This window comes from Zootoca vivipara, chromosome 9 (genome assembly GCF_963506605.1).
Source record: "Zootoca vivipara chromosome 9, rZooViv1.1, whole genome shotgun sequence".
In the NCBI taxonomy this organism is placed as follows: Eukaryota; Metazoa; Chordata; class Lepidosauria; order Squamata; family Lacertidae; genus Zootoca; species Zootoca vivipara.
The window spans coordinates 22,373,608-22,517,786 of NC_083284.1; the positions used below are offsets into that span (position 1 = coordinate 22,373,608).

General features: G+C 43.9%; 1 protein-coding gene, 1 long non-coding RNA gene and 1 other non-coding gene across 3 annotated transcripts; 1 reads left to right on the top strand and 2 right to left on the bottom strand.

The window, feature by feature from the left end:
- Positions 1 to 28,062: 28,062 nt before the first annotated feature.
- Positions 28,063 to 84,618, bottom strand: CXXC4 (CXXC finger protein 4). The gene is made up of 2 exons (XM_060278484.1): positions 83,456 to 84,618; positions 28,063 to 34,999 (listed from the first exon to the last, which is right to left on the bottom strand). The coding sequence occupies exons 1-2, from the start codon at positions 84,611 to 84,613 to the stop codon at positions 34,955 to 34,957; spliced, it is 1,203 nt and encodes a 400-aa protein (XP_060134467.1). The 5' UTR covers positions 84,614 to 84,618; the 3' UTR covers positions 28,063 to 34,954.
- A 51-nt stretch (positions 84,619 to 84,669) lies between these two features.
- Positions 84,670 to 88,106, bottom strand: LOC132592624 (uncharacterized). The gene is made up of 3 exons (XR_009558118.1): positions 87,883 to 88,106; positions 87,610 to 87,694; positions 84,670 to 84,974 (listed from the first exon to the last, which is right to left on the bottom strand). It is a non-coding gene; the product is annotated as an uncharacterized LOC132592624 (long non-coding RNA).
- A 35,285-nt stretch (positions 88,107 to 123,391) lies between these two features.
- On the top strand, positions 123,392 to 123,466 carry TRNAA-UGC (transfer RNA alanine (anticodon UGC)). The gene has a single exon. It is a non-coding gene; the product is annotated as a tRNA-Ala (tRNA).
- The last annotated feature ends 20,713 nt before the right edge of the window (positions 123,467 to 144,179 follow it).

Consider the following 144,179-nt stretch of genomic DNA (forward strand, 5'->3'; position numbering starts at 1 on the left):
GAATGAATGCCGAGCCTTGTACAGGAGACACCAAGAGGGAAAAGGAAGGGAATTCTCCAAAAAGCCCGAGCAAACAAACAGTTAGCACTGTAAGCGGCTCTGTGCTCGGGCTGCTCTCTTTACATGAGACTTGGGAGGAATTTTGCCAAGCTGCCTGCAAAAAGAGCCATGTAAAGCCAAGGGGTTGAGGGAGCTACGCTGAAGGAAGGCACAAAACTGTTAGGTTTCCCAGAAAGGTTGAACGCTGCTCCCCCCGCCATCCCTCCCTCCCTCCCTCCCTCCCCCTCCTCCTCCTCCTCCACATGCACACACACCCTTAATGAGGCCTTTTCTCAACAGCCTTGGTGCTCCTTTACCCTGCAAAAGCCACAGCGTTGCAACGCACAATGGTAGCAGAGAGCAGTGATTTCGAGTGATATATTTTTATGGCTAATAGGAGGGGGAGATGCCTTTTGAGGCAGCTCAGCCAGGCCTTCCCTCCAACTCAGCAGGGATTTCAACATGTCAACTTCCATGGAAAGTCAATGCATGGGTGTTGGTTGCTAGGTCGGAGTTTCATTTTGTCCTCAACTTTAAAAAGGGAAAAAAGAAAACTCCCCACCTTCAGCTCAATCTCCCCTTCCTGGCTCTCCCGCCACCCACCGCCACAGCCCCTTTACAAAAGGTATCTCTATATTCTCTGGTCGCTTTTTACAACATGGGTACTCTCACAATCTGGAACTGCAGACCACACACACACACACACACACACACACACACACACAGTTGTTTATGGATTTGCATTTGATTCCCACACATAATGTACCCATTGTTCTTTCAAGCTTCTCATGAAGATAAAATACATTTACGATCAAGGAAGGAATGTTGTCAGCCCAATATTACCATAACAATAATGGTCATAAAAACAATATTTTTAAATAATAATCATAATTATATCCCATGGAAATTAACTACTTATTTACCTACACAGCTATCTAGCAGGCAGGGTATTAAATTGGCCTAATGGCTCATCATCTCCCTCCATGATGCAGCTTTAAGGTAACTCATCATGAAGCAGAAAAGGACCATTTCTTCATGGACAGCTACCTTATACCGAGTCTGAACACTGGTCCATTTAGTTCAGTATTGTCTACACTGATTGTCAGCAGCTCTCCAGAGTTCTAGGCAGGGGACCTCCCAGCCTTCCTTGGATATGTCAGGGATTAAACATGGAACCTTCTGCATCCACAGCAAATGTTCTCCCACCAAGCTACAGCCCTTCCCCAGACACTGTTCTGTCACCAGTGTTGAAATTAGCTCCAGCAGTCGGCCCAATAAGCTTCTGTATGTGGAATGGGATATGTGTGGATTCTCACCCTCTGCCTCAGACAGCAGAATGTCTTGGGTCAGCCCTGGATGCAGTGGGAGAGTGCAAAGGGTTAAGCATTTGCCAAGGATTTGAGTGGATTTGGGGGGGGTCTGTGACTGCCCAGATGTTGTTGGACTCCATCTCCCATCAGCCCCAGCCAGCATGGCCAATGATCAAGGATGTTGGGACTTGTAGTTCAACAAATCTTGAGGGCCATAGGTTATCTGCTGTAGATGAAGTGATGGCTTGTACTTTGACTTTCTTTTGCTCTTTTAACACTCCAGTGGAGTGTTAAATATTGGCACTCCAGTGGAGAAGGGATTGCCCTTTAAAGATCAAGCGCCTGACAAACACATTTTGAAACATGTGCCACAGTGATGATGGGGAGGAGCCTTCTCCAGCAGGTGCCTCTAATAGTTAACTAGCCACATTACACAGCACTAGCTGAGGGAAGAACTGCCTTTTCCCAGCAACAATTATGTGCAACTAGAGAACTGAGGGAAAAGGATGGAGCTTCAATGGAAGTGGCCCAAAAATCAAAGGATACAATGGGCACAGTTCTCTCCCCGCCCCCATAGCTGTCTGCAGGGGTGCCAACTTGAATAAAATATTGGGGGAGCCCAGGTAAGCCCTCACCTGCATAATCAATCACATGACATGGTGTACACACACCATTTGATTGGCAATGTTCATCAACATTGGGGCCTCCTGGCCCCCTCATATATCCTATGGCTGCCTGTATTTTTCTCATGAAGCAGGATGGGTTGAATGTAGGGAGCTGCCTAACAGTAGAAAGAGACAAGGCAAACAAAGGAGTAGCGGGAGACAAGCTGGGATATATATATATATAGTCTGGGATGGAGAGGCAAAGTACTTCAAAAGTACTGTCAGGGATCAATATGCCCAGGGATATTGCCCAGGGATCTCCTACTTCAGATTCCTTCTGGTGGATCCTTAACTCTTCAGACAGTGAAATACCATTCTCATCACAGCATCCTCTTCTCGGATGCTGCACCTGTTGGCCCTCTTTTCGTGGTTCCCCCAGCTCGGTACAGAGGTTGGAGCCACAGTCTTTCCTCCCTACCTATCTCATTTTCTCTCCCAGCTGTTTCTCTCTTTCCTCTGCTTCAGCAGCTTCTCCAGCAGCTGAGGTTTTCCCTCTGTGGAATCCACTTATCTCCTTTCCCCCACTTTTTTTCCTTTCTTTTTTTGCGGTCAGCACAATCTCTTCCTTCCTTCTGTTTCCTTGCCCACTTGTGCTGCTGCTGCACTCTCCTGTCCCCAAGGGCCACCATTTATGGAAGCAATGGGGTACCCCCCCCCCCATTGCAGCAATGCATATCTACTTGAGCCATGTCTACATCTGGCTGAACTAAAAGCAAGATGCCACAAATTCTGATAAGAAGTGCACGACTGTTATATGGTGCCCAATTAGGCCCCTTTGCCAACTGCGCTCCATTAGAATTGGTGCAATCCAGATTCTTAAGATCTGCTTTACAAGTACAAATATGTCTCTTAATGCCACCATATGCTTCGAAACTGGAAACTGGAGACTTACACTGCAATACAGTGGTACCTTGGTACTTGAACGGCTTGGCTCCCGAACAAATCAGCTCTCAAATGCCACAAACCCAGAAGTAAGGGTTCCGGTTTGTGAACGTTTTTCAGAAGCTGAATGTCCGACACAGCTTCCACTTGAGTGCAGGAAGCTCCTGCAGCCAATCGGAGGCTGCACCTTGGTTTTCGAATGGTTTCAGGAGTCAAACAAACTCCCAGAATGGATAAAATTCAAGAACCAAGGTACCACTGTCGTGTATCCATTGGGAATGAATACAGTGGGGCTAACATCTGAGTAAGCTGACATAGTATTGCCCTGTTAAAGATGCGGTTGACATAATCATAGTGATGAGAGATGGAATTAAGTTTAGGGGGGCAGGAACTAAACCGACTGGAAACAGGTGAGATTCTAGCAGGAGGCACTAGCAGGGTACAGTGGCCTGGATGATGTACAGACAAAGTTTTGGCAGTAGTTATCAAAAGCAAATAAGAGATCTTGGAGATGCAAAAAAAAAATTGACTAGGGCCTGAAGGAAAAAGGTAAATAAAATGCAAGAATCAAAGGGGGTCAATCACTAGAGCCAGTATGGTGTAGTGGTTAAGAGTGGTAGACTTGTAATCTGGGGAACCAGGTTTGTGTCTCCACTCCTCCACATGCAGCTGCTGGGTGACCTTGGGCTAGTCATCCTTCTTTGAAGTCTCTCAGCCCCACTCAGCTCACAGAGTGTTTGTTGTGGGGGAGGAAGGGAAAGGAGAATGTTAGCCGCTTTGAGACTCCTTAGGGTAGTGATAAAGTGGGATATCAAATCCAAACTACTCTTCTTCTTCTTCTTCTTCTTCTTCTTCTTCTTCTTCTTCTTCTTCTTCTTCTTCTTCTTCTTCTTCTTCTTCTTCTCCTCCTCCTCCTCCTCCTCCTCCTCCTCCTCCTCCTCCTCCTCCTCCTCCGGTACAGACCCTTTTCAGAATATGAATGTTAGCATGTAATTGTCCTGAGTTTTCATTTGAAATCTGGGAGGAAAGAGGAGGGCAGAGGAACCATTAAGGAAAAATAAGATAGCAGTTATATGAAGATGTTCATTGAGATCAGACTAACGGGGTCTTATTTTCCCTCCCCACTTAAGGCCTCACCTCTAAGCAATATCTCACTTGCATCAATTTTCTAAAATAGTAGTTTTGCAGCACCATAATCTAGCATGGACGTCTTCAAATTCTCCATGAAATGATATAGCAAATCAGGTGCGGCTTTAAAGGCACTATGCAGATTGATATCGCTATGGAGAAATAATATTTCCCCCCAAGAATTTAATGTGTTTTTTTAATTAAAACAACAACAACAACAACAACAACAACAACAACTTAACAGCAGCTTTTCTTGTCTACAAATTTTGCACATGCTAAATAACTCCTCCTGTTGGCCAGAGCAGATAATTCCTCCCTGATAATATTCTGTTCTTTCTCAGCGTGAATGTCAATGCAGTTTGTGGGTGGGGCCAGGGCAGTCTGGAGCAGGTCATGCGCCCTGGCGCGGAGATCGCTCCGGCGCCCCCGCCCTCACAGCATACTGCCTGGCTTCCACGCGGCTTTGCCACACAGCGTCCCGCCTCCCAGCCCGGCGCCCTGGCGCACCACGCCACCAGGACCTTACCTAGAGCCGGCCCTGGGTAGGGCATTAGCTTGCAGCCTCCCTCGCTGATCTGTTGTGGTTTTGGTGGGGTTTAAACAATCACCTGTACAGTGATAGAAAGGCATGTGCATTTTCTGCATTCTGGATTGCTGCCATGTGGCTACCAGTCACTCACTACAAAGTAATGATCTCATCAGCTATTCCATCATTTAGGACACTTTGTCAAATCTTTTTCTCAGGGAAGCCAACAATCGGAAATAAAAATCAGTGTGTCGGGACCCATATCTGTCTGCTCCTTGTCTCAGTATAGCTTGTTGCTTTCATGTCACAAATGTTAGATGGTTTCGCTGAAAGTCCTCCTACTCCCCCACCCTCCGAAATTTCAAAGTATCGGCATTGAAGATCCACCAGAAAGAAACTGTTTTCTTACCCTTTGTCCTTTGTTGACCTTACAGGTGTCAGCAAAATTGGAACTATTGACAGGATGAGATTCAAATGGGTCTAAAAGGAAAGGGACCTTTGAAAATAAGCTGAACAACCCTGAGTAAAATGAAAGGATAAGGAAATGTTTCCAGATTCATACGGAACATTTCCATCATTCTGGACACAATTGTTGGGTTCCTGGTGTATCTCCTTAAAAGAATCCTCTGCTAGAGGTTAACCTCCAGGAGAGTTTTCCTGGAACTTGCATGATCATTATGCTGTTTTGATTAATTGCGTGATTTGTCAAAATTTGTCCCGCACAGGAACAAGGCCGTCAACAAGTACCTTTCTGGGTGGCATAGCTTGTATATTTATTTGCTCCTAAGACTATGCATCTGTTGCTTTAACGTCCTTTGTTGTCTGAATATATTTCACTCTTCTGTCACAGCGTGTCAACTCTAACCTTTCCTTTTGCTCTCGCGGCATCACCCCACTCTTTTTTAAAAGAAAAAAGTGCCTATTTGACACTTTCGTCTGAAACAGCGGCAACAACTCTTGGCATAATAAACTGGCTTTGGGGGAAAAAATAAAAATTAATAAATCCATTACCCAGAAAGGGAATTTCAAACTTCTCATTTGGGGGTTCTGTTGTCATTCTCTCAACTCAACATTTTCCAGTACAACTTCTGCTAAATTAACACGAACATTAACATTCAGACACCAGTTTGGAGGAGGAAGGAGGTAAACGAGGTTTTTATTTCTGAGCAAGAAAACCTTAGATTTGAGCCCATTTCCTCCACCCCCTCCTCTGCCACCTTAATCTCCACAATGCCAGGAAATCTTTACTTACAGATATCTCCCTTTCAGTTTGACTATTCCCCTCCTTTGAAGAGGGTGGGTGGAATTAGAGAAGAGAAAATTGGTTTGCCACTTTTTTTGTCACGCTACTGGGTGACAATGTGGCTGGCCTAATAAAGGCATTGCCCTAATATGGATTTTGGAATTGCAGCTTTATGTTAAAGATACATTCTTCTTCCCTATTATAACAGCATTTCCACAATCTCCTATGTGGGATAAAAGCGGGGTGTGTGGGGAGAGAGAGAGAGAGAGAGAAGGCATGATTCGTGTGGAGAGGAGCACTGCCTTCGCCACCCAGAGAAAGAAGAGCTAAAAGGATTATAAAAGTTTAGATTAAAATGATATAAAATCTAGCATTTGGCTCCAACACTAGTGCCTTGGTCCTCTGTAGCTAATCTGTATGCACCCTGTGACCTCCTCGCAGCGAACCCTGCTAAATATATTATTCCCACGGGGGCTTTCACTGCTGCTTGGTGTCAGAAATCAATATGTATGAGGCGCGTGGATGGGAATTTCTAATAGATCTTGCCTGGCCCTGTGCTGCTTTTCAATATCTGCCTTGGACTATTAGTGCCGGCTCGGTGCCTGTGAAATAACCGAGATAATCTTTTAAGGTGCGCTGTTAAGGTGGAACCTAAATGTTGCTGTTTCAATTATCCCTCCACACACACACACACACACACACACACACACACACACACACACACACACACGCAGAGCAATTATATAAATCAGCTAACGTTGGACGTGTGTGTGTAGCCCCTGATTATAAAAACAACAGCGCTGGGGATTAGCGTTTTAAAGGCAGCATTGTCTGCTTCGGTTTCCTGGGAAGGGGTGCGAGTGCTGGGGGATGGAGATGTCTTTTAGGTTTTTTTTTGTTAATTCTTAAAGTTGGGGGAAGGGGAGAAACCAGCACCTTAATGAAGGTGTAACTGTAATGAAGGGAAATACCTTCCTCTGGAATCATAAAGGAAGCTGGGTGGGGGAGGGGGAAGAAATCTCTGTCCCAAATCCTGTATGTCGGGGGGGGGGGGGCGGCGGCGTGTATAACCGTGGAGAGGGACAGCAAGATTGCCTTAATGCCCTGGATAATTCATCCATTTTACCTGGGAGCTGTGATTTTGCAGGGCTGTCCTTAAAAAAAAAAAGTTGACGTTAATTTATGCACACTAAAATGATTGTGTGTGTATGTGTGTGTGCGCGCGCGCCCCCCACCCCACTCTCTCTCTCTCTCTGGAAGGTGGCGATGGAGGAGGGATTGATAACCACCTAAATTAATTTTTTATCATCATTATACCATTATGTCATGTCATCATTTATATCCTCCTATCTGCCTGCCTTCCCTGAGTGGGCAGGAGAGAGACAGAGAGAAACAGGGTCATTAACGCGCCGACCCCCCCCCCTGCCCTGCCCCCAGTAGACGGGCGCGCGCGCGCACGCACACACAGGCGAATCTGCTTCTTTTTTTCTTCTCCTTTTCCTTCTAAAAAAAACCACCACCATTCAACCCATAGCGCCGCGACGCTCAGGTCTGAAAGCCCTGTGTACACAGAGAGCGGTGCTTCGTGCTCTTTCATCCCCCCTCCTTCCTCCCTCTCGCTCCTTCTCCTCACTCTTTGTTTTCAGTTCAATGCGCAGAGGAAGCTGTTTCAGTTCAATGCACAGAGGTGCGGCATATAAAAGCAATAACTTGCAAAGAGAGTCTCTCTCTCTCTCTCTCCCCCTCCCTCTTTCTCTCCCACCACCTTTATTGGGAGGAAAGGAGGGAGGTAATCACTAATCCGTGCATACTTTTATCTGAATGTGTGTGTGTGTGTGTGTGTGTGTGTGTGTGTGTGTGTGTGTGTGTGTGTATATATATATATATATATATATATATATATATATATATATATATATATATGCACGCATGTAGCAAAGCTGAGTTGAAATCCCTGCTAGATGCTAGAGATGACATGGAGAGAGCAGTCAGTCTCCCTCCCGCCTCCCCCAGGATGGGTTTTCAGCTACATTTGGCTCCCATGCCCTTCTGAGGTTGTCACCCGACCAAAGGTTGATTTGGCACACACAGCCTTATGGATTCCTTCCCTTCCGCCCCCTGCCCCCGCCCCACATCTCTTCTTTCTGCACACTTCACTTAGCACATCACTGTCCACCTGACAACTCTGCAAAATCCCCTTGACTGCTTGTCTAGCCTTATCTGGTGTGTGTGTGTGTGTGTGTGCGTGTGAAGGCCATTATCAAGGATGTGGCAAGTTAAGGACATCAGGGCTTGAAGGGAGGGGGTAGCTCAAGACGCATGGAAATAAACCCTCAAAAGTTTTAGAAGTGGGATGCTGCCCCTTTGTAATTTCAGTTCGAACTGCAAGTCAAGCAAGGCTCTGGTGGTTTCTCAAATTTAGCCCTTCAGTAATCCTGATGCCCCTTTGCAGAGCAATCCTGCTCAGAAGCAAGTGTACTGAGTTCCTTGGAAGTGCACCAGAATACTTTGTTTTGATGGAGCTCAGTCCATACAAGTGAATAAGTGTGCTTAGTCTCCCCTGTTGACTCTTCTCTTGTTTCCACTGTTCTGTTGAGCTGGGTGTGGCCTTTTCAGCTAGAAATAAGTAAGATATCAGTTGGGGAAAGGACTGTGAAGGCAAAGCTCTCCTTCTGATCTTCTTCCAATATGCCTAATGACCTCCAGAATTCAAGTACATAGCATACTTTGACTTTCAACAAGCTTTTGGTAAAGTATCTCATGAAAGACTCCTAAGTTTTGCAGTCCTGAAATTAGAGATGAGGTTTTCTTGTGGATCGTGAATTGGCTAAGTTTCAGGAAGCAGAAATAAATTGACAGCTTTCCAAATGGAGGGATCTAGAAAGTGGGATCCCTCAAGGATCAGTATTGGGACCTCTGTTTCTTAACTTGTTCATAAATGATCTACTGTTTGGAACTCGTTCCTACAAGATGGTTACCAACTAGGATGGCTCTAAAGAGGATTGAAGGATGAGGTGATCAATGACTACTAGCCACGAAGCCTATACTGTGCTTCCATAATTGGAGGCAGAAATGTTTCTGTATACAAGTTACTGGAAGCCTCTGGAGAGGACAGTGCTGCTGAACTCAGGTCCTGTTTGTGGGCAGTGGCGGAGGAAAGGGGCGGCGGGGGCGGTCTGCCCTGGGTGTCATCCCTGAGGGGGGTGACATCGCCGTGCCCTCCTGATGCTCACCACAGGTGGCACACCCCCATGATGGTCGCCATGGGTGATGCACTCCCCAGATGATCACCGCGGGCAGCGCAAATACCCCAGACAATCTTCGTGGGCAGCACCCTCCCGATGATCGCTGCAGGCGGTATACCCCCCCCCCAATTGCCGTGGCCAGCGCCCACCCCCGTGTGTAGCTATCCCCATGCTAAGAGGGGAGAAACTTGCTAAGAGGAAGGCACGCTTGGCAAATCCACACCATGATCAACTCCCGCCTGGAAACCAATGTCCCCACTGTGGAAGAACGTGTGGATCCAGAATTGGCCTCCACAGTCACTTACAGACCCATTGTTAAAACCGTGTTTATGGAAGACAATCTTACTCGGCTACGAGTGATCGCCAAAGAAGAAGATACTTTGTCTTGGCTGCAGAAGTAAATCCATCTTCAGAACTGAAGCAGCATTGCTGGTTGAGAGGGGAGGAGAAATAGGCTTTGCTGCAATGGATCCCAGCACCACTTGGCTCCAGCCAGCACCTCATCCCTTGCAGCAGTGCCTTCCAGCTTGCTTATGTTCCAGTGCTGGCTGGAGCCTCAGTGCACCTGTGCTAGCCCAACTCATATCCTTATAACCCACCGTGGCGCAGGCATCCTGAAGCTGGTGATGCGGCACAGCTGGTGCCCCTGTGCATGTCAAGAGAGCTGCAGAGGGTGTGAAATATCTGGATTCCAAGGAGTATGCCATAGCTGCCAGGCAATGCTTGGAGGCTGGATCTGCCATCCACCTGAAGCAATCACGTCACATTGTCTCATGGTTGGGCCGGCCCTGGATGTAAGTGCAGTTCGGACATCACAGATCTTGGGCTGTGAATGTACTAATTAGCTATATGTGGGAAAGGACATAGGCATCGTAAGGGAGCATTTCCATCTTTGCAATTACAATGACAGATTTTACTAGGCCAATAAAAAGCCCTAAACCCTGAAGGTAACAGATGTCTAAGGAAAATGGAGTCTACACAGAGAGAGGCCTGCATAGGGTCTGTGTTAGGAAGGCCATCCTTGATTTGCCGTATTTCAATGCTGTCACTGTTCTTAGGTTTAGGTTTTAAAATACCACATATTTTGAAGTTCTATCAAGGTCACTGAGTAACGATGGAGGAGAAATTGAACTTGGTTTACCTTTCAATTTGCATTTCCTGAAATAATATGGAATCTGAAAACACAGCTATCTTTCAAAATTCACAGTTCTCCAAATTTTGCAGCACCTTTCTCCAACCCCCAAAATGTGTATATCAGGAGAAAGCATGAAGCAAAATGCATATATTGGTGAAAACAGCATACAGTACAAACATGCAGTATGCTCAATTAACTTTTAAATGCAGAAATTTATATACTGAGCTAAACTGCATTCACAAATTTGTATATTAGGAGTGATGGGAACTAAAATGCTGGTGAATTTTCATGAGACTTTTCTTTTTTTGAAGGGGAAGCAGATGGATACAGAAATGTAGTAAACTGAACAGAAAACTGAGAAAATGAGGAACTGAGAGAAACTGAAATTGACAAATTTGTACATGTATACGTTCCAGGTAAATGTGCTTAGGATCCATGTATGTATAATCACAGCCAGCATGAGGGTCAAATCAAAAGTCTAATATCTTTGCAAGAGCCAAGATTGAACTCATAATCATTTGAAGTTGGTCTGTGCTAAATTTCAGGTGTTCAGTGTGTACTAATATACGCCCTCCCATCTTATAGAAAAATGTAGATGTTTACAAAAGGCTCTACTGCTTATCACAAACGGAGCAAGGCAGCTTGCCAGTTAGTTCAATAGCTTTTTGAGCCCCCAGCAGTATCCATAGCACAAACAATTTTAATCAAATGCCTGTAATTCTCAGCTGCATACCTGGTCTTAAAGTTCCTTTCTGCTTTCTCTTTCCTTAACCTATGCCTTCTAAAATCCCATCTTTTAAAATCTAAGACGGGACAGTGATTTACAATTGTGTAATTTTATGTGCATCTTAAACACTTGGTTTTATTATTATTAATTTGCTTCCAGTTTCCCTCAATTTTTCCCCTTTAAAGATGATGATTAAAGTTATGCCTAGGGGATTCAGTGACTCTTGTTCAGCCTTCACAAACCTCCACCACTTTCATTTGACACGCTTGATGTCATCTAGGAGGGGAAGGAAACTTAGAAAGCTTATCTTAAGTATGTGCAAATCTCTCACTGGTTTCACACGCTCCTGTTTATGTTTCCAGAAATTTCAGCCTACCTGGGATTAATGAAAGATGGGGACTGAACATCCAAAATTAGGTGCTGGCATAAATCCTGGTCGGTTTGTACATGGGAGAAGTATGTCGATGAAGGTACAGCAGCCATCCATTTATAACATCTCAGTGATGGCATAATATATAGTTGTGCAATCATTGAGATCAACACAGGAAACTATTGACCATACTGCAACCTGCAGATTGCCCTTCTCCAGGGTAGCACCAGTTCTCTGGAGCACTTTCCTCGCCACTATCTAGGAAACTCCAAATGTGTTTCTGAAGCTTCTTGAAAATATAATGTCGGGGCTGGAGTTAAGCATAGGTCAGCAATTAAAAACACTGTGCCCATCAAGTTGACTCTTTATTCACAGAAGCTAAAACAGCACACGCCTAGGGATCCCAGCAATTCTTCCTAGTAGGTCTTGCCCCAATGAGATGGTTGTGTGGATTGAAGGTCCCCACCTTCTCCACCACTCAAGGCTCCTCCTTTCCAGGGTCTTCCCCAAGCAGCTGCAAACTGCATCTGCACACAACCAATCTCTGCTCTGCTCTTTTCATTTTTCTTTGTGCTAGGAGACATGGGGGGGAGGGGAGCTGGTCGCAACAGGAGAGTGATTCCCTGGATTCTTCAGCAGCCTGCCTCATCTCTGTCTCCTCTCTCTACTCCTCTCCTGCCTCTGAGTCTGGACTGCCGTCTGCCACAGCCTCTCCTTGCTCACTAAACCCTGTTGCCTCTTCAGCTTCTCACACCTCCTCTTCCCAGCCTGCTCCTTCTCCCTCTGACCACTCATTGTCGTCCCACCACCAATCCCCTGGCTCTGAGCCTTCTTCCCTTGGGCATTCCCCAGCTGCTTCCTCCCACCTCTCCCCTGCATCGAGCCAGTCCATTGACAGCTGGATCATAGTTTGAGTTAATTTGATGATTTTGTAGTGCTTGGTTTATTTATTTGTTGCTGGTTATTTATATTATCTGTATTGTGGTGTTGTGTATTTTGGAGTCCTTGGATATTTGGTGCTTTAGAGTTCTTGACAGTGTTGAGGTATTATATACACCATATAGTAAGCCCTCTATAAGTTAAATAATTAAGTACACCCATTTCCCCAAATACCTACCTAAAAAAGATAATAGCAAATTACCATGTTCTTAAATTAGATTTTAAGGCTGCCACATGCCCAGCTGGTTATAAGTTTAATGTCACAAATTATTACCCGCTTACTCTTGTATGAATGCATGGTAGATACGCAAACCCGAGCATCTAAATTAAAGCTCATGTATCAATATATAAGCGCTTAAAGAAAAATGGCCTGATTCACAAAGGTGCTTGGTGCCTTTATCTTCAAATAAATGTTGGAAATTGGCTATAAAATGTCAGGCAGCGGTTGTAAACAGCTGCACCAGCAACAAAGCAAGCACCTTCTTTTGGATAAATAATGGTGATCAAGATGGGTGGGTTGGGGGGAAATACACATGGCTTGGTTCCTATGAGCTGTAAGGTATGTGCTGTCTCATGAAACCCAACTGGGAAAGGCAAGACAGAACTTATAGGAAAGAGTTTATAGGAACCAGGAACCTTTCTCTGATGTAGAAACCTTTGTTGCAAGTAATTGTTCATTGGATCTTTTCCCAGCGTTTGTGTTCTCTTGAACTGTGGTCCTGAGCTCTAAAACCAAGTGTGTTCTTACCATTGCCAAGTAGCAGGACAGTGCTCTTTCCCAGGTGTTGGCAATGAAGTGTGGCAGTCTTAATGCACGGTCCATTCATGCATCATGACAAACTTTTGTCTCCGTTGCATTCAGAATACGGTGCATACAGAATCAGGATACGGTGATTTTTATGGAAACATCAAGAAATGGGTATTCTTAAACCAGAAAGACAGCTCTGGAAATAAACATCCTGAACCTTAAGACATGTAAGTGTGACGATGCACTAATCTAGAGCGGCATCTTTCTTGAGGTGGGAGAGATGGAGGCCGGGTGTGCTCTGCTGGGCACCAACTATAACATTTTAAATAAGGAGTCTTTTAAAATCAGGCACATGTGGCTCATTTGGTAATGGAGGCAGGCAGTTACCACACATCCACGTCCTGTCTAAAACTATAGGTGCTATCTGTACACAATGACTTCTTTTGGCCATTTGGATAGCTTAGCAAAGTCTTTTATCATTCCAGTGGTGATAAATGTACGCACTGGGCATTGTGTGGACCTTGATTTCCTGGGATTTGAAAGCAAATAGTTGCTTGTTTGTTTGGGTATTTTTTCCACACCTTCCCTTCCAATGGAGGCTGGTCCATTGGGGCAGGTGGGAAGCTGCGCCATCATCCACAGTTGACCCCCACCTACCTGACTTCCTACATCCAGTCCAGGGAGGGGTGCTTCCTTCTCTTTAGCCTCAGGGTTGCCTTTGTAGAACTCAGCATGGGAAAAAGGATGGGACACAAAACTGAAATTAGCTGCCTCTGCCCATCATAGGCTCCACCTCTGCCTATGATTGGATCTGAGTCCACCTATCCTGAGGCTCCCTACCAGTCCCAATGGGAACCAGCCAGCATTGCCACCTTTGCACTTAAAAAAAAGAAAACAACCCTTCATGCTCCACCACCGGGGGCAGAGAGCAGGCGCGCTGCCCCCAGTGACGTGGCACGCATTCTAGGGGCGGGGCGGGCAGCGGCGATGGCGCCCCTGGGATCGCATCACTCGGGGCGCACTGCCCCGACCGCCCCTATCTTCCTACACCCCTGCTTCAAGGCAGCTTACAAAGAAGAAAATCACATAAAATAGAGTTTGTATAAAAATAACAGGGATATTTTTAGCGAGGGTGGGGCCTTAACTCCAGGATTTTTGTGTTCGGCCCCAGATCTCCTGCCGCCTTCTTCTTCTTCTTCTTCTTCTTCTTCTTCTTCTTCTTCTTCTTCTTCTTCTTCTTCTTCTTCTTCTTCTTCTTAATGTTTTATTTCATTTTTACTTTGCATGAAGAGTTTCTACTATGCAGCAAGTGGGACTCCAGCCAGCCACCATCTTAATTTGCTCAGAAGTCTAAATTTGTATCTATACATACAAATGAGTATGTATATGCAAATGGGCCTGTGCCATGAATCCCATCAACTACCTAGCAACTTACCTTCCAAGTCCCGGACTGCAGAATCCGGGACCGGCAGCCGTGTGACACCGGAAGTTGCGTCGACGTAACTTCCGGTGTCGTTTTGCCCTTCTATGGGCACCAAAAATGGCTACCACCGGCTTTGAAAGTCGCTTCTACGCATGTCAGGAAGTGCGTTGATGCAACTTCCGGTGTCACTCTGCCCATCTATGGGCACCAAAAATGGCCGCCGCCGACACCGGAAGAAAAAAAATGCCCGCCGGCAGGAGAAAATAACGGAGAAAAACGGGAGACGAAGTGATACGGGGGACCACCGGGAAAGGGTAAGTAAAAACGGGGGTTTCCCGGGAAAAACAGGGTACTTGGCAGCTATGCCTAGCAATGCCTACTGAATGCCTTCAAGCAGAAGGAGGGAAGGCGGACAGGACTGGCCCTACCTTTAGGCAGATTGATGAGGTTGCCTGTGTCTGATACCGAGGAACAGAAAGAGGCATGTGTGTCATGTGACTTGCTCTGTCCTCAGTTACATTAAAGGATGCCATGCTCTCACCGATGTGGAAGTAAGATGCAGTTGCTGGCCAGTCCAGTCAGTTTTTGTACCTGCAACGAGAGTAAGGTACCATCCTGAACCTCCCTCTTGCACCTGGAGGTGTGGGAGCCAATTGGCAGTTGTTCCTAGGCATCTGAAGAAACCCCACACTCCACCCCGGTGGAGCCTGAAGGAATGGATACAGATGGACACTGTTCTTTGAGGGGAGGAGCTAACTGGCATCTGGTTCCAACAGATGCTTTAGTAATATGGCAGCAGAAGCAAGGACAAAATTTGATGCTCTCCCTAAATCCCCTCCTAAATGGCAGCCCAATCGCCCATCTGACTGGGGCCTAACTTTAAGGAGGTAAACATATGAATAGATTTGTTGTTGCTGTTGCTGTTGCTGTTGCTGTTGCTGTTGCTGTTGCTGTTGCTGTTGCTGTTGCTGTTGCTGTTGCTGTTGCTGTTGCTGTTGCTGTTGCTGTTGCTGTTGCTGTTGTTATGCACCCTCTCAGCTCAGTGCCCTGTGTGAGGAAACCAGCCACATTGCCCTGAATCCAGAGCTGGTTTCAAATATTTTATTGATCAAGACCCAAGATCCTGTCCCAAATTGACCTGGCATAAAGCTCCAGTTTGAGCGCACTGCACCAAAAGTAAAGTCTCCATTGACTTCAGCCTAGAGGCAACGCATAGAAGTTGTCCACTGATTTCTTCATAAAAAGGTGGGTCATTTTGTATGCATGGCCTGTATTCTACTCGATCATAAACAGGCATTTTGTAATCTGGCTCTGCCAGGTGAGGAAAAAGATATTGTAGTAAGTGCTGCACTAGATTTATCCAATCTTGGAGTCACTCCTGCTATATTGCCAGGCACCAAAAATAATATTCTCTCTCTCTCTCTCTCTCTCTCTCTCTCTCTCTCTCTCTCTCTCTCTCTCTGTGTGTGTGTGTGTGTGTGTGTGTGTGTGTAATCTCCTTGCTCCTCCTAAAATTCTCCTTGCTCCTCCAAAAAATTCACAAAGGTTCAAAATCTCTCTCCTCCCTCCCTCCTTGGACCAAATGTGAAGTGAATTTTAAAATCAGGGTTCTATCAGCAGGCATTTGAGTTTACTACCAGAAGCAGCTGTAGGCACAATTACAAATATCTGGTCCGATCCAGTCAATGCTGGCTTCAGATTTATGTGCCTTATGCTTGTTTGTGCTCTTTTAGCTGCAGAAGGAAAGTGCTAGTTCTTTGCTTTTAATCCCGATCTAACCCATGTTTATTAACCTGTAAACCTCTGCATCTGCAAACTAATCACACTGCCATCTGTCATGGATGCTTTAGTTGAGATTCCTGCATTGCAGGGGGTTGGACTAGATGAACTTTGGGGACCCTTCCAACTTTATAATTCTTTGATTCTATAATTCTATATGTGAATAATGCCTATGGGACATGGCCTCTCCCAAAGCATGCATTAAGTTAGCAGGAGGCTGGAGTTTGATGGCTCATAAGAAAGGAAGAAAGCAGTCATTGGTCCAAAGGGCAAATCAGAGGAAAAGAAGAAGAAGAAGAAGAAGAAGAAGAAGAAGAAGAAGAAGAAGAAGAAGAAGAAGAGGAGGAGGAGGAGGAGGAGGAGGAGGAGGAGGAGGAAGAAGAAGAAGAAGAAGAAGAAGAAGAAGAAGAAGAAGAAGAAGAAGAAGAAGAAGAAGAAGAAGAAGAAGAAGAAGAAGAAGAAGAAGAAGAAGGAGAAGGAGAAGGAGAAGGAGAAGGAGACAGCCAGACAGTTTTATCAAAAGGGCCAGGAGACGACTGGCTGAGTGTATGAAGGGAGAGGCCAATGCCTCTTTACAAAAGGAGGTAGGGTTCCAGTGTGTCTAAAGGAGGCAGTTCTAAGACCTTAATTGAAAAAGCCCTCCCTGAATCCCATCGTATTGGATAATTACCAGCCAGTCTCCAATATCCCATTTGAGCAAGGTACCAGAGGATGTGGTAGCATCTCAGCTTCAGGGGTTTCTGGAGCAGAGTGATTATCTAAATTATCTAGATTTCAATCTGGTTTCAGGTCTGGTTTTGGGACAGAGATGTTTTTGGTCACATTGATGGATGACGTATGCCAGGAACTGGACAGGGTGTGTGTGTCCCTGTTGGTTCTGCTGGACCTCTTGGTGGCTTTTGATATCATCAACATGGCATTCTTATGGACCACCTTGCTGGGATGGAACTTGGAGGCACTGTTTTATACCATAGTTGCTCTGTCCCTTCTTAGAGGGGCAAACCCATTGGCCTGAGGGGTCCTCTGGGGTTCGGTTCTGTCCCCCATGCTATTTAACATTTACATGAAATCACTAATAGAGGTTGTCCAGAGTTTCATGCTGATGACACCTAGCTCTAATTCTCCTTTCCACCTAGATCTAAGGAAGCTGTCACAGTAATGAATTGGATGAGGGTGAACAAACTGCAACTAGATCCAGACAAGACAGAGGTGCTCTTGGTTAGTCAGAAGGCAGGACAGGGAATAGGGATTCAGCCTGTGCTGGATGGGGTAAGACTCCTGAAGATAACGGGTTCACAATTTGGGCATACTCCTGGATTCAGCCCTGAGCCTGGATGCCCAGGTCTCTGCGGTGGCCAGGAGCACATTTGCACTGTTAAAGCTAGTGTGCCAGCTGCACTCGTTCACTGAGATGTCTGATTTAGCCACAGCGACATATGCCTTAGTTACATCCCATTTGGATTACTGCAATGCACTTTTTGTGGGACTGCCTTTGAAAAGTGCTCAGAAACTTCGACTGGCTCAAAGAGCCACAGCCAGATTGCTGACTGGGGCTGTTTATAGGGAGAATACAGCTCCCTTGCTAGAACCGCTCCAATGAGGACTGGTCTGCTTCTGGACAGAATTCAAAGTGTTATCTGGAAGACCACATTCCCTCATATGAACTTGCTCAGGTTTTAAGATCTTCAGAGGAGATCCCACCACCCTCACAGGCATGCCGGGTGGGGATGTGGGAAAAGGCCTTCTCAGTGGCTGCTCCTAGACTCTGGAACTCCTTGGAGAAGCTAGACTGGCTTCTTCTTTGTTGTCCTGGACTCCTGGTGAAAACCTTCTTGTTCCAACAGGCTTTGGGGAACTGGCTACTTTTAATGAACGGACAGGTGCTGTGCTGTTTTTATTGTAATTATTGGTAAGTTTTAAACAGCTTTTATTCTATATGTATATAGTTTTAATTCTATCAATGTTTAATTGTTTTTTCAATGATTATTTTTTTAAAATTTTTTTAGCTATTCTTGTTTTTATCTGTAAGCTAACTTGAATCCCTTCCAGGGTGGGTGGGGGAGACGGAATGTAAAAATATATATAACAACAACTATCAACATGTTACCATTTCTTTTGCTGATATTCTAGGTGAATGTGAAGATTCGAAAATTTGCTCTTCCACTTGCCTAGGCATAGTAGTTCCAGTATCACAAGTCTGTTATAAAATAAATATGCAGACATTCCAGAGCAAGGAGTTCAAGGACTTCAGTATTTATATGTGGCGGAAATCAGGTACTTGAGTTTCTTTCTAAAGGTATCTCTTGGTTACAGATGTTGAAGAGGTTGTTTTCGTTTGGCATGTCAAATGCCAGCCATAGTTTACAGGCATACAAGTAAAACTTGCAAATGAGCTGCATCTTGCTGGCCTGTGGTAGTTTTCTCATGTGCCCCCCCCATTGTCAAGTTGCTGCCCCATTGCTTAATTAATGATACCCAAAGAAATTCAGAAATAGGGCTGGCCTGACCATCTTTTCAGTTTAAAAATGCCATTCCTCGATCTCTGTTCTGCTCTCTGTGTGTGTGCCACACAGAGTCCCCGGGTGTGCCTTCGGTCTTATGGATATTGTTGGCACATTTGCTTCATTAAAAGAGGAAATAAATCAACACCAAAAAATGGGACAAAGGACGGTGCAAATTTGCAGCTACCTTGTATAAACCGCAAATCATGAAAATACCTGGCCGTTAGCCTTCCTGTTTACCTCCTCCAAGCATGGGCTAGGAGAGCAGTCGAAGTTGCAAGCCAAGTATATCCAGGAAAGCAGGTGTGTAGCAGGGCATCTGTGTCCCTCTCTCCCATCAGTGATGATTGCTATGCCTAACCTAAAGGTTCATAGCCCTTCATACTGTGCTGTCATCACCACCCCTCCATGCAGAAGTGAAATAATGGCAAGCTTTTTTAACATTTAGAAAGAAAGAAAAAATGAGAGAAATTCCAAGGGAAGGTGATAAGGGAAGTTAGAACGTTGTAGAAGAAATTGGTCCAGGGCATTATGCATATAGGAGCGGCTCACGTGGTGGGGCAGAACCTCAGCAACAACCTCCTGTGGTGATGTCAGTGGGAGGGAGGGAGTAGCAAGATCAGGACTGCATGGGCACACCAGTGGAGCCAATCCAGTACCGTCACTGGTGCACCTGCATAGCTCCTACCTTAACCCTCCCCTGCCCCATAAGTAACAGGGATTGCCCAGCTGGGAAGCTATTGCTGCAACTCCACCCCACCAGGCAATGCTACTGGCTGAAGGGTCTGCTGATGAAACAGCACCCAGCAGGGTTGACCCTCCTGATCTTTGCAGTGAGGAAGGGGAGCAAGGTGGGCGAAAGATGCCACTCCCCCTGGGCCTACTTAAACATTACTCCTGTCTTGAAATAGATTTGGAGCTGGATCCAGGTTGGGTGTTTCCTGAGTTGGCCCGGGTTGGGTCTGGGGGCCTGTGCACAGCCCTAGAATGCAGAATGCCTTGTGCGTGCAGAAAGACCTCTCAAAAATGCTGGCATCTCTGAAGAAAGGGCCATGTTGCGAATGATAGGAAAGTCTCCTGCCTGAGATTCTGGAGAGCTGCTCCCAGTCAGAGTAAGTAATAGATAGATTGGTGGTCTGATTAATACGCTCATAATCAGAGATTCCAGTTGTACATATATGTGGAGAAAGAGGCCCATGTGCCATCGTCACACATGTATCATTGCACATATATAAACCGATGGGTCGTGAGGGTTTTTGTGCTTTTCCCAACATGGAAATGTCCTCTATACAGAAATTTCTGGCCTAGTTTCTGGACTTCCTGTATCCCTTTTACACTCTTGCGTGGGACATCTGGTGGTGGAAAATAATGGAACTGGAGCATTAATAAGGATTACTGTCAGGTGGTTTGGATAAAGAACAGAGCCTTCTGACTTGAAATATTTCAGCCTTCGTTTGGAGAAACATCTCTCGAGCTAGCAGTTTGGTGTCTGAGTTTTCTTTCCTTCTTCCCCTTGTTCTCTCTTGGAGAGGAGCCGTTTACGATGAAGACCCAAAATTGACGTTAGTGGGGACAGGGAGGCAAAGAATAAAGAGGTCAAAACTCTGCTCTCCTTTGGAATGTTTATACTTCGCAACTTAAGCCAGGCAGGCCCATACCAAATAATTAATTGTGGCTTTGTTTAACCTCACAACATCTGCACAATTTTACTGGGAAATTGTTTGGAATTCTGTTTGAGCTGAGATCCTTGACGTTAAGTGAGACCCAGCAGGTCTGTATAGTCCAGCTGTTATATTTCTGTCGCCCCCGACAGGAAAATAAAATAAAACAAAACTTTGGACTGGCTGCCGAGGAAGTGAATTGCCAGCATTTTGAGGAGGGGAGGGGAAGGTAGCTCCTAACCCAGCGGTTCTTTGGAACAAAAATAGCAAGCAAAAAAGAAGCCTTTGGTTTTGCCTTAATTGTTGCTTGAAATGCTGGGAAGACTGATAGCAATGTTTCATTCTGAAACAATAAGGCTATTTTAGGAATGTTCACAAAGTCCTGGAGGAATTCCATGCTTGTGGCAGGTTTCATCATGCCTCCAGGGCTGCGCACTGAGAATAGTACTTTTTAGACATACAGTGGTACCTCAGGTTAAGAACTTAATAAATGATAATGATAATAATAATAATAATGATATTTTTAAAATTGTATTTATATCCCGCCCTCCCCAGCCAAGGCCGGGCTCAGGGCGGCTAACACTAGATATAAAACAACTGATTAAAATACAACTTAAGATTGTATTTTTAAATACTTTAAAATTAAAATTAATTATTTCCAGAGGTCCGTTGTTAACCTGAAACTGTTCTTAACCTGAGGTACCACTTTAGCTAATGGGGCCTCCTGCTGCCGCTGCGCGATTTCTGTTCTTATCCTGAAGCAAAGTTCTTAACCCAAGGTACAATTTCTGGGTTAGCGGAGTGTGTAACCTGAAGCGTCTGTAACCCGAGGTACCACTGTCCTAGCTGGGAGCCTATTAAACACACTATGGCTACACATTTAAAGCACCATGATACCATGTCATAGCTTCTCTCAAAGAAACCTGGATGTTGTAGTTTGTTAAGGGTGCTGAGAGTCATTAGGACAGGCATCCCCAAACTGCGGCCCTCCAGATGTTTTGGCCTACAACTCCCATGATCCCTAGCTAACAGGACCAGTGGTCGGGGAAGATGGGAATTGTAGTCCAAAACATCTGGAGGGCCGAAGTTTGGGGGTGCCTGCATTAGGAGATTCCCCTATTCCCCTCAAAGTCCTACAATCCCTAGAGTAGATCAACAGTTACGGTAATCCTTCTTCCTTGGGAACCCTGGGAACTGTAGCTCTGTGAAAGGAAAAAGGGGGTCTCTTAACAACTCTCAGCACTAACTACAGCTCCCAAAATTCTCTGGGGGAAATTGTGACTTTTTAAAGTGGTATTGCAGTGTTTTAAATGTACGGTGTCGATGTGGCCTATTTGGCAGTTCATTCCCAAGTGGACCATTTGTATAACAGAACAGAGTCATTGTAATAGAATGACAAATGTGTCCAACTTGGCTGGGTAAGCCTAAAGTGGGGTGGATAACTTTTTCTGTTTTTTTTCCAACCGAAGGGCTGCATTCCCTTTCAGGCAACCTTCTGGGAGCCACATGCAGTGGTGGATGGGACTGGAGGCAAAAACAGGTTAAGCAATGAAAAATGAATTTCTGCACATGCACTCTGTCCATCATCCAGGCAAGCAAGATGTCGCACTTTGCAGACAGGGAAAATCACTTACAGGGCTTTAGAGCAGGGTCATGGAGGTATGTGAAAGGGAAAGTACCAAAGGCCAGAGAAAGGTGTTTGGGGGGCCATAATTGGCTCTTTGGACCTGAGGCTCCCCATCCCTGGTCTAAAGACTCAGTTATCATCCCACTGAGTTGAGAAATGTCATAGGCAAGTCATTCTCTCTCCGTCTAATGCACCTTGCAGTGTTACTGAGTGCGTCGTATTTTAGTTCTTTGTTTCCACCGTTTCTCAATGGAACTCAAGGCGGCACCCACTTTTCTCCCTGTCTCTGTACAACAACCCTGTGAGGTATAGGGTTTCCAGACTCAATAGAGGACAGGACTTCTGTGCCTTTAATTGCCCTGCTCTCTTTTGTGTCTGGAAACCTTAAAGAGAAACCAGCAGACCCTTTGTTTAATTTCCAAGCAAAGGGTCTGCTGGTTTCTCTTTAAGGTTTCCAGACTCAAAAGAGAGCAAGGCAATTAAAGGCACAGAAGTCCTGTCCTCTATTGAGTTTGGCAACCCTAGTGAGGTATGTTAGGCTGAGAGACAGTGACTGGCCCAAGGTCTCCCAGTGGGCTTCATGGCTGTTTGGGGATTCAAACCCTTGTCTCTCAGGTCCTAGTCCAAAACTCTAACCACTACACCAGACTGACACTCTATGATATTTTGTAGATAGTGTGATGCCCTGGAAGAAGAATGGGCTACATATATAGCACCTAGAAGGTCTATGAGAAATGCAATAATGAAGAGGAGACAGGTGCACATCATCAGGGCTGATGCAGACATAACATTGGATCAAAACAGCTAGTGCAGGATCAGGGCTACTGGCTATACCCATTAGGCACTGAGCACAGTCAGCCTGACTTCCAATTAAGCATGTGCATAGAATTACATAGTAAAATTGAGAACTACAAAATCCTTTTTTCCCTTTCAAATTGCACCTCCTCCACTACTGGGGAAGCTTCTGTTTTCTCAGCCTCAATCCTCCATCTGCAACGTGGCTTATTTTACAGAGTTGCAGGGATTAGTGGGATGATGTATGGGAGGCCCTTTGAACAGCAGAAATGTGCTACATAAATGCCAAGCATTATAACACAGATGGACACGTAGGGTGAGGAAGATGATGGGGCTCCTGCACCTTGAGTAGCTGTGCAGAAGAGGGGATTTCAGTGGCTGTCACTTCTACAAATGACACCTGCTGAAATTCTCTCTCGTATACAATTATTAAAGGTGCAAGAGCCCTGTTGCCTTTTCCACTGGGCCACTGAACACAACAACTGGGGGGGAAGAAGCACATGGGCCTACATATTGACTGGTTTGAAAAAATGTGTAGGCCACTCTTTCTCCAAGGCACTCTGGTTAGCTTGCCTGATTTTATCCCCACAGGTAAGTTAAGGAGAGAGGAAGAGGGAGAGAGGGAGAGGGAGGGAGAGAGAAAGAGAGAGAAAGAGAGAGGGGGGAGGGGGAGAGGGAGAGGGAGAGGTATTATTATAAGAGATGGGATTCAACTAATGAGCCCCATCAGTGGAAGCTTGAGCAAGAGTTTCTGCTAGTCGCAACAGGGCTTCCCCCAACTCTTTCTCCCAACCTGTTCATCCCCAAATTGACTCCAGAGTGGTCAGGAGAACTTCCAGAATGGCACCGCCGGAGTAGAGGGCTGATTGTTGCATCAGGGAAGTAGAAATGGACTTTATAGGGTCCACCATCCTCCTGTGGTTTGGGGCTTATCTGCACATCTAAACTGCAAGCGAAAATCCTTTAAACACATGCTCTTCAAAAAATGAGCCCCAAACTTGCCTTGTTGTTCATTCAGCAATTGATGGAGTGGTGTAGTTTAGAATGGTTCCACCAGCAGCTTGACTTCACCCCCTCCATTGTCTCCTGAGACAGACAGATGCCAACAGCAACAACTCTAGAAGATATCATCAAAAGACTCAGAAGATCCGTATTCCATGTCTTATATTGCATGCTGGCAAATCACTTCATCACTGTTTTCCCCTCCCAAACATTCCTTATCCTGTCTCTTTAGATGACAAAGTTTTTAGACCATGGATGACCTCCATGGGGCCAGATCTTAGTTGGGTTCATTTTGGTACTTCCTTCTTCCTTATCCAAATAATTATACTAATAATTGTCTTTTAAGGAAGAGTTATGCATATAATTAGAACCTGATTAGTTTGCAAGTGAGAATTTAATGATGATCACTATCTCTGGGCAAGCATGTGGAACCTTGCAGGATCGTGACATTAATAATTGCCAAGCAGTTCCTTGGAGAAATACTTCAGAAGAGGAAGTGGCTAGTGGTTAAAACAACATTGCAGCTCAGTTCTTATAATAAGGCTATCTGTGCAGCCATGCTGAGTCTGTGAATCCATTGAGTTTTTCCTTATGTGAGACTCTGAAGAATAATATTTTCTTTGTGAGAAAAAAAAGAGAGATTAAACTGAGAGCCCAGTATGATTCGATGAATAGCATGTTGGACTCAGGAAGCATTAGTTCAAATTGCAGCAGAGTCAACAAACTGGGTGGCCTTGGGAAATTCATTGGATGACAGTTCCATTTCCCATTCTGTCAACTGGGAGTAATGGGAACCTGCCTCACAATTATGGAGACAGCATAACATAAAGCTTGCTGAGGACTCGCTGCAGATTGGAGCTGAAAACACATTAAATCTGGAACAGGGAGCATGTGGTTCTCAGAGTGTGGTTGGACCTCAGTTTCCATCAACCCCAGTTAACATGGTCAACTGTCAGGCAAGACAACATCTGGAGAACCAGAGTTTCCCCAGCTGTTCTCTAAAACATGGATGGAGACAAAGATCTGCACAACTGGTTCTGTGCACCTAAGAGGTTTTGTGGGCGTGTGGTTCTTGAACAAGAGCTTCCCATACTTTGTGATAACTTAATTTTGTAAATGAGTGTTTCATGGATGAGGAGTTGCAATGTAAAGTGGATTCCAGTATTGCTGCCCTAGTCTCTCCTCCTCCTCCTCTGACCTCTAAAAACCATTGGTATTAGCAGAGCGCTCAAGAACTAAGTTTCATCCTGTGATGGCCACTTTAACATCTCCCCATGGTAGGATTTAAAATGTTGTTCCTGATTTCAATGTTCTTGAAGCTCCTACGGTAGAGCTGGTCCCATTAACTTCCTGGTCTGGATTCTACTCATCCTGGCTCATTTGTTTCTCTTCCCCTCGCAATCCAACTGTGTCACTTGGAGTATTTGTTAGGGAACATTGCTTCTGCAGTGTGACTTGATCCCTTTTTCCTGGGGAACCCATAGGTGTTCGTTGCATGTCTCCTTCACATTGGACTACAAGGCCAACTGGCTATTGTGATTTGAAGGTCGTTACTTTGCATCGGGCTCCTGTTGGTGGATCGTGGGGTTCTATTAAAAAAAGAGAAAGCAAACAAAGTAGATCCCACCAGCCTGAAATCTGCCCATCCCTGATAGCCAAGAAGCAATTTTTAAAAGTAAACTTTGGATTTGGTGTTAGCATTACTCCACCCCACCACCAAAAATGATAAGAGGAAAACCTGAAGACTCACCTTCACTGTTTCTTAAACAGTGTTTAAGAAAACACATTTTCTTAAACTGAAACTGTCATATCAACCACAGCACAGCGCTGTAAAGACATGGATGAAAATCTGGGCCACTTTGAAAAGCCTGGCTTCAAACACCTCCTTCTTTGTTGGGCATTTGAAAGCAAAAAAGCAAAGAACAATGAACTGGATCCATCATTCCAGAGAGTGGAGCTTCACTCATCAGGACACTCTCACCAAAGGAAGTGGGGATCCCTTTTCTGACAGTTCCCTGTACTTCTTGAATATCTGCTCTGGGGCATAGCTGCCAAGCCTCCCGTATTCCCCAGGAAGCCCCCATTTTTCCAGCCGTTTCCCACTGGCAGCCCGGATTTTTTAAAAACCCATAAATCCCCCGGATTCTTACCAGCCCAGGGAGGCTCCTTCTGCGCATGTCTGGAGTCTCTGCACATGCGCAGAAGCGATTTCTGGCTCTGCGGCCATTTTGGAAATGAGCAGAGCATGCGTAGAGGCAACTTCCGGTGCTGCTCTGCCCAGTTCCAAAATGGCCACAGCGCGACTTCCGGCACTGTGGCCATTTTGGAAATGGGCAGGGCATGCGTAGAAGCAACTTCCGGTGTCACTCTGCCCAGTTCCAAAATGGCCGCAGCGCGACTTCAGGTTCTGTGCAGCTGCCGATCCCGGATTTTTCAATCTGGAAGTTGGCACCTATGCTCTGGGGATATAATGTGGGTGGTGGTGCAGAAGGGAAACAGAGGTCCAATGTGGTGTAGTGGTTAGAGTCCTGGAGATCAGGATTCAAATCCCCGCTCAGCTATGAAGTTCGCTGGGTGACCTTGGGCCTGTGACTGTCTCTTAACCTGAACTACCTCACAGGGTTGTTGAGCAGATAAAATGGGGAGGAGGAGGAGAACTGTGTATGACACTTTGAGCTCTTTGGAGCAAAGATAGGATATAAATGTAATAAAACTTGCCTTGTTGCTCCGGGGCGAGCCTCTGCCAGATCTCAGTCCACTCCTTGAATGGAAGGAGTGTTTCTATTCATGGAAAGCCAACTCTGGATCCAATTTGGCATGCTCAGTTCAAAAGTTGTTGAAAACGGGGCGGGGAAGCAATCAAATTATCTTCTTCCTGAGCCAATTAGCATTTGATGCCGTAGCCTAGTTACTATGGTTTCCTCGTATTTCCGTAGAATATGATTTCAAACTTTATGTCAAAAACAATAAAAATGCAATCCGACACAAAATGAGGCATGCTCAAGATGACTGATATCATTGGGCTTAAGTGCACTTTACACAGCGTTGGATTGAACCCAAAAACTTTAAGCTGTTTGAAGTCGTTCCAGGTGTTGGTAACCACAATATGGATTTACAAGGCAAAGGGACCTCTTTTTTCTTCCTCTTGGGAGTTTACAAGGCATCTATTGAACAGGACTTTGTACTATGAAGCAGTAAAATGGGGCTCAAATGCTTCTGCTGGTATTGAAACAGCTTCACTATCCAGAAATTAAGAGATTTTAAGAGATTGACAAAATGGTGATTTCATCAGAATGACAATACAGCTTGATGTTGTAGCTCTGTGGAATTCTCCCCCTGCCCCGCCAATGTGGTTAACTCCATGAAGTCTCAGCTCTCCTTCAACCAAGAAATGTGTATTTTGGAATTAATTGTATGAAGCTCTTTATATCCCCTAGGTATATGCTTCTGGATCAGTAACCCTTTTTTAATACAAAGATTTACACCAGATCTTTATTTTTAAAAAGGTTTATTTGCAGCTGCAGCTAGTTCACCAGCTATGCCCCCTTTTGGACCGAGATGTTCATCCATGGTATTCCATGCTCTGTTGACCTCTAGATTGGGCTATTGCAATGTGCCTTTAAAGACAAATCTGAAACTTCAGTTGGTTCAAAATGCAGCTGGGGTTGCCTTTAGAACTTCTATATAATCCCTCTTCTTGAATGTCTGCTAGTTAGGTTTTGGGCCCAATTCAAGTGACTCATACTAGCATTTATAGCCCTACATGACTTAGACTGCAGATATCTGAGAGACTGCCTCCTTTCCCTACAGACCTTCTCAGGTGTTTAGATCAGCAGAGCAGGGCCATTTTGGGAGTTCTACCACCCAAAGATGTCCGGGGGTGACCTAGGAGAGCTCCTCGGTTGTGGCACAGTGTTTCATCTGGCATGTTCAATATACAACTTTCAGTGGATGCTGAAGATGCACCTCTTTACCTGGCCTTTGACACCTGAGGTGTGTATTTTCAGGCCCCACCTAATTCTTGTGACTATAATTTGTTTTAAATTATTGTAACCTGCCCTGGAGCCTCCTGGTGCAAGGTGGATAATAGTTCTATTCAGTGCTTTTTCTCATTTAAAAATGTTTAGGGGTACTCTCATTTTCCTACTCATATGGAAATACTGCCCCTCAATGAGGCCAAACTTAGATTCACAAAATGTTTAGGGATATGTGTACCCCTGCGTCCCCCCCCCCCGAAAAAAGTACTGGTTCTAATAATAATAATAATAATAATAATAATAATAATAATTAATTAATTAATAAATAAATAAATAAATGATAATGGAAGTGACGTGCGATAAGCAATTCAAGAGACTTTTGTTGAATGCTAATAAAGAAAAAAAACACTGAACATATATCGTACCAAAACCTTATTGCATTTATTGGAGTAGGTATGAATTAAGAATCTGAACCTTTTTTTGGTTATTTTTGCATGGTTGTTATCAAGGATAATCATTTTGTTATTTAAGATCCCTCAAATTTAACCTGTTCATGGAAAAAGAGAGATCTTTAGAGTACTAAATTCCTTTATTCAACAACACAGAAATATCACAAAAACAACTTTACTGGGCAGATTGAATGGGTTTATACAGTTTTGTACATGCCCCATAAGTGATTTGAAATAAATACACCATTTTCAAAAACTGCTTTTTTTCATAATTGCACAAGCATACATACACTTTACACAAAGATCTATTAGAAAATTTAATAGATAACTGCACAGTTCAGAAATAGGAGAACAGTGTGAAAGGAGGACATTTTTTGTGGTCTTTTTTCTGAGGGGGGAAAAAGTAATCCTAGCTCCCTGCAATTGTGAAAATGGAATACTTTCTCACATTTGAGCTGTCCTTTATTTGCCAGGAATCAGCAGATCTCAGTGTGAAACTGCCAAATTTAATAAAAACAAAATCTGAAACATTTAGCTGTTACATGAGAACCATCCGTTTGATATCACTATGCATCCAACGATGATCAAAGACCCACCACTGATTTTTGCTGGATGTATTCGACCCTGGATGGTATGTTCATTTAATTGCTTTCTCTCTATTTTTTCCCTTTCATTATTTGATTACAGACACAGCCCGTTTAAAGACTTCATATTCCTTAGTGTTAATTGTGTGACTTGCATACCAGGGGGTTCTGAACAAAAGGGAATATTTCCTTTCTCTTACAGAGTTGACTATTATTAAGTCCTATAACGCCTATGCATGCTTCACTTGCCACCTTACAGCTGAACAGGTTTATCTGAGGTATGGTAAAAAAAAAAAAAATACTGCATTCAGTTTGGCAGACTTAGCGCTCAGTTCTAAAAGACATCAAAGTTGCAGTCTTTTGTCCCAATCCTTCCTGTATTTTGTGAGGCACACACAGAACCCTTTGCACAGCGTGTTTTGGTTCCCCATTCACTCCAATGGAATAGGGACCTCTGCAATTGCATCCACTAGTTCACACAGAGTTGTCCGTTTCTCCAAAATAGGAGAACTTCAGCACAAAACTGCTGGACCAAATGTGTGTGTGTGTGTGTGTGTGTGTGTGTGTGTGTGTGTGTGAGCAGTATTAGAAGTCCATAAATGTTAAGGGTGCAATTGTATGATCCATTGGAGGGCATCAAAGTTGCTATAGGCTGGATTGATTCTAACCCCGTGGTGTTAGAGTGGAGCTCTGATCTTGGAAAGGAAGTTTTGGCAGAGCTCCAGTGTTGGAGAGGCAATAAGGAAAGCATTCCAGGTGGGATCTAAAGGATTCCAAGCCCTCCTGGCCCCCTGACCTGCTCACAAGTCAGGTGGGAACTCAGACATGCTTCGGAGCATGTCTAAACTCCTCCTTCCTTTCCCCCTCCCATCGGAAACAATGGAGGGGAAATGTGGGGTGTAAAAAAATTAAGATATGTATGTGTAGAGTTTTCCACTGCCTTCACTACCACCCACCAAGCCAGGAGATCCTAGCAGAATGTTGGATGAGATGGTCAAACCACCTTCGTTCTCCCCCACCCCCATCAATACACAACAGTTAGGACTGCAGCCTAAATCGTTTGAGGAGGTTTTGGGAAACACAAATGAGATTCAAACCCCTAACAGTAATCTATGTTACAAATGATAACCATATACAGGGAGAAAGAGGCTAAGAGGCCAGAAAAGAGATTTCCTTCTTCAAAACACTCGCAACTAAAATACTCTAAATATATGCACTACACATCATACAAATTGTGTGTCAATGAAACAAAGATGCTTGATGTGGCTGGTAGACATATACTAAAAGAAATTCCAATAGTAATAATAATAATTGCGGGGATCCAAGTAAATGTATCCATGTCCTTTTTAATAATTATAATTATAATTGACAGTTTTGGATTTTTTAACCATTCGAATTTGACATGTAAAAAAACATCACAATTACGATATACAAATTCATCAGTTCTTCCGAAATCAATCAAACAAAACAAAACAAAACATAAAAACCCAGAAATGAAACCACATTGACACATGCAACATCAGGGTATTAAGACAGTTAGTACATTGCTATGAATCATTGTACACCTAACGCAGCCTGAACTGAATTTTTCTGTCCCTGCTTTTAACCGCGATCACAAAAGATCTTCCAAACAAGGCAAGCTCAACAGCCAGTTGGGTCAGTAAGGCTTCAAGCATTTGCTATATTGATAATCAATTATCCGTTGTTTCTAAAGAATAATAAAAAGTTAGGGGCTTTTTTTTTGTCGGAATGAAAAAAGGCCATATGCAACTTCTTTACTCTAGAGTAAAGAATATGGGTTTCTCCTCCTCCCATGCTCCCTTCAGGGAAAGTTTCTGAGGGCTACATCCCTGCAGTAGATGGGGCCAGAGGCAAAAAGCCAACATAGCAATGAATGGAATTGTGATCTTTGTGCGATAAGCTTGTTTTTACACACCTTTGCATACCCCTCTTTATCCTCCATTCAGGAAAACAAGAGGCACCATCCGAGTTCAAGGATACACTTCAGTGAGGCAAAAACCCTCAGGGAAGATGTGAAACAGGGCTGCTGAGAGGTGTGGCGTGGGCAAGGGTCCTGGGAGGCAGGTAGATCCCCTGGACCTGAGGTTTCCCCCACTTATGTAGATTTAAAGTAGAGAAACTTTCCAGGGCTCATCCAGGACGGCACTCAACCAGAGGTGCAAGAAGTGTCTCCGGGGAAGGGCAGAGATTTTTCCAAAGGGATATCTTCAGAAGCATCTTGAAAAGCCAGCCCAAACTGGTCCTTCAACCCTGAGGTGCCTACAAGGTGCCCATGGAAAGTTACTTATAGTTCAAGGGGTGTACTTGGAGATATTGTGTGGTGCTGCAGGAGATGCTCGGGCTTACCTCTTAGGACATGTATAGTAGCAAAAACCTAGACCAGCCCTGAGAGGCATCATTGTGTGTCAAAATACCACACACTTGGGTCCAAAGTCTAGGGATTAGAAGCTTCCTGTCTCCACAGTTGAAGCTGCTTGGAAGGGCCCTTGAACACATCATTTTACAGGGGCCTGGTATAAACCTATTTATTTAATTAAAAAGTGTAGCCCAGCTGAGAGGTAGGTGTCTCCTACTAGGACATGGGAACATTCACGCAAGCACTTCTCATACATTACAACTCTTCATAGCAATATTGTATCCTTTCATTTGAGCTTTCCAGAAGCCATAGAGAAAATGCTCCAAAGGTGTATAAAGTTGAGCTGTGAAAAGAACCCGGAACTGCACACACACAGTCCTCAAAAAGCTAACCCCATGGATCTCATAGAAAACAATGTGCCTCTAGAGCTACTTTTAAACCCTTAAATTCCATTGCTTTCAATGAGACTCATTCTGGGAATAATATGTAAGTGTGTTGTCAGACATAACACTAAACCATGGTTTAACATTACCCAAGACAAGCCCAGTTCACCACGCTGTCAGAACGTGTGGTTTAGCATGCTGTGCAATAAAGATTAACAATGGTTAGTGAAAACATCCTAACTAACAATGGTTAGTGAAAACATCTTCATAAACTATGGTTTAAAGTTGGCTTGTTTCCACTAACCATGGTTAAGATTCACCTGAATTTGTCTGGATTTCAAGGATAAAGCAAGTTGTATTGTACTAAAATGCAAGTGGAAGTTTTCAAACTCCTCGTGGTTTGCACCAGAGGAAGCTCATAGTCATGGGGAGGAAGCTAGGCTTTCTGTTGTAATGCTAAGCTATGGAACAGCACTATGCCTGAGCCAGAGCTATTTCCTTGCTGTGTAGTGAGAGAGAACCAATTCACTCTTCTGGTGTTACTCCTCAAATGCTACTTTCAAGGGTTAAACAAAATTGATATGATAAAAGAGATCTTTAAAAACTCCTGGTTTTAAAGGCAGCTGAAAACAAGCTAGAGAGAGGAAATGATTCATTGTGGTGGCCTTTCTTAAATCAAAACTCTTTGATGCTGTCCAAAACATCTAATACTCTTCAAGCCTGCGAGTTTCCCCCATAATAAAAAATGAAATGAAAGAGGGGGGAACTAGATAAGGTAACAGTCCGAAATAAAATGTTTTGTGGGCAACTTGTCCTATTATTGGGCCTGTGTGTGCGTTAGGATTCTGTACCGGTAGTTAAATTTCTGCAGCAAGGCATTCCAAGATAGTACATTGTGCAAAATTGCCAGCTCTGCATATGTTTGAATCCTTTTGCTTCTGATGCAAAATGTTGTCCTTGTTTTAACTGGAAGGGGAGGAGGAGAGCAGGTAAGGAAAATGGCTTGTGAAACTCTAATGGAGGGAATACATATGTGAAATCACATGCACAAAATCACCCCCAATTGCATTACGTTAGTTGGCCAGGAATATCTGCCACGCCCTGGTTTTCTACTCAAAATGGTCAATGTGGACTGAAATCTTCACCCTGAAACCTGCACCGCAAGGGTGGGAAACCAATTATTTTGCATATGGCAGGGCAATTGTAAACTAAACAAAAGTGCACCCTTAAATCAAAAGCCTACATAGGAGTGTGAGTTTAATGATTACAACATCCCTCCCCACCACAATTACTGGAAAATGCCATACAAACAACCTCTGGTCTGCAAACTGTTGGCAAACTGTGGGCATGTTTTCAGTTTTTTCTGCAATCCAAGGGTGGGGATAAGCCTTTTATTTCTAAGAGTTGTATATATAATTAATATTGGCTGAAAATTCCAGGATTATGAGGGATTCCTCACACTCTGTGTTCAAGAAGTCTTGAGCAGAACTGAGGCTATGAACCCTCTTGAACATCTTTCCTAATAATTGGTTTCTATCCACCTGCTATTGCTCCCTGCCCCCCGCCTCCCAATTAAACAAAGCACTAATCTTAACAAGATGCCTAATGAAGTAATCTGGGGAATATTTTTTTAGAAAATCATTCTCCTACACTGGGTTTTTAAAATTCATTTCTGAGACTGCAATCCTATGCACAGTTACCTGTTCAATCTCATTGAACTTGGGGGGTGGGGGCTGGCTTACTTATGAATGGACATGTATGGGATTTTGCTATGAACGGTTTAACCAGAGCCTAATCAGCAAAGCCGATGGTTTGTCAGTACAGTTAAAATTCCATGTCGAATAATTCCACTGACTCCCAGCGGGGCCAGCGGGGCAAAATTAGGCAGGGAAAAATATAAATCACATCCCCCGCCCCCAGTTTTAATTGAATTAGAAGTGCTAATATTTGTGAACACCATAAAGATATTCGGGTTCTCATGACCTGCAGAGAAGATGTAACGCCATCTAAACTTACAAACTTCTAAGAAATAAATGTTGCACATAGGGCAAAAATACATTATAAAGGGTTTTTTTTTAAAAAAAAAAATCCTATTGAAAGGTCTATAGAACAACTTCCAGCGGGAAGGTAAATATATTGAGTGACAAATTTCCATCTGCTCCCCACCCCACCCCGAAAAAAGGTATGGTACTCTTTTCATTTTGTATCCTAAAACAACTTTGATATAACTCTCTGTTAAATCCTTTCTGGGTGTCCTCTTATGCTGTAAACTCTATTTTGAAGTGCAAAGTGGGTCTGCTAAATGTACATGCTTTGGACGGATCCTGTTCTGTAAAGCTCTTTCCGAAGCAATGCAATTAAGCATTTGCTACTCTAATATCGTGCTCACAAACAATTAACTTTTACATTTTATGTCTTTCCTTTTCATACAACAGTATGGTCCAAAAAGGTATTTGTTGGATGCATAATAATCTTTACTCTTGCACAACTTCGCATCAGGTGTAAATGGTAAAAACAGTGGTGCTACTGGACAACGGGCAGAAATAATACTTAAAAACTTGGATTTATTGCTCCGGATTTAACTTGCAGAACCACACTGTTGTGTACAAACAGTTACTCTCCATAGACGCTCAGACGTGATTGTCTCTTTGTGTCTAGACACACAAAATACAAGCTGCTATCTGTACAGTTTACAGTACTGAAACACATATATTGGAAAATGAAGTATAGATATGGTACTTTGTAAAGATACATTATTTTATAGCAGGGGTTTACCCAAACTTTTTTTTTTTACAGCCACTTTAAAAATAGACAACAACTTCACTAGTATAGCTAAATTACATCAAAGAAAGAATTGGTGTACTGAATGTGAGTCAACTGGCCAATTCCCCCAGGGTCCCAAATGTGGTGGTCTCCTGATAAGAGAGTGGCCCTCACAAGCTGGTTAGTGTCCTCTGATATGGTGTGTTCCCTTATTTGGAGGGGTCTTTGGAGAGGAAAACAAATGGCGGTAGCTAAAACTGGAACCAGTTGCTAAAAACGCAACTGGGTCATTTGGGGAAAGGTGGGCAGCAGTGGAGGGGGACGACAAGTGACCGCAAGGAGGGTTTTTCTGAACAGCATGAAAACACAAGACAGTGAACGTGAACATGATGAGTTAGGAGCTCAAACAGTACTATCTTATGTTCAGGCATTTCAGTGGGGGGAAAGTCTGCTTTATCATCAATAGGTTAATCAAAGTGGCTTTCCCATCCCCTCTTACCCGGAGACCACCTGACTTCACAATTTTGTTTTTGTTTTGTTTTTGATTTTGAGGAAACCCCTATACATAAATGAAAATAGTTATCTGAATATATTCTTCAGTGGTGGACTAAGCAGTTTCTTAAAACAAGACCATTCACTTCAGGCTGCCTTGAAAATAAGATAATAATACTACTGCTTAAAAGAACCATCGGAATGCTTCGGCGCTGGGAACTGGTGTTCTCTATGAAAAAAAAGCAAGAAAACAAGTTAAGCTTTCTTTCCATTGTGCATTGCAAGATTTGTTCTTTCTTTTCATTCACCTGCTTTTTTTTGCTCTTTCCTTGACTTGTCAATCATGCTCTCCAGTTATCTACAGTAGGTATTATACAACACCTCATGATGTTTTAATTATCCAAAGAAATACCTCAGCTTAGCAAAGGTGCCATTTTAGTAATCAGGTTTATTTATTTTAAAAAAACTCCCTTTTATTTCACAACCACTGTTGGATGAACCACTGGCAACCAAAGCAGGTTCCACCAATTGGAAACCAAACATCACCCTTCTGATGAATGTATATGTGATTGAGATGTATTCATTTGTTTAGCCATGAAGCACATATTTGGAAACAATTTTTAAAAAATGAAATAGTAATAGAGTCCCAGTATTTGGTCTAAAAGCATATGAGGTTACCACCTTGCTGAAGCCAAGCAGGGATGAGACCAACCAGTGCCTGGATGGGGGACCACCTGGGAACCACTTGGATTCCAAGGTGGAAGAAAGGTAGGATATAAATGCATTTATTGCATAGCATTTAAAAAAAAGCCAAACACATTCCACTGCACATTAAAACAAAGAAGTTCAGTGGCAGCTTAAACTCCAAGGGTTGGATCTAGACTTACAGCACCACCCTAACCATGTCTACTCAGAAGGACATCCTATTGAACTCAATAGGGCTAACTCCCAGGTAAGTAGGGCTAGGACTGCAGCCATAGCCATGCATAGAATAAGTCCTTTGAAATCCATGAGAGTTCAGTTAGTCATGATTAATTTAAGTTCTCCTGATTCCAGTGGGTCTACTCTAAGTATGATTAACTCAAGATCCATCACTGAGAAACTTATTGTAGCATGAGCTTTAGTGGACTAGAAAAGGGATGGGCAGGCTTCAAGCCTAAGGGATTTATTTTGTTACTAAAACTTCAAGGTTCACCAAATGGAGTCAGGTACAAAACTGGCTTGGAGGTAAAGGCAGGTGCAACATGCTGGCTCACCAATTACCTACTGCACCCTATGAGCTAGATACTGCAATGACCTGAACATAAATGCACAAATCTATGCTTGAGCTACCAGTGATAAAAGATTCTAATAGCCACTTGATTTACGCAAAGACATGATCAAGGGCAACCAGTTAATATTCATATTTTATAGGTAAGGAACACGGAGGCTATGACATAGGTGATTAACCAATAGATGGTCAACCTTGGCAGAATTTTTTTAAACTTGCATTTTTACTTGCTATTGTATTAGAAGTCTACTGCATATCACCTCAAGAGCTGTCATTATGTTCCAATCTTCCTTCTACCTGTACCATCCTATGTTGGATAAATGACAGCAAGCTCATCTCATGGAAAAAAGAAGTTCACCTTTGAGGTTGCTTTTGCAATTATAGTCTGCTATAGTCCAACACCTCAACTTTCCTGCAAAGTGAATTCTCTCTCTCTCTTCCTGCTTTCAGAACTTAACCCAAAACTTTTACAAAATGATGAAGGCAACAGTATTCTTGTGGTATATAGACCCATGATTGTTCCCTCTCTCAACAATACTGTCGCCTTCATCGTTTTGTAAAAGTTTTGGGTTAACTTCAGGTTTTTTTCAATGAATCCGGGTACACTTTTTGGGGGGGGGGGAAGCTGAGTAGCAACAGGGATTCTGTAGTGGGGATGGTGAGGCAAAAGACCCCGGGCCCAAGCACACATGCATATTGTATAAAGGTGCAAACCCCTTCTTTCACACCCTGTGAAACATAAATGAGCAGAGTTTTTAAAAAACTATGCAACGGCGCACCGTGCACCCGTGACTCCCGAGCCTTCCCCAATCTCCTACCCCTTCCCCCTTTGTTTTGACAGATCGGGGCAGCCTCGGGAGTCGCAGGCGAGTGGCTGCTGCCCAGGAGGGGTGCAAGGAGCGCAGTTTCTCTGCCAAGCAAGGTGCAAAGCCCTTCTTTCACACCCTGTGAAGCATAAATGCACAGAGTTTTTTGGAAAGAAACAAAAAACTGGGCAATGCCCACCCGCCTGAGACTCCCCCAATCTGTCAAAACAAAGAGAGCAAGGGGCAGGAGTTCTGTACCACCGGACGTCCCCAGTTCCCCTTTGGCAGTGGCAGTGAGCAGCGAGCAGCTTCTGAAGCCAGCCAGAGCTAACTGCGCTATCAGACTGGCTCTGGGCTGCTGAGGCTGCCTCTGCCATGTTTCCTGGGGACAGATTTGCAAATCTGGGGACATTCCGGGGGTGGAATTTGTCCGGGGACACATTTGCAAATCTGGGGGCTGTCCCCGGGACTCGGGGACATCTGGTAACCCTAATCTAAAAAAGCTAGATGCTAGAGGGAGAACAGAGTTTCTTTTAAGATTGCATTCTGACAGCGTGAAACTTCTTATGTCATTGTGCTATAGGGAAAAGTAGTATCTGAAGAAGGAAAGAAAGAAAGAAGAAAGAAAGAAAGAAAGAAAGAAAGAAAGAAAGAAAGAAAGAAAGAACCTTCTTTTGCACAACTTGATTAGCATAATAAGAAGTCCAGCAGCAGTAGCACAACAGCAACACACCATCCAAGATTACGAGATTGACTAAAAGGCTGTTGAACTCCCTCAGTCCCCAGAGCACTGGTCACCAAGTATGCTAGCAAACATTCTTTTCAGTCTCATCTGGTTTTAGCTCTGCTGGGGCTTGCCTACATCCAGTTCCCAATCACAGGGAGAGATCAAGTAAACATTAAGACTGCAGAACCTCAGTGAAATGAAAACAAACATCAGAGCTGGGTATAATTAACATATTGACATCCTTCTACTACAAATTGAAAGAGGGGGACATAGCTCAGCCGTACAGCACATGGTTTACAGAAGCTCCCAGGTGCCATCTCCGGCATCTTCAGCTAGGGCTGGGGAAGACCCTCCATGGAACCCTGGGGAACTGCTGCTAGAGTAGACCCATTGCCTTAGCTAGGTACAGCAATGGAACTGTTTCCCTATAGCATCTAGACCAGGCATCCCCAAACTTCGGCCCTCCAGATGTTTTGGACTACAATTCCCATCTTCCCCGACCACTAGTCCTGTTAGCTAGGGATCATGGGAGTTGTAGGCCAAAACATCTGGAGGGCCGCAGTTTGGGGATGCCTGATCTAGACCAATCAACCATAAGGCAGCTTCCTATGTTCCTATGGTTGAATGCAGACATACTCAGAAGGTCCTGGGTAGATGACGAATAATCACACATTACTACTCTAGATATAAGCTCTTGGCTTGGAATGCAATTCTGCTTATGGTTAGGCCACTTAAATCCCTTTGAGTTCAATGGGTTTTATGGAGCTTAATTGTGTGCAGGATTGCAGCCCAGGGGAATACTTCAAATCTTAGTGACTTATGCAGGTCAAAGAGTTGGATTTGTACGGGATGGTACATGAAGCTGGTGGGATACAGGCATGCTTGAAGCAAAGCAACTGCTCATTCAGCAAACAGCACCACCACCCCCGCAAAAAAAGAGGCTGGATGTGGGAAAGAAAATAGACAGTGAATTTGTGTCCATTTCTGTTTGTTCCTGAGCAAGATAACTTTAAAGTAGTGTGGCACCTGCTCGTCCAAAGAGTAGCACTGATAATTCCAACAAGTAACAGAGCCACAAGATAGTAAGCTTTTGCTTAGAGCAGGCATCCCCAAACTTCGGCCCTCCAGATGTTTTGGACTACAATTCCCATCTTCCCTGACCACTGGTCCTGTTAGCTAGGGATCATGGGAGTTGTAGGCCAAAACATCTGGAGGGCCGCAGTTTGGGGAGGCCTGGCTTAGAGTTCTTGTATGGATGCCTCTGCCTGCACCCCACTCTCCCTTTTCTTTTAAAACACCATACAGTTGAAATATCACTTTAAATAGTAATGGTTTCCTCCCCAAAGAATCCTGGGAACTGTACTTTATTAAGGGTGCTGAACAGTGATGGATTTACATATAAGCTAAACAAGCTATAGCTTAGGGCCGCACTCTCTTGGGAGCCTCCAAGAAAATTAAAGGAAAAAAACCCTGGATGTACGTTTCCAAAATATAAGATAAAAAACAAATAAAATAAAACCTACATACACCAACAGTGTTTTGTGTTGTGTAGGCTCTGATATGTTATGTGCAAATGGCTTCAGATACCTATTAGGTCCATAAATTACCATATAGCATATATTCAACACAAAAAAACAGTGACAATTTGTTGTTGACAAAGGACAGCAGGACATATAAAGGGTCTCATTACCTTCAGTATCTTAGGGCCTCGTCAAACCTAAATCCGGCCCTGGTGCTGAAACATACACAGTCCTACAATTCCCAAAGTGATTTAACAATCATTCCCACTTCCCAAGGCACTCTGGGAATTGTACCCCTATGAGGGGAATAGGCGATCTCCTAACAGCCTAAAACAGGCATGTCAAACCTGCGGCCCTCCAGATGTTTTGGACTACAATTCCCATCTTCCCCAACCACTGGTCCTGCTAGCTAGGGATCATGGGAGTTGTAGGCCAAAACATCTGGAGGGCCACAGGTTTGACATGCCTGGCCTAAAACTTCTCTAATGTGATCTTGTAGCTTTTGATGTGGAGCTTTAAAAAGCAGAAAGCCCCAGTAAATACTTTTCAGTGTTTCCCTGAATCAGGAAAAAATTGTGGGGTAAATGATAACTTTCCTAACTGACTTCTAATACATATTAGAAGTCAGTTAGGAAAGTTATCATTTACCCCACAAACTCTTTAATAACTGGTAGGGGGGGATCTGCCTTAAAATGAGATATCCAGCAGTTGTTCAAACATAGGGTCAAACCACAGTTTGGTGGTACATGAATAAACCTGGAGGAACCTTGTGCCTGTGTGCCCCCCCACCCCATGGGAAGCAATTCCCTGATGTTCAATCCTGGTTTCTGGCAAATCAGAGTTTGCCAATGTCTGATCAGTGAAACTAAGGTTTGCACTAAGCGACAAACTAGGATCAGGCAGCAGGAAATTATTACATGGGAGGAGACAGAAGGGGAGAAGAAGTGTGTGAGGTTAGGGCTCCTCGAGGTTCATTTGCATAGCACCAAACCATTGTTTGGCATTATGTCTGAAAGCAACCAGTAGGTTAAAAGGTACGTGGATCCTTAGTCCATTCTAAAATATATGTAGACTAATTAGGTATTTTTAATACTTTATGGATTACATAATTTACAGCCTCCCTTCTGTCTCCAAAATTAGGGCACTCAGGTTGTCATACATCATCTGTTGTCAACATAGTGCCCTCCATATGTTTTTGGTCTGCAGTTGCCATTAGCCCTGACCATCTACCGTGACCATCTACCTGGCCATGGTAAGTGAGGCTGATTAGAGTTGCAGTGCAACATCTGGAGAGCATCACAGTGGCGACATCAGGATACATAAACAGAAAATGAATTAACGATCAACAATACACCATAATTAAGTCAATAAGAAAAACAATATTTTAAAGGCAGCAGATTAAAAGCAACCCATCAATAATCAGAAAAACAGAGGCCATCAATGAAACAACAGATAAATTAAAAGCTTATTGGAAAAGCAAGGTCTTCATCCAGCAGTGGGACACTGGGAAAGAAGGAGACAAGGAAACTTCCCAGGGAGTTCCGTCATCTGGATGCCATAACAAAAAGGACCCACTGTGCATCCCAAGCATAACTCAGAGTGTAACATAATGCACAGAAGAGCTCCCTCAGATAAACAGATAAGGAGATTAACACAGGGCCCAGAAGCCCATTAGGCATCATGGTCATAAGTTATTTAGTGCTTTAAAGGTGACAGTAACCAAGACTTGGAATTGTTCACTGAAACAGACTGGTGGCCAATGGGGCTGGTAAAACAACGGAGTGGCATGCTACTACAAAAGCATGGCACCACACACAGCAGCATTTTGTACTGCTGACGTTTCCAACCTTCAAAGGCAGCCCCATGTATAACATGTTATAGTAATCCAGTCTCCACATAAACAAGCAACGACTGTGGACAGGTCCACTCTTCTCAGAAACAGGAATAGTTGCTGCACCAGTCTAAGCAGAGCAAAAGAACGTCTGGCCACAGCTGCAATGTGGGAATTAAGTGCAATGCCAGAACCAGATGCAGTTTTGTGAGCCTCCTCTTTCAAGGGGAGTGCAATCATTTCCAGAAAAAGCTAACATCTTATCGCTGGGCCAGTCACCTTCATAATCTAGAGCAGTTCTATCTTATCTGGGTGTTTGTCCACTCAGATAATGGTTTAGAAGCTGTCCCCAAACTGAGATGGAACGGAGATACAGAACTGAGGGCTAATTGCATATTGATGACAGCCAACACCAAATCTATGGCGGATCTCTCCTAAAGTTTCTGAAGGCCAAGGCATTGAACAGATATTCTTCAGCACCAGCCTTCTGAAATCTTATCCTCCAGGAAAGAATTGAGTCACTAATCCAGTATCCTCGGGCCTCATTCCAGCAAGACAAACTTGAAGGATATTGCAGTTAAGGAACAGAGAACTTGTGGCCTTCCAGATGTTGTTACATTCCAACTCCCATCAGTCCCAGCCAATGGCCAGGGATGGTGAGACTTGTAGTCCAACATCTGGAGGGCCATAGGCTCCCCATACCTTCTATTGCAGGTGGCATTAAAAGCTGCGAAGAACTCCAGCACAACCAGAAGGAATGAATTCCTTCTGTTCAATTCTTAGAGCAGATCACCCAAGAGGGCAACCAAAGGCATTTCAGTCGCCAAACTGAGATGCAATACAGTGGGTCAGTATATTCTGTCTCATCAAAGGAATCTTGGAGTTGTGCCCACTGTGATTGGCACAGTGCTGAATTGGTTCTGCCAGTGCCCTTGTACCATACTGACCTCACGACCATCTTGTCCCTCCCCATCCTGGTAAGGCAGAGTGATGTCAGTGATGGGAGGTCAGATAAGTGCTACAATCTCCTTGACAGTAGACCATCGAGCCTCTGCTTAGAAGATGCCCATGAACAGTGTCACAAGACAGTCTGTCCCATGTACTCTTGAATGCTTCTCACCATTGGGAAGTTTCTGCTAATTAGGAAATTCTGCCTCCTTGCAATTCCCATCCATTAGTTTTAGTCCTGCCCTCTGAAGCAACAGAGAACAACTCCGCTATGAATCGCATCCTGCACTGTAGGGCCTGCATTGAGTGGAGAGTTGCACTAGATGATCTCCGAAATCATTTCCAATGCTATGTATCCATGAGCAGAATGTGCTCGAGAGCCCTATCATGCTCACATGTAGCTGCCATTCATTTAGATGGCAGGAGTTTGTCCCAGTATTTTATTCTTGAGTTCTCTCTAAAACTACGTTGTTACAGTCTACTCTGTGACACTGAATTTCAGTGGTGGCTGGTAGCCACTGAAACTGGCAGGGCATCCAAGAAGGTCACTGGAGATTAGGGGTGGGCGAAATGTAGATTTTTCTCAATTTCTCAGACAGTTCTCCACTAAAATTTGCATTTCAGTGCACATTTCTCCTAATATACACTTTTTCGTATGCAATTTTATCTAATACAGTACATACATTTTTGCAAAGCACTTATGTCTAATATAATGAACTTTTGTATGCTATTTTCAGTTTTACACACACACACACACACACACACACACACACACACACAAAATGTCAATTTTGTATACATTACTTGGCCGGAAGACTACATTGCAAAATCCAGAGAAAAGTGAGTTTTGGATGTCTCAGTTTTGGTTCCCAAATTGTTTCAGAAGGTGCAGATTAGATAGGCTCACCTTTAAATGCAAAATGAATTGAAAATCTACCTCATTGCTCCCACAGGCAGGACCAAATTGTTTTGCTTTTCTCCTCATTTTCCTCCCTAACAAAGCCATTGTGAGCACTTAAGCAATGCAGTTGTAAAAACTGTCTGCTTCACCTTGCCCTCCAATGTTTCTATGTCTATATTAGTTAAATATGCGGGCAGGGAATCATATTTACTTTCTGAGGACTTGCAGATTTCTTTGTTTCAGAAAGGTATTCTGAATTTCTTGAATTTATTTGGTACTGGTGAATCCCAGGGTAGGAATTTATTTTCTCTAACTATCCCTGTTCTATACTGACACACACGGAGGTTGCAAGGTGTTGCTAGTGCTAAAAGCAAAGTAAACATGCTTTTCAAAGCTACCAAGAGCACGGCGCATATTGCTGCCAGACCTTTTCATGCAGCAGTGCGCAGGCTGTAAGATGGCTGCTGATAGTAAACAAGCACATGGATGTATAATTTATAAAGAAGTTGAGTATAAAAGGATATTGAGTTCAGAACGATGCCAAGCAACTCACATTTGCCCAAATCAAATTCAAAGGAACATAAAAGGGGGTACATGTAAATAACACCTTTGTTTGAGCAAGGTATCGAAAAGAACTAAAAGAGCCACCTTTCCCCTGAAAATGACAGGATTTGGGATGGGCTTCTTCTTCTTCTTCTTCTTCTTCTTGCTACAGCATGTTTCATCAGACATGGCATCTCAATCGAGAGCAAAAAAAGGTCAATCAGACCGTAGCTCCAAATATGCAAAATGCTATTTTGGAAGGACTAAGATTTTCTTTAATATTTCTGTTTCTATAACCCAGATGTGGGGAATATTGGTGGGAACTGGAGGGCAAAGAGCCCAGCCACCTTTCTCCATTTCTTAACCCCAGAAGCTAGAAAAGGAACGTCGGCATCCTGCCAAGTCCTTTCCATAAGCTCCCCTGCTTCCATTCTACCCCAATGAGAAAAGGCAGGATGAGTGGTGGGGATAATGATCAGAGCGCAGTGCCAATTTCCCTGGCAAGATCTTCATTCCTTGGCTCTCATTAATCTGCCCCAGGCCTGGATCATACAAAACTGGGGCTTGGAGATCACAAATGACAGCTGAAAACCTCCCATGAATGTTGTCTGTCTGAGCTCTAGGAAGAGATGGGTGAGAAATTTGTTTCAGTTCTCATTTAAAGGTGAATCTCTCTATCCTGAAGCAATAATCAACCTGAAGCACTCGCATACTTCAAAGTTTGCATTCCTCCAAATTTCGCAATGTAATGTGTACAAGTAATGTGTACAAAAATGCACGTGCTCAGTAAAGCGTGCATAAAAAGTACAGATATTAGCAAAACGTGCATGTGAAATTGCATTGTTTTAGGGATGGTTGATTGCAAAACTGTGTATATTAAGTGACATTGCATACAAAGATGTGTATACTAGGAGAAATTTTCACTAAAATGCTGATGCACAAATTTATGTTGAAATGTGGAGAACTGAACTACAAATTGGAAAATAAAAACCAAGAGAGAACCCAAAACTGACAGATTGGCCTATCCCTAGCTCTAAGGCAGAAGTGGGCATGTTCAAACTTGTCACACTGTATTTCTTTTTTCTTTTTTTACTAGCACCTCAAGATCCACTAGCTGGAACCAAGTGCATAAGACATAGAATTAAATCGCAAGATGCTTCTGAGCCCATCAGGAGCCAAGGAATCAGTTTTTGACACCATAACAGAACTGAACTCATAGTCCTGGTTAGCATTCTTAATTTAAGTAGCCTAATTTAGGTGGGGAAAGCCATTTCATTGTTGCTTTTAAACAACTGGGAGTCAGAAACCCTTGCTGATCTACTGCAGCTTGAGCTACAGTTGATCTCCTGCCATTGCCTTTCTACTTTTCCCCATTGCAACTCTGATGTAAATAAAATACTGTAAGAAATGAAAGCTAGAATGAACTGGGGAGGTGTGGGTTCAAGTCACCTCTCAGCCATGAAGTTCACCAAATGCCCTCACCAACTTTTTATATGGATAAAAGGGAGGGGGCCATGTGTGTTGCTGTCCTGATCTCCTTGGAGGATAAAAATGTAATTTATAAATAAATATATATCCAGATACACAGAAGCAACGTGCTGGCTGGGGTAGAGCCACTATGCTAGCAACGGGAGGCAGAGATACTACATTACCTCCCTGCCTGTTGGCTACCTGGGGGGGGGGGCAGCAGCGGGGAGGTCAGCATGGTGCAAATGCACTGGCAGGAGTGCCAGGTTAGTTCTGCTGCTACGTTTGCACCATGCCAACCTCCCTGCTGCCTCACCTCTCTCCCCACAAGTAAGCCAGATTGACTCACCTGCCAGGAAGCTAACATAGCAGCTCTGCCCCACCCTGCAAGCAGCTTCTGTGGTGATTCCAGAAAGATTCAGCCATTACAGTGGTACCTCAGGTTAAGAACTTAATTCGTTCTGGAGGTCTGTTCTTAACCTGAAACTGTTCTTAACCTGAGGTACCACTTTAGCTAATGGGGCCTCCCACTGCCGCCGTGCCACCGCCATGCGATTTCTGTTCTCACCCAGAAGCAAAGTTCTTAACCCGAGGTACTATTTCTGGGTTAGCAGAGTCTGTAACCTGAAGCGTCTGTAACCCGAGGTGTCCACTGTAATTCATTGCTTGGGTGTCAATAATGAAGGATGAGTACAGACACTGCAAATATTACATGGAAACTACTTTAAATTGCTCTATGGGCAGCTGAACAGTTTGCATTTTCTCCAAGACAGTCCACTTAACAACAACAACAATAACAACAACAACAACATTGACACCACTGCATAAAATCAGCTTACCACATGATAACAGCTGCCACACAGTGCAATTTAAAATAGCTTCCAAGTGGAAGCTGTAATGCGTTGACTGAATGACCTAATTCATTCTTTCTCAGCCACACTTCTCCATGGCAATCCCAGAAATCTGCCTCACAAGGCTGCTGTTGGAAGGAGCGAGTTATGGAACATAAAGGCACACACCTAGGGGCATTTCCAAGGTGGGGATAAACATCGTTGGATTACAGAGTTGGGATGCTGGAGGAATATGAGTTCTGTGAATTCCAGTGTGAACTGACAGACAAATGTATGGACCAAAATGTAATTATCCCTTGGACTACATACCACTCTGATTTTTGTGGTACCCAAAACATTTTTTAGCATATGAGTTCATTAAGAAAATATGTATTTAAATACAAATGGTTGTGCAGTGCTATTTTTTAAAACAACAACAACAACAACAACAACAACAACAACAACTTAAGAATACAGAAACATTATAATACAGACTTACGAATGAAGACGTGCAAAAGTGATATGGGATGAAAGTAGGTTGACTGGATCATGCCTAATACAGGGGACTTGCAGAATTAAATGCATATAAATCCCATTTATTTCCACGGGGCTTGCACACATGCAATTTGTAACAGACTTGCAGCATCCAAATGCTACAGAAATTATTAATCATAATGATAATCTTTGATCCAGAGATTAGGCACTGTTATATTTCCCCCCACCAAAAAATAAAAAAACACCAATCACATTTAAAAGTAAAAGCAGCAACATCAAATGCATTTAGAATTGGGGGGAAATAAACCAAGATCATTTTAAACTCAGTTTGTGGAATGAAATCCTTTGGTTTTGCCTCTCTAAACAAGCAGAGTTAAAAAGCCAGAAGGAAATCTACCCATTTTAGTGGCTGAACACACAGAGATGTGGGAAGCTAAAGTGCCCCAACCTCCTGGTTGTATAAATTCAACAGTCCCTGCTGGGGAATCAAAGTCTTGATGAGATTACAGTGAGTTTCTGGATTCTCGGCTATGCTTGCAGGGGGATCATTATCCTGAGTGACAGGAAAGACAGATTCCTCTGGAAGTTAGGGGGAGGGGAAGCCAGGAATAAAATTGGAATTGATCAGCATTGTTTAAGGCAGCCTTCACTGCTCGTGCAGGTGCAAATACTGACAAACAGCAGCCTTGTTCCCTGGAGGAAACTCAAAAATCCTGCTGTTCCAGCTTCTGCTAACAGGTAATGCTATAAAAGCACTGGCAGCCTAGAAAATTTACCAAAACATAAGCCTGATAACCTTCAAGCCTTCAATTCTTTGTTCTGTGTGTCTTTGTTGGTGAATTTTAATAGAAAAGGGCATCCCCTCCCACAAACTAAAATAAAAGAAGGAAGTCTTACATACAATTTTCTATTCTTATTACTGTGGCTGTAATAATGCTTGCTGAGTGATATGAGGCAGGCTACTTTTTCAGTCTGGACGTGGGTGGCGCTGTGGTCTAAACCACAGAGCCTAGGGCTTGCCAATCAGAAGCTTCGAATCCCCGCGACAGGGTGCGCTCCCGTTGCTCAGTCCCAGCTCCTGCCAACCTAGCAGTTCGAAAGCACGTCAAAGTGCACATAGATAAATGGGTACCGCTCCGGCGGGAAGGTAAACAGCATTTCCGCATGCTGCTCTGGTTTGCCGGAAGTGGCTTAGTCATGCTGACCACATGACCCGGAAGCTGTCTGTGGACAAACGCCGGCTCCCTCAGCCTACAGAGCGAGATGAGCGCGCAACCCCAGAGTCGTCCGTGACTGGGTACCTTTACCTTTATTTTACTCTCTCAGCCTAGCCCTGCACAGAAGAGGTGTTTGCACATTGCATCCAACAAAGTGAACAACCTGCGAACGCAATACTTGAACAAACAAGTCAAACAAGTGTACACTCTTTCACACAAACATGGGTAGGGGATCACAGTAAGTAGCGCCAAATACAGGCTATTGGTTCACAATATTTTGATAGCAATGAGAGATGAAGCTGGGCTAATGAGGATAACTCTAATTACTGAATATTATTATATAATATTGTGCAAGACTGCATTGTTGTATAATGCTCTACTATCAATCAGAGTAAATAATACCGAAACACGCTCATTGTTATCGAGGCATACATATTCTCATTTCACATTTTGTTTGGCTAAATTATGTACCAGTCATATTATGATATGCATGACACACGGTGCTTTTTTCTATTAAAAATGTTTAGGGGTACTCTCTTTTTGACTCAAGAAAACCACCATTTTATAGTTCTAATTGGGGAAAATAAATACAGTAAATGGACAAAAGTACAAAGATTCACAAAATGTTTAGGGGGTATGCGTACCCCTGCATACCCCCAGAAAAAAAGCACTGATGACATATATTATGATGATATATTAAGAAAAGGTGTGTTTTTTTAAAGTAAGTCTCTTACTTACATAGACTAATTTCAAAACAAGGATACACCTGGGTGTGCCCAGGAATAATTGAAAAGTGTCTGTTATTTGTTTCTGGAGGGTGGAGCCTTAAAACAGCACATTTCCAGGACGGATGGTGATGTGTTCAGCTCAGATACAGAACTGCCATTCTCCAAGCACACTCCCAAAGCCATTCTCTCTTCTGCGACATGTATAGTAGTGCCTAAGGCAGGCATAGGCAAACTCGGCCCTCCAGATGTTTTGGGACTAGAACTCCCATCATCCCTGACCACTGGTCCTGTTAGCTAGGGATGATGGGAGTTGTAGTCCCAAAACATCTGGAGGGCTGAGTTTGCCTATTCCTGGCCTAAGGTTTGGATGTATCCCATAACCATTGCACAATCTCCATCCTCTCCTGTCTCGTATCTCAAACAAAATGATCTGCAGCCAATGATTGCTATTCTTCTTCACAGACTCAGATTAAATAACACAGTCGCTTTGTTGCAATAATGGATATTAAAAAAAAGAAGCCACCAAAGTGTTTATTTTGTGCTGCTGAGATGGGAGCCGCTCAAAAGCAGAGTTGCTATCTAAGCCCCTGGCAACTGCTAATTGCCTTTTTAGAAATAATTAACCATGACACCAGGGTAAAAAGTTCCATATTTCAAAGAAAGTCTAATAGCTTATGGGGCCCATGCACCCAAAAGTGGGTAGGAGGGCAAACAAAGCTACATTGTTATGAGATAAAGATCATTTGCCCTTAAAACTTATACTATGTTGCACTTTGCAGATTCGTTTTTTGTTTTTTGTTTTTGCAAACTTACATGGAAAGAAAATTGAACATCATTGTTTGCTGGCTGTATTACACATACACACGGAATGTTTTCATCCAAATACTGAGATGCTTGTATACAAAATTCTTCAGAGATCACATGAGCTAAAGCTTATTTCCCTCTACTGCCCCAGTCAACATAGGAGAAGCATACAAAATGTATGCAGGTCATCACGTGTAACAATTTGTGCAGGCACACACCTATTGCACTAGATCTACATGCAGTGGAAAGACACAGATGCAGCTTCTAAGCTCTTGCTCACAGACACATGATCTATTCATGGCTCGCATGGATTTATTTTTTTCTCTCCAGTGTAGAAGTGCTGTTCTCTGCATAGGAAACTTGACACACTAGAAACTGACTCAAACAACACACACATACAGCAGTATAGTCAAACCAAGATTCCAATCCACAAACCTCTTGCTTTGAAATGTAACCACAGATGTCAGTAAACCCAAGCAGAGAAAGCTTGTGGGGTATATTTTGGACATGACTATCTGATCACTCCTGGAGTGACATAACATGCCCTAACTTACTGGCATATTGCCCAGTGCCACCCTAAGATGATGCGAAGCAATTGCTTCAGGCACCGCCACATTCCCAAGGAATGCCTTTCTCCCACATTCAGTTGTTAAATATGTGAGCAAAGCAGAACTCTTGGCAAAATCTCAAAAGTAACAGCAAAGGGCAACCACTTCACAATAATGTGTGGCAAGGGCGAGCTGCATAAAAGATCGTTGCCAGCAGATTCCTGAATCATGTTTTCCCATCGCTAGGGAGACTTGGACTGCAATGTGGTCTTTTGAGCCCAGGATAGAAGATACCCACCTTGCATTGCTTCCTGTGTGAACATTTTGGACTCTGCTTACTAACATTAGTGAGACCATGGGAATTTGGTATTGTGCCATGGAAAATACCGGGCAAAGAGATTCTAAGGGAGTACTAGCAAATCGATTTATAGCAGATTTTGTCTTTCTTGTTATAGAATGGCAAAATAATGGCTCCCCCGCCCCCGAAAAAATGTTGAACATTCTGGGGCGATAATTTAGTTATTGTGAAGAGACACACCTAATCTGATAGGGGGGATATAGATTAACAAAGGATTAGGCAACCAGAAATCTGAGCGGGGAGTGGAGTCCATTGCCCCTGCGTGTTAGGGCATCTAGAGTACATCTGATCTCCTCCCCCAACCACTGAACAGATGGTCAGGGTGCTGATCAAATGTGGTGAGGGGGGGAAGGGGGCTTGGAGATGGCAGAATGAGAAAGGGGCTCTGAAATGATCAGCTCCATCAAAGCTATGAAAGTGCTAGTAATCTGTGTGACAGTGCAAGCTTTGTGTAGACACATGATACATTCAGCCCAGTAGGGGCTGGGCTATTAGGGAGAATGGGCCACCATCTTACCAATTACCATCTGCCCATAGCCAGCCCCCACCTGCCTGCCCTCTTACTTACAACCTGCCACTGGCTCTGGTTTCCCCTACTGTTGGTCCCTCTATCTGCCACCCTACCAGCCCCAACGGCCACCATCTCCAGACTTGGATGCAGGGTATCCCACACAACCAGACATAGCAACAAGTATTGGGGGGAGACATTGCGATGCTATCAGTTAATGATGAACAGGTCAGAGGAGCTGAACAATACATAGTCTTATTGGCGAACTATGTACAACTGGTCTTCTCTCAATTTGCTGCTTCCTCCTTTTGTTCTTCTAGCTCTACCTCCTACTTGAGCCTAACCTCCTAAAACAGATATTCATTCATTCATTCATTCATTCATTTCAATTTGTTGGTTGCTTTATCTTGCCCAGGGCAACCCAAAGCAACATACAACCAACCAAGCAACAGTCAGACAAAAACCCTGCATAGATACATTAATACCAAGAGGAAAAAGAAATACATTAAAAGCATCCTGCTCACTTCTAAAATGCCATAGATAGTTAAAGACCAAAGGGCTAGTTATAGAGGAAAGTTTTTGCCTGGTGCCTAAACACATACAGTATATAATGATGGCACCAGGTGAGCCTCCCTGGGGACAGCATTCCGCACATCAAGAGCCACCACAGAAAAACCCCGTCCTCGTGTTGCCACCTTCCAGACTTCTGGTGCCTCACACATATCATTACAGATATGAGCAGAGTTGCAATGGTTTATATGGGAACAGAACAGTTAATGCATATTAAGGGAGAATTAATCTTTGATCTGCAATCCTGAGGATGCGTCCTAAGTGAATGAGTCCTTCTCTTCGCAAATGATGAACAGGCTGACCTATGCTAATAATTGTGGGCACAGAACTATGTGGAGCTATTTCTTTTCAGTTAATTAACGCACTGTGCTGTGCAATCTTCTGTATGCCTCTAAGCCATACAAAGATGCATCAAATTACTGGTCCAAAACAGCATCCTTTGAATCTTACTTTTTCTCCTTTCTTCTCATCTGTTCTTAAACTCATCACCATCTACATATTTTTGTCATTGTCCCTGACCACTGGCCATGCTGGCTGGAGCTGAAGGAAGCTGGAGTGATCCTAATAACATCTGGAGGACGACACGTTCCCCGTCCCTGACTTTCAGGGTTGCACCGACTCTTACCAAGTCCTTTGTGCTGTCTCTGTGGATGATAGCCAGGCACATGCAGGACAGATTCAAGGTTATCATGCAGACCTATCAGAACAGATGAGTGAACAGATGACTTAAATTGGCCGAGACCTGTGGCAAACATCCAACACAGCCTTCTAGAGATCAAGCAGGGTAGTACTTGCCATGCAAAATACAAATTTTCCTTCGTAGTACAAGGCACCTGCAACCTGTGCATTACAGGAGGGCATTGTGCAGTCATCTGGGTGTGATACAGCATTAGGGGACAGAAGAAAAATGTCATCCTTGAGCAAGGAGTGGATGAAAGGCAAAGGTAGCACATGCAAGTCAATAAATGGTCCCCTTAGTTGACACTCTGGGAGCTGCTGTTCTAAGATGCTCTCGGATCCTCTGGAGAATTGGGGATTAATGGAAGCAAGGGATACAGTACTTCATAAATCAAAGGCAGCCTTTGAACATTCTCTTCTCACTGAAAGCATCTAGGTTAGGAGGCAGCATAACATAATGGGGGAGGGGTGGAGCTTACTGGTAGAGCATCTGCTTTGCATACAAAAGGTCCCTGGTTTAAGCCCCAGCATCTCCAGGTAAGACTGGGAGAAACCCCTGCCTGAAGTCTTGGAGAGCCACTGCCAGTCAATGCAGACTATCCTGAGCTAGATGAACCAATGGTCTGACTCCCTCTGTTCCTATGTTAATGCATCAGAGGGTATTCTTCTCTCTCTGAAAAGAGAGCAGGAATCTGACTTTTCCCTTTATTTCTGCCCCTTGCAATGTGGCCTACATTCAGTTCACTTTGAGAGTTGAGCTTAGCTCTGTGGGGAAAGGCCATGCGAAACTCACACCTCCACCTTCTCGTCTCTCCACTTCCTCTGCTTGAGGGAAGGTGGAAAGGTTGCCAGATCAACATTTTGAAAATGAAGCTGTAATGCGCGTTCCACACAATGCTCTGCAGGGCTGTGACATTTTGAAATAGGGGGCAACCATTATGCTACACATTGTTCTCTTTGTATGAAATAAAGGGGAATTCTGTAAATCTATATATTTTAGATTTTCTTTTGGGATGCAGGATAGAATCCAGCCATTATATGAATCAACAAATATTTATCCATGCATCCATATGACACACACACACACAACATTTGCAGCTATTCAGAAACTGTGATAAATTTAAATCTCCGCATATTTTATTCTAGAAATCAGTAATAGGAGAGTACAACTAGATCTGATGAAGCAGATCAGTGTTTATGAACTCCCTTATTTTTCTTCCTTTAAATTAATAGCAGCCATGGGTGGGAGGGAATGTGTGGTCACATTTGGGTCACAACAAAGAGGAAGACAATTAAAATAGCCTCCTTGAAGTTGCTATTTGAACTGCCTAGGGAAACCTACAGGGATCCTCCTGGAAGAATCATTGCATTCCCCCTTTCTCAGTTTCATGATCCTAACTTGATTTGTGCTCTGCTGCAGCCCAACTTTAATGATGATGATGATGGCAGGAGGGCAGGAGTTCATGGTCCTCTCACGTCTACTTTCTCCTCAACTAAGCAACTTTGCAGCTGAGGAACTGCGTGTTCGGTTTGCTCCTCTAGTTTCATCACCTTCTGTTACCAAACACAAAACAACAAATAAAACTGCAAGAACTGCTCTGCCAGACACCCATTTAGTCCAACAAACCACTTTAACAGGGGTCGGTCAGCTGCCCTTGGAATCTAACAACCAGGGCACAACAGAGTTTTTTCAATCCCTTGTTACAATCTACAGTGTTCGATAATAATCAGGAATACTGCCTTTGAATATGGAGGATATCATAACCAAGGTTCCTCTACGAATTTATTTTTTTCAAAGCCATCTAGATCAGAAGTCATCACTGCATCTTTTGTCAATTAATTTATACATTGTGATGAAAGCACGCTGTAATACCCAGGGATCCCAGTCCAAACAAAGGCCATGCGTGCTTGAGACCAATGGGGCATATTGCTTGTGTGACTAACACAAATATATGGTTGGCCACTATGAGAAGAGAATGCTGGTCTAGTTGGGCTTTTGACATGATCCAGCAATGCGCTTCTGATGTCTTTATGCTAAGTAGTCAAAATAGAAGAAGAAGAGAAGAAGAAGAGTTTGGATTTGATATCCCGCTTTATCACTACCCGAAGGAGTCTCAAAGCGGCTAACAATCTCCTTTCCCTTCCTCCCCCACAACAAACACTCTGTGAGGTGAGTGGGGCTGAGAGACTTCAAAGAAGTGTGACTAGCCCAAGGTCACCCAGCAGCTGCATGTGGAGGAGCGGAGACGCGAACCCGGTTCACCAGATTACGAGTCTACCACTCTTAACCACTACACCACACTGGCTCTCCTGGAATAAAACCAGGAGAAATCATACACCAACATACACACAAATTGCAAAATTGTTTGCCTTGGCCACCAACCGGCATAAAAGGACTGTTTACAGAAACATTTCATAGTGCTTTGCTGCAGTCGCTTCCGTGGATACTTGCTGACATGCTTCTGAGTCCCAGCCAATATTCAATTTACTTTTAGTACTGGGATCCACGTGCCAGAATACTAAAAGAGCATGTGCTGCATCAGATGTGAAGTATGTACATGTGAACTGTGTGTGCACGGTTATCTCTTTAAAATGCACATGAGCAAGAGCCTAGGTTCAAAAAAGAAATGCACACATGTGTCCTGTGCAACTGATGCAGCATGTGTTTATTTTGTAATGGTCTAGGCATGTCTATGTTAATAAAGCAGGACTTTGCACTCAAGCACCGATGCCATTGTATTGGAGGGTCTGCTACCTTCTCCAACTAAGATCAGAAACGTGTAAGAAATCTCCACTACGACCTGCAGAACAACTCACTAGGGCTAGAATGGGAAGTGTGTGCCTCTGCCTTCACAAAAGGTTCCTGGACTCCAGGCCCCTTCATCCCTGTCTTTTGGCCATGTTGGCTGCAGGTGCTGAGACTTGGGGTCCAACAACATGAGGGCCACAGGCTCCCTATATATGTGCTGGAGGAAGCTGAAGGTTCTTGGGAACCTCTGCATTTTTCTGACAGGTTGCAGATAAGACCTTCAGATGCTTCTTACAAGTAGAGAAATGTGAAAATACTTTCCTAGAGAGCTGGCTAGCTTCCCACATTCTTTGAGAAAAGGGGGTCTTAACAGGACCAGACCCTACTGCTTTCTCGCCATCTTATTTGAGATTTACCTTTTTTATTTTAAAAAAGTGAATTTTGTTTGCATCGCAAGGACATGAATCCACTCTTTGGCAGCTATTTTTCCTCTTCTGTTACATATCTCCTACATTTCATTTGACAGAAACCAGAAGCTCATTTGAATCTTACGCACAGAGAATAAGTAATAACATTTAATTCTGCATAAAAATAGCAATGGATTTTGCTTTCAGGGTTTTGGCCTGAATGGCATTTTGCCCATACAGTAGTCCCAGGGATTGCAGTGCAAAAACCTGAAAATAAGGTATGGTCCTCCACTGTGGTCCATACACTTTCTTCCAAAAAAAATGTGCTTAGAGTTCAGGGTGGGATGAAAAGGAGTAGGAGGGTTGGAGGAGCTTTGTGAATAAATGCTGTCCTTAATTGGTGATATATTTCAAGATGGAATGCTTTAGTTATTTGGGAATCATTGCTCTCCCTCTGAATACTTTGGTTTGCTCTCATTGATGTCAGCACTAACCAAAACCAATTGTCTGTGTAACATCGCGATGTCATCCCATTCATTAGCCAATCCTTAATTAGCCAGGGTCTAATGTGAATAATCCAGGAAGCATTGCTCAATGTGTGAATGTGCATCTATTTTCCTCGGTAACATTATGACAGCCGAATCTGACTGACTGCTTCGTATCACAATGCTATCACCTTTTCTATGTGATCTCTGACTCGGTACAATTACCGGTAATCTAGGAAGGAGAAAGAAGCCCTAAGCTTTAGGCTGAAAGGGCATCAGCACAGAAGCTGATAAGAGAAGCAAAAAAGCAGAATTGAAGGAAAAAAGATACTAAGGGTTTGGAGGGGATTTTTAAACCCCACAATCAAAACAGGAGAACGCTGGGTACAACTCTTCTTAAGATTACCTGGGTGCGGGACGCGATCTGAATCTGATCTCATGTAATCAGATCACTACAAAATATTAAGAATTATTATGTCAAAATCCAGTGCTGCTCCTCATGTAGGAGAAAACGAACCTTTTATTCTATGTTCACAATGCAAACTGCATAATCCTACACCTTCATTTTCTCCCCCTCTCTCACAAACAAATGACTTTAAACATATAGAATCCAAACTTTTATGCAAAATAATTTTGAAGCAGGTCAAGAGATGTTGCTATAACTATGGCCACTTCTGGGGTCCTGATCAGATGGTAGTAATCTTCCAGGAATGTGACCTTTAGCTCCGCCCCCAACACATATGCTTTAAGGATACACTGAGATACCGATATACACAGGTGCCCTGTGCATTTGTGGTTACACCGCCATACAGTGGTACCTCGGGTTAAGAACTTAATTCGTTCTGGAGGTCCGTTCTTAACCTGAAACTGTTCTTAACCTGAAGCACCACTTTAGCTAATGGGGGCTCCTGCTGCCGCCGTGCTGCCAAAGCACGATTTCCGTTCTCACCCTGAAGCAAAGTTCTTAACCCGAGGTACTATTTCTGGGTTAGCGGAGTCTGTAACATGAAGCGTCTGTAACCCGAGGTACCACTGTATTTTGTTCTTAGGTAACGACTAGCCTTGTGAGATGTGTGTTTGTTTTTTAAGGAACCCATATTCATCCAGAAGTGCTACTTAGCTACTTAGTTAAATCAGAGCAAACATATAAACTAGCATGTTGAGATGATCTCAACCATACAGCCTCCCCAAATGATGAGCCTTATGTGTAGCCAGGGGAACAGAGAAGAAAATTTCCGCCAGTTTCTCAAGGGGAAAGAGAAATTTGCCAACAGTTTCTCAGAGCTGAGGCTCACTGTTGGCAGCAACAGCTGCACAACTTCTTTCTTTTTTCCAAAGGGTTTTGTGGAGGGAGTTACGATGCTCCCTTTGCAAAAAAAAAGTAAAAAAGTAGCAAGGGTAGTATTGGAGGCCTGTCACCATTTTGCATCTTTCACAATGCTCCCAACCCAGCGTCATTCCTTGCCTCTCCCTCTCCCTCTCCCTCTCCCTCTCTCTGTGTTTGTGTGTGTGTGTGTGTGTGTGTGCGTGTGTTGCAGCTATCTGCAAAAACTAATGGGGGGGGAATCACAGCATATTCTGTAAAGTGCCCTCGGTTTTCTAGTGGGTTGGGGAAAAGACAAGTATCCGACATTTTTGCAGGAGAAAAAAAAGAACCATTTTCCAAGAATTTTCAGCTCAGCTCTTCTTTATTTTGTGCTGCAGTAACAATGTATAATCTCTGTGACTTTATGTGGTACTGAATGAGTGGTGACAATTCAGGAGAAAGGCTCCTTGTTTTCTCTGCGGCAGTTTCCTATTCCTTGCCCTTGAAAGGAACACTGTACTTATTACTGAAGATCCGGCCACTTCTTTTACATCTGCTGCTTTTGAGCACACTTCCTCTTTCAAGTACGCCTTCAAAATGATTTTTCATTCTCAGATTCCCTTCTTCCAGCATTACTCACGGATATGCCCTCTTCTTCATCTGAGTGAAATGAGGCCTTCTTCAAGTTGGGATATCCAAAATCAGAAAGACGGCTTTGTTTGTTGCCTTCACTTAGGGTAGCCTTTACCATCCTGCTGCTTTGCAGATGTTTTGGACTACAGCTCCCATCAGTCCCTGCTAGTGCAGTGTACTGGCTGAGGCAGTTGGGAGCTGTAGTCTGAAACACCCAGAGGGTGCCAGGTTTGGGTTGGCTGTGTTAAGAAATTGCATCTTTGAACGTTACAATCTTCCAGCAGGCTTCTGGAAAAATCAGCTTCCAGGAGCCCAAGGAGATACAAAAGAGGAAGAAGTAGCAGAAGAAAGCATGCTATCTCATAGACCGACCTTTCCCCAACCTTGTGCCCTCCAGAAGTTTTGAACCACAATTGCCATCATCTCTGATTGGTTCAGGATGAAGGAAGTTGAAGTCCTGAAGGGGCTCAAGATGGAAATGCTGATCTACTGCTTTTGCAGTGCTAGCTGGATGCACTAATTCACCAATGCTTGGGTCCTGCTTCCCATAGGCATCTGGTTAAGAACAGGAGGCTGGCCTGAATAGCTCAGGTCTCAGCTATACAGCTGCAAATAAAATGTCTTGAGTGTGTTTTAAGTGCAATATACAATGAGACACTTAGATGGCGATGGTGAGCCCTATGGAAAATTCTTTGTATTTTTAAAAACACTTTTTTTAAAGGATTTTCAGAACATTTTTTATATGTGTGTAGATTCCACGTCAGTTGCTTAAAGCATGGTACTGACATGCCAAGGTGGCAGGTTCAATCCCCGTAAGGAGCAGCTGCATATTCCTGCATTGCTAGGGGTTGGACTTGATGATGCTCAGAGTCTCTTCCAACTCTATGATTCTATTCTATTCTATTCTATTCTATTCTATTCTATTCTATTCTATTCTATTCTATTCTATTCTATTCTATTCTATTCTATTCTAGAGACTAGATGGGCATTAGTCTGATTCAAAAGGCTCCTCTTATGCTCTTATTGTAACACAATTTGCTCAAGTTTCACCATCGGAGGTGCAGAGAACAAATATCCCTGCCCAAGGAATTGTTAGGACCATGCATACCTCCCCTCTCTTTGTCCTAAACAAAGAGTGATTTCCTAACTTTTAAAGGTCTGTCCTAGGCCCAATACATTAACTTATTCCATGGGTAGGCAAACTAAGGTCCAGGGGCTGGATCCAGCCCAATCGCCTTCTAAATCTGGCCTGCGGACGGTCCGGTAATCAGTGTGTTTTTACATGTGTAGAATGTGCCCTTTTATTTAAAATGCACCTCTGGGTTATTTGTGGGGCATGGAAATTTGTTCATTTCCCCTAAAAAAATATAGTCTGGCTCCCCACAAGCTCTGGGGGACAGTGGACTGGCCCCCTGCTGAAAAAGTTTGCTGACCCCTGACTTATTCTATCTGTTTTTTTTTAAAATCTTCTGGATTGTTGTTGTTGTGTTGTTGTTTTTTTTTAAAAAAATAGCAGATAGCAGTTAACAGTTAATAACATACTGCCTGGTCTCTAAGCAGATTATCTTTCTCCTCTGGCTTGTTCTCAGTACCTCTCTTGGTGTCACCAATTACTCACCTTTTCCCAAGGCCAAAGGCATTGCCCTGGCTCAACATGGTCCTTCTGTGGCCTGTTTCTTCCCCCACCCCACTGTGTTGTTGGGCTGCTCCTATTCCCAGTGTCTCTCATGCTGGCCTCACAACTGCAGCTCTTGGCAAACACCATCCTGTCCTACTCCAGAAAGCTATCTATGGCAGAAGTCTATTTCCTGGATAAATCCCACAGGCTCATGTTTCTGATTCCACAGTTATCCTCAGCAGCTCAAGCCTCAATTTTGTTCCAAAGATCAAAGTCTTTGGCAATAAAAGTTGTGCTCCGAGCATTTCCACCACCCACCCCCCCAGATTTCGATTATCTCTCAGTTTTCCAATGCGCGAGCTCCAAAATTCTTGGAGCAGCAGCTTCTGCTGAAAACTTTAACGACACTATCACCGGGGTTCCCGTTCCCAATTCATACCTTTTATTATTTGCTTATTAATTTATTTTAGACATTTCCACCCTGTGTTCCTAACCACCATGACCATCACAATATTATACTTCCAAAATAAACCCACAAAAGCACAGTGAAACCCTAATAGAAACCATTAAAAAGAGGACACAAAACTGCAATATAAAGAACGACATGCAACGTAGAAATAGGAGGCCACCTCTAAAAACCAATTATCAGCTCTCAACAGCCTACACTTAAAGGCCCAGCAGAGGAGAGTTATCTTCAAAGCACTTCTAAAGGCACCAATTGAGATTATCAGGTGAATTGTCCCTTGGGAAGTAATTCCATCCACCCCCATTTTTAGTACAGGCCAGTTTGCCTCTGATTGTGGTAGCAGCACCATCCATTATCCTTTTATTATGTGAATCCCAGCAGTTAATTGAATGGCCATCAACATTTATAGGGGGGAATTAGAGGAACATGTGCCTTGCATGAAAGGCTCAGGGTCAATCCATGGCATCTCTAGCTAGGCCTGGGAAATACACCACCACCCCACATATGAAGCCCTGGAGAGCAGCTCCTGGCTAGTGTAGACCAGAGATTAGAAATTTGTGGCTTTCTAGATTTTGCTGGACTTCATCTCTCATCAACCCTAGCCAGCAAGACCAATCGGGATGACAGCAGTTGTAGTCAAACATCTGGAAAACTATAGATTCCCATCTCTGCTCTACACTGACTCGTAGTAGCTCTTTAGGGTTTCGTACAAGTGTGGAATATTGAGGAAGATGCACTCAACAGCCTTGGTCCAGTATACCTGAAGGAGCATTTCTACCCCCATCATTATGCGTGGACACTGAGGTCCAGTGCCGAGGGCCTTCTGGCTGTTCCCTTATTGCGAGAAGCCAAGCTGCAGGGAACCAGGCAGAGGGCCTTCTCGGTGGTGGCGCCCGCCCTGTGGAACGCCCTCCCATCAGATGTCAAAGAGGATAACAGCTACCAGGTTTTTAGAAGACATCTGAAGGCAGCCCTGTTTAGGGAGGCTTTTAATGTTTAATAGATTATTTTATTTCATTTTTCTGTTGGAAGCCACCCAGAGTGGCTGGGGAAACCCAGCCAGATGAGCGGGGTATAAATATATTATTATTATTATTATTATTATTATTATTATTATTATTATTATTATCTGATTTGATATACAAAAACTTCCTGTGCTTTGGATGTTGCTGTTGTTTTTTTCTGAGTAGGAAGACCATTCAATTTAATTTTTATTTTTTATCTGTATGCTGCTCCATACCATAAAGTTCCCTAGGTGGCATGCAAAAGATAAGGCCATGCCTGGAGCTATTTATTCAATTTCACAATTGGTATATGGTAACTGATACATTGCTGTCATTGCTTTTCTTGGGAGAAAAGCAATGACAAACCTAGACAGCATCTTAAAAAGCAGAGACATCACCTTGCCGACAAAGGTCCATATAGTTAAAGCAATGGTTTTCCCAGTAGTGATGTATGGAAGTAAGAGCTGGACCATAAAGAAGGCTGATCGCTGAAGAATTGATGCCTTTGAATTATGGTGCTGGAGGAGACTCTTGAGAGTCCCATGGACTGCAAGAAGATCAAACCTATCCATTCTGAAGGAAATCAACCCTAAGTGCTCACTGGAAGGACAGACCCTGAAGCTGAGGTTCCAATACTTTAGCCACCTCATGAGAAGAGAAGACTCCCTGGAAAAGACCCTGATGTTGGGAAAGATGGAGGGCACAAGGAGAAGGGGACGACAGAGGACAAGATGGTTGGACAGTGTTCTCGAAGCCACCAACATGAGTCTGACCAAACTGCGAGAGGCAGTGGAAGACAGGAGTGCCTGGCGTGCTCTGGTCCATGGGGTCATGAAGAGTTGGACACGACTAAACGACTAAACAACAACGTACTGCTTGGTTACCAATTGGTGCATATCCCATAGCTTCCTGCTAAAATCCTGTAGATTTCTATACCACAAATGTTCCAGCAGTGTGCATGTGTCTTGCTTTGTTACACTGTACTGGAAAACGGACACGACTAAATGACTAAACAACAACTGATACAAAACCATCATCTTTTCTTTTCTTCTTTTTTCTTTCAAAAAGCAAGTTCTCGTTGTGGGAGTGGAGTGTGTATGCCCATCCAGTTGTTGTTGGATTACAACTTTCAGCATGCTTAAACAGCATGGCCAATCACCAGGAACGGTGAGAGTTGGTAGTTCAGCAACATCTGGAGGACCCAACCTCCAATATACAGGTTCATTTGGCCAAAGTGATCTGAGGGTAATATTTTGATATCCTGCATAGTTAAAAGTCCCTCCAGCATAATCTTCTCAAGCTCTTATACCACAGATGCTCTGCTCATTCCCAACCTGCACCTCACAATGTTTGGTCTGGAACATGTGTGCAACACACCATCACAGATAGGGCTTTCCCGTCCCCTCCAACGCAATTATTTCTTCCAGTAGAATCAGTTCAAATGTTTACTTGCCAGTCATCAAGCATAGATTCACCGAGCACAGAGAATTAAAGCAACATATGTCAACTAGGCTCTTATTGCAGAAGGTTCTATTTCTGATAAAGATTCAGGCCCTAACTTAACACCCTTTCTGCGTATTGGGAAGCTGCAACCATGAAGGAGGTATAGGGCTGAGAGTGCTGTTCCCCTCCTCTTTCAGCCTTGCAAGGTCTAAGGCAGGCATCCCCAAACTTCGGCCCTCCAGATGTTTTGGACTACAATTCCAATCATCCCTGACCACTGGTCGTCTTAGCTAGGGATCATGGGAGTTGTAGGCCAAAACATCTGGAGTGCCGCAGTTAGGGGATGCCTGGTCTAAGGGAGGCTTGTAAGAATGTTTCCCTGAATGTATGTATAAGCTTCCCTTGAGCTGGGAACCCTGATTTTGTAGGGTTCCTGCTGACAGGGATGATTGTGCTATTTACTTCTTACATTTATATGCTGCCTTTCCTCCAAGGAGCTCAAGGTGGCATACATAGTTTTACCAACTGAGCTGTATCCCTTCCCCTACCCATTTTATCCTCACAACAGCCCTAGGTTAGGCTGAGACAGGGCAACTGTCCCATGGTCACCCAGTGAGCTTCATGGCTGAATGGGGATTTGAACCTTGGTCTCCTAAGTCCTTGTCTGGATGTAGGGAGCCTGTGTTCCTCCATATGAAGTTGGTTTTCATCACCTGACCATTGGTATTGCTGGCAAGGGCTGGTAGAAGTTGGAATCCAGCAATGTCTGGAGGGTCACAGGTTCCCCATCCCTGTCCTATTCTCTAATCACTGCACCACACTGTCTCAAGGCAGCAAGATCGGGATGGAGGGAGCAGTAACAGAACTGGCACCCAAGCCCCTGAACCTTGAGCATGCTTAGAACGTTTCAGTGCTTAATAAGAGGGTTAATAACACTGTCCAACAAGCAGCCCGGCATACAATTAAATGATCTACATAACTTGCTCTGTGAATAGATCTTGCTTAAGTTTTAAGAAGCCGAGCTTTCTCAGTAAGGATTTTTACATTTTTCATACAGCACGTCAACTGTCCTGTCCATTCTTTAGCTTGTCATTAGTTAGCTTCAGCAGGTGCTGAATGCCAACCAGAATTGCTGACGATGAGAAATGTTATATATTTATTCCACCCAAGCCTGTCTTTCAGCTCATTTTCATCAACAGTACTGTTTCTATTACCTTTGAACCTCCTTTCTTCTTAAAATTTGCCAGGCTTGTTTTTTGTTTTTCTTTTTCTTTACCCCCAACCATTTAATCAGGAATGCTCTTTCATACCCTGATCTGAATAATTTTATCCCATTGAAACCTCTTTGTTTTCTTTAGCTGAACAATAAACTGCTTAGAAAAGTGTCTGTAGACACACACACGCACACACACACACACACACACACACACACACACATATACTGGGGGCTGCATCCCTGCTCAAACCACTCACCAACCCCTCTGCCATTCCTCCCACATTAACCCTGCTAGAGCTTCCCCTTCCTATGCCATGCAACTACAAATCCACCAATGGGGATTGCGTGATGACAGCCTTACATATTTATGCATATAGGAAGATATAGATATATTCTACCGTAAGTTTTTAGTAAACTGTAGTTAAATGTTTGGTGACGACTATGCAAAGAGAGGAATAAAGTGTAGATTTCATAAGTTTGCCGATGTTCTCTTTTACAATATGAAACTGACCAGCTAATTCCTGAAAAAAGGGAAACATGCATTGCAATCCTATGCATGTCTAATCAGAAGTAAAACCCACTGTGTACATAGGATTGCACCCTTAACAAGTGGAGGGGGTTGGCAGGGGGGAGGGAGCATTCAATATGCTTGCCGCATACCTGGCTATGGATTTTTATAGCCTTAAAATAAATTAATCGGAAGCCCATGGATTCCTAGGAGGAGAAAATATTTCCCATAATGTTTCAGAGCAGAAGTTAACAAGCCTGCTGGGATCTTTTTAGCCCCTGCAGAGCTAAGGCTTCAAGATTATTAAATGGCTGTCGCATCTGAAGTATGGTGCAACATAACTCAATAAACAAGAGAAAACATATGATGCCGAGTGGGGGAGGCTTTCAATTACCCTGCAGAATAATTCAATTTGAGGACAGGTGTTTGCATGAGAGAACAAGATACAGCAATGTGGCGGGGGGGGGGGGAGAAGCAGCTTAAAAAGGAGACTGTCACACAAACAAGGACACACAGAACTTGCTGTTCCAAAACAGCATAAATATCCAAAACTAAAACCTGCAGGAAACATGCATATTTTATATTTACACATAAGCTGGAATCTCAAAGCGACACACATCAACAGGGGCTTATGCTCCCTTCACACAAGCAACACACGAGGGAACAGGGCCACTGGCAAGGAACAGCCCACTGCACCGATAATGAGATGAGCAATGCGTTGCGCCTGGTGTATCAACAAAGCTGCTTTTTCCTCCTCTGCTTCAGTCCTCTGCCTAGCGCTTTTGGCTTCTTGGTTATGATCTCACAGGGTCTGGCGTTACCCTTGCAAGTGAATCAGCTGCTTGGCCCTAGGCTTGCAAGGCCCTCTGTGACATCAAAGGACTTGATGAAAGTCCCCGTGTGCCACTGCCCTTCTGGCTGCCATTAGCTCAGCTGCTCTGATGCCACAGAGTTCGGTGTGGCACCTCAGGCAAAAAAAGCCGACTGCTCAGAAGCAATGGGGACATCTCTTAAATTCCAAACGTCAAGGTCCTCTGTCAAGTTTAGGATAAATTAATTGTGGCTGGAGTTTATTTATGCCAAAGGATTTCATGGAACAACTTTGCTGCTGTTGTGGATTGGTTGTATAGCTTTGGAGCCTTTCGTCAGGAAAAAAAAAGGGGGTACTTGTGGCTTTTTAAACCTACTCTTTTTAAACCTATGATGAACGAATAAAAACCTGCATTTTAAAAGTTAAAGATCCCGTGCCAGTCTATGCTAAAACATCTTTCTCATGGCAGATTCCTAAACGCTTTAATATTCTTTTCACTAAAGTACCTCTTTTTGAAATATTTACTTGACAAATGCAGTTGATTATATAAGAGGGGAAGGGATTAGAATTTTTAGAATAAAAAATCTGAAGTGCTGAGATAAAATATTCCCAATGATACTTTGTAGATTGTTTGTAGGTGGATTGACACCTGTTTGATATTTTTAGACTCTCTATAGAGCTTTTTAGTATACAGAGAACTTTTTAGTATACAGAGAACTTTATATGTTCTCACAAGTGCAGAGAAATAATGAGTTCCTCGAGGCACCCCAGTTCAGTAGTGACAGACCTACATTTTTGGGGCTCTGAAACTTGACTGGATATGGGAGGCCCTTTGCAACCAGCAACAAGGTCTGGGTAACCACTGTTCTTAATGGGATTGTTCCATGACAGATCACCATATATATATCACAGCTATATCAACTCAGATTTTGATCAAAATTGCTGCACTAGATTTTCTCACATGCCAAAATCACTGGTGTGAATAAAAATCTCCTATGCCTTATAGTTTTTGAGTTATAGGAAGGGTGAACATTAGGGGGGGAAATAGGGAAATGTTATATATGCATGATTTGCTTTTTAAAGCAAAATTGTTAAACAATGTGGACTTTGGGGCCCCTTCAGGATTAGGGACCCTGAAGCTTAAGTTTCATTCATTTAATAGTAGATCTGCCCTACCCCAGTTAACAGTCCTGTGGCGCCCCCAAACACAATCCCCATATGCTATCCATTGCACATAAATGCGCTTCTTATTCATTCTTGTCCCAGATACTATAAATTCACACCTGAAGAGACCCAATCACATATTCTTGCAAACTGACATTCATTCAGTAGCACACATGTTTCTGTACATACCGATTCATACTTATATTGGAACGAAGCAGAATTAATTCAACAAAATGCAATAACCACCTTATAGTGGAGCATAAATAAGCCCCTTTGCTAAGCCCCATCTGAAACAAAAATCTGATTCAGCTCTTGCGGCACAAACAAAAGTGTGCTCATGGGATATCCTAACACATGCTCAAAGTTTCCTGGGGGAGGAAATAACAAGCTTAAAGCTTCCAAGATGCCAGGCATAGCTTTGCTGGTGCATGAGCTCTATCACTCCCCAAAAACCACAACAAGGCATGAATAATGGCTGTCAGTGTCCAGACAGTGAACAATAAGAACCTGTCCACATCTATGCTACAATATTGATTGGTTTTTTCTCATTAGTTCCCTAGGAAACTTGGGAACTGTAGTAAGTATAGTTAGAAGAATTCTGTTAGAACTGCTGACCCTTCACAAAGGTGTAACTCCTGGGTTCCATGGGGGGAACTGCGACACTCAAACCTGCTCCGATTAGTAGTGCAGATACGCTCAAAGACAAAGGGGTCCATTTTCACACACAATTCTCAATCCAAATGAACTTTTGAGCCACACTCCTGCAGCCTGTGTGAATGGGAGCCAGTTTGATGTAGTAGATAGGCCGGTCTTGGACTTGGTTCAAATCCCTGCTCAGCCATGAATCAGACAGTCACCATCACTCAGGGTGTAACGAGATGTGACAGATCTAATAACAGATTTCCCATGGTTGCTTTTAAAAAATAATAATAGGTGAGGGAGAGGAGAATCAGATCAGGAGAGCAATTCTGGGGGAGGAGGGTTTATGCACACACCCCCTCCCAACACACACAGTGCTACTTTCCCAATTTTTTTAAAAAAAAGCCACCCTGAAGCTATTCTTTGCTCTGCGGGTAAATATTTATCCAGTTTCTTACAGCTCAGAACATCTGCTTTGTATGCAAAAGCTTCCAGGTTCAACCCCTGGCATCTGCAGGTAGGAAGCTGGGAAGATGCCTTATACAGAGTCAGACCATTGGTCCATCTAACTCAGTACTGTCTGCACTGACTCACAGCATCTGCCCAGGATTATAGACAGAGTCCCGTCCTGGCTCTAGCTGGAGATGTCATGGATTGAACCTGGGATATTTGGACCTGGGAAACTACTGTTAGTCAGTGCAGACTACACTGAAGTAGACGGAGCAATTTTCCGACTTCGGAGCATAGGAAGCCACTTTACACTAACTAGGATTCCTGAAAGTTTCCCTCTGGGTAAATGACAACTATAGGGAATGATTCTAACCAGTAAAATAGTGTGGGAGAAAAGGTAACTCCTACCACCACCACCACACACACACACACACACACACACACACACACACACACACACACTCCCCATTTAACATTGTGGGAGATCCTAATTGCAGATCTCACACATTGCATCTAGTTGCACTTTGCCTAATCTTGTAATGCCCTACTTATAGTGTCAGCCCCTTGAAGGTAGGATGGATACGAGTGTGAAAAATACATACAGAAACAGCATGCAGACTTTGCTTCTGCAGAATGGAAAGCATAAGAGAGACATTTTTAGGCTGAACAGGCATTCTAGAAGTGCCAATCTCACATTCACCTACATTACAGACATGGGGAAACTTAATTTTTTTTAAAAAAAGCACTTGCAGTATCTTTTGTGAAAACAGTTACAGACCTTCTGTTTTACTACCTCAAAAAAGAGCACGCTCCATTGTAACAATATAGGTGTATAAAGCACAGTTGCTTATCTATATAAGGCAGGCATGTCAAACCTTCGGCCCTCCAGATGTTTTGGACTACAATTCCCATCTTCCCCAACCACTGGTCCTGCTAGCTAGGGATCATGGGAGTTGTAGGCCAAAACATCTGGAGGGCCGCAGGTTTGACATGCCTGATATAAGGCAATAGCCATGGCTATTGTTTATTATCAGTCAAATAAGTTTGCATCACTTTACCAGCAATAAAGAAGGCACTGTGGTGAAAAAGACTCACACCAAATGGAAAGTACTGTACTCTGACCTAAGCCTGCCCACATCTCCTTTATAAGGATGAAGAAAGCATGGTGACCTCTTTCAAATACGATTGCTAACATCACTGCAAAAAGAGAAGGGTTGGAATATAGCTGGTTTGCTTATTTCTGTCTAGAACACTGTTTTCTACATACCGAAGGTGTTCTGGTGTCACCATAGTAGTTCTGTCTTACTCACGCAAATGTGTGACTATGTCAAGGGTGGGGAACCTGTAGCCCTTCAGCCCCAGCCTGAACATGGCCAATGGTCAGAGGTGATGGGAATTGTAGTCCAACAATGTTCAATGGCCACAGATTCCTCATCTCAGCTCTAGGCAAACCATTCATCACAGATCTGATTGTTTCTGGGCTGTACCACTTCAGATTGCAGGCAGGGAACTGCAGGCTTGACTGTTCCTCCAACAGGGTAGGGAATCCAGGACATGGAAGAATAATTATATCACATTGTCTAGGCTAAAACATTTTTTTTCCTGACATCTAGGAGTTGTTTTTAATACGTGTTTGTTTCTTTTCATATGGAAGGACAGCCTGAATGGAGCAGCTTCACTGCAAGATGAATGGTTGAGAATCCCTTGACAGCACCAGGCCCTATAGCAGGGGTCCCCAAACTAAGGCCAGGATGTGGCCCAACTGTCTTCTGAATCCGGCCCACAGACGGTCCGGGAATCAACATGTTTTTACATGAGTAGAATGTGTCCTTTTATTTTAAATGCATCTCTGGGTTATTTGTGGGGCCTGCCTGGTGTTTTTACATGAGTGGAATGTGTCCTTTTATTTAAAATGCATCCCTGGGTTATTTGTGGGGCATAGGAATTCGTTAATTATTATTATTTTTCAAAATATAGTCCAGCCCCCCACAAGGTCTGAGTGACAGTGGAGCAGCCCCCTGCTGAAAAAGTTTGCTGACCCCTGCCCTATAGGCATCTTTACTCAGAAGCACTGAAACAATGGGGCTTACTCTGCTAAATACAATGTGCATAGGATTGCAGCCTAAGTCAGTTGCTTGGTTGCCCCTGGAGTAGGATTGCACCCAAAGCAGTTGACCTGACTCTTTGAAACAAAAATATTTAGTGGATTGTGCTTCTTCTGGAGATGAAGGCTGAGTTAAATGATTGAGTAAACATAGCTCTTAAGTTCTGGGATTCTTCTGACCTGGCAACCCTACACTGAGCTGATGAGTTGGTGGCAACGGGGCTGGCAGCAAGACAGTGGCTCTATCTGGTCAGAATTTGCCAACACCTTTCCCCTTTTGAATTAAGGTGCAAAACACATACCAAGACTGTAGTGAGTGTTGTAGTTTGGAGACACATCCTCAGATGGGGTGGGATATCCCAATGGAGGCATGAATTTATATCCTACTGCCATGTCATAAGTTGTAAGTCCATTGCCATAAAGATTACACAGAGAAATAGTTACTGTTTAATTGCCAGGCATAAATAACTACCAACAGCATCTGTTGGAGTGCCTCTCTCAGTCTGCTCTCAGCTCCACTACATTCTATTCTCGCAGGGATCATTTCAAAACTACCATATCTATGTCCTTCACAAGGCAGTACCCCTAAATTACAACAATCACTATGAGGCCTAACAGAATATCTACATTACAAATGCAAATCAACTTCAAGCAGGCTGAATACAGCCAAGGAGCCATTGGAATCGAAGACCCTCTTTATATGCACCTGTGCAAATATGGATGTTGTCACCTCTGTCACCTCCATGCTGGTCCAAATAATTTCAGCATGGGTTTCTGAAAAATAAGTCATGTCAGACTAATCTGATCTCATTTTTTGACAGAATTACAAGCCTGGTAGATGAAGGGAATGCTGTGGATATAGCCTATCTTGATTTCAGCAAGGCCTTTGACAAGGTGCCCCATGATATCCTTGTAAAGAAGCGGGTAAAATGAGGGCTAGACAATGCTACTATTCAGTGGATTTGTAACTGGCTGACTGACCGAACCCAAAGGGTGCTCATCAATGGCTCCTCTTCATCCTGGAGAGTAGTGACTAGTGGGGTGCCACAGGGTTCTGTCTTGGGCCCAGTCTTATTCAACATCTTTATCAATGACTTGGATGATGGGCTTGAGGGCATCCTGAGCAAGTTTGCAGATGACACCTAATTGGGAGGGTTGGCTAATACCCCAGAGGACAGAATCACACTTCAGAATGACTTTAACAGATTAGACAACTGGGCCAAAGCAAACAAGATGAATTTTAACAAGGAGAAATGTAAAGTACTACACTTGGGCAAAAAAAATGAAAGGCACAAATACAGGATAGGAGACACCTGGCTTGAGAGCAGTGCATGTGAAAAGGATCTGGGAGTCCTGGTAGACCACAAACTTGACATGAGTCAACAGTGTGATGCAGCAGCTTAAAAAGCCAATGCAATTCTGGGCTGCATCAATAGGAGTGTAACGTCTAGATCAACGGAAGTAATAGTACCACTGTATTCTGCTCTGGTCAGACCTCACCTGGAGTACTGTGTCCAGTTCTGGGCACCACAGTTCAAGAAGGATACTGACAAGCTGGAACGGGTCCAGAGGAGGGCAACCAAAATGGTCAAAGGCCTGGAAACAATGCCTTATAAGGAACGGCTTAGGGAGCTGGGTATGTTTAGCCTGGAGAAGAGAAGGTTATGATAGCCATGTTCAAATATATAAAAGGATGTCATATAGAGGAGGGTGAAAGGTTGTTTTCTGCTGCTCCAGAGAAGCGGACACGGAGCAATGGATTCAAACTACAAGAAAGAAGATTCCACCTAAACATTAGGAAGAACTTCCTGACAGTAAGAGCTGTTCGTCAGTGGAATTTGCTGCCAAGAAGTGTGGTGGAGTCTCCTTCTTTGGAGGTCTTTAAGCAGAGGCTTGACAGCCATATGTCAAGAATGCTTTGATGGTGTTTCCTGCTTGGCAGGGGGTTGGACTGGATGGCCCTTGTGGTCTCTTCCAACTCTATGAGTCTATGATTCTATGAACTATGTATAAAAAAATCTGGCCATATGGTTCATCCTGGTATGTATCATATAATAGAGAGACAATGCACTTCCCAAGGGACTAGACATCCACAAATATACAGACCAACAAAACGTGTGAAAGTTTTTGTGCATATCCGGACTGGTGAAGAAGCAGCAGCTGAATACAAATTAAGTGTAAAGAAGGACTTAATTCTATGTGAAGGATAGAAATATTTTTAAGAATAACTCCGAATGTCCTCATCAGAAGCAGGTCATGGGGTGTGGCAGGGCTGCTACACTTCCTGACAGGTGGGTTGCTGTTGTTTACTGGAAGGACAAGGTCCGGCATCCCCAAACTGCGGCCCTCCAGATGTTTTGGCCTACAACTCCCATGATCCCTAGCTAAGAGGACCAGTGGTCAGGGATGATGGGAATTGTAGTCCAAAACATCTGGAGGGCCGAAGTTTGGGGATGCCTGGACAAAGTAGTGAGGAGGTCAGCACTCCTGCCAGTGTGTTTGCACTGCACCAACTTTCCCAAGGCCTTGCTTTTCCATCTCATGGTAAGCAACCGTGCCCCCATATGCCAGGATGTTGGTCTAGTGTAGGGCTGCCAAACGTCTGGAATTTCTGAAAGGTGGCACTTTGTCAATAGAAAAATCTCATTTTTTGCATTGGGGGGGGGGAGCTGAACAACTTTTAAAAGTCTCAGCGTTTCGGGGGGTTTCCTAGAAAAATCTCAACAATTTTGGGGTCTGACCCACCCCATGAACTATTTCCTTACTACAGTTCCCATGTTTCCTTGGAGTGAAATGTCTGATTCTTTACCCACCTTCAAACAATTGTAGAGGCCTTTGGACCACCTCTCTTCATTAACCCTATTCAACTCTATTCTCTACAAGAGGCAGTTTGGTTTGTTATTCCACCCACACCCCTTCACCATGTTGCGAATCAGTCATGGGGAAATGGATAATACATTGTGGCTACTTTGGTAATGTTTCAAAGCAGCAAATGTAACCGAGCGAAACAACTTCAGAAGGAACACAGCCAACAATCCCTCATCATCACTGCTGTGTGTTATTGCTTATAAAACCTGCCTCCAAGGCCTCCAGACTGTCACTATTTTGCAGAAAGGCTTCGTGTGCATACCGGAACTTTAAATTTATGCATTTGAAGTGGAATAAAGAGTTTTGTTGCCTTAACACAACAAATCCACTTTTTCTAATAAATGAACTTCCTGCAGTTTGAAAAGTGACAGTGAAATGCACTGAAAAGGGTGGGATGGACAAATGATTAACAAGAAGACATCTAACCCCCCTGCAAGCAAAAAGGATGCATGCATGATTAATGCTCATTGCCATACAAGCAGCCAAAAAAATGCTTAGTGAAGACCAGACACCATCTGAGCATGGCATATGATAAGTGCAAGCAAATCAGGATGAATGTTGAATAGGAGCCCCTTGATATATTAGGGCCAAACCATGTGGAGCAGGGGTCGACAAAGTTTTTGTGGCTTGGGCTGGTTCATGGTCCCACAGACAATGTGGTGGGCCGGAAACGCTATTTCCGGAGTTCCTTCCGGCACGGAGGAGGCGCACGCGGCTTCCCATTGGCTGCAGGAGCTTTTTGCAGCCAATGGGAAGCTGGCTGGTGTTGCAGGAGGAGGTCCCCACTCTGCTCCATGCAGGTTTGGCACGGTGCATCGGAGCTGACTGAGCAGGCAGAGGGGGTCCCTGAGTGGGCGGCGGGGGTCCATAGGCCGGTTAAATGACCCCCATAGACCGCATGTGCCACATGAGCCTTAGGTTGCCAGCGCCTGGTATGGAGGTTAATTGCTTGAATCTAGCTTGTCATGCAAATAGCAACTGCAGGGGAACCTGAGCAATCTGGAGCCTAAGCAGTGGGGCGAGGGGTTGAGTCTTTCTCTCCCCACTAAGTTCCAGACAAAAATTGTCATCCATTGATAATTTGTATCTCTGGTTTCAACAATCTTGATAAGAAAGTGTTCTCTTTTGAAGCAGCCTATCGCACAGCTACAATTTACAAAATAATAACCAAACAAACTGAAATCTCAGTTTCTGCATCTCTGGAAAGGATACAGTCATAAGAATGTTAATCTGCAGAAAGAACAATTCTGTCCATTCATACTTCTGTCTGGGGTACCGGGTGACCCTGTGGGTATTTGGATAAAGGAAACTGTACCTAATTCACAGCAAACTCCAAATAGAAGTGTCACAGGCACACAGTGAGGCAAATTCCAATTAGTAAAGGAAACAAATACAATATCACATATGCTTCACACACACACACACACACACACACACACACACACACACACAGCATAGATAAACTCTGGAATCTTCAACCACAAGACAGCAATGGCCTGCAACTTGGATGGATTTTAAAGGGGCTTGGACAAATTCATACCAGCTATGATGACTTCATTATAGGAGGCAAAGCACTTCTGAATACCAGTTGCTGGTGATCACAACTCAGGAGAGGGCTTTTGTGCTTATTTCCTGCTTGTTGGCTTCTTAGAGGCTTATGGTTGGCCTCTGTGAAAACAAATTATTGGGCTATGTGTGTGTTTGGTCTCATCCTGCAGGGCTCCTTCATGTGCTTATGTTCCTAGATTGAATACACTGAATAAAACTTGGTTTGCCTAAACTAAGGCTGCGGTCCTATGCATACTTATTTGGGAGTTTGCCCCATTGAAGTCAGGGAAACTTACTTTGAACAAAGTAAACTTACATAAGACCAGACTGGTGAAATATAAGCAATAGAAGCACAGTGCGATTCACAGAAAGTTACATATGCTTATGTTAAATTTAGGTCCGTAATTTTTTCTGTAGAATGTGGCCATAGTCACTGGTCTCATTCAGACAGCCCTAAAACATAGTTTAGCCTTATAAGAACAAGACTAGCCTCCTTCCCCTCCTTTGGTACAGTTGGAAGGATCTATTCAGAAGCTTTCACTTATTCTTAAAACTAAAAGCAACTTCTTGCGTCATCCAAAACTCAATAAACCATGGTTTATCTTTACAATGGTTTGTTGCAGCAATTCAAGGTTAAATCTTTAGTTATGTCACTAGCTTGCTTCAACTAATCATAGTTAAAAGTTACAATTTAGGGTTCAGGAAACATGCTAAACTGCAGTTAATTTAAAATGGAAGTAGAAGCTTCCAATCTCCTGCTCATGGCCATAAATGACAGAAGCAAAGGGATGCAGTGAGTGCATAGGTCCAGGATAAAATTATGTTTACTCTTGTAATAGCTATGGTCGAGAATTATGTCTAAAGGCATTTCAGCTCTGGTGCAAAAGCTATCATCCAAGACTACAGAATGGAACCAAATGTTAAATTTATATTAAAGTTTAAGAACACAGCAACATATCCAATAAAGTTTGAATATATGCAAAGTTTGAAAATGCTTTTAAAAAACAAAAAAAATCAAACTTTATTAAAGCTAGCCTGGTATCAGTAGCTTCTTAATCTAAACTGTTTAAAATTATAATTTAAAGTGTGGTGTGGGACAGAGACTCAAAACACATAACAGCGCACCACACAGAAACTGCAAGAACAGATTGTGTTTAACAGATTTTTATATTATAATATTTACTGTCTGAGTCACTAAACAATCCTCCTCCACCATCGTATTTTATAATAGTCAAGGGGCACTCTTTATGCCATGCCAGATCCATTGTTCAACCCAACCCAGTCAGTGGACTGCTTAAAATAGTGTTGCCAGAACTTGTCCTCTGACTGCTTGAAAAGGTTTTCTTCCCCTGCAAAAGTAGCTCCCACTTTTCTGCTTCATTCTTGGGGACTTTAAAATTCCTTTAGAATTTCAGCAGGTAAGGGATTTTGAGCATACCTGCTTGTTGCAAGGTGTATATTTTCTTCCATTAAACTTTCCCCCACCCAGTGCTCTGAAGCATAGCTGCCAAGTTCTCCCTTTTTTAAAGGGAAATTCCCTTATGCTGAATAGGCTTCCTCGCGAGAAAAGGGAAAACTTGGCAGCTATGCTCTGAAGTCCTCCCACCTGCCCACATTTCCTGACCTTAAGGGTGGTTTTCTAATGGTGTCTTCTCCTGAGCTTTAACCAAAGCGTGGGGCAGGAAGACAGCATAGTGCGGATCATTAGAGAGCTTGTAGAAAGGACATTCACAAAAACCCCTCAGCCCCTCAGACAAGAATTTCACCGATGTTTCCTCTCTCCCTTTGACAATTTCAAAATGCAATTACTTTTCTCAATAACTGATAGAGAATGGTGGGGAATTGGGCAATCATTTTGAAAGAACACTAGTTTATAAAGTATTCCCCCCCCCAAGAATCTAAATTCACATGTAAACTTAAACTTGGGGTAGTACATAATACATTTTCAAATTAGACATGAGCTTATAGAACAATTGAGCAGTCTCTGAAGTTTTACTGGAATGGGATGAAAGATGCTTGCAGTTTATAAAAGTAGTCTACTGAAAATCCATTTAATTTCAGCATGCAAAACATTTCATGAATTGGGAGGGAGTTGGCTTCCTTTTTCTTTCAGGGCCTTTACTACAGTTGATTAACAGATGTGCCAGCAGACAAGCTACTAGAAATTGTTGTGGGCTAGCAACTTTTCTGGACTCCATTCAGATAGATAGATAGATAGATATAGATAGATAGATAGAAGATGATAGATAGATAGATAGATAGATAGATAGATAGATAGATAGATAGATAGGAAGGATTGCCCATGAGTTTGATTGAATAGAAGTCTGCCTATGTCTTCCTCTAAAACAGATGGAGAAGAAAAGAGTTTGGCATTTTTCTGTGCACAATCCCAAAGGAACTCCATCCACATTAACTGAGACTGAACAGAACAAAGCTACACTCTTACAAAAATTCATTTTCACTTCAAAGAGGTTTGCTAGGGGAAAGTTTCCATGTTGCACACCTACTTATAATCGCTAATGCATACACAGTACATGCACCCACACTATACATGCTGCAGTGTCCTTTTTGTGGTTTGCTTTTATTTGTTGAAAAATATCATGTGTAGGAATTGGTGAGAAAAGAGAAAACTGAATGAAGGGGATTAAATTTCAGCTGTCTTTAAGAGGATATCAAGTCCTCTAAGGGTTTTAAAGATCAAGGGGCCATTAGAGCAGCTGATCAGCAAAAAGACTCTAGATCTGATCCTGCTGCTTAATCCATTGGTCTGACACTGCCAGGTGCACAGTGACTCCCATGACAATATTTTAAACCTCTTGAATCTCACACACCCCCACCACCAAACTCAAAAGAAATCTCAAGTTCACAAATGAAAATCCAGTGGTTCCATGAAAAGATATAAATAATAAACCTGATGAAGCTGGGTAGCAGTCAAAGTTTATGGTGAATTCAGTTCCCAATAAAGACAGGAGGGAGAAAAATATCACATTAATTGCCACAGGCATTGTTTCATTATTTCAGAAAATATGCCTGGAAAGTAGAGAGATGCACAGCTTTAGTGAGAGCTCAAATGGCTGCAGTCTGCTTATTAATTCAGGATCCACACACTATTGTAATGGATGTATTGTACACAATACCGATGCGAAGTACAAAAATGAAACATGCGTGGTTTATAAAACAAAACCCTGCCTCTGCTCACAATGAAATTGGTGACTACAAGTACCCAATTTAAGGGGGGGAGGGAAGCCCACCAATCCATGTTTGGTTTAGCAATTGACAGGCAAAACACCAGCTCTACAACAGCTAAGGAATATGCATTTTAGTTCAAGGATGGGGAACCTGTAGCCCCCTAAATGTTGCTGAATTCTAACACGCATCGGCCCCAACCAGCATGGCTGATGGGATTTGGAGTCCCACATTATCTAGAGCAGGCTTCCTCAACCTCGGCCCTCCAGATGTTTTTGGCCTACAACTCCCATGATCCTTAGCTTGCAGGACCAGTGGTCAGGGATGATTGTAGTCTCAAAACATCTGGAAGGCAGAGGTTGAGGAAGCCTGATCTAGAGGGCCACAGATTCACTGTTTTGAGTTATATTTTTCTATCCCATGATGAATACCAAGGGCATTTCCAGGCTGTCCCTATTTCCAGGTGGGATCCAATAACATACCAGCAAATTCATGGAATCATAGAGTTGGAAGGTACATCGAAGGTCATCTAGTCCGCCCCCATGCAGTGATGGCATCTTTTGCCCCACGTGGGACTTGAACCCACAACCCTGAGATTAAGAGTCTTATGCTCTACCAACTGAGCCATCATGCTAGACAGACTCTACCGTTATAGTTAACTGTTTCCCCCCAAAAACCTGTTTCCCCCAAAAAAACTTTTTGCGAGAAGAAAAATGATGGAGCAATGCTTTGACAGAATATTGTCTAGCCTCCCCACAAACAAATCAGAGTGAATGCTCATTAAACAGGCAATGTCATCTAAACGCCCTGCAAACACGAGGGCGGTTGTTCAATAAACTGGTCATCTGGCAGTGCCTCAAAATTGGGTAGAATCCGGCCAATACAGCAGCACATTCTGCCATAATGAAACTCTCACTAACAGGAATGATCTAAAAATGTTGGAATATGAGGCTGAGCAGGAGGCCCTATGTTCCAGTGACTTGCCTTTTTACGTGGTTTCAAGTAGCCCAAATCAAGACAGAACACCAAACAAATACAGGTGTGTTGGCTGAATATTTTTCTCCCTGTGGCACAGTCTAGCAGCCAGAAAGCAGACCAGCTTTTCTGCTGATTTCCAGTTAGCTACCCTAATCATGTTAGCAGCCTGTTCCATTTTCGTCTCCCATAATCTCCCTGCACAGCTGATTGCCATCACAGAATGCAATCTACAGCTACTGAAAGGCAAAAGGGGGAAATATCCCCTCTGAGACTCTTCCTAATTGATCCGTATCCACAGAGCTCGGTGGAGTTGCATTAACAATCTTCCCACTCTCCAGAAAAACAAGGAGCAGACAGTGTAACACCAGCTACAGGACCTTTCCCCTCCCTAGTGGCTACAGCAGATGATGCGACATTTTTAAGGGTCAGAGACGGCTGCTACTTTCATTTCAGTCAGTAGGTCAGATTCTGGTTCTCAGTCAACTCATTTTCAAATACCTAGCTGGTATAAATAATAGCAGTTGTGTTCCTCAATGTTAATAAAAACAAAACAAAAAACTATGGTCATGCACTTTGAAGTGAGGCCATATCCTGGCTTGGAAGTTGATTTCTATGGAACATATTTGGAAGTTATCATGGAGCTTACTTTTTGAGTGTGTTTAGAACTGAACCCTTAAATAAGATTTAATACTTGGAATAAATGGCCATGGTGAAAAAATTAATAACCAAAATTAGATATTTAACAACATGGAGGTTTAATATGACCATAATCATTTTGTTCAAGAATCTGTTTTGAAACATTATGGCTCAAATCCTCATTGCCTCTCTTTGGCCTATACAACAGGAACTGGTTTGTAAAGCAAAATGGGGCAAATGTGGGTGTCTTATTGGTAACATCAATAGCATTGGGCAAAATGTAAAATAATGGCAATCAAAATGAAGTGGAAGCAGACCCTTTGATTTTTCAATGTGTGAGAGAGGCAATGTTGGCCATGCCCCTTAGTCTATAATTTACAGTAGAAATTATATTAATGTACACTAATGGGAGGCAAATAAGTAGTCTCTCTGGATAAATAATGATTATGCCTTTTTAAACATACCGTAAATCTAAATGAACGCTGTGGATGGGTGTGAATACACAGGGCTCTACATGACATCAATCTTATTTTATGCATTTGCTACTATTAATTGCATGCACTGAAATTTTCATATTATTATGTTACATTTTTAAAAATCACTCAGTCACTAAGTGCTCTTTGGGTGAGATTTATGTAAAAAAAATGAAATCAGATTTTGTGTGTGTGTGCGCACACACACACACGGAGGCAACTCTTTCTTCAAAAGCTTATGGGTCATGCATAAAATACACAGAACTGAAGATGGAAATTGTTTTGATCTTCTTGTGGCTATAAGAAATGCCTCCAAGTGACCAACAGTATCCTTTTCTGCGAACAAGAGAGTTGATTTCTTCTACTAACTAACACAAGTGACCAGCCCTGGTATGTGTAAACAATGGGCAAATGAATTGCCCAGGTATGTGGCGAGCAACACAAATTAAAGTGGCTACAAACTTTTGCGGACTTATTTGCATATTAAAAGAGAGGGGTAAGAGGCTTTAAGAGAAGCCCCAAGAGTTGCTTCGCCTGCATACCTTTAGAAGGTGTACCATACCACAGTGTCACAAAACGTACTATATTGTCAATATTCCCATGTCCCAGGAAAACATGCTGATGCAAACAGGAAGCAGTGTTCAACTTCATTGCTCCAATCCTAAACTCAGCAAGCTTAAAGCAGGGATGGGGAATCTGTAGCCCTCCAGATGTTGTGGGAATTCAATTCCCCATCAGCTCCAGCTGGCATGGCCAATGGCCAAGGATGATGAGATTTGGAGTCCAACACCACCTGGAGGACCAGAGATTCCCTATCCCTCCTTTAGAGCTGGGGACCGTTTCATAGATGCAAAAGACTTATGTGAGCAAAATATCCAGAGTTTATTGAAGTGAATAGGAAATCCTTCCTCTCAGATAGTTCTGTTTGTACACCAAAGTCTCTGCTTGCACACCAGAGCATTTGGCTGGGAGCTGTAACTGTATTAAAAATCAAGTTCTATTACTATAAAGGAGAAAAAGCAGGGGAGGAAGCAGTTCAACTGGAGGATGGGGTACATTGTTTGCAGCTTCCATTTCACGTGTATCCAGGTTTTCCAGGCAAGGTAGGATGCATTTAGTACTAACTGGGAAGCACTATTCAGTGCTTTCTCAAACACACAACAGAACTGAAGAGCCTTACTTTTTCTGCCTCCTTTCAGACAGCAACCCGTCAAGACTGCAGCGATTCACCGCTGGCCCAAGCGTTGATTGGCAGACACCAGGAGCCAATCTCAGCCTGAGAAGCCAGTTCAGCGGGGAGACTATTCTCACCCACCTGCAACCGCTGTGGAGGCGTCAGTTCAGTCCTGTAGGCCCTGTCAGTGTCTGACATGCTTCCAGCTGGTTGCCTTACAACCAGACCCGTGTTGCTGCACATGTGCTTTAGGCAGTCATGCTGTCACTCTTTATTATCCAATTAAAACAAAAAGGGGGGGAGAAGGGGAAAGGAGAAATAAAGGGGGGGGCGAATAGTAGACCTAACTCGAATAGAAAATGAGTCAATTTAAACTTCGTTCTAACTGACATGTAATGTGCCTATATGGATATTAAAGGTAAAAAGGTAAAGGGCCCCCTGACCATCAGGTCCAGTCGTGTCCCACTCTGGGGTTGCGGCGCTCATCTCGCTCTATAGGCCGAGGGAGCCGGCATTTGTCCACAGACACATGTCCGGGTCATGTGGCCAGCATGACAAAGCTGCTTCTGGCAAACCAGAGCAGCGCACGGAAACGCCGTTTATCTTCCCGCCGGAGCGGTCCCTATTTATTTACATGCACTTTGATGTGCTTTCGAACTGCTAGGTGGGCAGGAGCTTGAGACTGAATGGCTACAATCCACAGAAGTGAATGACTATTGGTAACTAGTTAGAAGGGGGTGGTTCCTTTCTTCTAGTTCAGGTGTGTGTGTCAATAGGAGACAAGCAACAACAACAAAAGTTAAGGAAGTACTAATAAACCCATGCATTTTTACTAGCCATGGCTATTAAGCATTTTTAATATGCAATGATCTCATATGACATGCTTGGGCAATTTTTTGAAGGTACAGGGCTTTCTTTGTCCGGCAAACAGAAAGTTCATCAAATGTACCTAGAGACACCTGCCAAATCTTCATTCATAAATCAGTTTCCACCCACTGCCTCATTGATTGGACAGATCAATAATCCTGCAGGATTTACATCCCCAAAGCTACATTACAACCGTACTTTATGGTACAGTTTTGAGCATAGTTGCTAGGAAGCAAAGCCAACTAAATTCATCGGGGCTTATTTCTGAGTACTTGGGGTGGGGCTATAAAGTTTAGGAAAAGTTCACAAAACAAGCTGCTTTACAAAAGATTGCAGACTTGTTGAAAGCAGACCTGGCCTCAGCCCAGCAAAAATGTTCAGCTGCGACTGAGGTATGAACGAATCCTGAAGCCCCTACCCTTTGTCTCAAACCTCGCAACACTTTTGTAGGAATGTAAGGAAAACTAGAGGATAGGAAGAAGTGCTTAATTCTTCACATTTTGCTGCCAAATCCCCTTCCATTGCCTCCCAAGCAGTTTCCCCTTAACCAGGGTGAGGGCATTTGCAGGCAAAAATCTGCTGGTGCAGGAAGCGTTAAGCACCTCTTTCCCTGCCTCCAACATTCCCACTATTTTAGCAAATATGGGCTTGGAAATATGCATTTGCCAAGACAATCATGAAGTTAATTGCTAGGGCCACAATGCCTATGCACACTTACTTATGGTAGGAATAAGCCCCACTGAACATAGTAGGATATACTTTGAAGTTAACATGCATAGGATTAGATTCCCTATCCGTTTAATGCAATGGGACTTCAATCATTACCAAAGTTTTCCCACTAATCTGAATGGGACATTCAGCCCTCTCTTCCCTAGGTTTACTCTAAAGTAAGTCCCATGCTTTTCAATGTTGCTTACTCCTGAGGAAATGTGCTTAGGACTGCAGCCTTACCAGAGACGTAACTAAACTAACTGAATGGGGAGGGGCACATTGTCTACGGAGAAGTATCACAGAATTGCAGAGATTACATTTACTGCCACCAGGAAGAGAAAAATAAATTATTTTTGATTATGGTTTAGTGTTCAAATCCAGCATTTACTGTTTATTGTAAAAATCACAATATACATTCTTTGAAATGTTCTATGAAATAAACAGGAGTGCATTCGCAACCAAAAATAACAGGCAAATCTATATACAACTGATTTCTACCATCTGAAGCGTAATCCACAGAGTGTGTTGCATTGATGTGACATCCATTTATCATATATGCACAATAAGCAGCAATGGGAAATGAAGAAGGAATGACAAATGCAATCTATGCATGTTTATGCGGAGGTAAGGTCCACTGTGTTCAATGGGGCTTACTCTCAGGAAAGTGTGCACGGGATTGCAGCCTGAGTTATTAAACTTTCCAAAAGGATAGTTCAATCTTGCAAAGGGCAAAGTAAAAAAATAAAATAAAACCATGATGTGTTAGTTGGTTGTTGTTGTTTTTAAATGAGAACTTTTAACTTAGTGGTAACATTTAATGCCAGTGAAATGTATCCATTTAGAGAACTCCTGTCGGTCACAGTTGCAAGTCTTACCAAGTTCCTAATTTGGGTGACTTCACATCAAGTCTGGGGAACCTGGGGCCTTGCAAGGTGTTGTTGAGCTACAGGTCTCCCATCTTACCTGGCCATTGACCCTGCTCAGGCCACAGCTCCCTCATCCCTGTTTTACATCTCTCAGCCTATAAAGAACTTTTGGTACCATTTAAGCTCTCCCCAGCCACACACAGTCTCTTCTGATATGTTCATCTAACCAGCAACACTATAATTTTAATAATGACAGGGGTTTAAATATGATTACAAGTCTTTCCTCTTGTTTTCCTCCATCTAAAAATAATACCATTAGTCATTTTACACATTTTTTTTCCTTCCCCCACCCCTTTCTGCTAGACTAAATACATGAACTGAAATTTCCACAACATCCCCTCTTGGCTGTTGTTTTTGTGTTGTCTACCAAACTGGGAAACCTGTCTTTTACAGCTTTGTGATAACATTGTCAATTCTGAGGACAAGATTCTTTTAAAAAATAAATGTATATACATTTCAATCACACATAATAACTTCAGTCATAGATGTACTTTATCAAATTGTAAAACATACCGCAAAAGGGTTAACTTTTTTTTGGTAAGGTTGCATTGCAAAAAAAGCATGTTATTCTTAGCCCAATTTTACCACCAAATGTTTCCTTGATTACCACCAAGTCACCCCTAAAGAGTCACCCTAAAAAATCAGCTAGCTATTAATTTGTTCCGAACTGATGACAATGGTAAAATTGGGGGTCAACTTAAAAAAAAGAAGTCTTTTGCCCTAACCTCCAAATGAAACAAAACCCACACAGCACACGCGCGCACACACACACACACACACACAAAATTGGGGGGGTCCCTCCAAATGGCCACAATTTAAAACTTAGAAATAAATGCTTCATGTGCATTAAAAAATATTTCAGGTTTTCAAAAGATTCACCCTTCACCATTGGTTTCACATAAGTAAAAAATAGTTTACATGTCACCAGACAGAACTCTTTATAGCAACAGAAAAAATATACAGGATTTGTTCAGCTCAATTTATAGTGTAATAAGCTCAACTTGTGTAGAAGTGTTTCTTTCTTTTTTTAATCTTCATATAATGATTTTTTAATATATAAAAAAATCCTTTTCTCTGATGTTAAATGATTATGTCAGACTTTTTCCTTTTCATTTCCACATAACAAAAGTTAGGGGGCTTCCTGATTCCACCTGCCATCACCCTTATTCTCTCTCCCCCCTTTTCCATAGGACCAAAAGAAAAGAAAAGAAAATGAAAAGCGGGACAAAATCCCCCAAAGTCCCCTGCCATAGATTTATTCCAGGGGACCTGCCACCCTATTTTTGACAAGCTGGGTTCATGGGCGATCCAAAAACCAGTGGCTGTGGTGGGGGTTGGGGGCTGGCTTGCGCCTGTGTTGTGTTGTGTGGAGAGGCCCAACCAGGGCCGAGGGAGAGAAGGCAGGGGGGGGTCTCTCTCTCTCTCCCCACCTCCTCACAACCTGAAGGAGGCTTCAGAGAAGGGATGCTGCATCTTGAAACTAGACAAGAAGCACTGGAGCGGCGGGGGAAGGGGGTTCACGAGGGACGGCGGCAGGCTGGGAAGAAAGAAATCATCGCCTCTGACCTCTAGCGAAGTGCCAGGTTTTTTCTTTAGCTCTTCACATTTCCTAAATTTGCAGATCTGGTGTCCCGTTTTGCGGTTCCTGCAACTGCTGCACACGCCACAGTTGATGAGCCTCTTGCAGGGCACGCACACCCCGCACCTTTTCCTCTTCTTCTTGGCAGGGTTGCCTGCCCCTCCTCCGCCGCCGCCTCCCCCGCCTCCTCCTCCTCCCCCGCCTCCCCCTCCTCCTCCTCCGGCGGCTCCCAGGGAGGAGGAGGACGACGAGGAGGAGGAATGGCTCTGCGGGCAGTCTGCCAGATTGGCAATTTGAAACGCGCTGTCTGTGACGGCTGCGGAGGCTGCGGCGGGGGAGTGCAGGGCTGTCATGACGATGACCCCGGGAGGTAATGAGATGCCCCCTAAAGCCGGGATAGCGGAAAAAGTCCCCACGCGCTCGGGGAGATTCATTATCTCCGCTTCGGCGGCGCCGCATTTGAGCTTGTTCATGCATTCCCCCGCCAAAGGTCTGCAGTGCTCGGGCGCCAAGGTGGAGAGGAAATTGTTGTTGGCCATTTGCAACGAGGCCTGCTCGGCCGGCGCGCAGCCCGGCTTGCCCAGGCGCTGCTGGGAGTCGCCGCGGTGGTGGAGGCCGCTGCCCCCGGCGCCGCCGCTCCTGCCGGCGGCGTGCAGCGACGAGGCGACCGACGACGACGACGACACCGACGACGACACCACGGCGGCTGCAGCGGCCGCGGCTGCAGCGGCGGAGGAAGCCGCGGCGGCTGCGGCTTTGCGAGCCGCCACGCCGCCGGCCACGGCCGCCGCTGGGTTGGCGGGGCCTCCGACGCCCGCGCCGCCGCCGCCCGCACCGCTGCCCCACAGCATGGCGGTGGCGGCGGCGGCCGTGGCCGTGTCGCAGTTCCAGGGGGACATGCCGATGCGCGCGGCGGCGGCGGCGGCAGCGCTGGGGAAGATCGGGGTGGTGATGCGCGCGATCTTGGCCGCCTGCGGGAACGCGCCGCCGTTGGTCTTGTAGAAGGTGGCGAAGGAGCGGTACCTCTCCATCTCAGAGTTGTAATCCACAAGGCTGTTGAGGGCGCCGTCGGGCAGGTGGTTCTCCTTGGGCAGGCCCGGCGCCTCGGCGGTGGGCCCCGTCTCCACGCACACGTTGGTGTTCATGGTGCCCAGGGGGTGGGGGTGGTGGGGGTGAGGGTGGGGGTGCGGGTGGGCCTGGGGCAACAGGGTGGGAGGGAAGGAGGAGGACGACGAGGAGGAGGAGGGAGGGGGTGAGGACAGGAAGGGGGGGCCGGGGAGGGCCAGGGGAGGGAAGGGCAGGGTGGGGAGGAGGGCCACGGGAGCCGTCGGGGGGGCCGGGCCGGGTGCTGGGTAGCCCGGGGGGTCAGGGGGAGGGAAGGGGGGGAAGCGGTGCCCTCTAATCCTCTTGGGGGGGCATCTCGGCACACGGCGAAGTCTTCTCAGGCAGCCTCTTCCTTTGCATCGTCGTCGTCGTTGTCGTCCTCCTCCCCGGGAACCGTCGCAACTGAAATAAAGAAAGTCATTTCGGGAAAAAGTCTACACAGAAGAAGGAAAAGAGGGCCCGGGGTGTGCGCGAGAGGACTGTCTGTGCGTGTGAGGTTTTTGTTTTGTTGTGTTCAAAAGACACTACACAACACACGCTGCGGGGAGAGACGGTGCCCGTCAGTCACCCCAGCTCGTTTGCATAACAATCAATAAAGACATGATCCCAGCCCAGCAGCCGCCTGTGCCTCCTCCGCTCTCCGGCCACCTTCCCTTCACCTCCTCCTCCTCCACCCCCCTCCGCCGCCGCCCCCCTCCAATCCCACCCCGCGGTAAATGCTTTAATAGCTGGGGGAAGGGAGGGGGGGAAGGGCGGGCTGACAAATGCCAGGGGAGAAGGGGCAACCGAAGTGCTAAACACATGCAAATGAGGGGTGGGAAAGGGCTTCCAATCCTCTCACCAGAGGGCATCGGAGCTTTAGGAAATTTGTGAACGAGCCGGGTTGCCAGGGCAAGACGGGGCTGGAGATCAGCGGGCTCGGCAGGAGCAAACCAGGCGGGGGGTGGGGGGATGAGCAAAGGGCGCGCGGGGAGGAGGAGGAGAAAGTCTGTTCAGGCGTTAAAAAGTAGGAGGAAGCACAGTGCCGCCAAGAGTCGACCTTCCTCCGTCGGAATATCGAGATTTTGTTTTGTTTTGACCTACGGGAGTAGGTTCTTTAGAGGATTAGCAGCAACTGCTTTCTGAATGGGGGGGGGTCCATCAGTTTGAATCACAGCTGGCTCTGTTGCAGCGTCCCTAGATCAGGTCTCTTTGGTAGAGGGGGGCCAAGCTCCTTGCTACCCCCCCTCCAATTAAGTAAATAATAAAGTGACTGAGTTGTGTGTGTGGGGTATATTTATACACACATATGCAAGGCAATTTCACAGGTTGGGGTATGAGATCCTGCAGCTGCATGGGGACTGAATATCCACGCAGTCACTTAGCATGCTACACAACCTTCAAGCCAGGGACGCTATGTAAAAATCTAGATAGATATCAAGGAGGCACACACCACCTCCCAAAGACACTTTATCAGTCTTTTTTTTATAAAAATTTTTTTTGCAAGGTATACCCCTTGCTGTGGGTTATCTACTCCCATATGTGTTGTGGGGTTTTGTTTTTATTTCACATAGGCCATCCAATATCAGAGAGGAGGTACCGGTGTTAGTTTGTAACACTGGGAGTACACTCTTTCAACCTTTAGGAAGTAAAACAAACCAAAAACAAAACTGGTCACAAGATATCTAGCACCATACAGTATCTTTGTCATCCAGAATGTGGTTCCAGCTCCCACCAAAAAATGTTTTTACTTACAACATTCCCCTTCTCTCAACCTGTTTTCCCCCCCCACTTGTAAACAGAACATTAGGTTCCCCAGAGACACTAAGAAAGGACCCCAGTACAGTTTTATGCCCGATTCCTACAGTTGAAAAATAGTTATCAATTATACTAATTACAGTCATAATTAGACTAATGAACCATTTCTAGCCCATCCTACTCGCTTGGGGGGGGGCTTCATCATTTAACTGCTGGGATAGACTGAAAAGCAGGGCTTTAGGTAAACTAATCCAGATTATGAGAGCAAATCTAGAAAGAAAGAAAAGTCACATCTACCTTGTCTGGCATATAGGGACCAACATGCATCTTTTAATCACGAAAAGACCCTTATCACACTAGAGCCACCTCTGCATTTTTACACTAGGGGGGGGGGGACTGAAACCACTGCTCCTTGGGATTTGGTTGCAACAAGGAGGTCTTCTCCCTATTCTTAAAACACGCACAAAAACAACCTTATCACAGAAAAATTCAGTGTATGAAATAAGGCTACTTTTTAAAAAGGAAAAGAAAGTATAACTTCATTTCCATTAACAGCAACTACTTAATACAAGTAGTCTTCCTGGTTCTGCATAGGCAAGGCACTCACATTGGAAAAGATAGTGATAATGTTTGAGTAATAATAATAATAATATCACATAGGCTCTCAATAGAACACACGTCTATGCCCCATTTTCGTTGCATTTTAAATATTTTTTTCCCCTCCAGGAAACCTCTGCTACAATTTCAGCCTCTTCTCTCTTACCGCCGCCAGCAAATCCCCTTTCAAGGTTTGCTGCTACCAGAAACGAGAAAATTATGGTGCCCACCAACCAGGTCATTATTGTTTAATCGATGCCTCTCTGGAGCGCGAAAGAGGTGCCTAAGACGCAGCTATTGATGTTTCTTTTTTAAATTAAAACTATAGTGCGATTTTATTTATTTATTAAAAATCCCGGATAATTAAAAGCAGCTAAAGAGAGTGCGATCTACTCGCTGCTTAAGCCAATGTGACTGTACATGTTCAATATTGCATATCTGCTCCTACTAGAGACAGAGAGATCAAAGGTCATATTTAACATTCAGGAGGAGGGGCTGGTGCAGATTAATTAATAAATTAATACAGCAGCGCCTTATATTGCCCAAGCCTAGCATTCATCTACTTTAACAACCCCAGCGGACCACAAGAGGGGGGGGGAGAGGAGAGGAGAGATAGCAGGAAGGGGGAAGGGAGAAAAAAAGAAAGAAAAGAGAAAGAAAAGGGGGAGGGAGGAAGGAGAGAGATCCAAAAACAATCACTTACCAGTCTCTGTATTTTTTGGGGGGACACTTGGATTTTGCAGACGCTTAACCCGCCTGTCTGTCTTTAATTAGTTGCACATCACTCCCTAACACAAAGAAGAAGGGGGTTGGAAAAAAAGAAGAAAAAGAAAAAAAAAAGGAAGAATATCCCGATGTGTCTTTGGCAGTTCCTCAATTACAACTTTGATACTTGTAAACAAACTGTAAAAGGGCGGTGATGAGGGAGGGGGGTCGGTGGGAAAGGAATAAAGACGCCGATCCACTAAGCAAATACCTGTAAGTGGCTTTCTTTTTTTTCCTCCTCTCTCTCTCTCTCTCCTTGTTGCAGAGAAAGGAGGAGGGGGGAAGGGAGGGGGAGAGAGGAAAGAGCAGGCACTGAATGTGTGTGCGTGTGTGTGCGCGCGCGCTTGTGTGTGTGTGTGTGCGCGCGTGAATGTGTGAGAGCGCTTGGCTGTGCTGCTCGGTGGTCTCCTCTTCCTGCGCGTTGCGCTCCGTCCGCCTCTCCAGTCGCTGTGTGCGAGGGAGGGAGGGAGGCAGCCGGGGGAGTCTCTCTCTCTCTCTCTCTCCCCCTCGCTCTCCCCCTCTCTGTTTGTGTGTGTGTGTGCCTGCGTGTGTGTGGTTGCTGGGGGAGGGGAGGGAAGAGAAGGGGAGAGGGAGAGGCTGAGGCGCGCCAGGGAGGTGAGGAGGATGCAGGGATGTGGACACCTACTGATGATTGGCTGCAAATTACACCGGGAACAAGAGGCGCGCACGGGCCACTGCTCCGCTTTCCCTCTCCAATCCCTTCCCCCACGCCTCCGCCGCCTCCTCCTGCGCGCTCAACGCAGCGAGAGGCCACGTTTGGCCGCCCCTCCTTCCTCCGCGGAGGGGCGGGCGGGCGACGGCGGCTATGGAGGAGCAAGGGGGGCGGCGGGTGGGTGGGAAAAGCTGCCTGGAGGCTCATTTGTAAGGAGCAGGCACTTGCCGCGGACTCCAGCCTCTTTATTCCCCATTAACTTGCCTCTGTGCGTGCGTGCGTGCCGAGAGCGCAAGGGAGGCCGGGGGAGAGGGAGGGAGGAGCGGGGGGAGGGGAGAGCGCGCGGGGGGCTGGCTGGTGTGTGTGTGAGAGGGAGGGGTGGCTTGGAGGGTGTGCTCCAGTCGACGGCTGCTGCCGCTGCCGAGGAAAGGCGGAGGCGAGAGAGTTCGTCCCCCAGCCGCAGCCTGAAGTGGCAAGGTCCTTGCTTGTTAGAGAAGGGTGCTCTCCACACCAGCACCCCTCGCCTCGCTCCCCCAGGCCCAACCCCTCGCCCAGGCGCCCTCTTAACCATTTGCAGGCGGCCGCCGGCGAGGAGAAGCCGTTGCCTCTGGAGAGGCTTTTCGAGAGGAGGAGAGAGAGGGGAGGCGCTGCACTGGGAGGTCTCCCACTCGCGCGGAAAGAGCTCTTAACAACCCTGAATCCTAGAAGTTAAAGACCCAGGCGGCTTTATTCCTCCCAGCGCCTTCCGCCAAACGCAAAAAAGAGCCTCATTCAAACTCCAGGCTTAATCTCGCGGAAATAATCCTGTATGCCCGGCGCTGCCTCGGTGCCGGTAGCAGCAATAATCATCGCCGTCGATGATAACGATGGTTAATAATAATAATAATAATAATAATAATAATAATAATAATAATAATAATAATAATAATAATCTCCTTCGGAGGGTTTCTAGCAGCTGCTGAGCTTCCCCTTCGGAGGTGAAATCGTCCCGTTTGATGAGAAGGTTGCTCTCATCTTAAAACATTCCAAAGTGTGTGCAGCCACAAAGTTTCTCTTTGGCATTTTCTTTTTGAGACAAGAATAGAGGTGACACTTTGCACCAATGAATCGGCTAACATGTAGCCACATTCTTGGTGTCGAATGAGCCTGTTGTTTCCGTGAAAAGGGCTTGGATGCTTCATTGTAGCACTTTACTGGTGCTTATGTGGTCGTTTAGTCGGACACGACTAAAGGACTAAACATGTAGTACCTAAAGGTTTCTTGTTTAAGAAGAGGGAGGGAGGGAGGACAGGATGACTGTAATACGCAAAGATGCACTAGTTTTACCTTATAGAAAAATGAGGACATGCATGTACAGTACTGTTAAATAAATTTAAGCTCATGCATGCCCCATCCTACCCAAGTATTTCATTTCCATGATATTTGATGAGGGGAGGAGGTAATTAAAAATAGGCAACTTTGGAATTATATGGACTGATGAATCAAATTCATTATACTGTATTTCATTTAAAAGCTTAATGGATACCCACTGATACCTAATAAAATTACTAGAAGCCTGTAGAAACCTATGAAGCCAAAGCACACACACACCCCAATGTAAATCAAGAAATTGTGGAATAGAATCATAGAATCAGAGTTGGAAGAGACCACAAGGGCCATCCAGTTCAACCCTCTGCCAAGCAGGAAACACCATCAAAGAAGACCTCCAAAGAAGGAGACTCCACCACACTTCTTGGCAGCAAATTCCACTGTCGAACAGCTCTTACTGTCAGGAAGTTCTTCCTAATGTTTAGGTGGAAGCTTCTTTCTTGTAGTTTGAATCCATTGCTCCATGTCCGCTTCTCTGGAGCAGCAGAAAACAACCTTTCACTAAACCTTTCACTAATTCCTCCACTTTCCCCCTTGCCACTTCTCTCACCCACTCCAACCCCATTATTTCCTCCTTCAGATCTCACTTCCCTCCAAGGTCCCACAAACTCACAAACCCATTTTTTTCCTGCTCCCTCCTACTGTTACTTCTTCAAATATCATAACCCGCACCCTACTTCTTTCTCCTTCTCCTGACATATCATTTCTCACAAGATCTTAACCCCAACCTCATTCTTGCTCTCTCACTCCTCCCTAGGATTCCATTAGCCCCCTCCTAATTCTCAACCCCACTTTTTCTCCTTCCTTCCTAAAACTGATATTCCTTCCTTTTATCCCAGATCTCACATTCTCCTGGAATTCCAGTAGGATTCTTCCTATTTCCCCCCTGCCTCTTCCAATTTCCCAAACCTTGCACCTCTCTTTCTCCTTCTTCCTAAAATCATCCTCACAATTTCACATAAAATGTACTGTGCTATATCCACTGCTTCTCTCTCTCTCTCTTTATAGTCTACCTCTATCTCACTGTCTTCTCCCTCAGCAAATATCATGTTCTTAGCAAAGCCTCACTGCTGCAAATGCAATATAATATATCAGCTACTTGTATAGCCTGTTCTCATAACTTCTAGTGTTAAATGCAGAAATCCTGAGATGATCAAGTGGCAACCAACTGGCTGTTCCACCTGGCCACCAAAACTATTCTATTTGGCTTCTGGTAGCCCAGCTGTGCACTGACCATTCTAAAGTATGGCTGCCTGAGAGTAAGGAGGAGATTTTCTCCCGGTCCCCTCACCCTGTGCCCTCCTTCTTCATGGACTTGACCCAGGACCCAGCAATGCAGCTGCAGCTAGTGATGACCATTTCAGTTCTCTTAAGTTTCTCTAAGTTTCTCATTTTTCAATCTTAAAGTCAGTTCTCTACATTTCTGCAGCAATTTGCATTTTGAAGAGTTGAAGTTTGTGCATGCAATTCACTATCTATCAAGGTAAATTTGTGATACAGAAACCCACTTCTGTACACAAATGGCTCCTAGCTAGTTTGGGGAAAATGTTTTTAGGCTCAAATTAATCTAGGGCATTAACCTGATTCACACGTACGCTAACCATGGTTAGTGTTAACCATAGTTAACATGACAATCACTTATTGACTTCTTACCCCACACAGCAGCTGAACTTTGAGAGTGATTTGAATTTTTTGCTGCCCTTCACTTGTGGCTCTCTAGCTTTTGAGTAGTGATAACTCCTTAACCATGGTTAAAGAGGAGGTCTGGATTTTCACATAGCAGTAAGCTGAGGTTAAATGTTAACTATGGTTTTATAAACCAGCTGCAAACATTGGTTAAGAAGTTAATAAACTTCCTAACAACAACAACAACAACAACAACAACAACAACAACAACAACAACAGTTAATAAAACATAGTTAAGCTACTGGGCTGGGTTCAGACACTAAGACATGGTTTAAAAAACCATGGTGTAATGCCATGTGTGAACCAGGACACTTTTTCTCTGAAAGCAAAGTTTCTGTTGTACAAGTGTCTGTTGCTCTCATGGTTCTTTGAACAGCCTTATGAGGTCAGACTAGAAGTATCAACAGTTCACCAGCTATATAGGACAGTCAGTGCAGTGGCTAAGAGCTAAGGAGACCTGAGTGATATTTGCCCATTCATTGTATTTCAGCCTAACCCACCTCACAGGGTTGTTGTGAAGATAAAGGAGAGGGGGAAGCTAGCCCTAGCTGCTTGGAGGAAAAGTAGGGCAAAAATGTGAGCAATAGAACACCCACGTGGAAGGGTTTCTTTGCCTGACATCTGAACCTTAGCTAAAAATAAATCACTGGATGACGTTTGCAGGACACAGCTCTTTCATCTTTATCATAAACACATTTCGTGAGAATAAATCCTATTCATTTCCTGTGGAACTTATTTTGGCATGTGTGCTTAGAGGCAGCCTCAGAGGGAGTTCTCCTTGACAGCTGATGCCAGGGCTCCAGGCTATGGATTCTGTGTAAGGAAATAGATAGCAGAACAGTGTGGGAATGAAATGTTCACTACATGGACCGGTTTAAATGTGCATTAACTTGAAATCATATTGTTTATGTAGGTGCCTCCATGTTTCTTTTGTGGTCAATAGCACTGATGGCTAGCAGAAAGGACTTTTTAACCAAACACACTACCTGCATTTCTTGAGGTTTTAAAAGCAAGTGCCCCACCCAGAAGTTCATGGACTTCTCTTGGAAACACAAGCAGGTAAAAAAAGATAAAGGTAAAGGACCCCTGGACAGTTAAGTCCACTCAAAGGCGACTATGGAGTTGCGGCACTCATCTCGCTTTCAGGCCGAGGGAGCTGACATTTGTCCACAGGCAGCTTTCAGGGTCATGTGGCCAGCATGACTAAACCGCTTCTGGTGCAACGGATGGAAACACTGTTTACCTTCCCACCACAGTGGTACCTATTTATCTACTTGCACTGGCATGCTTTCGAACTGCTAGATTGGCAGGAGCTGGGACAGAGAAACGGGAGCTCACCCCGTCATGGAAATTTGAACTGCCAACCTTCTGATCAGCAAGCCCAAGAGGCTCAGTGGTTTAGACCACAGCGTTACCAGTGTCCCAGCAGGTGTGTGTGTGTGTGTGTGTGTGTGTGTGTGTGTGTGTGTATTATGTTCTCAGATTTTTCAGAGGAAACACCTTGAAACAGACTTTCAAGAGGTAAAAACAAAGCAGGACATATTCATTTAATAAAACATTAATCTCCAACCCATGAACTTGGATCCTAACTTTCCTTAGATAAATAGAACAAGAGTTCATGTTCACAGAACAAGGCTTTCCCTCTGCTTTCCCCCCTCTACACACCTCCTTTCTGAAATTCTGCTCCCGGAGGTGGATGGACCATGGCATAAGATCCTGATGGAAATCAACCCCCTACCCCTTTCAACATGGACGGAGGAGTAACTTTGGATGGAAGCCATAATCCAGAATTTCAAAGAATATGAGAAGAGTTCTGCTCTGGTTTTTTTTTAAAAAAAATATCAGTCAAATGTAACTTAGTCACGTAAAATCAGGAAATGTACACAACTCTGAAGTTTTGTCAATTTTCAAATTATACTTTCAGATCAGTGGCCACTGGCTACAATCCAGCAAAAAAAAAATCCAGCATCCTTAAATACTTATTGAACTTGGTGGACTTCAGAGTGTCTGACTCTGATGATGCCTCATGACCTATTTAATTTGTGAATGCATTTATTTCAGTTTGGATTTTTAGCCTGCCCATTCTTCCTAGACCAGGATAAAGAAAAGCAAATGAACAGATAATTAATTCGATGAATACTGTAAAAGTAACAATCAAAATCAATCAAATTAAAGCCTAACAAATGTAAATTCCTTACATCTGTTTAACCCTAGCTAGCTCAAATAATAATAATAATAATAATAAATACTTGGATCACTTGGGGGGGGGGGAAGGAAATCAGATTTTCGAGATTCTTCAGAGGAAGGGAATTTCACAGCCATCAAAGAGAGCTATTATAGACACTTGGTCATTGCCCGAATAGTGCATAGGTTATTAACCAAGGTGTGCATTCGTGGGATGGATGGACCTATTAAAGTCCAATCCACCCCATTTCTCAGAGGAGACTAAAATGCTTACAAATCTGCCTGGAAATACACACTTAAAAAAAAGAAGTACTTATGAGGTGGTCTAAGAGTTATCATTTAAAAGTCATTTAAAAGTTTTAAAATTGGGTATCCAGCCTTGTGTAAGATTTCCTTTTGTAGAAATAATAATAATATCAAACTCTTCGGAGCATTGCATATTGCCAAAGAACAGCATGAGAGAGAACTGGTTGTATTTACATACTTTACGAACTTTGAATGCTGCTGTTTTTATTGCCACTTTCATTTACTGCAGCCTCTATGTTAAAATTAACATTCAAAAGGGGCCAGACTGAGTTAAACTGCTGTTGGTTTTTTGACTTCTCTGAAAATGCACTTAGGAGGCGACCAAAGATTCAGGGATTTATAATTAGGGTTGCAGCATTTCACAGATTAATAAGCCAGATAATTGATTAAAAACCATTTGAACTGGCAGAAAATGTCCCCCATCTCATCATGCAAAATATTCTCTGAACTTTTATTTTTTCTTATTTTCTTATATTTACTATTACGTACTTATTTTATTACATTTATATATCCCAAAGTTTCTCCACTGAGCTGAGTGTATATTGCCCCCCCCACACCTCATTTTTCAAATCCTTACAATAATCCTGTGAGGTAGGTTAGGCTGAGAGATAGTGACCAACCCAAGGTCACTCAGTAAACTTCAACCTGGGTCTCTCGAATCCTACGGTACTCCAACACTATAATCACACTGGTTCTGAAAGGACTTACAGAAGCTGGAGACCGCAAGCAGCAACCTAGAAGAAACATTTCCTTCTCTCTCACGCAGGATGGAATCCTTCATCAAAGAAGATGTCTAGTGTAAGAAATGGGCATCATCGAAACCTTTTTTTTTTTTTTTGCTTCAGAAATCTCGTACTATTTTATCAATTTCTGGCTTATATAGTTAATCAAATAAGGTTTCATTATTTGGTACACTCTGACCATTAAAACATTGCTGACAAAGAATTGTCGAAACAGGGCCTTGTCCTGGAATTTTTTTCACTGGAATTTATTTTTATTTGCCTATAATACTGGAATTGATTCCTATTTGAATTCTTCGTTACATAAATAAAACCTTTTGAAGATTCACTTGAAACTCATCTTCCTCCTGGCCCGAGTTCTTGCAATTTACTGTTTATTTCTGGACTTCACCAAGAACCCTTGCTTTTTCATGCAAAACCATTTGCAGTCGTTTTCGGTCATCAACAGCTATCAGTCAGTCAATCACCCACTTCCACCACCCTTCTGAGTGATCCCCCTCCCCATCCCCACCCCTCCCCACCCCTTCTCTACATAAGTGCCTGGGGACTCCTATTTCACTGTATCTGAAGAAGTGTGCATGCACACGAAAGCTCATACCAAAATAAAAACTTAGTTGGTCTTTAAGGTGCTACTGAAGGAATTTTTTTATTTTACTCCAATTTCTACAGTAGTGTAAGAAATGGGCATCATCGAAACCTCTTTTTTTTGCTTCAGAAATCTTGTACTATTTTTTCAATTTCTGGCTTATATAGTTAATCAAATAAGGTTTCATTAATCAGTTTAGAATTAAATAGTGCCTTTATATCCCAACTTTTCTCCATGGAGCTCAAGGTGGTGTGTGTGGTTCTAACCCCCTCTCTCATTTAACACCCCCCCCCAACAAACCCTATGAGGAAGGCTAGGCCTGAGAGGCAGTGACTGGCTCAAGGTCACCCAGCGAGCTTCATGACCCAGTGGGGATTTGAACCTTGGTTTTCCAGGTCGCAGTCTGACACACTAACCACTACACCACACTGGATTTCCACCATCTCTCCTTTTTTTCTGTACTATTTCCAATTCCTTCAGCTTTTCCCCATATCCTCTGCATGGCCAACGATCAGAGGTTATGAGAGAGGGTTCGTGGTGGTTGGCATCCATCTGTCTCGGGAGGCAATAAAAGCCTCTGGAGGTGGTCAAACTGTTGGAGAGCTGGAGTCCAGTAAGATCTGCAAGACCAAGAGGTTGTACTCCCTGCTTTGAAGAATTATACATAGCTGGGTGAAGCTTTCCTCAACTTAGGGGTTGTCAATGTGGTGCCCTCCAGGCGTCTTGGTCACCTCTCAGCATTGGCTATTGCTGAATTGGGCTGATGGGAACTGTGGTCCAAAACATCTGGATGGCACCAAGTTGGCTACCCCTGCCTTAAGCAATGCCTTTACCACCACAGTACTCCTCAAGCTTTGAGATCCAAAGATGATGCTCCCCTGCCAGTTCCATGCTTTTAGGGCAGGGATAGCCAAACGAGTGTCATCCAGATGTTGTAGGACTCAAGCTCCCATCAGACCTAGCCGGCATGGCCAACAGGGGATAGTGAGGCTTGTAGTCCAACAACAGCTGGAGGGCCACATCTTTCCCACCCCTGATCTAGACCAGTGTTTCTCAACCAGTGTGCCTCCAGATGTTTTGGGACTACAACTCCCATCATCCCTAGCTAGCAAGACCAGTGGTCAGGAATGATGGGAGTTGTAGCCCCAAAACATCTGGAGGCACACTGGTTGAGAAACACTGATCTAGACCATTCAGAGTTTTCATATGGAAAGTGAAACTAAGTGCAGAAGTCCAATTAAAAGCTACCCAGCACTGGGTGCAATGGAACCTCCCATGCCCTCCAGATGCATCATTTAATTCCGTCCATATGGCAAGCCCCTTTGCATTAACAGCCCATGAGCTGTTACTTAGCAGCAAATTAATAATAACTGCATTGCACTCTTCTCAGTAGTCCTTATACGTTTCTTCCGCTCAGATTCTCAGCAGTGCAATAATGAGCTTCCACCAGAGACTGCTCCAGATAAGAGGATGTCAACTTTGCTTCCCAAGGTATAGTCTTTTCTCAGGAGATCACTACATTATATTATTATTATTATTATTTAAAGACATAGTCTGCTTTCTGGTTCAGTAAATGCCTCTTTCTTTAATCTCTCTTCACATGAATCGATCTTTATTTGCCTTCTAATTCTCATGCACTCAGAGCCAGGGGAGGCAAGTTAGGCACTGCAGCCCCACCAGCTCACTCTGCCTTCAGTCATCTCCCAGCTGCCTACCTCCTTCCTTGCAGCCTGTCTAGGGAGAAGGGCTGGCTGCCACTCTTCCACCTTAGTTTCAGTGCTGCATTTTTAGAGCTTGACAGGGAGGGATATGGGGGTAAAAGCAGAGCTAGTTGGCTCTGCCTCTCCGTGCCTCCAGCTCTGCTACTTATTTGCTCTGGCAGTATAGTGCCACCTGCTGTTTGCCTCCCTGCCTTCCGCCCTACTGGTCCTAAAAAGGGAAAGGGACCCCTGACAGTTAAGTCCAGTCGCGGACGACTCTGGGGTGTGGCACTCATCTTGCTTTACTGGTCGAGGGAGCCGGTGTTTTTGTCTGCAAACAGCTTCCGGGTCCTGTGGCCAGCATGACAAAGCCACTTCGATTCGAACCACCGACCTTCTGATCGGCAAGCCTTAGGCTCTGCGGTTTAGACCACAGCACCACCCGCATCCTAATGAGCATTAATTTCCACTGCTCATAGCCATATTCAAGGAATATGGGTGGGGTGGGGGAGAGAGTATCCATTTAAAGAGCATCCATTTAAAGGCATGCTATGAATATCATGCTTGTGAAGGGCATAGGTTAAAGTTGCAAATGCAAGCGCACCAACTTAGAACTCAGCTCCATTTAAATAAATGGAGCTAAAATGCCATTAGAACTGAGAAGTTTTATTTAGCCATTTATTTAGTCTAAAAATTATATGCCAGCAACTAGACCAAAAGTAGCTCTCAGGCTAACTGAGCAGCAAAATATTTAAATATTTGGAATATTAAAACCATTAAAATGATATATATATATATATATATATATATATATATATATATCCTCACAGTGTTAAGATCAGGCAGACTATGGCATCTAAGAAATAAATGGTGCAACCATTCAGACTCCTTCAAAGCATCTAGTAAGGTGGCTAGATGATCCTTTCTCATCAGGGGAGTCCAGAGGGAGGGTTCCACCATAAAGAAAGCTCTAGTCTGAACACAAGGAGAACCAAATTTGGACCTAGGACATTCCATGCTCTTTCTGGCATCAATTCCAAATACAAGGAGGCACCAGATTATGGGAGGTGAGAAAACCTTACAGACCCAATGCACCCTCACTGAAGAATGGAGCTGAAAATCTCAGCCAGGAGGAGATACAGGCAAACTACATTAACTGAAATTTGCTTTATGGAGATAGCAGAACCAGACCAGCCTATAGGCATGATATGGATATAAATATCACATTTTGTTGTTGTTGTTTCCAAATCAAATATCCCTTTCTTCCTCCACATATCCAAATTACTAACTGTCACACGCAAACGCAAGTCAGTGGCTTCCAAATGAAAATGAACAACTTGTCACCCGACAACTAACAATAAGTGTTTTAGCCTGCTGTGACACTGCCCTCCCGTTCCCTGCAAATGCTTATTAATGACAATACTGTTTTTACGGCATCCATTACTGCACCGCTGAGAGGCGCCCTAAGGCAGCAGTTTTCAAACCAACTTTTGGGTGGTCTCAGTTTGCAGCCATCAACACTTATTAACTACGATGTTTGTTCTAACAACCATCCAGGAACATAGGGCAGGCGCCTTGCAAGGTTTCTCCGGCAACGGTCAAAGCCCGGGTAATCTGGTGCTTGGGTCCCTGTTTTGTATGCATGTGCATATATATATATAATTGTTCCCTTTCCATAAAGTGAACCTTGTCAACCAGCTGCCTAATTGATTACGGTGAAGGTTGGCTTAGGGGAGAGTTGAGTGGGAACCAGCCAAGAGAATCTGAGGGCCTCTGGCATACCTGTGAAGATGGATGCTTTTACCCCAGAGAACATCCTTGTGCTTGTCTTTCAGAGATTAGGGTGCCACACATTCCTTGCCACTTGGGTCAACTCTGTCTTGAACGTCGACGTGTCACTTAGTGTCAGCTTCCCTCGCCTGCTGCAAAAATGCATAAACTTCACACCGCAGCTACAGAATTGAGGATATCACAGTGCAGCAATACTTTTATACATCTGCACACTGAGAACATGAAAAAAATTGCCAATAAGGCTTCTTGTCTGAAATGTTACTCAGGATCAAAGGTAAAGGTAAAGGGAACCCCTGACCGTTAGGTCCAGTCGTGGATGACTCTGGGGTTGCGGCACTCATCTCGCTTTACTGGCCGAGGGAGCCGGTGTACAGCTTCTGGGTCATGTGGTCAGCATGACTAAGCCACTTCTGATGAACCAGAGCAGCACACGGAAATGCCGCTTACCTTCCCACTGTAGTGGTACCTATTTATCTACTTGCACTTTGATGTGCTTTCGAACTGCTAGGTTGGCAGGAGTAGGGACCAAGCAACAGGAGTTCACCCCGTCGCGGGCGTTCAAACTGCTGACCTTCTGATCGGCAAGCCCTAGGCTCTGTGGTTTAACCCACAGTGCCACCCGCATCCTACTCAGGACCAAGCTATGGGCCAAATCTCACTTACGTAGGACTGCAGGTAACTCGCTGCTTGCTGCATCAAAGACATCAAGTCTGACGGGGACACCAACACATGTATCCAAGCACACAGGAAACATGGGCACTAGTGCACCGCCCTGTCCCATTTTGCAGGATCAGTTCCGGCGAATGATGCCTGAATATGTGGACAAAAGATTTCCACCAAGCTCTCGTTCCCTCCCTGCCCTCCCAACAATTTGCTGCCCTTTCTCATGACACCCAACTTCCTCTACTGAATAATGGTAGGGCAGGCTCTAACAATGGAGAATGATGTTCCTCAAGACCACAACTGTGTTTAGCGGCACTAAACTGGCATGAAGGAAATAAACAAGCAAGCCCCTGTTTTTGTCAGCTTTACAACCTGCCTAAGATCATGGGTGGGGGGAACTTGTAGCCCTCCAGATATTGTTGGACCACCACTCCCATAATCCCAAGTTGGCCGAGGCTATTGGGAGTCCAACATCTTGAAGGCCACATGTTCCCCATCCCAGGCTTAGATGATAAGGAGCATGCTTGTCAATGCTCATGGTTGCTTACTAGAAGAGTTGCTGTCCTGTTTTCAGCTGCACTTCAGTACCACCACTGAAGATGATCAGAAGGCAATATTGTAGCTCAGCAGAAGTCAAGTGATTCAGTGGGTCAATAGTTTTGCACTTGGTACTATGAAGCTTCTGACTCTAGACTGACTTCTCAGTCAGCTGCTCCTGACCACTTCGACCTTTGTCTGACTGCACACACATTTATTTACTGATTTACACTCTTATTTATACATCTTCAAATTAAAAATTTCAAAACGGCATACACTAAAATAAATATGTTATGACATCAACATACTGCAACATTAGGTTTGCATTTGACGTCTCTGTTCTTCAGCATCTACATAGATCTAGAGCAGAGGTGGGGAACCTGGGTTCCGCCAGCTGTTGTTGCACTGCAATTCCCATCATCCCTTGCCATTGCTTTGCTGGTTGGGGCTGCTGGGATTTGGAGTACAACTTCTGGAAGGTCCCAGGTTCCCCACCTCTGGACTGGGGATTAAGATCATCGGTCCCAGAGCTACGTCCTTTGTTCATTAAATAACAGTCCTCATTTAAGGTTGTGGAAGTGAGCAAAATATCAGCTACTTATTTGTTTAGTTCAGTGGAAAAATGTTGAGAAACTCTTTGCCAGTGGGTGGATACTGCTAATAATTTGCTGTGCAATTGAGTAGAAAGAGTAGAAATCTTTCCCCCTGCCTGGAGGAAAAGGGTTTCGGGTTTTTTGCTAGCATCTGTCTCATCTCAATCAAAATGCAAAAGTCACAATAAAGAAGAGATTTTGAAAGAACTGTGGACTATGTTGTTCTGAGAATGTAGATGTTTTTAATGACTGAATGCCACGTATCATAGCCATTACATAGTTATTTATGAGGAAAGCATTGCTGTTATTATCTCAACTAATTGAGGATAGAGTCTGTCACCTAAATTTTTATTGTTTGTGTAAAATAAATGATACATCTTGACATTTCCCTGCCATTTAGCCTGAGTAAACATTTCTTTATTCAGAGAAAGAAATCTCACTATTTATCACTTTAGTGATTGTTCCATTGTGCATCCAATGGAAACTTAGTTTACGTTGGTGTTAGAAATTAAGGCATTTGTTTTTTAAATGCTATTTTGGTGCAAATTACGCACATGAGTCTTTGTTACTGTTTAGCACCTGCTTTCCAGCAAATATAGAAAAATTAGGCACACAAATGTTTTTAAAAGGAATTAGCGATAAAAGATATTTGTGGATGAGAAGAGAAAACTTTTTAAATTAATGTCATTTGAAGAAGATGAAGAAGAAGTTAAGAATGGAAGCAAAATGCTTATTTCTTACTCGGAGCCATTTTGCAATTTTCCAATTTAAATATATTATGTAAATCAGGAGGTTTTTGTTGTTTAATGTCACTTTGGTTATACCTCCTTCATTTATTTGCTAGCTTGAAGATAGAGAGAAGCCCTCCACAGTCTCATTTATTGTTCTTGCTGCTCTTGCACTATGAAATGCTAGCAATATGAAGGCTGTGCCCACGCTAGGCCATTATAACATCTGTTTGTGTGCCATCCTGCTCACAAGTGAATTTAACAGATCCACACCACTGGGCAGTGCTTAATGTGATGTATTCACACTATGTGTTGTCCCCTTTCCACACTCCACAAGTTCCAGTCATCTGAAGTCTGCCCTAGGCATGGACACAGGTATTTGTGTATCTCTGCATGCACACACACCTTAAAATAATAATAATAATAATAATAATAATAATAATAATAATAATAATAATAATGTGGAAACACACAGCAACAAACTGCCACCGAAGCCAATGTTTCAAGCAAAGGCAAAACAACATTTCTTTCTTTAAACATTATATTATTATTATTATTATTATTATTATTATGCCAGGGTTGAGCAAAAGAGCAGATTCAATGTGTGTGAGTGAGAAAGAAAGTGAGAGGCAGAGATGTCCAGCCCCAGCAGCAGCCCCCTGAAGAATGACATGCAAGGTCAAAGAACATCCAGGCAAGCAAGGGATTTGGGTACCACCCATCCTCAGCTAAAGGAAAAGGCTTCAGGGTACAATAAATGCAGCCAAGCAAAGGCATCACTCACCACAAAGGCTGCTGAGAGAGAGAGAGTAAAAGGGAAGGCCTTGCTTTGTCCCTTTTCCTTTCTTATTGCCAAGGACAAACTGTCAATGAAAAAATCATAGAATCATAGAGTTGGAAGAGACCACAAGGGGAGGGCCATCCAGTTCAACCCCCTGCCAAGCAGGAAACACCATCAAAGCATTCTTGACATATGCCTGTCAAGCCTCTGCTTAAAGACCTCCAAAGAAGGAGACTCCACCACACTCCTTGGTAGCAAATTCCACTGTTGAACAGCTCTTACTGTCAGGAAGTTCTTCCTGATGTTTAGGTGGAATCTTCTTTCTTGAAGTTTGAATCCATTGCTCCATGTCCGCTTCTCTGGAGCAGCAGAAAACAACCTTTCTCCCTCCTCTATATGACACCCTTTTATATATTTGAACATGGCTATCATATCACCCCTTAACCTTCTCTTCTCCAGGCTAAACATACCCAGCTCCCTAAGCCGTTCCTCATAAGGCATCGTTTCCAGGCCTTTGACCATTTTGGTTGCCCTCTTCTGGACACGTTCCAGCTTGTCAGTATCATTCTTGAACTGTGGTGCCCAGAACTGGACACAGTACTCCAGGTGAGGTCTGACCAGAGCAGAATACAGTGGCACTATTACCTCCCTTGATCTAGATGCTATACTCCTATTGATGCAGCCCAGAATTGCATTGGCTTTTTTAGCCGCTGCATCACACTGTTGACTCATATCAAGTTTGTGGTCTACCAAGACTCCTAGATCCTTTTCACATGTACTGCTCTCAAGCCAGGTGTCTCCCATCCTGTATTTGTGCCTTTCATTTTTTTTGACCAAGTGTAGTACTTTACATTTCTCCTTGTTAAAATTCATCTTGTTTGCTTTGGCCCAGTTGTCTAATCTGTTAAGGTCATTTTGAAGTGTGATCCTGTCCTCTCGGGTATTAGCCACCCCTCCCAATTTGGTGTCATCTGCAAACTTGCTCAGGGTGCCCTCAAGCCCATCATCCAAGTCATTGATAAAGATGTTGAATAAGACTGGGCCCAAGACAGAACCCTGTGGCACCCCACTAGTCACTACTCTCCAGGATGAGGAGGAGCCATTGATGAGCACCCTTTGGGTTCGGTCAGTCAGCCAGTTACAAATCCACTGAATGGTAGCATTGTCTAGCCTGCATTTCACCAGCTTCTTTACAAGAATATCATGGGGCACCTTGTCAAAGGCCTTGCTGAAATCAAGATAGGCTATATCCACAGCATTCCCTTCATCTACCAGGCTTGTAATTCTGTCAAAAAATGAGATCAGATTAGTCTGACACATAGCTGCCAAGTTTTCCCTTTTCTCGCGAGGAAGCCTATTCAGCATAAGGGAAAATCCCTTAAAGAAAGGGATAACTTGGCAGCTATGGTCTGACATGACCTATTTTTCCGAAACCCATGCTGACTTTTAGTGATCACAACGTTCCTTTCTAGGTGCTCACAGACCGTTTGCTTAATGATATGCTCTAGAATCTTTCCTGGTACAGGTATTGATGTCAGGCTGACTGGGCGGTAATTGTTTGGGTCCTCTCTTTCCCCCTTTTTGAAAATAGGGACAACATTTGCCCTCATCCAGTCTGCTGGGACTTCACCTGTTCTCCAGGAATTCTCAAAGATTACTGCCAGTGGTTCTGAAATCACCTCTGCCTTTTCTTTTAATACTCTTGGATGTAGTTCATCTGGCCCTGGAGACTTGAATACATCTAAACTAGCCAAGTATTCTTGTACTACCTCCTTACTTATTCTGGGCTGTGTTTCCCCTGCTGAATCATCTGCTCCATATTCTTCATTGTTTTCTTTTTTGGAGAAGACTGAGGCAAAGCTGCTATGCACTAGGGCAGTTCAGCAAAAATAAAAATAATAACAGTTGTTTCTTTTTAAAAAAATATATCATGAGCACTACATTCTTTCCTGTGTGCTGATAGAAACAAAATCAAAATAGCAGGCATGGTGACACTTGACACTCCAAAAAATATCACCACGTGCATAAAAACTCTCACCGATTTAAGGACACCAACAGGTAAGCATGCAATTTTTTACTGGATTTGCTTATCACAGAATCATAAAATCGTACAATTGTAGAGTTGGAAGGGATCACGGGGGTCATCTAATCTAACACTCTGATATGCAGGAATCTTTTGCCCGATTATGTCTCAGGAGTCCCAATGCCTCTATTTATTATTATGAAGCATAAAAAAGTCATCACAGCAAACGCCCTAAAAATATTGCATATTATGCAATTTAATCTTGAATATATCTAGAAATATTGAACCTGGCTACAAATCTCCCTCCCTCCCTCCCTCCCTCCCTCCCTCCCTCTCTCTCCCTCCCTCCCTCCCTCTCTCCCCCCCCTCTCTCTCTCTCTCTCTCTCTCTCCCTCCCTCCCTCCCCCCCCTCTCTCTCATATATATTCACTTTCTCTCCAAAGCTAGCATTTTGCCAACTACAAGATATCAGGAGAACCATGAACTATGCAGCCTGTGGCATAATCTTTCTGCCTGCCACTGGCTTGATCTCTTTCTGCTGCATGCTGTTAGAAGGCCCACCCAAACTTTCTACATGTTTTCACGCAGAGAACTAAAAATCTGCAGAAAAATTAGAAGCTGCTTATATGCTCAGGATTCCACAACAGATAACACGATCCTTATTGGGGGCCATATGCCACGTCCTGAAGCATCATCAGGGTTATGCAGATTTCTGGAGGAGCATTTATCGGGTATTTCCAGCACTGGCTATCCCCCCCCCCCATGACAAAAGGACAATCTGCCTCTGTTTGGGACCCAGGTGGCGCTGTGGTTAAACCACTGAGCCTAGGGCTTGCTGATCAGAAGGTCAGCGGTTCGAATCCCTGTGACGGGGTGAGCTCCCGTTGCTTGGTCCCAGCTCCTGCCAACCTAGCAGTTTGAAAGCACGTCAAAATGCAAGTAGATAAATAGGAACCGCTACAGCGGGAAGGTAAACGGCGTTTCCATGTGCTGCTCTGGTTTGCCAGAAGCAGCTTTGTCATGCTGGCCACATGACCTGGAAGCTGCACGCCGGCTCCCTCGGCCAATAATGTGAGATGAGCGCGCAACCCCAGAGTCGGTCACGACTGGGCCTAATGGTCAGGGGACCCTTTACCTTTACCTTTTATATGCTCAGGATTCCACAACAGATAACACGATCCTTATTGGGGGCCATATGCCACGTCCTGAAGCATCATCAGGGTTGTGCAGATTTTTGGAGGAGCATTTATCGGGTATTTCCAGCACTGGCTATCCCACCCACCCACCCACCCCATGACAAAAGGACAATCTGCCTCTGTTTGGCTTAACAGCCGCAGCTGTTCTGCTTCTAAGCAATCACCTAGCTGAAGTGAATGAAGACTGTGCTGGATGGGAGACTTTCACTGGCTGCAGTCAGAAGGAAACAACCCGGAGGTCTTAGGAAGGGAGAATGCAAAGGATGCATAAATAATTGGTCAACTGTTTTCTTTGAAAAGGAAGATTTCTCCCTTAAGAGGGTGATCTGAAGGGCACCTTACCTGTCACAAACTCTCCAAGACAGTGGATGATCTGGTTACTAGTGCCATGCACTGAGAACGCTCCCTATAGAAAAGACCAAGACATATTGCATAAGCAAGTACTGGTGTATAAGAAAATTGTGTGTGTGTGTGTGTGTGTGTGTGTGTGTGTGTAAATCATATAATACATTTGCAGTTGTATTTCTAAAAATCCACCTTTGTGCATATGCTGGTCTGTGTATGACAGTTTGAATGTGGATTCATCACAGGCTACAGTTATAGCGTGTGGTTTACCATGTTGCTTTGCTTTTGCACAATGAAAACAAATAAATAAAAATCAACAAATCTGCATATCCAGCAAATTATTCTTTTCATTATATTAGCATCCATCCATGGAAATTTGTCCCTGTGACATAGTAAGATCTCATTTCCTCCAAAACCTTCCCCCCCCCAAATAAAAAAAGGTAAAGGGACCCCTGACCATTAGGTCCAGTCGTGGCCGACTCTGGGGTTGCGCGCTCATCTTGCATTATTGGCCGAGGGAGCCGGCGTATAGCTTCCAGGTCATGTGGCCAGCATGACAAAGCCACTTCTGGCGAACCAGAGCAGCACACGGAAACGCCGTTTACCTTCCCGCTGTAGCGGTTCCTATTTATCTACTTGCACTTTGACGTGCTTTCGAACTGCTAGGTTGGCAGGAGCTGGGACCGAGCAACGGGAGCTCACCCCGTCACAGGGATTCGAACCGCTGACCTTCTGATCAGCAAGCCCTAGGCTCAGTGGTTTAACCCACAGCGCCACCTGGGTCCCCCCTCCAAATAAAGCATTTTAATATTTATATGAAGAGAAGGGCCTGATTGGCTTGCTCATTCATTGGGCTCTTAGAATGGCTCGGGCTTTTTCTCACAAGATGAAAAGCTGAAATTTGCTACACACATAAACCAATTCGGCTTCATGGCTAGGAGCATGAAGACTAACTTCCATCCCCACAGGTTGCGGTGCTTCCACATTGACTAGATAAAACATGTTGATGACATTTGGTACACATATAACCCAAGACATTCTGATTATTAGAAAAGCTCAGGAATGTCAGGGATTGAGCCTTGGACCTTCTGCATGCAAAGCAGCTGCTTTGCCACTGGGCCACAGCCCAGCTCTTGCTAGAGCACAGCAGATTGACGCAGTTATAGACATTGCCAGAAAGAGCATTTCAAAGTCATGGGTCTACATTAGAGAGCCCCCAAAGACATTTCTGTTCCAGTCTGCATTTGGTTAATGGTCTGTGTCAAGAATTGTTAGCTGCTGCTGATTTTAATTTAATGATTTTCAGTTTAATGGTATGTTTGGTAATTATTTTATTTATCTGAGCTTTAAAACTGCAAATTGCCTCGGCGAGGGCAGTGTGCCATGAAAGGTGAGTTAGCAATCCCTCAGATAGATAACGTTACTGGTTCTGGATTGGCAGCCCTAATGATGGAAATGTCCTCATTACCTCTCCATTTTGCCAGTTTCTCCATCGGAGGAGGATAGAGCTCTGCACTGTGTGTGTACATCCCAGTCCCAACTAAGCAGGGATATTTCTACAATGTGAACGGAGAATTCAGCCCATTATTTACCTTTCCAGAATGCTCCTTCCCCTCTGTCTGAGACCTTCCTTACACAGCCATTCAGCCCCTTCAGACTAGCAACCAATGAAAGCATGGCAGCTATGGCGACAACAATGACAATTCTGATGGTAGTAACTGTGTTGCCAGTGGCGTGTGAGTGCGCCGATCTCTTTCACTGTGCTGGTTTGCAGAGGTGTTCAAACAGAGCTCAGAGAGTGACAGCTGAGGTAGCCATCTTTGTACCACGCAGAACGCATGTAGCCATTTGGCAACTTATCTCTTGCTGCACCTATAATGCAGTGTTTCTTTTCTATTTCAGCCAGGTAAGGTAGAAATAAGCATAACAATCATGATGGTGTCATTCACTGAGCCGTTATTATTTTTTTACTGGCCACATTTCATGGTTTCAGGGAGTCTTGTAAACAATGGAATGAAGGCCAAAGTACACTTAGCATCTTTTAAAACCATGTTTAAATTGGCTGCTTTTATTTTAAAGGGCAAACATCCCTAGGGCCCCAACCTAAGATGTGCTTCCAATCTGGAATAGGAGCTCCATGCCAGTTTCCTGTCAAAAATTGCCCCCTCCTGGGTGCTCTTTGCACTCAAAGGTGCTGTTTCCTGTGAGTAGCAGCGGAGGTGGGGGTGGGGGTGGGGACATAGCAACTGTGGAACAATCAGCAGATTGCTCCTTCCAAGTCAGGGCTACGCAGCTGTTCTTTCTTCAGATAAAAGTGACCGATTTGAGCATGCTGTTTCGAAAAGTGTAAATACATAATGTTAGGGTGTGGTTTGGCTGTGAGTGTCTCATGCTCATTTGCTGCTGTCATGTCATCTGTGCACATTTAACAGCAAGAGGTGCCTGCCCCGATGAGCTTACCATCTAAATACAGTATCTGTAACACAGAAGAGAAGAACTAATAACTGAACCATTTCAATAATGCAGAAGATCAAGGAGAGAACCCTAGACAACAAGGAGTGAATATACACAATTCCCATGGCTCATACCTAATATTTGGGTCCCTCCAGATTTTATTGGGCAGTGATGATCATTTGTGCTCATTATGTTCTTAGAGTGGTTATAAGCTTTCAATACAGCGTGTTGCTGCAAAAGTTTTTTAGGGGTGATATACTGCTTGGTCCCATCACCTCCTGGCAAATAGAAGGGGAAGAAATGGAGGCAGTGAGAGATTTTACTTTCTTGGGCTCTTTGATCACTGCAGATGGTGACAGCAGTCATGAAATTAAAAGACGCCTGCTTCTTGGGAGAAAAGCAATGACAAACCTAGACAGCAACTTAAAAAGCAGAGACATCACCTTGCCAACAAAGGTCCGTATAGTTAAAGCTATGGGTTTCCCAGTAGTGATGTATGGAAGTGAGAGCTGGACCATAAATGAAGGCTGATTGCCGAAGAATTGATGCTTTTGAATTATGGTGCTGGAGGAGACTCTTGAGAGTCCCATGGACTGCAAGAAGATCAAACCTATCCATTCTGAAGGAAATCAGCCCTGAGTGCTCACTGGAAGGACAGATCCTGAAGCTGAGGCTCCAATACTTTGGCCACCTCATGAGAAGAGAAGACTCCCTGGAAAAGACCCTGATGTTGGGAAAGATGGAGGGCACTAGGAGAAGGGGACGACAGAGGACAAGATGGTTGGACACTTTTCTCGAAGCTATGAACATGAGTCTGACCAAACTGTGGGAGGCAGTGGAAGACAGGAGTGCCTGGCGTGCTCTGGTCCATGGGGTCATGAAGAGTTGGACACGACTAAACGACTAAACAACAACATACTGCATGGTTACCAATTGGTGCATATCCCATAGCTTCCTGCTAAAATCCTGTAGATTTCTATACCACAAATGTTCCAGCAGTGTGCATGTGTGTTGCTTTGTTACACTTTACTGGAAAACTGCACCTACAGATGGCAATCATGCAATAACATTGAGGAAGCATGAGGAAGCAGAGGAAGCAGTCTGCTGTAGCAACTCGCAGTCAAACCATTTTTAAAGCCCATCATTGCTGGAATCCAGTTGAGTTCAGCATTTTAAACCTCTAACTTAAAAATAAATAAAAAAATCCATACAGATTTCCTTCCAGTTTATTCAGTAAATATAGTTTGTCATCATTTCATCTGTGATCTTCATTTGCTTTTACCTCAAAATAATTTAGCAAATATTTTATTAGTTTGGGTCAGCTGATGTTAACTATAGGCTAATGTGAAAAGGGGTGGGGGGGAAATGACCAGAATCACATGTTTGTATTACAGCTCTTCCTCCATGGTAGGGATGGGCAAGTCTGCCCACTTCAGTTTCCCATTTTTTCATTTTTCTAGTATTAAGTTTTCCATATTGCTACATCAGTCTTCATTTTTTTAAAAAATATATGCAAATCCGTCAGCATTTTAGTGTGAACTTGTCTTAATATATATTTTGCAGAGCAATTTCTTCCACTGTAATGCATTTTGTTATTTTGAATAATGTATGCATTTCTGTGCATCTTTTACCACAGTAAAGGCATTTTTATGCACTTTGTTTGGCTGGAGAATGGTGCTGCAAAATGTGAAGATCTGCAGAGATTCTGACAAATTTGATTCCCTTCCCCCCCACATTTTAATGCAAAATCACCTAATTCACACTTCTCGAGTCAATACGCAAACTGAAACACAGTTATCTTTTGAAAACTGCACTGGTCCAAATTTTGTGAAGCAGTTTCCTGCAACCAAACAATATGTACAAAAATGCAGCTATTAGGTGAAAGTGTGAAGAAAAATGCAAATATAAGTTAAATTAGCATCAAAAATGCATGGCATTAGGGGAAATTACTTGCAAAAATGTGTATTTTAGTCAAAAGGGCATACAAATATATATATTGATGATGAGAAACTCACACTAAAATGCTGACAAATGTTTACAAGGATTGTTTTATGATATTTTATTTGCAAATTTCTGCAGGAATGTGGAGAACTGAATTCAAGACTGGGGAAACACTGAGAGACATTGGAATTCATCCATCCCTAGACTGTAAAGCACAATAGGATTATTATGGTGGATTTCCACAATCCAGATAGAGGGATAGAAAAAGAATCTAGACGGTCTGGTTTTACAAAAATGCTTGGAAATTCTGCACTCTGTGGTATAATATAGCACAATTCCATTTTAAAATGGTATATGAACAAGATATCTTTCTTGTCACTCAAATCAATTCCACTTTCTCCCCCTAAAAGTGTTGAACCAAACCCCTGAACTGCTGCATAAATCATTAAGCAGCATTCACACTAACTTTTTAACAGGCATTTTAAAAGAAAGGGATGCCACATTAATTTTATATACGCTAGTAATATTTCATTGCATTCAAACTTTCCATCCTAGACTTTATCTCGTAGCCAATTCTAATTTATTGCTTAAGAGAGAGAAAATCTATCATGATAATGACGTATTTAGAAACAGCTGTTGGCAAAGGATTTTGTGTAGAAGAGAAAAAGAATTTCAGAGGAGAAACCACTACAGAATTGTTTTTGCCTGTTCTGGTTAGGATGTTCTATGAAACATTGGAAATAGAGAATGGTGCAATGGAGGTAGCCATGTTTCTGATACCTGAATGTAGTCTTAGAGCAGACCTCCCCAAGGTGGCACCTTCCAAATATTGTTGTACTTCATTTCCCATCAACCCCACCCAGCTTGGCCTATGGTCAGAAGTGATGAGAGTTGTAGTCCAACATCATCTTGAAGGCATGGACTTTGGAAAGTCTGTCTTAGAGAAATGGAAAGGGAATTTGCAAATCCTTCCTTTCTCCATCATTTGTGGCACATTAACAACTCCTTCAAAATCAAAATGACACATATGTACACACATGTTGTGTGTGTGCGCGCGTGCAAAACACGTTGATCTTTTAATCTAAGATCTTCAGCTAACTGAAATGCAAACTTTAGCTTCTTCACTGACAAGCAAACAATCTTGCAGATAAGAGTTGACTTTTAAACTACTAGCTTGAAGTAGGAACCCCATCAAAGAAGAGGCAGGGAAGTACCTAGCCTCTACTTGATTATTTTCCAACTTCCTCTATGCTGATCTAGAAAGAAAAAGAAAGAAAAAGTCCCATTCACTTGCCAGGATGGGGGGTGGGATGGGCGCTCCAAACATATGAAGTCATCACTTCTGCTCTGAAAACTCCCAGATCTACACTCTTTTGCACCCCCCCCCCCAGTACACCATCAGTAAGGTCTAGTGGAACAAAGCAGGACACCATTGTGCCCAGCTTTCACACACACCCTTCCTTGACTACCAATTTCTAATAAGTGGTTGCATACGTCTATGTGTAATTTTCTGCTGTAGTTATCATGGTATTTTTGTGTATTTATATTGTAAACCGCCCTGTGATCTTTGGATGAAGGGCGATATAGAAATTTAATAAATGATGATGATGACGATGATCATAATACTATATCAAACCCATAAAGGAAGTCATAATTACATAGAGCATCTATTGTTTAAGAGTAAAAAGTGGGTGAACGACGGAAACACATTCCCTTTCCCCACTCTGCTTCCTAGGAGAAGAGAGGGTTAAGCTGCCATGCATTAAAAGCAATGATTTTATGTTGAGGTCTCCAAGTCAGTGAATTTACATTTCATAAGAACACCCTGAGGGGCTTTCAGCTACTTTGCTTATAATGGTAGACAGATACATTTGCGGCAGAGAAGGCAGAGCTTTGGGTCTGAGCATGGCCTCCCACCACAGCCACAGCCTCCTCATGGCACATGTGTGCGAAGGGTGACTTACTTTTAAGTGGATAATGTGCACAGACACTTTTATGTGTTAGCTGGGAATAGCGCTCAGTAAAAAGAATCTGACTGTAATTACTGATAACGAGGATATAAATTTCGGGGCCCCGCTTTCTTAGCTGAATTGTGCTCACATTTTTAAAGCATTTACATTTTGCAGTTGCTGTATTTACAGCTTGACTGCAAGGAGCCTCGGTTTTCATCCACGCTGGATGGTTTTAACTCTTTGGCCAAGGAGATGCTCCTCCTCTCTTCCCTTTCATTAGGGTTGCCAATGATTTCGATTTTATTTTTAGACGGTGAGCCCATGGGGCGGGGCAGAGAGATTGGGCTCCTAGAACATCACCTAGCACATAGCAGGCATTTGACAAATAAAAAATAGCAGGATTTTGATGCAGTCATAGCAATGAGGGGTGTGCAGACGTTGCCTTCCCCATATGTTCACTGAACACACAGAAGACAGATAGGTTCACCCTAAATCTCAGCATCAACACTGACCTCTTTCCTTGACCCCTGCACATTCAACATTAGTATGCAAGGGGCTCCATGTGTGATCAGGAACTCAGGAGACCTCAGGGTTCCTGATTTCACAGAGGTTTCAAGAACTGCAAGAGCTCCCTCCATGAACCTTTTAACTGAAGGTGACAGTTTCTCTGTGAAAAACTGCGGCCATTGGATCCTCCGAAACAAGAAAGAGAAATAGTTTTGTCCCAGTTGGCCTTTGTTTTACAGAGCCTTGGTTGTTCATTGGTCATGAATTCTGTCTTGCTCTTGGAGTCTGCCTTCTGGTTTCTCCTCCCATTCTGTTCCTGATGTTTTGTGCCTCGACCCTGCTTCCTAATTTGCCCTGTGACTCTGACGTATTCTCCATTCCTGACTATTGGCTGGCTCCAGAGCTTTTAGCTGTCCATGACCCAGCCCTAACAAGCAAGGGTCATATCAACAGCTCAGGACCACAGTCCTTCAAGGATAGTCTCTCCTGATATGAATGGACCCAGACCCTGGGATCATCATCTGAAGCCTTTCTTTTGGTCCCTCAGCCATGAGAGGTCTGGAGGGTAGCAACATGAAAACAGGCCTTTTCTGTGATGATTCCCTGTTTGTGGAATGCTTTCCCCAGGGAGGATTGCCTGGCATTTCCATTACATATCTTTAGGTGCCAGGAGCAAGCATTTCTCTATACCCAGACCTTTGGCTGATTACCATCCTTTTAAAAGTGTTTGTGGGAGGACGGTTATTGGGTCATTTTTGTTTTACTATGTACAGTATGTTCTCATTTTATACTTTTATGTTGTGAACAGCGCTGTGATCTTCAGGTGAAAGGAAGTGTACAAATTTAATTAAGAATAAAAATAATGCAGCTCAACATTAGAGCATCAGCTTTGTGTGCAGAAGCTCCTCAATTCCCGGCATCTCCAGGTAGGACTGGGAGAGACAGAAGCTATGGAGAGTCACTGTTAGTAAGTGTATACAATAATGACCTTGATGGACCAATGGTTTGTCTGAGTGTAAGGCAGCTTCCTATGTCTGGAGGGCCACATTCAGCCTCTGGGACTGAGGTTCCCCTGCCATAGTCCGCTATCACAGCTTGAATGCTACACACCAATTTGTTGTCTCCTCTCCACTCCCCATACCATTATTGCAGCCACTAGAGTACATTTGACCATTCTTAGGCTTACTTCCAAATATAGCAAAGTACTGGAAGAGTGGAATGAATGAATGAATGAATGGCAGAAAAGGTACCACAGAACCACATAAACTACAGTCTGTAGCAATAATTAGTATCTGCTACAAGGATGCGGGTGGCGCTGTGGGTTAAACCACAGAGCCTAGGGCTTGCCGATCAGAAGGTCAGCGGTTCGACTCCCCGTGACGGGGTGAGCTCCTGTTGCTCGGTCCCAGCTCCTGCCAACCAAGCAGTTCTGGCTTGCCAGAAGCGGCTTTGTCATGCTGGCCACATGACCTGGAAGCTGTACGCCGGCTCCCTCGGCCAATAATGTGAGATGAGTGCCGCAACCCCAGAGTCGGTCATGACTGGACCTAATGGTCAGGGGTCCCTTTACCTTTACCTGTACACACAGAGAGAGATCCAGTTTTCACCTAAAAAAAAGACTCACTAATACATATGAAAGTTCACAATGTGGTGCATCTCAATCCAAGTGAGAGCTTGCCAGGGTAACGGTGGAAATGCAAATCATCTCCTCCCCCCCAAAAAATCTCAAGGCAGCGGCTTTTTCATCTTTCGTTCAATCAAGATTCTGTGAAGATACTTTTATAAAGAGCACAAGAAAGGCTGTATTTTGCAGGGCCCCAGAGCTCTTTCTCCATCTTACTGCTATGCACTTTTTGACAGACTCCCAGTCCCTAAGTCATCTGCATTCCCCTTGTTTTAGGCTGAAGGATTTCTGATTTTTCATGCGGAAAGCCAACTGTATGTGTTCCTCAAGGAAACAGTACAAAACCGACACTCGGAAGTCATTTGCACAGTCTTTATATTGAGGGCAACTGGGAAGGTGGTCTACAGGTGACTATTGTAATGACATTTCCTTCCATTCCCAATGATCAACTAGTTCTGATCTTTGACTGATTTAGTTTGGGCAGCAAAACAATGCAGTGTTTTTCCCCTGCTTGTGTTGTCGGGACCAAAACATTGACCCAATGTGCAGTAGCTGTGAAAAAGGCACTCTCTATGCTAGGGATCATTAGGGAAGCAATAAAAAAAAATCAGTATAATAATACCTTTAAGAAAATGGATGTCATACTTGGCTTTCTGCGTACAGTTCTGGTCACTGCATCATAACAAAGGTGGTTGTTGAGCTAGTAAAGGTGCAGAAAAGGGAAGATAATTGTTGCTGAATATTCAGCAACTTGATGAATGAAGCTGAGCACTGGAAGATTGAGTGCAGATAAAAGAAAGCACTTTTTCGCGCAGGACATTCTGAAACTCGCTCCCATAGGATACAGTGACAGCCACCAATTTAGACAGTTTTAAAAGATGACCAGGCTTCCCACAGACATCTGGTCAGTGAGAACAGGATGCTGGAAGAGATGGGCCATTGGCCTGATCCAGCAAGCTCTTCTGATGTTCTTATGACAACCAATGTGATCAGAGAGTTTGGCGTAACTTCCTTATCATGAACAATATGTGAGCTAAAACACAGCTATCCTTCAAAATCCACATGTCTCCGAATTTTGCAACACAGTTCTCCAACCAAACAATGTTGACAAACATGCATATGTAAGTGTGTATAAAGTTAACTGAAAATGATATACAAAAATACATCATTCTAGGGGAAATTGCTTACAAGAAATGTGTACATTAGTCCAAACTGCATGAGTTTACAAATGAGTTTATTGGTAGAAATAAAATGAGTTTATTGGCAGAAATTCATACTAAAACGTTGATCAACCTTCCTTATGATTTTTCTTTTAATTGCAAATTGGTACCGAAATGGGGAGAACTAAATTGAAGGTTGGGGAAATGAGAAATGAAATGGACAGATCCTTCTGTTCCTAAATCTAAGTAAAGGTGGCGCCTCTTTCTTCTTCCCTGAAACCCCTAAAGTAGCACCAGCAGTTGTGCCATTTTGACCAAAGAGCCATTTAACTCCGCAGACATGCTCATGAAACATCTGTGCAAATTGCTGAATGCCAACTGTGTGGGGCATTGCAAATGGGGCTTCCAAGCAGGGGCTTAGGGAGACGCCGTGACACCCAGGGCAGCAAATTGCCATGCACCCAGGTTTTAGTTTTAGTTGTTAAGCTTTAGTCCCCTCCCATGCTGACTGTGCACGTGCTAGATCCGGCGCTGGCGCAGTCCGATCGGGGTGCCGCTGGCTTGCGGCAGCTCCACGGAGCACCACTCGCACATGGCGACCCGTTAAGGGGTGCCATGCAAGAGCGACACCCCGTAAGGGCTGCCAAGCGCGTGCGGAACACCGTGGAGCCGGCGCACACCCCCGATCGGACTGCGCATTTGCGGGCGGAGGCGAGGGGCGGGCCAGGGAGGCCGAGTGTCTGTCACCCCCCCAAGGCGTCGCTTGGGGCGGACCGCCCTCTGCCCCCGCTTGCTCCGCCCCTGCTTCCAAGCACTCCCTCCATTACACTAGCAGAGCTCCAAATGTGGGACTGGGATGTAAGAATCTTAAACACCAAAATTCTCTATAGTTATATCTAGGAGTGCTCTGATGGGTTTCACAGTCTTTGATTACCACTACAGTACTGGAAAATCAGTACAACAATGGAGCTACTTGTGCTGGGCAGAGCTATTAAGACAATTGCCGTGCCCCCTACAATGCTGATTCTACTTCTGTGAAAGCAAATCCCTCAAAGTTAATGATTTAATTCCCCCCAATGTTAATAATACCATTTTCAGTAGTTTCATCCTGGCACAGAACAAGAATTTCCAGGATATGGGTTCTCGGCTCTTTTTATTGCATTATTCTATTTAGCAGGTCTAATGATGACATTCCATTCAAAATTAAACACTTAGGAAGATTGGCAGGAAACGCTAAAGGAGGAAATGCCTTTTTGTGCGTCCCCCTCCCCAAAAAAGGAACGGAAATGAAGAAAACCAAATGAAAGCTTTCTTCAGCGTATTAAAAGCGCACAGCTAGATGAGGAATTGGCAAGGCCATTAAGGGGTAGGAAGGAATGGGTCGTCAGTGACAAATGAAGACAGTATTACTGAGAGGCTGGGTGAGTATTTGTGCCCGAGTCTTTATGAAAGAAGCTTAAGGTCATGTCCCGGATATTGGGATCCATTTTTTGGAAATGTTTATGATCACGCCAGGGCAGATTGTCAAGCAATTAGAACTATTAATTAGAACTATTAAGCGCTGACAGGGCACGAGGCCCCAGATTAACTGTATTTTAGAATTGTAAAAGGAAATATCAAGAAAGTCTTTAGTAGGGGTGCTTAATAACTCATTAAAGAGAAAGCTGTTCTGCTACATGCATACAAAGCAGCCTGGCTAGGTTAAGAACACAAGTTCTCATATATGAAGCAACCTTAAAGAGAGTCAGATGGTTGGTCTATCCAGCCTGGTACTGGCTACTCTGACCAGCAGCAGATCTCTCACATCGCAGGCAAAGGTCTTCTCCAGCCTTGTTACCCAGTATTGGTGCCATAGATTGGCCCAGGCTTTTTTAATGCAGAAAGTCCCAGGTTCATTCGCATGTGGCAACCTTCTGATGTGTACTCACATAAGACTCCATCATGCAATACATACATGGAGGAAGGCACTGCCCCGCCAACTTCAGTCTGCTCTTCTGCCAGCCACCACCTGCCTGCTTTCTTACTTACCGCCAGTCCAGGGAGTGGCACTGCTTAACATATTCCTCTCTATAGTCTCAGCGTTGTCCCTATAGAATTCAGCAGGGATGAGGATGGGGAGAAACCTAACTGGCTGTGCCTGTCATTGGCTCTAGCGCCACCTGCTGTTGGCCTCCCTCCCTTCTGTCCCACTAGTCCCATTGGCCGCCAGACACCACTGCCTCCAATAAAAGGGGAAATGCTGAGCATATCCCTTCCTGGTGATATTCATCGGTGATCAGACTCTCGCAGAAGCCGGCAATCTTTCAGGCACCCTGCAGCCAAGGGTTTAAATGATCATAACCAGCACTTTGAATGGATCTCAGATTCCCAAACTGGAATCAGTGTACTGTACTTGGGAAAACATTGGCATCACCCCTGCCACCACCCTCACAGCTGCAGCTCCCATTCACCAAAGGCAGTCCCATGTAGAGCACTTTGCAGTAATCTAGCCTACATAGAATATACTGTAGTAGTCTCTGAAACCAACAAGTTTTTGTTTTTTGTTTTGCAGGACCAGAGTAATATGCAGGCTGCCAAGTTATAAACTAATTGATGTTTATGAACAGCATTCAGAAACCCTCCCCAAAATATATGGCAGTTTTCCAGTCAGGTTGTTACATGCAATACAGTGGTCTTATGCCACAACATAGAGAAACAATCCTTTGTTTATTCCTACTTATATTGAAAAACTCCCCCCCACACACACACACTTCTTGAATATATTCTGTTGACCTAAAAAAAGTCACTTCTGGGCCACAGGCAACTAAGTTATTATCGTTAAACAAATTTAGAAGAGATTGGGTTTCAAAATAAGTTTCTGTTGTTTTTTAGAGACTAACGTGAAAACGTACCCTGACCAGCCAAAAACACAATTTCTACCATCTCCTTCAAAAAAATGCAAAGCCATTTAAAGCGGCTTCCTCTAAAAAAAGATCAAAATTGCCTCTCGCCATGAGAAATCCACTCTGCTTCCACAATATCATTGCAGCCCAGGGCCCTCCAAATTTACCATGTCCAATTAAAATCATGAAATTAAAATCTGGATTAAGCATCCAAGCAAAACCTTTCCAGATGGGTATATATATTATCTCTCTGTCATTATTGCTTAAGTATAAATCCCAAGCACTTATCTGAGCGTTGCACTTACAGGCAAAATTGTACAGCCGTCCATGGGCGAAAAGCATGGGCGAAAAGCGAAAAGCAAAAATGGGTGGGGTTGCAAGCCCCTGCCTCAGCAGCTGGAGGATAAAACACATATCTCTAGGAGTGGGGAGAAACCTCAGTCCCAGGAGGGAAATGCAAGTCTCCAGCCCTCTCCACCAAGCCCTCTCCCCAGGCTTCCCAACAGAGCAGGTCACTGGTGCCTGGAAAGTCGCCTTGACTCCCTGGCATGGCAAAAGGTGGAATATAAATAAATATAATAATCATCCTGAGATGGCAGAAGGGGAACAAGGCCGCGGGTGCTCAGCATTGTGTGAGCAGTGGAGCCAGTCTGATGCTCCCAGGGCTGTTGTGACGGCACCACTCCAAGCTCCCATTGCCTTGCCCCCCAGTTTCTCAGACCACATGCACATTCATTCAAAGGACTGCGATACCATATTCATGGCTTCCCCAAAACAATGTTAGGAACTAGTTTGCTAAGGGTATGGTGGAGAGCTGTTAGGGGACCCTCCTATTTCTCGCCCAGAGCTACACTTCCCAAAGTTCCCTGGGAAGAAGGGTTGATAATAAACCTCTCTAGGAATTGTAGTTCCACCAGGGGAATAGGGGTGTCCGAATGACTCTCAGCAGGACAAATATATGGCTGCTTCTGATGTGTGAGCTCCATTCTGAAGAACTGAAGCATACATTATCTCTTGCATTTAAGAAATAAAAATTAAAAATCCAATTTGGTTGAATGGACATGTTTTTTGCAATTTTATCTTTTGTAATGTAGTTGTGTGCATTATTTTCACTAATAGAGGCATACTTGTGCACGTTGGGGGTTGAATGGAATCCTAACAAAATTCAGCTAAGCGCAAATCTCAAAGGATCACTGTTATTGTTTCAGGAAGTGCAAATTAAATGGGCTTGTGCAGAAATTCAAACTGGATGGATTGCTTCCCCATCACCCCCAGTGACATCAAGTAGCTGCCCTTTACTCCAGAAATAACAACCTGACAGCTCATCATAATGCAAAGGGACATTGGGAAAGAATCGCTTGGCAGGAAGAGAAGAGTGTTCATACCTTTAACTTGCCAGCTTGGTGTTGCAGATTCTTGATGTCCCAGATTTTGTTCAGATACATTTATACTTCATAGATGACCATGGCAGCCCTTTGGTTTCAAGCCTTGGTTGATAGCCAAAAAGGGAAGGAGAGAGCTCTCTCTACCAGCTGCTTCCTCTTTCCAGCTCTCTTTTTATTGCTTCCTTCCCTCATTATTCTTCTTAAAGACAGACTTAGAAAGAAATTTAGTATCTTTGTGACTTTAATCATTATTCATTTCATCCCCCTCCTTATTTATTAATAATCCCATACTTCTTCTCCTGGTGATATATTTATACATTCCATTCGCATTCCTTGAGGAACCTTTTGCTTTAAAAAGAAGAAGAAAGAAAGCTTTTCATAATGCATAATAATGCTAACTGCTTTTAAAAGATTGCTAAAGAATGTTTCCTTTGCTTAAAAAAAAAGCATTCAGTGGACTTGCACGCACGCACGCACACACGCACACACACACACTGTTTTGCACAGAGAAACTAAAGAATATTGTAGCACCTTAGAAGGCTATAAATATAGGAGGGATGGAGAACCTCTGGCCCTCCAGATGTTGTTGGACTGCAGCTTTCATCATCCCCAGCCAGCATGGACAATGATCAGGGATAATGGGAACTGTAGTCCAGCAACATCTGAGGGACTAGAGAGGTTTGTCATAACATATATACAGTAAGTGTGTGTGTGTGTAAAGATAGATAATGGAGCAGTCATCTGTTTAAAGAACTCTTCACTGATTGTTCATACGGTATGAGGTTTACAATCCAATTATGGATGCTTACTCAGAAGTAACGCAGGTGGTGCTGTGGTCTAAACCACAGAGCCTTGGGCTTGCTGATCAGAAGGTCAGTGGTTCGAATCCCTGTGATGGGGAGAGCTCCCGTTGCTCGGTCCCTGCTCCTGCCAACCTAGCAGTTCGAAAGCATGTCAAAGTGCAAGTAGATACCGCTCCAGTGGGAAGGTAAACGGCGTTTCTGTGCACTGCTCTGGTTTGCCAGAAGTGGCTTAGTCATGCTGGCCACATGACTCGGAAGCTGTATGTCAGCTCCCTTGGCCAGTAAAGCGAGATGAGCACCGCAACCCCAGAGTCGTCCACGACTGGATCTAATGGTCAAGGGTCCCTTTACCTTTACTGTGAGGGACAGGAGCTATAGACTACCCCCTCCCATCTTGACAACAAGCTCCTCCCCGAGCACAAGCGGGAGCGGGGAGGGAGATGAGTCTAGCGGGGAAGCAGGAAGTAGAAGGCAGGGCTCTGGCAGGGTCACAGAGCCCCTGCGCCGCCCGGGAGAGGAAGGAAGGGAGAGGGGAAAAGGGAGGCAGGAAAACACGGCTAGAAGACCCCTCCCTCCAGTTCCGGAGCTGCGCAAGAAGAAACGGGGGCGGAGATTGGGAATTCCCAGACTACTTTGTTGGAAAAAGACGCGGGAATCACCATTCCGGGGTACTGACCCAGACTGAGAACATGTACGTTGTACAGCTTCTGCACTGTAAATAGTCTGCACAAAATAAAAGCATGAAAAGGCAGCGTGTCTGAGAGTCTTTACTCTAGAGTAGCCGCCAGCGATCCTGTGACATTTACCTTTACTCAGAAGTAAGCCTCGCTGTGTTCAATGGGTCTCATTCTCTAGCTTTTACAATTCCATCATAGTCAATTAATTGGTCAGTTAAGTTAAGTTTACATAAGTACTGTAGTTGTTGAAAGAATTTTTTAAAAAAATACTTTAAATGTGCCAATTAGTTCAGCAGAGGTCCCATTTTTAGTAGTGATATGCACAAACTAACTCCATTGCATCTCAGATAACCGATTTACAAGTTCAGTTGCATACACTCAGATGAAATCTCTTCTACACTACAAGATCTCACATCCCAAATTTTGACTCAAACCTGAATGTTATCGTATGAGCATTACAGAAATGCATCTTAGACTCTGTGCTCACTGTTCTGGGAATTAAGGATAGAGAACTTAGTGAGATTGATTTCTCAGCTGACATGTACAGGAATGCCCTATTGGAAAGGTGGTGCGTTAGCGACAACATTCCTCACCCACACCTGTGTGGCATAATGTCGCATGTCATGACACAGTGCTCTCAAATTAGCTATTGTCACATGTGCTTTGTTTGCAAAGTGATTGACATGGAGCCACAGGTGGACAGAAGCAACAGCAATGTCACCTGCAATAAATTTCAGTTCTAATAATCAACATATTTCAATTTCAACACATCAGAGTCAAAGCATGTTATATTCACAGGTGAGATTTGTAGCACGAACTTGACTGATTATGGAATTTTGAATCAATTGAATTTAAACGTTGTTAATCAATTAATCTGACCAGCTAATCTACCTAATGTTGCAGCCTTGAATTCTAGGTAATTAATCTTGTAAACTGCCTTGGAATCAATTTTGACAAAGGATGGTATATACATTTTTATCTGTTAATTAATTACAGAAATATGGGGGGAAGGAGAGAGAGAATCATAGAATAGTAGCGTTGGAAGGAAGCCAGAGGATCATCTAGTCCAACCCCCTGCAATGCAGGAACATGCAGCTGTCCCATATGGGGATCGATCCTGCAACCTTGGCATTAACAGCACCACACTGTCACCAACTGAGCATGGCAAGCTTATGTGGACTGTATATGAAGGCAGGTTTCAATTCAGTGTACATGTAAAGGTGACCCTACTTAATTTGCACTTTCCAAGACAACTCAAGAACTGAAACACAGACTTCCTTTGAAATGCACACTTCCCTGAATTTTGCAATATAGTTCTCTAGCCAAGTAGTGTATAAAAACATGCATATATTAAAGTGTGCATAGAACTGCATGTATTACTGTAAATAATATTTTAAAATGAATCGTATTAGGCAAAAATGCATATAAAGGTAAAGGGTAAAGGGGCCCCTGACCATCAGGTCCAGTCGTGTCCAACTCTGGGGTTGCGGCGCTCATCTCGCTCTATAGGCCGAGGGAGCCGGCGTTTGTCTGCAGACAGCTTCTGGGTCATGTGGCCAGCATGACAAAGCTGCTTCTGGCGAACCAGAGCAACGCACGGAAACACTGTTTAGCTTCCCGCCGGAGCGGTCCCTATTTATCTACTTGCACTTTGATGTGCTTTTGAACTGCTAGGTGGGCAGGAGCTGGGACCGAGCAACGGGAGCTCACCCCGTTGCAGGGATTCGAACCACCGACCTTCTGATCAGCAAGCCCTAGACTCTGTGGTTTAACCCACAGCGCCACCTGGGTCCCACGTGTAAATAATATTTTAAAATGAATCATATTAGGCAAAAATGCATATAAACACATGCATATTAGGATAAATTCAATAATAAAATTTCTGGGAGATTTCACCCCAAAAAGAATTCACAAGCTGATGTGGAAATGTGGAAAATGAACATTCAGAGTGTGTGTGTGGGGGGGGGGACGAGACACTGAAATTGTCGGATTTGCCCATCCTTGACATAGATTAGCAGCCCCTCCCCTGTCCTGAAATTACTTTCATCAACTAGCTCTTAATTATTTGATGTAAAATACTAAGATCAAATATCATTGGGCACCATTCAGCAACTATGCAAACGTTCAGAAAAACAAAGTATTCAGTGGGAAAAAATGAAATAATTTTAAGGAGAATGTTGAGAGCAGACATTTGGAAGGCCTGCAGCTCAGTGGCAAAACATCTGATTTGCATGCAGAATGTGCCAAGTTTAATCCCTGGCATCTCCAGGTAGGTCACAGCAACACTCCTTTCTGAAATCCTGAAGAGCCACTGCCAGTTAGTGACGTAGATGAGCCAGTGGTCTGGTTTTGTATAAGGCAGGTTCCTATGTTCCTAAACATGTTTGATTGATAGTAGTAGTGGCGGTGGACAGTGTGGTGCCAGCTTCTTTGGTGGTGGGCTGTAGCTCAGTGGGTAGAGCATTTGCTTTGCATGCAGAAGGTCCCAGGTTCAATCCCTGGCATCTCCAGGTAGGACAAGGAATGTTCCTTGCCTGAAACCATGAAGAGCTTCTGCCAGTCAGTGTAGAGAATACTGAGCTGGATGAAGCAATAGTCTGCATCAGTATAAGTCAGTTTCCTATGTGATAGTCCTTCAGATATTGAGATAATATTATCATGTACTTCCCTAGCCTTTTCTTCTCCATGCGAAACAGACTCAAATCTTTGAATGTTTCCCCATCAAAACTTGATATCGTTCCCCTTTGAGATACACTCCAAACTGTAATGTTGTATGTTGTGGAATTCCCATACATAGACTCTTCATAGAACGACGGTTTGCAGGGTTCCTTCAATTGATGCAATGAGATTTAGCAGGTGTCAATGAGTTGTGCTGCATTGACCTACATACAGCTGGTTACAGCAAATAACACTAAGCTCAATCGTGGCTTAGTGGGAATGTGCAACCCGGAGAGGAGGTTGTGGCTGCTGCTGGCGTCCTTCTGCTGCTGCACTGCTGTGAGCGCAGCCATGGTTTAGCTTAGCATGTTGAAGGAACTCGAGCTTGTGACTTGTCCCCACCAGAAACACATGAGCCATGGTTTAGCTTAGCATGTTGAAGGAACTCGAGCTTGTGACTTGTCCCCACCAGAAACACTCGAGCTTGTGACTTGTCCCCACCAGAAACACATGAGCTGTAAAATCCAGAACAAACATTGGTTACAACTCATGGTTTGTCTGGAAGGAGACAAACCATGACCTCCGATTCAGATGATGCACTAAGCCAAATATGGAGCAGCAGAGACATCACCTTGCCAACAAAGGTCCATATAGTTAAAGCTATGGTTTTCCCAGTAGTGGTGTATGGAAGTGAGAGCTGGACCATAAAGAAGGCGGATAGGCGAAGAATTGATGCTTTTGAATTATGGTGCTGGAGGAGACTCTTGAGAGTCCCATGGACTGCAAGAAGATCAAACCTCTCCATTCTGAAGGAACTCAGCGCTGAGTGCTCACTGGAAGGACAGATCCAGAGGCTAAGGCTCCAATACTTTGGCCACCTTATGAGAAGAGAAGACTCCCTGGAAAAGACCCTGATGTTGGGAAAGATTGAGGGCACAAGGAGAAGGGGATGACAGAGGACGAGATTGGTAAAATTACCAATACCTGTGCAGATTGATTCCCAAAGTGGAAAAGCCATTTTGACATCAGAAGGCAATACCCAATGTACCAGAACGTTACGGATACGCTTGGAGTTTGCAAAACAAATGATTAATGAGAAAATGGTTACTTTTGAATACGTAGCTGGACTAGAGCAAAAAGCAGATATTTTCACAAAAGCTTTGCCAACAGCTACGCATCTTAAACATACACAGAAAATGCTGGATGTTACTGCTACGCATCATTGACCAGCAGGGGGTTGTTAGGTTTTTCCTTTAAGACTGATGTGGTCAATGGTGCTACACAGAGATGTGTGTTAGTAACCTTGTTCTGAATATTAACACACCTGTGAGCTTTTGCTAATTTGAATAATTGAAGGTAGTTTGCTTACTGTAATGTGATTGGGTAATTGACTATTTTGAATTCTGTATTTAAGCTACCCAAATGGTTCATGGGTGTGGTGGTGGTGATGTATTGTGAAATGAGAGGAATGGGGTAGAGGAGTGTGGTGTATATAATTGTAAATAAAAGCAAGCAAAGATACTGAAGACGACTTTGTTATTTCGTCGACCCTGCCGCTGTTGCCACTCGGTTGGTGCGTATTTTGCCCAACAGGACAGTGTTCTCGAAGCTACCAACTTCTGACCAAGCTGCGGGAGGCAGTGGGAGACAGGAGTGCCTGGCGTGCTCTGGTCTATGGGGTCACGAAGAGTCGGACATGACTAAACAACAAGCAGGAGTGCAGCATCCATGACCTCCAGGAACTCTCACACTGACACTTTTCATGTTAAACCATGGTATGTCATAGCAGTACGGTAGGTGTGAACCAGATCATTGTAAAAGGCACCATAATTAATTCGCAAGAGGAGGGGGAGGACAACTGCTCAGAAGCTGCTTTAGGCAGCAATCTTAAGCGCACTTTGAAAGCGGATCCCCTTGAATTCAGTGGGACGTACCGGTAGTTCCAAGTAAACATTCATGAGTTGTTGCCACGCCTAGCATCTCCAGCTCTGTTTGTGACGCGGGACCTGTGCCTTGAACAATCCCATCACAACAGGCAAAAGTGTTTCTCCATGCTGTGGAAGCTGCAGCCACTGACATTCTGCTTGTCATGTTTTCGTTAAAGACCCAGCGCCACCATGAGAGGGGGGGGGAAGTGACAACCCCACTGTTTAATTATTAGAGCCTGTGGATAGGAACCTGGGAGCAACGTGACAATGTGTGCAGTAACGACACCACAATGAGAGCAAACTAATGTGCCATGAATATTCATCAGGCACAAGCGATTTGTGAGAACTGAATCCAAACAAAAGCAAAACAAGGGCAGAGGAAGCTGGATTTCGCAAACCAAAACCAAGGCGGTAAAAGGGTAAAAGCAGCACAGCCACCTTTGGCACTGTGATTCACATGCCACTTCTTTGGCACCCCCCCCCCAAAAAAAACCCTCAGTTTTCTGTGGATATCTAACCAGTTTTGAACTTCAGGCTCTGTCTAGTTCTGGGCACCAGAGTTTAAGCTTGACATTGACCAGTTGTAATGTGTGCAGAGGAGAGCAACCAAGTTCATCAAAGGTATGGAAAACCAAGCCTTAAGAGGAATAGTTGAGGGAGCTGGGTATGCTTAGCCTGGAGAAGAAAAGACTGTTAGGTGATAAGATAGCCATTTTCAAATATCTGAAGTGTTGTCACATGGAAGAGGGAGCAACCTTGTTTCCCCCTGTTTTAGAGGGCAGGACTTGAACAAATGCATTCAAATTACAAGAAAGGAGACTTCAATACAATATTAGAAAGAACTTTAGGGTGGCAGTCTTGTACCAACTCCTAACACCAGCCCTGGTTCTGGGTAACCCTGGGGATCCTTGGAAGCTGGTCAGAGGCCCATCAACGAGAACACTAAACTTGGGAGCAAAACTTTATTCACATGCTATTGGGTTTGCACTTCATGAAGTGTACTGAGAAGTTGGATATAACTTTAAATAAATAAGGGTCAGAACTTGTGAGGAACAACAGGCTTGGCTGACAACTTACATGAGCAGTGAGCATATCAGCACCCCCCTACACACACACACACACACACACACAATATTGCCAGAAATGTGTTGTTGTCTCATCACAGATGGTTTGCAATTTCAGGGCAGACAGGCTGATCTCTCTGGTAGCCAGCCTCCCCACCCCTCTGAAGTTGGTCACATATGGGGAAAGAAACTGGAAACTGGAAAGCGCAATTCTAAATCTGATTTGTTTATGAGCTCTCTAGACACACTGTCATGTGCGATGAGTGTTGTTTTATAATAATCAGTGGGTTAAGGAAATGAATACCGCTGCGTTAATTCTAAGCTGTTTTCCCCTGAATTGTTTTTTAAGCAACAATCTGAATCAATTCCTGCAACGTGCCTTTCGGCTGAGGAACAGCCTCTAAAAATATTGCACTTGTCACTTTTGTCTGAGATTTTGATCCCTGACCTTTGCCTTGCATGCTGCTGAGTTGTTGTCAAGGTCAGGTTTAAAAAATTCATGCATCAGCATGGCAGATGATGTAAACTCTTGTGCACCTGACATCTCACGCATGCATAGCTTAGCCGTGGCACGGATGAGTCAGTGCCAAATATAGAAACAAATAGGAGCTGTCCATACGCAGGCATGGAGAGTGCTGCCTGCGTTTTTAGCAATCGGAAATCTCAAGGTGTTTTTATCTCATGTTTCCTCATTACAGAGCATTATGCTATAAGCTATTGCAGTGGGTGAACTTCTCTGGAAGGGAAGGAAAACCTCAAGTTCTCTTCCAATCTACAATGTGCCATAATCTATTCCTGATGCACTTTAATTTCTCTCTCTCTCTCTCTCTCTCTCTCTCTCTCTCTCTCTCTCTCTCTCTCTCTCTCTCTCCGCTAGTCAGAATGCTGATTGTTCTTCATGCACTAGGCACATATAATCCTTTTCATCTTACGTCACATACAAAAGCATAATCACTGGGATGAGCCATGTTTTCTCTGCGGACTTGAAGCCTCCTAAATCAATATCATATAGAGGATTGTAGGAGACAGGAGGGAAAGGACTGAAAGATAATGCATTGGAAAGGGGGAAGGTGTGAAACGTAGGGGTTTAAGAGGAAAATGTATCTTGACTTGAACCGAAACTGCGTTTTGTTGTTTTTCTGAATATTAATGAAAGCGCAAATTCATCTTCAATATGAACAGAGGGAAGAAATATGGCACAATGTAACAAAAAGTATTTGAGTGCTGCTTTTAAATTGTGATTTGCAGAAAGATTTATTGGAATGATCATTTAATGCTCTATCGTTAACTGCATAATTTAAAGGCAAACAATAAAGCTGCAGTTCTATGCCCACCTACCTGCGACTAAGCCCCACTGAACCTGGTGGGATTTAGGACCCCTCTGCACTAAACATTACAAGCACTATGAGACTCCAAAGAATCCTGGGAACTGTAATTTGTAAAGGACGCTGAGGACTGTTAGGAGACCCCTCTTCCTCTCCCAGAGCTACAATTCCCAGAGTTCCCCAGGAAGAGTAATTGACTGTTAACCCACTTTAGGAATTGCTGCTCTGCAAGGAGAATTGTTGCTCATCTTAGATCCTGAAGCTGAGGTTCCAATACTTTGGCCACCTCATGAGAAGAGAAGACTCCCTGGAAAAGACCCTGATGTTGGGAAAGATTGAGGGCACAAGGAGAAGGGGACGACAGAGGATGAGATGGTTGGACAGTGTTCTCGAAGCTACGAACATGAGTCTGACCAAACTGTGGGAGGCAGTGGAAGACAGGAGTGCCTGGCATGCTCTGGTCCATGGGGTCACGAAGAGTCGGACATGACTAAACGACTAAACAACAACATCAAGGAGAATAAAAAGCAAGCCCTCCTTCCCCATCCATCCATTCATTTGTCACTGGTCTTTTCCATTGAAAGTTTGAGGTTAAAACATGCATCTGCAAAGCACCTTTCAACTCTCCACCAACTAAGCCGCATGTATAGGAAGAAGGTGTTGGTGCTTATGGTCTTAAAATATAATGTAAGGAGGAAAAAGAAGCCGCCAAATTACAGTTTAATGAAAATATTAATTAATGAAGTGCAGTTACGGAATAATTGCATAATTTCACACATCGTTGAGTGTCTTGTAAACATATTTTTAAAATTAAATTCACATGTACAAAGCATTTTTAATAAGTTCTTTTTTTTCCATGACATCCAACCAGTTCCATCTTTTAGAGGATGATTAAGTAGCAGCAGAAGAATGTCAATGATGGACGCAGCCACTGAAGAACAACCCCTGGTTTCAGAATACAAAGTCCAGCTCATCTACAAATAAAAAATAAAATAAAATGGTAAAGGACTCCTGGGTGGTTAAGACAAGTCAAAGGTGACCACAGGGTGCAGTGCTCATCTCACTTTCAGGCCAAGGGAGCCGGTGTTTGTCCACAGACAGCTTTCCAGGTCATGTGGCCAGCATGAGTAAACCGCTTCTGGCACAATTCAACACTGTGACACGGAAACGCCGTCAGAGCAGTACCTATTTATCTACTTGCACTTTGACATGCTTTCGAACTGCTAGGTTGGCAGGAGCTGGGACAGAGCAATGAGAGCTCACCCTGTTGCGGGGATTCAAACTGCTGACCTTCTGATCGGCAAGCCTAAGAGGCTCAGTGGTTTAGACCTCAGCGCCACCCGTGTCCCTTTACCTTTACCTTTAAATAAATAAAATAGATTGGGTTCAGCAAGGGACAACGTTGCTACCTTCCATCCCTGCCCCACACACCTGCTTTGGATGCCGGAGAGAAAAACACCCACTTCAGCATTTAGATTGTTCACACATCAACAATCACATGAAGAGCAGGCATGCTTCCAAGTCAGGCCCCCTTTTGCACATCAGTACCGTCTTAACAGCCCGAATCAGTGCATCTTAGCTCAGTGTTGTCTAAATTGACCAGCAGCTGCTCTCCAGGGCTTCATACAAGAGGTTTTCCCAGCCCTACCTGGAAATGCTGGGGACTGAACCTGGGATGCAGGGATACATGTAAGGAAGATGCTCTAGCCACTGAGCTATGGATATTCCCAACAATAGTGTTGCACAGGGGAAATACCCCACTTCCAAAACTTAGGCATGCATGCCAGCATGGACTGCCACTACACCAGTCCCAGTTATGGTTCATGTTCTCAGTTCTGGGGAAACTGATTCAAAGTCCTTTCCCCACTCCCCCAACTTCCTCTAGTAGATGAGCATTGCCAGCAGATTTTTCAATTTCAACCATCCATTCAGAGGGGAGTCTCTTTGTGCACGAGGTTCTCCGGATCGGGGCTGCAGTGTGCGACTCTCACTTGAGATGATGAAGAAGCTTTGGTCTATAGCTGTTAAAAAGTTTCAGGTTTCATTGCTGAGTGCCATCCAATCCCCCATAAGTGGTTTCTTACAGGTCATCAGAAGCCGAGAAGAATGACTGCCTCTCCCATTCCCTTCTCTTCTTTCATGTTGAGCTTAAGTGCCATCGAGATGGAGGCAATAATGATTTTATACATCAGTATTGAGGGTGTGTGGGTTCCTTCCCCCCCACCCCCACTCTAATTGCATGCAATCAGGTGCTCTCCTGATTTTAAAACTTTATCGTGTAATGATAGAGAAAATTATCTAGGGGCACCGGCTGAAGTTTTCCAGTAGAGCTTTCTATCCACTTCAGTACTGCTGACCTGCTATTATGTTAATTTCAATGGTGTGTCTACCAAGGCAATTAAAATTCCAAGCGTTAAACTCATTATCAGCTTAATGTTCATATTTGCGTTTTAAGCTTGACTTCAGAACTCATAATCCCGGGCAAAAGCATATACAAAATTCAAGCTGGTAAAATCCGGAATAGAATGAAAATAGGAAACGGCTCAGATAAGGCTAATGAACAAAACAAGAAAAGAAGTAGGTGGCATCTGTAGGAGGCGGTCTGGGCATCAGGTCTGGAAATAAGCTAGTACGGGGTTCATCAATGCGGCGGGAAAGGAATTTGACTGGAGTGAATTCACCTGATCTGTGCATCCTAGGTTAATATGTGGCTGGGACATAGTTGCTTTCCTACTAGGTTCCATGTTATTCCTTCCTTCCTTCCTTCCTTCCTTCCTTCCTTCCTTCCTTCCTTCCTTCCTTCAGCAAATAGCAGCTGCTTGGATCAGCTCTTGTCTCACATCTTGGCAATATGTCTGCAATTCTCCCTTGAGAATGTTGCAATCTCATAGGGTGGTTGACCTACAGTGCTGCATGTGTTATTGGGACTCCAACTCTCATCATCCCTGACCACTGAGCATGCTGGCTGGGGCTGGTGGGAGTTGGAGTCCAACAATATATTATACATAGCTGCCAAGTTTTCCCTTTTCTTGCGAGGAAGCCTATTCAGCATAAGGGAAAATCCCTGTAAAAAAGGGATAACTTGGCAGCTATGAATATATGGAGGGTCACAAATTAGCCACCCCTGCCTTCCCTCTGGTTTCATGGTGAGAGCTATGCCCTTGCAATCAATAATAAAAAGGAAGGCACTCAGCAGCCATTAGTCTGCCTTGTAAATATTTTTTAAGTGTTAAAAGATTTTAATTACTCAATCCAATTGTTAAAGTTCTTCCCCTAGATGAGGAAGCGTTGCCTTCACTCCAGCTCAGACTTGTTTGCCCTTAACGGATGTCAGCGTATAGCTTAATCTGATTGGCTGTGTGGCATTGTGACATCATCCTATTCATTATGTGATCCTTAACTGTCTGTGATCATTCTGAGAAGGAGAGGGGAGTTTGAACCAGAGAAGAGTGTTGCTGAGGCTGTTGCGGATAGTTGTGGAATAAATGGCAGCAGACAGGATCAAGGAAAATGAACGCTCACACATTTAAGGGATTTGGGGAGGAAATGCCACTCTTGGGAAAGCACTGCTTTCCCCAGAAAATTAAATTGGGTGCTACTCAGTACAACCTGAGCTTTAAGATATCTAAAGGCACACACACACAATGTTACTAGTTGGCAGAGGTTATTGTGACCAGCATTTGAGGTAAATGCCATCTGATTATTGGAGGTGGCCATATTTTGAAATTACTCAAACTGGAAAAAGCATGCTGCCTAAGGCCAATTCACAGGGCCCCATGCCCAGACCTCACTCCTATGCTGTCTTCAGTATGCGCCAATGATTTATGAAAGCCAGCCCCCTTTGTCCTGCCTTCTGTATATTTCTCGCAGACCTCTAACCTGAGGGCTGTGCCAATTTTGCCTTCTAACGCAAAACACCATTGAACACCAGTTACAGTTTGTTGCTGTCATAAGGAATTAATGCAGAGAGGAGCTTTGGATTGAAAAGGTTCGGGAGTAGTCCCTGTAATTAGAAAAGTGGACTCTGAGGAAGGAAATATATCAGATTCCATAGCATCCGTGCCATATCCTCCCCCCCCCCCCCGGTAAGGTTGGGATGCAATTGTATAAAGTCAGCCAGCCATATGTCTTCGGCATATTTAACTTAAATAAATGCACAGCTGAGAAAGTGATCAGTGGGTCTAAGCCAGTTCCTAAGCAGAGAGAGATTTTTAATGGCTTTAAGGTTAGCGCTATTTGAAATACAAATATTTTCATGTTATCTTAACACTGTGCAACCGCCTCCAAAATGATTTCAGCGTGATTCTGCTGCAGCTGACAAGTGTGAGTTTTAATTTCTCTACTAATTAGCCCAAAGCAGGGGCAGTGTGAAATGCGGGTGATGCTTTAATTTGGTGCTGTGTTGGTTTATGTTTGCGCTCGCCGGAGTTCTCTTTTCTCGCAGTTAATGAATTCCTGGCATCTCCTGGAAACCAGGGAGGACTGCAAAGGCCAAATGACGTGCTGTGTAGACTTCCATGCAACTTCCGCCTCTGCCAGGGGCAACCCAATATATTTTGCTGCCTGAAGCAAAGCAAGTATAAGGACATAAGAACTTGACCTGCTGAATGAGGGCACCCTGAGCAAGTTTGCAGATGACACCAAATTGGGAGGGGTGGCTAATACCCCAGAGTTCAGTGTCCAGTTCTGGGCACCACAGCTCAAGAAGGATACTGACAAGCTGGAACGTGTCCAGAAGAGGGCAACCAAAATGGTCAAATGCCTGGAAACGATGCCTTATGAGGAACGGCTTAGGGAGCTGGGTATGTTTAGCCTGGAGAAGAGAAGGTTAAGGGGTGATATGATAGCCATGTTCAAATATATAAAAGGATGTCATATAGAGGAGGGAGAAAGGTTGTTTTCTGCTGCTCCAGAGAAGCGGACACGGAGCAATGGATTCAAACTGTACAAGAAAGAAGATTCCACCTAAACATTAGAAAGAACTTCCTGACAGTAAGAGCTGTTCGGCAGTGGAATTTGCTGCCAAGAAGTGTGGTGGAGTCTCCTTCTTTGGAGGTCTTTAAGCAGAGGCTTGACAGCCATATGTCAAGAATGCTTTGATGGTGTTTCCTGCTCAGCAGGGGGTTGGACTGGATGGCCCTTGTGGTCTCTTCCAACTCTACGATTCTACGATTCTATGATTCTATGAATTAAGCCACCACTCTCATCTCACAGTGGCCAACCAGATGCCCATGATTATTATCAACTGGTACTCAGAGGCACACTGCCTCTGGGAACAGAGCTGGAACAAAGCCAGCATGGCTAGTAGCCATTAATAGACTCATTCTCCGTTAATTTCTCTAACCCTCTTTTAAAGGCATCCAAATTGGTGGCCATCACTGCCTTTTGTGGGAGCAAGTTCCATGGTTCAACTGCTTTTGAAAGAATATAGCCATGGTGTTGCCTCACCTCCTTCCCATGTGCAACAGCTGACTGACATTTGAAAGTCGGGCCTACTTACCGATCACAAACCCAAACACAGCTGTCCTTTGAATTTTGCACTTCCCCAGATTTCGCAATTTCAGTTCTCTGGCCAAGTCGTATGTCTGAAAAATGCAAAGGGTAGAGTAAAAGGTGTCTAAAGATGCAGATGTGAATGAAAACTGCATTATGTCAGGGAACAATGTCTTGCGAAAATGTGTATAATACAGTGGTACCTCAGGTTACAAACACCTCGGGTTACAGACTTCGCTAACCCGGAAGTAGTACCTCGGGTTAAGCACTTTACCTCAGGATGAGAACAGAAATTGCATGGCGGCAGTGAGAGGCCCCATTAGCTAAAGTGGTGCCTCAGCTTAAGAATGGTTTCAGGTTAAGAACAGAACTCCAGAATGAATTAAGTTCGTAACCAGAGGTACCACTGTATTAGAAATTCACAGTGAAATGCTGACGAATTCTCCGGATTTTTATTTTTAAAAAAAATTAGAAAAAAATTGCAAGCTTATGTGGAGAGCGGAAGCCTTGGGAAATGAGAAACTGAAAGAAGCCAAAATTAAGAGATTCACCCTTGTGGCTGAGTTAAAAGGTAATTTCCACGACTGACACCGGAGCTTCCTTGGCTGATTACAGCCCCTGCTCCAACCGTGTTTAGAAAACAGCAGATTATACAGCACATTGCAAGCAACTTGCTTTTCAGTTGCTCCTTCTCGGTTGCCCTGGCAACTTCAAGGGTAAAAAGAACATTCTGACTTGGAGAATACTCTATGTGTGTCTGTGTGACTGTGTGGGGGTGTGTGCGAGTGCGCAAGTTCTCAATACAAATACACGCAGTGCCAGTGTGTGCCCCTCAATGGAGAACTTTTACTACTTTGTGAAGGGAACTTTCCAGGGTTTGGTGGTTTTGTTCCCTTTCTCGGAGTGAGGGGAGGGGCCTTCATGTAACGCCATGTGTGGGAGCGAGAGCTGGGCACATAAAGGCTACTGTGCTTTCAGGGATTCCAAAAGGGGGTTCGGAGGAGCTGGGATGTGAAAGGAGGGAGCCTCCGAAGCCAGATTCTCTGCTCTGGGTTTAGAACAGGAGCTCTTTCCCAGACTGTTTTTAAAAGAGGCAGCTGAGCAGGTGTCCCTATAGATTGCATGACATTGAGAGAAACCCGACCCCAGATGCAGTTGATTAGCTTATCTTCCCACCCACTCACCTCACCCCAGTATTCAGAAAAAGAGGAGCCAACTGATAATGAAGTTTTGCACAAAATCCTTCTGCCTTCATTATGTTTGCATAGCCATCAGGGCTGGATCTAGACGCATCAAATAAGCATCTCAGTTAAACGCGTTGTAAACTTTTCTTGAAGCTACGAACATGAGTTTGACCAAACTGCAGGAGGCAGTGCAAGACAGGAGTGCCTGGCGTGCTATGGTCCATGGGGTCACGAAGAGTCAGACACGACTAAACAACTAAACAACAACAACAACAACAGGGCTTCCGGTCCAGCGCCAGCGCCGATCGGCGGGGTTTTTGTCTCGCTCCGAGACAGCCCGTCTTTGCTAGAGGAGGGAGGGCAGCGAAAGCAACGCTGCATCCCATAGAACCCCGGGTCGGGCGTCCCGGGGGCAAAACTGCTCGGCAGAGCCCAAAACCGGACTCCCCAACCATCCGGCTGCCCTAGTAAGAGCGCCGGAGTGAGAAGGGTCGAAGTCGCGGGGGCCATTTTGAGCACCATCGTCGCTCTAGCGGGGAGAAGCTCCGAGCCGGAGGCGGAGAGCGCTGGATTCTTCCAAAAGAAAGAATTAGAAATTAAGACTGTAAGTAAGCTCTCAAATTTGGATTGTTTTGAATATTAATCTGGACTAATTTGGATTTGGGAGAGAGGGAAATAAAACGGAAGCCACCCCCTCCCACCGGTAGTTAAGGAACAGTAAAATAAATACCCGAAGCCACGAATTGAATGTTTAAAAGGTATCCTCAAAAGACATAAAAGGTTCTCCCCTGGATGCAGGGTAAAAGGGGAGAAGGACGATTCTCTGCAGAATGATGAAAAAGAAAGAGGAAAACCTTTTGTTTCCCCGGGAGCCGGCAGCCCAGACAACCCAGCGAGCTGACGAGGATTTATAAATGAGTTTTACTTTATTTAGACTCTCAAGAAGCTAGGAGTATATGCTTTTGAAATGTTTGAATTGTGAAATGTTGGTTTGGACCTTTGTGAATCTGGAATTGGAAAGTGCAACTACTTTGCTGAGACTGGGAAAATAAGCAGCGATCATTTTCCACCCCACACGATAAGCAGTGACCTTGACAAGACGGAACTATGTCAACAAAAAGTTACTCGCCTGAGTCCCAGCGGATTGTTTTGACAGCCATGTGGGAACTAAAAATAGGACTATGCCGAGATGAGATTCAACAGCAAGAACTAAAGCAGCAATTTCAGATGGTGATTGCTGAATATGATTTTTCAGATGATGAGGATATTGAAATGGAAATGGAGGAGGAAGATAGCGACAATGATAGCGACAGCAATTTGGATGATTTGGTCAATGAGGTGGACTCTGACGTGGAGCATGAAGAGAACAACGATGATGACTGGGACAATACAACACAAAATGAAACACACCACAAGGAAAAAGTTGATATTGCTTTACAAAAAGAGAAGCGGAGTACCCCTCCTTCGAGGAGGGAACGACAGGAACCAATGGAATTACAGATTTCCCACAAGGAGAAGGACATGAATAACTTAAGAAGGGGAGAAACTCAGGGGGGCCCCATGGATATCTGGGGGACAAAACATTGGAAAAAGGGGGTGGGATGAAGGAAAAATGGGAGTGTAATTATTAGGACGGATTATCAAGAGCAAATTTGGATTGTTGATTACGGAACTTGCTGGATTGGAGGGAGGTAGTCGGAATCTGGGGAAGAAAGGTTATATTGGGATTTTTTAGAGTGTAAGAGTTAATTATGGGAAAAGTTAAAATAAAAGAAGTTTAGGGATTTAAATTTTAAGAAGTCTATTGAGGGGAAAAAATTAGGCAAGGGAAGAAAAATTGGATAATGAATTATAAGGATTAAGAGATCCAGTGAAAATGGTATTAGCTAAGTTTAAAAATTTTATGAAGAGGAAAAGTAAGTTGTTTATAGATATGGAAACTGTTAAAGAGGATAGTAAAGGGATGAAAACTGGGAAAGGGGGGAGGTAGGGGAAGCCCACAAAATATGGTTTATCAATGTAAATTTGAAAAAGATTGTTTTTATTATTGTTTTTGTCTTTTTTCTTTTTTATTATTCCTTTTTTGAAATTTTTTTTCTTTTTTCTTTTAGTGTAGCTTTTTTCTTTTTGGATTGCTGGGTGGTTGTCTCTCTGCTTTCTGCTCCTGGAGCTCTCTGGTGGCAGGGGGGGACTCTGGGGGTGGGGGAGGGGGGGACATAAACTCATCTACAAAATGGAACATCTTCAACTGCCTGCCTGCATGGGATACTCCTGTGGCAGGGGAGGGCCCATGGGAGGGGGGGTGGAAAGAAGGTGGAAAATTTGTTTATGAAAGTGTTTCTTTTATATATGTTTTTTTGTAATCTGTAAAATCAATAAAAATTATATTAAAAAAAATAAACAACAACAACAACAACAACAACAACAACAACAAACTTTGTATGAGAAATCCTGTTGGCAAACTTGAAACACCACAGCGCCATCTGGTGTCACAGTGTTATAATGCATATAGAACACATATAAAGCGTTTTTTCTTTGCCAATGTAGCCGAGTCATTGAAGCAAATGTAGGGGATTTTTTAAAAATTGACTAGAAAACCCCATGTATCTGTAGTTCTCAGCAGGTCCCACCAGCAATATTTTGTAGACTCAATTGCTCATGCAAGAGCGGAGAAGGGCAGGGTTGAATGTGGCAGCGATTGAGGGCCAAATGAGATGCAATGGAACACATATGACTGCCATTGGAAACAACAACTATACATCTCGCAATCTCTCCAGACATTAGGGCTCTGCAAAGGTGCCACAATTCAGCTTAGCACCTGATTCAGCTCCAATCCTGATCAGGCCCTGATTTGAGGCAGACTGCTCCTACCCAGTCCCAAACCAAATTGGGGGCATCGTTCAGCCCTAGGTTTGGGTGGTGAAGGGAGTGGGGAGAAAGAGATGAAGGTAGAGAATCTTGCTCACATCATCTTCACAATTCAAAGTGTTGGTGCTGACCTTTAAAGCCCTAAACGGACTTGGCCCAGTATACCTGAAGGAGCATCTCCACCCCCATCATTCTGCCCGGGCACTGAAATCCAGCTCCGAGGGCCTTCTGGCGGTTCCCTCACTGCGAGAAGTGAAGTCACAGGGAACCAGGCAGAGGGCCTTCTCGGTAGTGGGCCTGCCCTGTGGAACACCCTCCCATAAGATGTCAAAAAGATAAACAACTATCTGACATTTAGAAGACATCTGAAGGCAGCCCTGTTCAGGGAAGTTTTTAATGTGTGACATTTTAATGTATTTTAATCTTTGTTGGAAGCCGCCCAGAGTGGCTGGGGAAACCCAGCCGGATGGGCAGGATACAAATAATAAATTTATTATTATTATTATTATTATTATTATTATTATTATTATTATTATTATTCTCTCCCTTCATCAACTGACCCCATGTTAATTAGTGTTCAAAACCCCGATTAAACATGCAGCCTTACAAAAGTATGAGTCCAGGCCCAGCCTGATGCCCCATATCGCTTTGGGTTTTCTTCATTCTTGCAGCACTGAAGATGTTTGCCGTTCACAGTTTTGCGATTAAAGTGACATAAAGGGTTGACCTGGTAGCAAACCAACTCAAATGTGCCTATTCCTTAGTTTTCTCACTGTCCATAGTGATATATTATGTGACGGAAGGGTTGTAGTTCAGTTGTGAAGCATCTGCTTTGCATGAAGAAAACCCCCAAGTTCGATCCCTGACATCTCCAGGTTGGACTGAAATTCTGGAGAGCTGTTGTCCCTCAGTGTCCACTGAGCTAGCTAGATCCATGACCTAACTTGGTGTAAGGCAGCTTCCTCTCTTGGAAAGGCATACTCCTCTGAAACCTTTAGTTTTACTTCTGTAATGATGATAAGACCAAAAACAAACCACCTGCCAGATGAGGGATTCACTGCAATGAAGGATTCCCCAAAGATGTTCTCTGCTCCCCACCACAACCACATAATTTTTTTTAAATAGTAGTGAATTCTGGCATGACTTCAATTCAACTGCAAGTATTCCTTTTGGGTTCACAGACATTTACAACTGATAAATTATCTTGTATGAATCTTCATTTTCCCAGACGCCAAGACGTTCCCAAGGAAACTGCTTTGACATCTGTTTTGTTGTGAGGGGAGATCACCGTGAACTTGTGCTGTATAAGTGATATGTTTATTTGCAGAAATTGTAAATTAAGCTTATTTTCTACAAATGTAGAGACCCGTTCCTGACCTTCTACTGGAAATCACTGATTCGTCAGGTCTCTGAAGTGGTGGCAGAATTCCCACAGCCCAAGATTCCATTCCCTATATAAGATTTTGCTGAAGTAATATTGCTGTCTACTATGAGATAAACTTTGCCCACAGCTTTGACTGTCAGGTGTAAAAATGGCATATTTAAAACAACAACAGTTTATTTCCCCCCAATAATTAAGATGTCTTTGTCAAGAACAAAGCTTGACTACAGATTGAAGTTAAAGAGGAGAGAGCTAAACTTCAATCCTGGGTTCAGACTACAGATGGAGAAGAAATTTGATTCAGTTTGCAATTAATGCCAAACCAAAATTCACTTCTCTGAAAATTGCTATGGAGTTCTCCTGTCAAGTAATGGGTACAAAAATGCATTCACTGGGGTAAACTGCATAAAAACACACATATTAGTTAAAATAACATCTATAAATGTCATCATATTAAGGGGGATTGCTTCGCAAAGCTATGCAAATTAGGCAGAATTGTTTGCAAACATGTATACATCAGGATAAATTTTCATTAAAGTGCTGGTGTGTGGTTGTTGTTTTTTTTAAAAAATGCAAACTGATGCGTAGAACCGAACCTAAGGTAATGTGAGAGTAAGAGTAACAAAAATCAACAGATTCAGGTAGGTAGCCGTGTTGGTCTGACACAGTCGAAATAAATAAATAAAAATTAAAAATTGTCCAGTAGCACCTTAGAGACCAAGTTTGTTCTGGGTATAAGCTTTCGTGTGCATGCACACTTCTTCAGATACCCAGAACAAACTTAGTTGGTTTCTAAGGTGCTACTATGGGACGCAGGTGGCGCTGTGGGTTAAACCACAGAGCCTAGGGCTTGCCCATCGGAAGGTCAGCAGTTCGAATCCCCGCGATGGGGTGAGCTCCCGTTGTTCTGTCCCAGCTCCTACCCACCTAGCAGTTTGAAAACAAATCAAAGTGCTTCCCGGAGGGAAGGTAATCGGCGTTTCCATGTGCTGCTCTAGTTCACCAGAAGCGGCTTAGTCATGCTGGACACATGACCTGTAAGCTGTCTGCGGACAAATGCTGGCTCCTTCAGCTTATAGAGCGAGATGAGCACGCAACCGCAACCACAGAGTCGTCTGCGACTGGACCTTACGATCAGGGGTACCTTTACCTTGAAGGTGCTACTGGACAATTTTTTAAAAAAATCAACAGATTTACTCATCCCCAATTTGGATGACATGCTAAGCCAAAGGACTGGGAAGGAGCAAAATGGCTCGGACCTCATACCTATGAGCAGGAAAGTTTACACATTTGTGTTAAGCTTGGCAATATGTGTGACTGCACAACAGGATGGGCAGGCACCGCCCATGTGATTGTGTGTGCCTACAGGCAGACAGGTTATGCCAGGCATCCCCAAACTTCGGTCCTCCAGATGTTTTGGACTCCAATTCCCATCATCCCTGACCACTGGTCCTGTTAGATAGGGATCATGGGAGTTGTAGGCCAAAACATCTGAAGGGCCGCAGTTTGGGGATGCCTGTGTTATGCTCTATGTGTGACAGGGAGTCATGCATCATTCCTGTAACTCATCATGCATACAACTTGAATGCTGGGCTGTGGTCGTATGTTAACTGACCCCAAGTAATTATTTGATCAAATTACATGTTATGCATCCATGTGTGAATGAATTCACAAATTCAGTCTTGACTAGGAATGATAATGCTTTGCGTGCAAAGAGTCCCAGGTTCACAATCCCTCACATTTCCAGGTAGAGCTGGAAGACCCAAAAACCCTAAAGAGCTGCTGCCAGCCAGTGGTAACAATGCTGGGTTGTGTGTGTGTGTGGGGGGGGGGGTCTAACAGTAGAAGGCAGCTTCCCATGTTCCTAATTTGTACACCTTCCTCCTTTGCTACACATTAATCACAGATTTCTCTTTGTCTTTTCTTAAAACCCAGGAGACACCCTACCTCCTGGTCCCCCTTCTCTTTGACATGCACCCTCTCTCTTTCTGTCTCTCTCTCTCTCCCCACCCCCACCCTCTCAAAGGAGCGATCCATACCTGAACAGTCAGGAGCAGGGCAAGATGGGATGCAAAAGCCATACAAGTTTCTTGTCCGGGCAATTTTCTTGGAAAGAACTGAAGAGAATTTTCATCTACTTTGCTGGTTGAAATAGGATTTTGCGGAGACCTATAAATTTTCTGGTCCATCCTATTCCAGTAAATATACAGCCTAGAGTTTGCAGGCAGCATTTCAAACTTCAAATGTGCACTGCACACGATATGCTTGGAATAGGGTGGTATATTGTGTCCAATTTAGCTATGCATCCATCTATTTATTTATTTACCTACTTACTTAGTTGCAACTTCCATTGTGACATAAGGAAAGCCTGCCATTTTTCCCCCATAATGGGAGGGAAGGGGAAATGGAATCTCTGGAAATGGATTTGAAATTCTCCATCCTGTTCAGGCTATCAGACCCCCTATGGCTGTATTGCTATCAGCTGAAAGTCAAAAAACACACACACTCTGAACCTGTTAAAGAATCAAGAAGATTCAAAACAATAACAGCAACAAAGACAATGCAAGAGGGAATCCTAAACTGCATTATGTGAAATAAAGGAATGAATATCAGTGGGGAATATCAAGGGTGAAACTGGGGGAAGAGGTGGGTGGAGGGAACCCTCTGCATTTTCCTCGACTGTCATAGATTTAATGATACATTTCATGGATTCCAGGAAATCCATCCATTTCTAGAAATCCGATGAAATTTATTTTTTCACCTGAATCCACGTGAAATCATTTCCCCCCCTCTGGGAGTCCCCATAAAATCGCCACATTTCCTTATCAGACCATGAAATTATAGAGGATATTGCAAGCTTGCCTGGTGCATGAGAAAATGATAGGCTGGGCTCCTGAATTTGTGCTGGTGTTACTAGTTGCAGTTCCCTCTCACAGCAACATTGTACTGTACTACTAAAGGATGCAAGCTCAAAGGTGAGGCAAATCAGACAGAACATTATGGGAGAGTGTCCCTGTTCAACAGTCCAGCATTTCTCTTATATTCTAGATATTTAAAGACCAGACTCGCAAAACAACAGGGCACACAGCTTCAGGCTGCCACCAAAATGGAGGTACAGAGTCAAGTTTTCACCCCGCTCCCTCTTGGTGCCATCTTGCTGTGCTTTTCCCTGCCTCCACCACTGGGAGCCAATGATATTGACTAGGATTCCATCTTCTTTTAAAGGGCCACTCTCCTGCAGTCAGTCTAGGGATTGCTTGCATAATCCTCCTATACTGTACTCACAACCCCAAGAGATTCCCTATCCAGACTCCTATGTAAATATGGCCCCTGGCTTAGATTATAGGAAAGCCTGGTTTTAAAAGCCTTCAGGAAAGGAGCCCATCCATAGCAAGGACATGATTTTTAAAAATGCAATTGCTATTTTTGATTGTGTTAACCTGCATGTAATTATGCAATTATCCACAAATATTTTATGGGCGTTTTGCATATCTAAATAATTAATTTTAACAATTGATAGGCCTCTTTGATTAGTATTTTCACAGTGCAGCATGGCACACATTTGTCACCTTTCCCGTGATTAGTTATAATTTGGTATTTGTTTTATGCAAAGTGTTTTTATTGCGTGCTTGGCAAGGGGCGTGCAGAGGGGGGGGGAATATGTTTATCCACTCTGCAGACAAGCCTTCTCTCTATTGTTGCAAATAGACTTTTGCTGCATTGTGACATGTATTGTAATTTATGTCATTCCTCCTCTGATACTGGGTGTTTGAACACGCATCAAGGACACCCTTCCTCGTTTGAAAGTACCCTTTGTTGCAGCTCATCTTTGATTTTCAGATCAAAAGCTAACTAAACAAATAAAATGCTAGGGCCCATTCAATAAGGCATTTAATTTTATTACTCCCAAAACAAAATGAGGTGCAGTTCAATCAGCACAGAAAGGTCAGAACATCATACAAATGACACACACTGTTGTGTCCACTCAGCCTTCCCATTCTGAAACTATCAATATCCTAACGTAAGACGCATTCTATTAAATAGCGCTATAATTAATGATGCCATATTTGACCTACCAGCGACATGCAGTTGTCTCTTGGATGCTTGCAGGAAAGTCTCCATGAGAAAGGAGGGTCTGCAATTTTAGCTGGCAGCTCTGCTGGATGATGTTTCACACTTTCTAAGCCAGAATTTCCAAAACTTTGATCTCCATCTGTTTTTGGACTGCAATACCCATCATCCCCAACAACTGGTCTGGCTAGCTAGAGATGGCGGAAGCTGTAGCCCAAAAACAGACAAAGACCCCTGTTTGGGGAACCCTGCTAGTCTAAGCCATTCAAAGTCCCAGGAGTTCCAGCCCAGGTTGCTGCATCCCTCTCTTGTCAATTCACCCATCAACATGCAGAGTACCCAAGTCACCTTGTTATTGCACCTCAAGCATCTAATCTCACAAGGTAAAGGGCAGTGGTAGAGCATCTGTTGTGCATGCAAAAGGTCTCAAGTTCAATTGCCGACACCTCCATGTAGGGCTGAGAAAAAGTCCTCTACCTGAAACCCCAGAGATCAGCCTCCAGTCTGTGTAGACAATATGGATTTAGATGGGTTCAATGGTCTGACTTGTCGTCAGGCATCTCCCTATGTTCTTAAGTGTCCTGTCCCCTCCCTTGCAGTAAAAATACCACAATAAGAGCTGTTGAAGTTAGCCATTTGCCACTCTTTCATAACACCCCATCTCAGCTGAAAGAGGCAGCTCCCTCACTCTGCCTAATGGTAGGGTCGGCCCGGGTCAGTTCCCATTGTGAGGATAAGAGTACTGTACTGAAGAACTCAAGGCCCCTTTTGCAATAAAGCTCATATAAATGCACAGGATGACTATTAGGGAAGGTGGCACACAGTTTTCCAATAAAGGGGAGCAGGATGGGGAAACTCGTGGGGGTGAAAGGAGGAAGAGACATAGGAGTGGATCCACACTATGATAGTTGGACTTCGTTCCCATTGAAGCCAATGGGAGTTGTTATTGCTAATATGCCCGGTTAATTTCAGTGGAGCATAAGCTCAGCTAACTTAGAATCATGGAGTTGGACTAGATGAGACTCAGGGGACCTTCCAACCCCATGCAATGCAGGAATCCTCACAGCCGTTCAAGGCTGGACTCAAACCTTCTAATTAACAGCCAAACACACTGAACCATTGTGGGCTTCAACTCATAGGGCTACTGTTTTGGAAGCAGTCACACATCTCTTGTAGGGCTGGCTCCATGTTAAAAAACACACACCCTTATTTGATTTAATGGTATGAGTTTTGTGTAACAAATTGATTATA

Coding starts and splice junctions, on each gene's coding strand:
- CXXC4 (XM_060278484.1), bottom strand. CDS start 84,613: ATGAACACCAACGTGTGCGTGGAGACGGGGCCCACCGCCGAGGCGCCG. Junction 35,000..83,455: donor AACCTGGCACTTCGCTAGAG/GTCAGAGGCGAT, acceptor TTTTTTTCATAG/AGAACACCAGTTCCCAGCGC.